General features: G+C 33.3%; 7 protein-coding genes and 1 long non-coding RNA gene across 11 annotated transcripts; 3 read left to right on the top strand and 5 right to left on the bottom strand.

The window, feature by feature from the left end:
• Positions 1 to 2,411: 2,411 nt before the first annotated feature.
• LOC123718755 (protein apterous-like) lies at positions 2,412 to 44,208 on the bottom strand. 2 transcript variants are annotated; one of them, XM_045675523.1, is made up of 6 exons: positions 44,058 to 44,208; positions 38,875 to 39,197; positions 18,905 to 19,078; positions 18,410 to 18,666; positions 9,397 to 9,599; positions 2,412 to 4,010 (listed from the first exon to the last, which is right to left on the bottom strand). In XM_045675523.1, the coding sequence occupies exons 1-6, from the start codon at positions 44,091 to 44,093 to the stop codon at positions 3,804 to 3,806; spliced, it is 1,200 nt and encodes a 399-aa protein (XP_045531479.1). In that variant the 5' UTR covers positions 44,094 to 44,208; the 3' UTR covers positions 2,412 to 3,803. The 2 variants fall into 2 exon arrangements, with proteins under 2 accessions (XP_045531479.1, XP_045531480.1); XM_045675524.1 differs by lacking the exon at positions 9,397 to 9,599.
• Positions 44,209 to 56,072: 11,864 nt separating this feature from the next.
• Positions 56,073 to 74,359, bottom strand: LOC123718786 (inositol polyphosphate-4-phosphatase type I A-like). The gene is made up of 19 exons (XM_045675574.1): positions 74,146 to 74,359; positions 73,699 to 73,854; positions 73,256 to 73,447; positions 73,027 to 73,178; positions 72,466 to 72,627; positions 71,450 to 71,805; positions 71,066 to 71,256; positions 70,792 to 70,948; positions 69,804 to 69,997; positions 68,568 to 68,677; positions 67,397 to 67,831; positions 65,841 to 65,997; positions 64,165 to 64,349; positions 62,969 to 63,180; positions 62,737 to 62,833; positions 61,386 to 61,572; positions 60,897 to 61,019; positions 60,306 to 60,441; positions 56,073 to 57,297 (listed from the first exon to the last, which is right to left on the bottom strand). Exons 1-19 carry the CDS (start codon positions 74,261 to 74,263, stop codon positions 57,165 to 57,167), a joined length of 3,453 nt encoding a protein of 1,150 aa, XP_045531530.1. The 5' UTR covers positions 74,264 to 74,359; the 3' UTR covers positions 56,073 to 57,164.
• A 168-nt stretch (positions 74,360 to 74,527) lies between these two features.
• On the top strand, positions 74,528 to 84,797 carry LOC123718441 (importin-7). Its single transcript, XM_045674928.1, has 14 exons — positions 74,528 to 74,687; positions 77,503 to 78,057; positions 78,133 to 78,317; positions 78,530 to 78,703; positions 78,806 to 78,951; positions 79,065 to 79,868; positions 79,989 to 80,212; positions 81,772 to 81,948; positions 82,200 to 82,336; positions 82,406 to 82,608; positions 82,922 to 83,061; positions 83,142 to 83,250; positions 83,563 to 83,706; positions 84,609 to 84,797. Exons 1-14 carry the CDS (start codon positions 74,604 to 74,606, stop codon positions 84,662 to 84,664), a joined length of 3,138 nt encoding a protein of 1,045 aa, XP_045530884.1. The 5' UTR covers positions 74,528 to 74,603; the 3' UTR covers positions 84,665 to 84,797.
• Positions 84,798 to 88,853: 4,056 nt separating this feature from the next.
• LOC123718553 lies at positions 88,854 to 89,887 on the bottom strand. The gene is made up of 2 exons (XM_045675168.1): positions 89,737 to 89,887; positions 88,854 to 89,597 (listed from the first exon to the last, which is right to left on the bottom strand). Exon 2 carries the CDS (start codon positions 89,581 to 89,583, stop codon positions 89,086 to 89,088), a length of 498 nt encoding a protein of 165 aa, XP_045531124.1. The 5' UTR covers positions 89,584 to 89,597; positions 89,737 to 89,887; the 3' UTR covers positions 88,854 to 89,085.
• A 2,183-nt stretch (positions 89,888 to 92,070) lies between these two features.
• LOC123718822 (succinate dehydrogenase assembly factor 3, mitochondrial) lies at positions 92,071 to 92,825 on the top strand. Its single transcript, XM_045675730.1, has 2 exons — positions 92,071 to 92,479; positions 92,552 to 92,825. The coding sequence occupies exons 1-2, from the start codon at positions 92,303 to 92,305 to the stop codon at positions 92,759 to 92,761; spliced, it is 387 nt and encodes a 128-aa protein (XP_045531686.1). The 5' UTR covers positions 92,071 to 92,302; the 3' UTR covers positions 92,762 to 92,825.
• A 202-nt stretch (positions 92,826 to 93,027) lies between these two features.
• LOC123718823 lies at positions 93,028 to 96,907 on the top strand. The gene is made up of 3 exons (XR_006755068.1): positions 93,028 to 93,165; positions 96,438 to 96,505; positions 96,683 to 96,907. It is a non-coding gene; the product is annotated as an uncharacterized LOC123718823 (long non-coding RNA).
• On the bottom strand, positions 93,162 to 100,535 carry LOC123718821 (calpain-C-like). 3 transcript variants are annotated; one of them, XM_045675727.1, is made up of 11 exons: positions 100,479 to 100,504; positions 99,138 to 99,232; positions 98,836 to 99,056; positions 97,321 to 97,390; positions 96,762 to 96,873; positions 95,637 to 95,777; positions 95,224 to 95,455; positions 95,047 to 95,153; positions 94,671 to 94,903; positions 94,376 to 94,595; positions 93,162 to 94,225 (listed from the first exon to the last, which is right to left on the bottom strand). In XM_045675727.1, the coding sequence occupies exons 3-11, from the start codon at positions 98,971 to 98,973 to the stop codon at positions 93,571 to 93,573; spliced, it is 1,908 nt and encodes a 635-aa protein (XP_045531683.1). In that variant the 5' UTR covers positions 98,974 to 99,056; positions 99,138 to 99,232; positions 100,479 to 100,504; the 3' UTR covers positions 93,162 to 93,570. The 3 variants fall into 3 exon arrangements, with proteins under 3 accessions (XP_045531683.1, XP_045531684.1, XP_045531685.1); XM_045675729.1 differs by lacking the exon at positions 93,162 to 94,225 and adding an exon at positions 94,264 to 94,309 and having other exon boundaries at positions 100,479 to 100,503; XM_045675728.1 differs by lacking the exon at positions 99,138 to 99,232 and having other exon boundaries at positions 100,479 to 100,535.
• A 1,910-nt stretch (positions 100,536 to 102,445) lies between these two features.
• On the bottom strand, positions 102,446 to 112,167 carry LOC123718694. Its single transcript, XM_045675417.1, has 13 exons — positions 112,105 to 112,167; positions 111,825 to 111,978; positions 111,336 to 111,508; positions 110,866 to 110,979; positions 108,985 to 109,185; positions 108,624 to 108,778; positions 106,392 to 106,536; positions 105,518 to 105,669; positions 104,781 to 104,994; positions 104,330 to 104,545; positions 104,045 to 104,212; positions 103,418 to 103,509; positions 102,446 to 103,094 (listed from the first exon to the last, which is right to left on the bottom strand). Exons 1-13 carry the CDS (start codon positions 112,163 to 112,165, stop codon positions 102,990 to 102,992), a joined length of 1,950 nt encoding a protein of 649 aa, XP_045531373.1. The 5' UTR covers positions 112,166 to 112,167; the 3' UTR covers positions 102,446 to 102,989.
• Between the last annotated feature and the right edge of the window lie 5,783 nt (positions 112,168 to 117,950).

The raw sequence follows: 117,950 nt of genomic DNA, 5'->3' as shown, positions 1-117,950 counted from the left end.
AATGGAAACCTGTCATCGATGAGGCATCTGAATAGTAACCCTTACAGTGAAACCTAAAAATTTAATTAATCCATCTTAAATCGATTCCAAGAATTATTTATGTCAATAAAACAAAACGCCGCAAAACTCAGCAGAGTTGTCGTCCCGTTATGTGACTTTGTCTCTTTCTGTTAGCCAGCAACTGTATTTAATTGTCTCTTTTACCCTTGAATGGTGAATACCACATTACCAGGTCGATACCAGTTTTGGTGAACAACAAAGACATACCTTTGGATCCGAATTCGCAAAGATGGAGTCACTGTGTAGTATATAACCTAGGTACATAAGTATAATTTGTGTAGATATTTTTGATCGTTAAAAGAAAGTGTTTAAGATTTTGATTTAGTGTGTAACTACTTACTCCATAGTTCATCAATTTGTTTGGTTTAAAACTTAAGTGGAAACCATCTTAGGCACCTAGTCATCTGTATAACCATAATATTCATTGCTATAATTCGTTCTGTCTTCTATCTTGGATCCGGAACGAATAAGTTCGATATAAATCTAAATTATGTAGTTAGAAGAAAAATATATTTATTATTTTATAGTTTTTGTCATGTTATGTTCACGATGTATTTAAGAAAAGATAGTTTGTAACATATACTGTATATATGATGTTGTGTGTTTAATAAATGAATAATGAATTTCAAACCGTGATTTTTGCACGAATACCATTAGCATTAGGTTAATTAGATCTTCTACACTATACCTATTATAGAAAGAGTTGTTTGATTCTATAGGAGACAAATACATATCTGTTTCATTATTTTATTTTTGTTCAATTAGGTGACTTAGGTTTTTATACATCCCAGTTGATGTTTGTCGATTACTGTATGGATAGCCCATCTGAACATTATTTGCCTAGTAGCTTGAGCACCGGCCCCTCTACCCTGAGGTCGTGCATTCGAGTCGTGGCTGTTCACGAATGGACCTTGCATGTGAAAACTTCGTAAGGAAATTGGCAAATCTTACGCATAAAAATCGACGGAGTGTGTCAGGCGCGCGCGTTCTTAAGAAAGAAAATAACCACGAAAAAGATACAGGAATCTGTGGCCAGAACCAGAGGTTATAGCGCCTGGTATAGGTTTAAAGGCTCGGAGAAGTCGAGACAGTTTGAATTAATTTATAAAATCTAGAACTCTATATAAATAGAAATATGTTGCTAAGCGCATGATTCGAAGTCGGCTGAAACAAATTTAAAATTTTTAATATATTAAAAAAATGAATAATTCTGTTTTGTTTAGTACTAAGGTTTTTATTCCGGAAAAGCTTACATACTAACGTACCATATGAAAAAGTTTCATATGTTTGTATGTAGCTACTAATAGGCTAAGTAAAATCATATTAAGGGGAAACGAAGTTCGCGGGGCACATTAATAAATTCTAAAATACACTGCAAAATAACACTTACGTTCTATAAACATATTAAGGTGAAAACTGTTGATGTCCATAGATTAACTATTGCCAGAATTGTACTTATAGTGGAATTTATAAAACCAAACGGACCACCCATTGGCTGCCCTTATTTATTGTTTTAATTAAAACAACATAATTCAGAGTCCGCCAAACGCGCCTATGTGACAGCCCGTAATTCTTGAGTTTAGCTTCTGAATACGATCCCTATTAAATGATGTATGAAGTTCCATAGCGATAAAGATCAAGCGATGAAATAACTCACATAAAACCGTGTGGCCGTGTTTTTTCGAATAAAAATTCTCGAAATCTTCAAAGCTTCATACGACTGGGTTTTTTATAGAACAGGGGGAAACAAACGGGAAGGAGGCTTGTGCTGATGAAGTGATACCGGCATGGACACTCACAATGCGAGAGGGCTCGCGAGTGCGTTGCCGGCCTTCAAATAATATATTGGATATTTTTACCAGCCCATATGTATTTAGCTAAGGGTTTGACTCTAGGGTGGCCATGAAGACTAAAATCTAAATAACTAAATCTGCAGACACACATCAGGCAATTTAGCTGCTAGCGCGCTGCTTAATAATAATAGTAGGTAACGCCCGAAAGTTCCAGGATATGCGCGTGTAACAGTCACATCGTAACCATTCGTGTTCTCCCATCGAGATATAGAATATAGAGCGTGCACTTGTTTCTGCGCATGCGCAGTATACCATATATCGTAGAAGTCCAGTCTCAATAGAGACTCGTCTTCGTCGGTAAGGAAAAACTGTGAACGTTTTTATAATCAGTGTTTAAATCTTCATTAATACATATATTGAAACCTGGTATTTTGGAGCAGCATACGAGTAGGTGAATATATATGTAAACAATATTTATGATAAAAACGGTAAAATCTCTTATTTGGCTGTAATAAAGGTAAATTTGGTACAAAATAAAATATAACGAAAAATGTAATAGTTTTTATTAACAGATCATTATAATATTTTTTGTGACATGAGGAAGTGTATCCAAGCGGGAACTGCGTTGGCAAATTTTGATTCTACAGTATTTTAGTTTCTAAGTTTACATTACACTACGTTCTACTGATTTAATGGAAAGAATCGCTTACACATTGCTAAATATCTCTTTTCATTACTTCATTGATTATTATATAAATTTATACAAAAAAGGAACTACCAGTGCGTGTATTCTGGCATACATTTCTACTTACGAATCTTAAAACTACGGTATTTCATAACATTCGTTTCCACGCTTGCCAATCTAGTTTCTTAATACTAGTCATATCACTAAACATTATATTATGGAAATTTTCATATTTAACTACTTATCTTAAATAACATCTACGTTTTAAATTATTAATTTATGCAATAAATAAATAGTATATATTAAAACCGTTTCGGTTCGTCGAACTTTACATAACATTCAGTTAATCACTGACCACAATAAGAAATTATTGTTACCATAGTAATTGTCATTTTATGAATACATTATCTCTACGTAACATCCATTTTGCAGCTATATATCGAGTAGATTTTAATATGGGAAAATCCCTACGTTTGAATATGATAGGTGTTGAAACAGCAATTTTTATTTACAAAAAAAAACAATATAATTGCACTCTTTCTCCTTCTTTGCACTCAGTCTCTGTCTGTACAATTATGTTTATATCGGGATGAAAAGAGACAGAGCACGTTAGTTATGAATAGGGGGTTAGAAGCTCTCCATACTCTAGATTAACCTTTTGGATTTTATCATCTGATACTTAGTGCCAGACGTATAGTTTAAATGTATTATTTTACATTGTTAGTAATACCTGTTTATTTTAATATCAAAACTACCTGTTGAATATATGCCGTGGAGAAGTTTATGTATAAAGCAAACAGGAGATTGCTTCTAAACAGCTGATTAAGGACGGATGTGCGTACTTGTACAAGATCTTCCAGGGTAAAATCTCTATTAAAACTAATCTGGTTAGTTTTATTTTGCTCGCTATTTACAGTGTGTCCTGACAGAACTTATCTTAGAGTCACGTGGTAATTAACCAAAACGAAACCTTTAAGAGGCTGCAATGGCAGCATACTTATAATTATTGAGATTCCATCATTTAATACATACCTGATAGCATAATGCTATCATTAACAACCGCTTCACAATCAGAGTAAACACATCTAACTAATCTACAGATATAGGTACTGTAGGTAAGTACTTACGTTGATATCGTAACGTCATTTAGCGTCATTATATACAGTCTCATAGTTCGGGGTTTCACTAGATTGCTAGGAGTTTTACAACGCATTTAGGAACAGTCCCAACTAGATGCACAGCGCTCATAAGGCGCAAAACTGGGGCTATGGACAGTCCATAGAGTTTGGACTTGGCGGTCCACCCATAACACTGTACGGCGGGCTGTGTGGAGGTAGTGACTGAATCGATCCCATCGGGCCGTGGTACATATCCATCTCCATTGAAGCGTCCGGTGAGCATTTGTCCGCCATCTTGTTTTCTTGTTTTGTCACCATGCGCCGCCACTTGGCACGAGCATTCTGGAACCATACCTGCAGACAGAGAGACACCTTAGGAACAAATATACGAGGTGAATTTTCGCTAGCGTATACGCAAAGCTGCTTTAGGTAATGGATTCCTTACAAGATTTACTTTGAAGATAATTACTTACACTTGGTAGTTTTTAATAGATTACGCTATATTATAGACATTACAGATTGATTGATTACTTGTAATTGGGGCATATAATTTATTCAACAGAGGGATGTCAAACTTCAACATAGTTAACTAAGCAAAAACTACCAACAAACATTGTCTTATTTTTGTGGTAATTGAAGGTAAACATTGAAGATTTCCTAACGTTTTCAGGACGTGCGAATATCAGAACCAATGGCGCGCAACTATATTGATAGCCCCGCCCCCTCGTGTCATGGCCGCGACTGCGAATGACTAATGCCAAATTTAGATAATCATCCTCTTACTAGAGGATATGGCTTTGAAATTCTATATTAATACCTGATTCTTTAAGTTCCAGTTGTGTTACCTAGGTCAGTAGTAAATAATAAAATTCCTTCTAAGCTTTCAAATTCTTACAGCTCTACATTTGCTTACACCTTTCTCTTCCTGCACTGATTGTCTCCAGTAACATATTCTAATGAGAATAACTAATGTCATAACGTACGCAATATGTCAAACACCTCATAAATAAATAACAAGGAACTCGATGCCAGCATGAGAACTGTTGAAAAGTGAAGACGTCTAGGATTGATTGATGTGTGCGAAGTGAGATGCCCTTTAAGAAAAAAATAATACGCGCGAAAAGGAATATTAACATAGTCTTGTTTATTAGAGGACTTTTCTATAGCGGTCATAGTTCTTACAAATTTATTCCTATTTCTACCCCTCTCAGTACTGGCCGTAGACCTCCGAAATTCGATACAGAAGCCACTAAATTTTAATTACACCTTTTCTTACGGACAATATTTAGTCTGTAAATATAATCTATTGCACTCTGTATACGCACCAATATGACAGATAAAAAATATTTTAAACTTATTTCTGCATTAAAAATAAATAAAAACGGTTTTAAAATGGAGTCTCGATATCTTAAATGTTAGACAATTAGGATTTATGAATTTGCTTATCATACTTAAAATATTTTACTCGTTTCACGTCGAAATAACCATTCGTTATAGTCGTGACATTATACAAATCATGTCTAAGAATAGATCTCTGAAGTCGCCTCAATCACTCTTTATTCTGTCGGTCTGACAAACACTAACCCGAAACTTAGTATTTATATCAACGAACTCTCCGTTTTCATCCACCATCGTTTCCTCAGATTCAATAACAATTAATATAAGTCACAAGACAAAATGTATAATAATATCGTAAGATCTTTAAGAAGCCCAATAATTAAGGTATTATTAACGAAGAACGGTAACTGAAACTCCCGGATCAAAGACATTCATACATTCCATTTGCGTAAATAAAAAGTAAAGTGATGTGATTAATAGCACGTTTTCCTTATATAAATAATATTTGAATAAATTAGGAGGCAGCGCGCCACGTCCGCCGGGTGCGAGGACGCGCGACCAAATGACAAATGGTTGTCTTTTGAAATCGCGGCGGAAATTATCTGCCCAACCGACCGTCTCAGGACGATGCGTTCGTACTAATTACTAGAGCGTTTGATTGTGATCTCAATACGGCAATCTAAATTCTCTCTTACCATATTGCTTTAAGGACACATTTTAATTGTTTTTAACCTGTCATTATTAACACAAATGTACTAAGAAAATAAAATTATACGTGGCTAAATGCCGAGGTGTGACCATCCGCTTCTAATTGCAAGGGTCATGAGATCTGACGCCTTCTGTATTTTGGTTAATGATTACTATATTTTAGGTAAGTTATATTCTATAAATAGATTGATTTGTTAATATTATGATTTTTTTAATTTTATACGTTCATGGTTCAAAAAATTCAAATCCAAAGGACATGTTGTCTCGCATTTATTTATTATTTTGCATGCTTTTGTTATAATGAAATTCATAAATCATAAATACAGTAGCGGGACGTGAATCAACGCATATTACCAAGGAAAGGCACTTTTTCAAGCAACCAATTACGGCGACCTTCTTGAACTGAGCTCATTTTTCAGGAAACAAAAAAATATAAACGAACCAAGTGACAAATTACGCTATTGCGAACGAAACGGGAGAAATATGGCATGGTTTGTTCTAAATCTGTTTCAGTTGTGTTAACCGAACATACGATACATTTGGTAATATAAGATTTTTGTTTAAAAATATAACAATTCCACGAAATCAATTTAAATTGCATATTTTTAACTTTGTCTTTTTATCTTTAAATTGTGACTTATAATTTTTTTTTTATATCTCATACGGCTTGATTTATTTGAATAAACGTAACGTAACATTAAATTAAAAAAGGAACTTTCTTAGGTAACACGAAAAGTGCAAATGCTAATAACTTAGTCAGTATTCACCGGTCAATAAGACAAAAAAGTTAAATAAATATACTAAGGTTAGAGATAAACGTTTTCGGAAATGTCATTTTTTTTAAATTTCACTCACTTTACAATTTATATATATCAGTCAGTATCAGATTGTATTAATGGGCCCAAGGTTTTAAGGGTTATAAGTTGTGTGCGGGTAGCTGTGCGGCGGCGACACGGGCACATTCTTTTCTCGAGGCGCCTCTGCCCCAGGCCATGGGACGTGAATTACATTCAGTATTTTGCTTTTGTTAATGTACTAAATTAACGATAAATAAATGATGAGAACCGCATCCTGAATGAACCTTTTTTAAAATTCTAATAATTTAGTACTATCTAGTAAGAGCTAAAATAGAAATGTAATTTAAAAAGTTTGTTTTTAACATTAAATTAATATACAAATTATTAACAATAATAATTTTAAACATAAACGTAAAATTGTTTCTTATTTATTTGTTATTTGAAACAAACAAATGACGACTATACCACTAAATATTTGGATTTTCATCGATTAATATTACACGTTACTAGAGGTTAAAAGTTAAACACTAGTTCCGTAATCCTCTATGCTATACCTCAGCTCCAAAAGCTTAGGAAGCTTAGTGCCGGCAACTATTCGTAAGCGCAATTAGTGTCATCATAAATGATTTTATGCGTAATGAACCAACTCTGTCACATATATGCGAATAAACGTTTACCCGGCAGAAAAAATGTATAAAATATTTTTATATTGTAAGTCATAAAGTATACACTTAATAGTCTATGAATTCTGATGTTCTGTCCGTACTTACGCCTTAGTTCGATCACCAACGAAAAAATCAAACAAATTAATTAAGGAACTTTAGACACTAAATATAGGTAATAGTTTCCTTACACAACCAAAACTTAACAACAAAATTAAAAAATCAGGTTTTTGAACATTTCTGAGGTGTTACGCAATCCTTATTCTTAAGCTAGAATATACAAAATTTAAGGTTAATCAGTCCAGTTTTAGAGAAATTTCAGTTTCCTTACTACGTACCTAACGTTTATCAGTAATGGTGACGCCGTAGTAAGGACAAAAGAATAAAGGAGTTGTTCCTTTGAATCATTGCGCTATAAAGTCAAATAGACTAGACTGAAGAGACTGAATAGACTGACGCGCGGTGCACTGGACTGCACGCTATCTCGATTTCTCTCGATCTCTCGCTATTTTGGTGTAGGGGATTATATACCGGGGAAGACTTAAATAATAACTCAACGGAAAAACCTATGTTAGACTGTTAGTTTTTGTCATTGCGCTTTATATTACCCACATTTGATCTGTGTGTCTTATGTAATTGTATTAAGGTGTACCTATTATATTTATTACTGTGTTGCTTTGCTCTGTATTAAGATGGATTTATTTTCAGTGATAATAAAACGTCCTAAAAATCGTACAAAATTAAAAAATATCTTTATACAATCTGAACTTTTGCTATGTATAAAAAGAGAATACATTCGACACGATATCCTCTACAGGAGCGTTAGTCCCCAAGTCAATGCACGCAAAACGAAAAAACACTTATCTTTGCAGAATGGCGACCGCAGACGTGCACTTTTTTCCAGAAAAAAATTCTCGATCAATATTCGGAGGTCTAAGAGAGAGGGGCATTGCCTTCGTATAATTGGTTAAGGGAAAATTTATGCGGCGCGCGCTATCAACTTCGGGCCTGCTCGGCTCGGTTCGGTATGTCGATAAATGGTAAACCTGTAAAGCCTACTCCGTGCCAGTGTGCAATTGATCCTGTCAAGTTACGCACACTAGCCAAGAACTCTTTAAACCTGAGTAAATTACGCAATGTAAACATATGTCAATTAACTCTTATTACAAATACATTTCAACACGTGTTTAATCATCCGCCAACAAATATTTTATTTATTGGTAATTAACGAACAGTAATTTATACGGAATATGTTTAAATCAAGCAGCTGCATAACGATATTTAACGGAAATTAGTCTCCATTGGGTGTTAGTAAACATTATGTAGCACCTGCATCCAAACATCTCTTCCGAGTTAGAAAACAATATCGAAACATTCGAGTACAATGCTACAAGTGTTTTTGATGCACGTTTACTTAAAACCACTGTAATTACGAATACAAAGGTGAGTCTTTGAAGGTACCGTGCAAGACCTACATTAAAGGGCCGCTTCCGATAAATTAAAAGCAATATAGAGCTCTAAAAGGCAAAGAAACACCGAAGTGTGTTCAAGTTATTAGAACTCGTAACACCGGCAGATGTGCCAAGTGAAACAGTTTCCTTTGAAGCCGCTTCCACTTTATATGGCAACTTAGTGTTCTTATATACAGTGACGTCATCTGTAACAACATACTAACTTTTTCATCTACCTCTCAGTGTACGTATAAATAAATTCATCGTATCTTCTCCCTTAACATTTCTGATGAATTTCCAATTTGATAATGTTAAATACATATATATGTAAAAGTATATTGTATGAAAGTGAGTTGACATACATAGCTCTTGTTTGTGTTGTTATCAGGAGGTAGTATGTACCTATTTTATTGTACAATTCTATTTTTAGTATGAAAACGAGAGTGACCCAAAGACCCGGATGAAGGCCCAGATAACGAAGGGCGCGACAATAAATACAATTATAAGTTTTCTAACCGATAACCTTGTATATTACTTATCAAACTACGTAGCACAAATACTTGCGGCAATTTTGATGTTATCAGATAGTCCCGTTTGTTTAGCAGTCCAAACACCTGCACATAAAATATATTAGTCTCTGAATTTATACATAGGCCATCTTCGCAGTGCATAAGTAGCGCCAGCAATAATTCGCAAGTCAACAAATAATTATTATTAAATAACCATTTGCTTACGTAACTTTCGTACAAAAGCAAAAGGTCGTATAGATAGAAATTATATTTACCTGTAATACTCTTTTAGGAAGGCCAGTCTTCTGGCTCAGCTGTTTGAGGTCTTTTGCATCGGGATTGTGGTTGATTGCGAAGTACGACTTCATTGTTCTCAGCTGGTGATGTTTGAAGCTGGTCCGCATTCGTTTGGTGCGCGAGGTGGCACCCAAGCCACCTCCACCCCGGAAGCCCATCTCCAGGTAATCGGGATTCAAATCTGATAGGAGAAGAGAACAGTCATGCTGCTAATTGATAAATATAATGCTAACCTAAACATTTTTGTACTATTTTATGGTACTGTAAAACCAAAACAATTTTATTTAAATTTAATAAATAAAAAGGACTTAAAAAATTATTAAACTTTAAAATGCTCTGTGTTTACAGTAGACAATTATCGTATTTCGATTAATAAATCAAACTCAGGATTATTAAATATTATGACAATCGAACCCTGCCTGGAATGTAAGAAAGATAATGTACGACAGTTATCAAAACATATGAAGAGAGATAAAATATCATTCGCGGTGCCAATTCGCAATTAATAAAGCATAATTTATAAAATTTATGTATTGGAAATTAGGTCACAACTGACTCTAAAGCATGGTGCGATAACTGCGTGTTTTACATAATTATATACAATATGTTAATTGAACGCCTAATACAAAGGCGTACCGAAAATAAATAACGATAAAATGTAATCGAACTAATGCCAAATTAATTTTTACTTAGCGATAAAAAAAACGTGAATGTAAAATGGAACTGGATTATTAAAATCAAACCAACATTTTTTGCTTGTAAATCGATTACAATACGTAATTCATTGTTTTCTGTTACTTCTCAGGGCTTGCAAGCTTCAGCGTGACGTATTCGTATCGGTAAAAGCACACTGGCGCAACGCGACGCACGTTTAACGACCAATAAAAACTGCTGCCAATAAATATTCCGAAACCGTGAATGCCGTAATGGACATAGAAATGCAACGAGTTCGCAACTCCTATTTCAACATAAAATTCGCTTAAATATTTCATAGTTTGTGAGAAGTGAAGTGAAAACTATAGAATGTAACGTCATTTTTGTTAAAAAGCTAAACTTTTCAAAATGAAATTATTGCAATGAAGATAACCGAATGTCCTAGAAAACATCATCAACCATTCACCACTTTGTTCTACTCCAGTAAAAGTATATTCATTACATCTCACGTGAATACTAATAGAAACATATTAACGATCTAGGCTAGATCCAGATAAGTAAAGAGTAATAGACCAAAGCGCTGATTACTCTAAAATAAATAGTAAAATTAGCAGAAACGCCTTCTCCGGTTCCGAGCCTTGAACGCGAACAATTAGCAATGTGGGTAATTATGCAGGGATTCGTTGGAGCATTTTACTCAAGAGCTAATGGTAACCGATTCGAGTTAAATGGAACACTTTGAGACGTGCCGCTTACGGCTCGGCGTGATTGTTGATTGTTTACTTTCCGAATCGGCACACAAGGAAGTCTACTATTGTTTTATCCTGACCGTTTTGGACCTTCGGTTTAGAATCTTTACGATTTAGCTTTCAATCTTCACGCCTTCGTGAAACGTGTAGCACAGTGTCGCAGTTCGTACATAATTTTATGAAGATAGAATTTTGAATAAATTTTCGAGTAATAAGCTGATTAAAAGTGAAAATATTTTAAAGTAATAAAAAGTGATCCCACACCGATCGCAGTCTAGATCCGTCGCGCTGACGGGACGTTTGTTTGTTTCGACATGATTTACGCACCCACTGTCAGCGATAAAACCAGCCACAAAACTATCTAGATACATGTCGGAGTACGAAATAACCTTAATCATACTGGCTTTAGAAAAGGCCAGGTGTCCGCAACAGTTCAATTAAAACTGGCCAAAGTGTAGTCGCCCCAAGCGCTCGTGCATCGCTTTAGCGATACGGTCTCTCGGTGAGCAGAAAAGAATTTGCATACAAGAGAATTTCCATGTTTTACTTAGGATACCTAGCACTAACTGAACCGAAAACTTCACACGCATTAATTATGTGTTACTAAACGTTAGGGTGATACGGCATTATTGTAACAAAAATAATCAGATAACTTAATGGATTATCAATGTTATATTCTAAACATGTCAGAGCCATGGGACGTGACGCGCTGGTTTTATTCCTAAACAACCATTAAAAACACAAAATTTAGCAAAAAAGATAAAGATCGAATTAAAAGGGATTCACATTTGGTGATCCTTCAGCATGTCATCTTATCAAGAAATAAGATCTGAATAGATGTTGCGTTCGCTTAAGGAAGACGTTATTAATAGATTGAGACGCAAAATGTACCTTTATAAAGGCGTTGGTGGACAAAAAGTGTTGAAAAAACCACGCTGCTTGTAAAAGATCACTGTGATCCCATAAATCGTACGTACCATTCATGCTTAGAGGCCGGCAAAAAATTGATTTCCTACACGATACAGCCTCGTCCGGTGGCCAGTAAATTCTTATGAGTCAAAAAAAAACGGAACGGAACTTAAATTGATAAAAAATGTTTACGAATTATTTTCAAGGGGGTTTTTGAGTTTATTGCTCGGTTGGATGTCGTGTTAGAGTTTGTGTGACTTTCTAAAAAGTGAGTATTGAGCCGCATTGCTAACCGGCAGGGGGCGCTACTGACTGGCGTACACAGGGCTCCAACCGCTGGTTGGAGCGCTGCTCATATTTCAACAGTTATTACTACTTAAAACTGTGGACTCCACTACGCCGATAGATATCAAACATCATAAACGACGGTGTGTTTAATATTCCGTGTGTAGTGTTGTTCTGTTATTTGTGGATGAATTTCTATATCAACGGAATTTGTGGCATTCCTATGAGACTTAAAAACGTATAGAAAAAGACAAGAAACTACGGTTTTTACTTTACTATTGGTATATGTTTAGGTAAATTTGTCAAATGAATTATTTGGATTAACCTGTTAATTATTTACACTTCGTTACCTTAAAGATAGGTACTTATAAAAAAATACATAAATATTTAACAAAAAAATCATAGAACTAAATCCTAAATCTAAGAAATAATGATAATAAAAAGCAAAACGCGAATAAAAATAATAATCTTAGGGTTAATGAGTTCAAATTAACTGTAAGCAGCTAATTACAGGCAGAAGAAATTTAAAGACTGACCACGGTTGACATCACGAGGTAAGGAGATCCAAAGCAGGATACCATTCTTATAATACATGAATTGCCCTGATATCCAAGATTTGTGAATACAACCACTAACATACAACCATATAGTTGAAGTAGCTCATATATTATTACTTGATATGCAATGTATAACACGAAATTAGGCAATTTTCAATTTTATCGACAAGTATTCACCACACTACATTTACGACATCCCGGGCTTTTATCAATGCATTTAATTGGTACACTCATATTAATGTACATTTTTATTTGGTATAAAGTATTAAAGTTATAAGAATTGTTTGATATTTAATATTTTCCAAGTAAATATACGTTATGACTTTGGATAAACGATGTCTGATAAAAATGTGTTCAACTTTCAATATCTGGTTTAAAAAAAACATTCAATACAATAAGCACAGTGTTTTGTAATCGCAATAATCGTATGAACGAGCTCCGAAGTCTGAGAGTTGAAATCTCAGTAGAACTGGTGCAACTCATTTCTAAACACTACCATACTTCTCACACAACACTTTACAATTGATATATAAAATTCCAAAATTAAAAATATGCAAACAGTGGTTTATATTAGTTGTATAATTTAATTGACTAAACGAATATCTCGATTGTAAATGACATAAACAAAATGTCGTTATTCTAAATTCAAAAGGGTTTGAGTAATAAATAAGGCTTCAATATAAAGCTATTGGGTCGGTGTGCCACTGATACAGATGTCTTGTGAGAGATAGCGGCTTTTACAAAACGAACTAACATGGATATCACATTAGCCGACTGACGGCTAGTGAGGCCATAAGTGAAGTTATATTCTGAACCATTTTGTAGCTTTTTAATTCTATGTATAACAGGTAGCAATCGATAAAACACTTGTTGAAAAAAAAACTCTGCAAAACATCCGCTTCTTGACGAACTTAAATATATCGAATATTGCTTTTATAACTTATTTAAAGCTATATAGTCATTAGTGTTAACCTTTTATATACTTCCCAAAACAAAATGTAACGTGAATCGTTATCGAATGATATAAGACAAAAAGGTTAAAAGAATCCAAACGGCTTTTTGTTCAGCAAAAATTAAATGTTCTTTTTTTAAATCCACTACCGTCGGCCAAGGAACGCGCGTAATCTGTATCATCGTTGGACGCTACTCGAAGTGTCCACAGCCGAAAAGAAATTACAAAAAAACCGGCTACATATTTTGGCGGGAAATAAATCACCTTGGCCGTAGATGCAAGACACGGCCATACTAAATTTATGGCGGTGCCGTAAGCAGGGCGGCTGATAGAAAACTACTAAAAACAAAGTAAAAACGAAAAGGTGATTCCACGTGACCCCCCAAAGCAGATGCGACAACTTCATTACGATATATTTTACTTCGCTCCCGTTATTGAAGTAGGAAGTGCTTTTTTTGTTTTTGCCCGTTAGAACGTAATTTATGGGCACACGAATCCGAAAGTCGTAGGCCGATGGGTGACTGAAAATATTTTAATTGTTATTACTACCTGGTAATCAGGGCGTTACTTATGACATGAAAACTTTACTTAATAAAAAATATTAATGACTTTTAAGATATGTTGTTGTTTATCAAAATTTCTGTTTACCTCGTTATTCAAGGTGAATGGGAAGATTCAGTTAAAAATATTCAAGGTTTCCTATCGAAGCTCGTAAAGTTGACAAGATATTGTGATAATCACTACTATCGCAGTAAAGATCTTTGCACTTAAAATGTAAGTCAATTAAAGAGAATTCTTACAATAAACGATTTTCATAATTACTATTTGGTTATTTATGTTTAACTTATAAATTCAAGTTCACGCCAGAAATAACCACAATATAAAAATGTCCAAGGCTACAGTGACATCTTATTTTAAACAGTTAATAATTAATATTGTCTGTGACGTTAAGTCAACACAGATAAACTCAAAACTACTTGTAATGTTTTTTATTTTTATTTTAAGGACTGAATGTACTAGATTTTATTATGAATTAAATATTGTTGTATTAAACACGGTCTCGATCACTAATATATTAACATGCTCTTCATAAAAACAGTGCCTTTACGTTAGACGTAAAAGATGTGCCTCGGAAATTTGTATCTGTTTCATGATCATTGGTGTTTCTAGTATGATTATGGTGATCGCTTCGATTTTTGTGTCTAAGGCATCCCGGTTACTTTGAGAATTACTTTTCACTTACAAACTAAATTTACACAGTGTGTATGCCCACATTCTTCGTAACTCTGAATATTTCCTGGCTATAAAATACACTACACTAAAATACATTTAAAATTTCCAGTAGCAACACCAATATAAATTCTTAATAATTATGGAAATTATATACAAGTAAGCAGTGTTGGCCTAGTGGCTTCAGGGTGCGACTCTCATCCCTGTATTCATAGGTTCGATCCCCGACCGTGCACAATAGACTTTCTTTCATATGCGCAATTTAACATTGGCTCGAATGGTGAAGGAAAACATCGTATGGAAACCGGCTTGCCTTAGACCCAAAAAGTCGACGGCGTGTGTCAGGCACTGAAAGTTGATCACCTACTTGCCCATTAGATTAACAAATGATCATGAAATATATACAGAAATCTGAGGCCCCGACCTAAAAAGGTTGTAGCGCCATTGATCTATTTTTTATATACAAGTAGTTAATAAGTTTATATTAGGAAACGATTTCTATTGACACAATTATTACTCTATAGCCTAAAATCCCAGGGAAACGAATGCGCCCATGGAATAAAAGTTGCGAGTGGGTTCTGGCTAATCTTGAGTTATCCGAACTTAAGACTTTGAAGCTACGTCTAAACTCTATAAAATTTATGCTTAATTCTAATAATTTTGAAAAAATAGAAACAAGCGCCGGTTTTTCAATAATATAGCCTCGGAAAGTATGTTTTTCAGTAACGATAGTTCATGAATGAAATTGTTATAGTGTTACTTAAGAAATAGCTTCTCAATAGTTTGTAATTTGATCACGTACTATTTTAGTGATTTATAATACGTAGTAATTTCATTACAATATTTTTATTATAATAACTTCTTAATGGTTATTAATTGGATGTAATTATTTTTATAACAACTCTAAACGATGTTTGTAATTGTTGTAATAAACAGTAACTTGTAGAAATTTTATGTCAGTTACGATGATATAACAACATTTAATGATCATTGTATATATTTGAAATGTGTATAAGCACTGTATCGTTTATGTTCTTTATAGACTTATGACAAGTCTTATTGTAAAACATGGACTAACGAAACATACCATGCTTATAAAACACTGAATTTCTCTGGAAATGGCAAATGTTTTGAGTTATAATGTAGAATTTTTAGAAAAGGTCTAAAACACAACTGTACTTTATCTCTTAACAATAAAAAATACTTTTTTACAATATAAATATTTGCCTAAAAATTTGTTTAAAGTTTGGAAAGTATTCTCAAATTTTAATTCGAAAATCATATTATTGATAAAGCATGATGACCTGAACCTAACAACCTAATCATTATATGAAATTTTGAATTTGATGAAACGCGACGTGCTTCATAAAAAACGTCTCATGTCTCAGCTGTATGTTACCATATGTGTATTATTTGCCAAAGTGGTTATACATACCCTATAAACTCTCTTAGTATAGGTGACGATGTAATTCATAACTAAACCTATTAACTAAATTTAAATTTCGTGTACCCTAGGCATCCAATTATCCCATTTGTCCCTTCTTTTTGCGCGTTTTGGCTTATACTCACCGATATCCGGATTGAATATTCTGATAAACGAGCTAGGTCTGGATTTCCATAGTTGCTGCCCTCACACAATCAATTATCCCGTAGTTTTTATAATATTTATTAAAATTTGTACATATAACTATATATATAGTAACAATAGTAGTAGTGAGTAATATAGTAGTACGTAGTTTTTGTTTGCCTTACAGAACACTTATGTGTTTATCACAATTTTATTGTTCTTAATGTACCAAAGTATCAGTCAAACGTTGGCTTTTTAATTGTAAATAAAAATAAATTAAGTCGATCAAAAATATAAATTGACCGTTAAATTAAGCTGTCCTTACTTGGGAACTGGCAGGCATGGAGTTGAACTCCAGAACCGTATGCCTTTCACCGGCATTACGCAATGACGTTCCCTTATAATTGATATGGCGGCCATGAGAAGGCAGAAAAAAGTTGCGCCGGATTCGCGAAAATGGTCACCCAAACAAAAACTAGCCTGACCAAAATTATAACTGGATTGGGCGGTGCATCTCGGTGTTGCCTTTAATAATAAATAATTACTTATACTTTTAATTTTTTAAGTTGTTCAAATTCATGTTTAATTAATGTACTTTACAGTTGTAAAATAATAATATAAGTTAATTTCTGAAAAGACAAATAAATTTAGTTATGCCCAAAGAGACTAGAAAAAATTACTCCGCCCCATCCGGAAAAAGATTAATGCGTTCATGAAACCAAAATTGATCTTCATGTTTCGGTATCGTATTGCTTAGGGTGAAATAGTAAACTAACGCTACTGCATATACATGGGACGCATTCGTTTGAAGTATTGTCTCTAATAAGCCCTTTTTAGTAAGCGTTTGTTTTCATACTGATAAGCAATGGATAGTTTATGAATAGCTTTTCTAAAAAAAATCACCTACCTCACTTCACATGTAATTACATGAACATTGTTTTTATTTATCTTTACTTTTATATATAAATATGAGCCCGAAGATATACATTTTAGTTTCTATACTAATAGGAAAGAATTGATTGTTTGTTGGAACTCCGAAAATTAAAAAAAAAAGATTTTAGACTAAACAATATTTTATTAGACATCTATATAAAAGAGTCCGCGATATTTATGTCAACAAAATATTTTCGCTTTTAAAAGTCTATTAACCGAGAAAAGCTAGTTATAAATAATCATTTCCCCGAGGTCTATTTAATTATTTACATGTCCCATAGACGTAGAATCCCTACTTAAGGATCGCCATAGAACGTATAAAGTAATTATGCGTTTTGCGGTTTTTATCCGATCTTGGGAGTCAATTTAACAAGTAGAAATGCATTAGTTCGATATTATAGAAAAAGGCTTACATATCCTATCAATCACCCCACCTTCAATATAATAGAAGCAAACGAAGCATAAAATTCTCGCGAGACAATCACTTGGAAAATTAATACGTCAAGATACGCAACTTTACTCAACCATAAATATAGGAGATGTAATGAGCTATATGTAGCTTAATGCGGACAATTAACGTTTTGATTAAGTTATTAGAATTTTATACGTAATATAAGTATGATTTTTACGAGAATAACCAGTTTAATTGAACAAGGTTATGTAAAGTTGTAGAAACGCCTAATTTTATAGGTTTGAGATTTCAAATTTGGAATGTATTCGTGATGCGAGCCGGCGCGAGAGCAATGTCGGTGGTACCTGTACCAGATAAACGAACTGGTTTCAATATCTTGAAGAAGCGAAATGTTTTCTTTTTATAAAATACACGGGAAGTTGCCCCTGATAATCCTTTCGGGTAAGTGGAGTTTTGACTTAAATGTGTTAATATAATTGTAAGCGTTTTGCGATACAGAAAAAAGGACCAAGATTATTTTGTTATTTTTAAATTCCGTTACAACCGTTACGTATATTTAGGTCTGAAGTTCGGCACTTATCACAAAATTAATCTGGGGCCTAAGGACAGTTTTAGTAATTGAAATTTATAGTTTCTGCCTATCAATGATCACCTACAGTGAAACACGTCTCCGCTAATGGGTGTCAATAAAAAATGGTTATAACAACTTCGCTCCTGCTTCTGAATTCAAAAACTATACTTACCAAGATTAGCAGACATTAGGTCTTGATCCTTTGGCTTCTTTTTTCTAGGTCGCCCTTTTTGTCGTGGTGGAGGTGCTGTCGCGCCATTGAAGAATGGGCCTTTAGGAACTTCAGCTTCGACCCGTGCAAAGTCGGGCGAGGGGTAAGGAGGATAGTGAGGTCCCTGTGGGGGACCAGCGTAGGGGCCTGGGCACATTTGAGGTGGTCCTGGCATGGGCATGTGGGCTCCATAGTCTGGCATCGTTTCATAATGTAGCCTGCAAAACAAAATGAAATACATTTCAGACACTAAAACGTTATACCGTTACGCTAGATAAATTTCAATTATTCAAGATCATGTTTTAGAGATATTTTAACGTCTATGTATTCTTTGAAACTTTGCAAACAAAATCGTTATACACTGCCAATTTATAAGTTAAAATTGCAGAAGAGTACAAAATTTCTAATTGTTTAATGGATTTACAAATACAGATTTATTTTTGATATCAGGCATACCTGCAGTATACAGCCGAATCGCGTATGCCAAACGTATCTCCCTTCGTGAGCCTGGTACTGCAAAGTGCACATGAGAAGCAATGTACGTGGAACACCAGGTCCCGCGCCCTCATCACCAGCTCCGACGCCGAGATTTGGGTATTGCATCGCGCACACCGTTTTGATCCGTATAACCTGTAAACAGCAGACTCACTTATATATGGATTTCTGTTAAATTAATTAATTGGATTTCAAAACTTTAACTTAGTTTACGTTTTAAAGCATGTTCTCTGACTGAGGTGCTAGATGTCAGTAAAATACACCACTTTTATCTCTTCTTCTGGAGCCACCAAATAAGGGCAATTTTTTTATAAAAGAAACTACACATATGATTGTTTAATAATAAATCGAGCCTAGGGGACATCCAAATAGGTCATCGCAGCCCATGGACACCCATTTTAGTGGGTGCGTTGCCGGCCTTTGAGGAGTATGCTCTTTTTTTATCAACTTGAGGTAAACTTGTCGTATCTCCCAGTGAAAACCCCCACCGCGAGACAGTTCGCTAATAAAATACTTAATGAGATTGAAGATATATCAAGTTGAAAGGTCTGATACAAAGGAAAATAAAGATATTCTTAAAAGTTACTCGACTTCAGAAGGCTCTGTATGAAATTTTTAATCGAAATAATTTAAGATAAAATGTTACATTACAAAATCTTGGCAGTGATTTATTAAAAATGTAATAAGAACTTCTTTAAAATTAATTTGTTTTGGTTAAAAAAACATTTAATAGGAGTCGAAACTACGAAGCAGAGAAGAATAATGTCAAGATCACAGGAATTACAAACATTGAAGTCAATACTAGTTCACTTGTTAAATAAAAAAAAATGAATGCGCTTTAAGTTATCCGCGAATGCATTTTTAAAAGTAATTTCTGTAACTCATATTTTATTTATTATACAGCTTTTATAGTCCAAGGCCAGGGTCTTTATACAATCATTCGCGATACTGTAATGGCTATAAAATACTTCATTCATAGGTAAAGATCGTTTTTGGTTTCTTTACTTGTTCTTTCATTTCTCTACTAATTTTCAAAGGCAGGATATGTTTCTATGGCAATTCAATGTTAAGATAACGCGACCTATAAGTTAAAAACCACAAATTCTCGATTGCTGGTCTAAGACATGCCGCTTTTGTTACAATATTTCCCTTCAACTTTTTAGAATACAACATCGCAACAAAGAAAAAATATTACTAAGCAATAGGTGTATACTTTATATTTCACCTAAGTTAATGGGCTCTATAAAGTTTTCTCAAGAATTACTTAAATATCAGCTCGCTATACATTGCTATTTTCACACCTGTCTTACAAATAGGAGGTGCATTTAATACCATATACACACCGCTAGAAACGCATTCAACAAATTCTATTGAGATAATTAAAACCGGTATGCAACCGAGATGAAAGATAGCAGGTTCGACTCCCGGCACCAAGTGAGACATCTCCGTGTGGTCCCGATTCCACGACTTAACCATATCTCGATCGGGCAACGAATTCTAAATTTTAAACAAAATGCTGACGGTATGTAAAGGAATCATTAAATTGGTAATTTTTAATTACCTCACTTTAGTTCAAATGTATCTATGTATGTAGCTTTGAGAAATTTTTGGTATTGCTATTGTATTTACCTTAACAAGGTACTACACTACTTATTAGTGGCCTTCATTAGAAGCATTACCACAATAATAAATTGTTTGTAGGGTCTTAAACTAAAACACAGTATACGTACTACGTACTATGGCCGCTTAGTTATAGAACTTTTGAACAAATAATATTAATGGCATTATTATTAGACAATTGTCCTGGTGAGATTATTAAAATAATTAATAACTGTTATCAAACTTAGGACTTTAGTAAATAATACGTTTATATTTGTATTCTTTGTGCTTTAAAAACCCTTTCTATGAACATTTAATACTTTGTGAGGGGTAGTGTAAATGTTAAATGATAATAGTGATAAAACAAAAATATAAAGTACATTCTTCATTGAAATGTAATAACCAATATGATATTAATTTCCTAAAAAATATTGGTCCAAACATCAATCATAATTTTACCAGCGCAGGTCCCGTCAACGTTTCCGATTTAGTAATCTCTCGTATAAATTATAATATCTTGATATTAATATAAATATTCATATTAAAACAGGTTTGTATTGTAAAACTAGATCTTAATAATATTTATACAAGAGTATGTTATATAAATGTTGTTATTGTGGCTTCAATATTTCCACGCATTACACAAATATTTACGTCCATATATAGAAGCAAAACATCAGACGACATTTTCTTATCAATAATTAATAGTTTCCAAAAATAAATATTACTATAATAATTAATAAGATGACCTGTCTTCTTTCTTTAATCGCGTTCTTTATTACTAAAGGTCGTATTGGTGTAATGTCCTTAACTTGGTAGATCCAACTCGGCCCAAGTAAATTGGGGATCGGCTTCTCGGCTTCTGCGTGCTCTAAACTCAAGATCCTTTGGTAAAACACGTAAGAAAAATGACTGTTTTAAATTTTCTATATTTAATTGCTTTACCAAGAAGGCGATAGAACGTGAAGCCCAATTACAATTATTATAAATAATATTATTCACTGAAAAAACGCAGGCCATTTTAAAAGAACTAAACCATGTAAAATTCCTGAATTCAAGAAAGAAGAAAAAGAAGCTCAAATATATTTTATATGTACATAACACGTTTTTAAGTCGTAAGCTTCATCTTTCCATATAAGCCCTTGAACGCCTTAAATGAATGATTGCCGTTAAAATAATTATTAAATAATTCTTTTTAAAACGATATTCTCTATATGGCCCACAAATTAAAGCAGTTTCAGTATGGAATTTGTTAAAATACTTGCATATTTAATAGCATCATAAATGTTTGGTTATAAAAAGTTTTCTACGATGTAGGTACATAATTATTTTAACTATATGAGTAGAAGATATTTTTAGTTCATTTAAGTGATCGTAATATTAAAAAATTAATCTCATTACCTTTACAAAAAACACCGAAATATAAATATTTTTAAATGAGTTTGACGTAGGTATTTTTTGCAAATGATGCATTATAATTAATGACGCTAAAATAACTTTTGTGTGTATAGAATTTCAGAACATCGGAGTTTTTAAGACCGGTGTATACAATTCGATCTCTTCCTATCAAAAAGAAAGAAGCATGTCTGTATACGATGATTGCAGTACTATTTAAAATTACGAGTACTAAGTGATGTTTACTGGTCTTAATGGCAATAAAGGCTCGAGTATCGAATGTTTTATACCGAAACTTCAGATGCCTTTTTGTTTAAATGAAGAATTAGGTGTACTTAGTATACGTAGTGATCCCATGAGGGCAAAACTAAAATTACAGATGCATTTACGGCCGCCTTACAGCTGAAATGGCCAGACAAAAGATGAACCGGTCCTCCAGGAAAAAGAAACGTGGTAAGATTACAAAAGCAATGACTTTGATGGGTTTCTGGTAAGATATGGCTAGAGGTTGCAGAGATCGGATCCAAATAGTAAAGTTAAGGACCTCCTCCTTTACTGTATTTTTTATAGAATGGAAAAAGTGGCTTTATTATTATTAATAGTACATACTATCTAAGGATAAAATACTGGTATTCAAATGAAGCTATTGAGTGGTGAAATGTACTGGTCACGAACGATCGTATCACTGACCACACACCTTTACCTCTATATCTTTGAAGCAACGCCTATTTGAGTTACTATAAAAAATATTGAAATTCAATTTCTGATTGTTTCTTAAAGGTTAACAAAAAATGGGCAATATTGGTTCATAAACAATTAATGAACTTTGTTTTTCGATTTTCATTAAATCTCTTTAAAAAACCTAACTGTAATTAAATCAATGAAGTATGCATGAATTGTTACCTCGGACCCGAAACATTAAAAAACAGAGAGAGCAGAGATGTTATGAAAGAAAGCGGCAATAGTATGTCAGATTAATTTTTCTACAATCTTTCTCATAATATCTTTAAAATTGACTCAAGAATCAGTCATCCGATCGCAGTCAAAGTTCCGGAATTCAAAAACTTTACAAAAGTACCTACTATGTTTGAAAACACTTTTCCCGTGTCGCTCGTTATTAGTTTTCTTTACAAACTTCCGTTTACAACTACCAGTTTTAACAACTACTGCATGAATTTAAATTTTTTACGTCGACTGTCAAACTCCGAGAGCATTTCGAAGAATTTAAAACATGAATACTTCGCTAACAATCCTTATATTTCAGTATGCAAGAAATAACAAATAATTACGCCAATTTATTTATTTGTAGTGTATACACCTGTTCGAATTTTAAAAGTTAAAATACGATTCAGATGATTTAAAGTACTTCATGTGAATATCGAATATATTGAATTTATAACGAACCTCATACGAGTTTTTATTGAACTGAGGTAGGAAGATAAAAGTGCAAAATAATTATTCACGCAGTTGTAATATTTTATCCTATGAAAGAAAATTGTTTCCTTTTTAATTCTAATGCACTTACATATATTTTAGTGTTAACGAAAACAACCTTAATTACGTCATCGGATTGAGACGAGTAACGACAAAACAAATTTATAGACAAAATAAGTGTTATTGATATATTTTACCCTAATATAATGATAAACCAAGTATGTCGAGAACAACTAAAACTTGTTAAAGCTAATGTTAAAGAGTCGGTAATTATTTTAATTAACCTATGCAATATTAAAAAAAACCAGTAGCACTACTACTTTTCAAGGACTATTTCGTGACCATTTGTTTTTTTTTGGCAAGTAAGGAATCAGCATTCTGTGCCCGACATACGCCAGCAACATTTTGGGGAAAAGGCCATCCTCACGGTGTTTTCCTTCACAGTACGAGCGATTGTTAAATATCGCGCACATAAAACATCCATTTTAAAGGTCTTGATTCGGAGCAGTATTTTATATATGTAACTCAACAAATTAAAATACATCTAGAGCTCTATATACTGATTATATAATATGGAACAAATGCTATATAATGTCTTTATTCCCTTGGGGCTTTAGCGTACGTTACTATCAGTATGAAATATGAGGTAAATGCTAACAGTAAATAAAGTACCAGCTGAACGAAACCACTTCCTTTTTTAGCGGACAAACGTATATTTTCCTTTGTAGTATTATTAATTACACTATTATTGTACCACTTCTCAGAATTGATAAGAGCTGAAATAATATTGTGTAATTTATAACTCCAGCGACACTTTTATCGCAAGTTTTTAATTCAACAAGAACATTGAATTAAAAGTTAAACATAAGTGGAGGTTTTAATAACTGTTTTGTATAATATAACAAACCAACGTACACGTAGTCTACCATTAGCACGATACACGTATTTATTACCAAATAAGTCACTTAGGTCAGAAAGGGCCTGGGGACACAAGTAATTCGTATTTACTTAAACAGGGCCCCACACATTGTATAAATTTTAGGTACTATAACAGTAACAATACTTTACTGTTTTTGAGATATATATTATATATAGCAGACTTGGTAATTGCATATATGTTTTAACATATATTATATATTGGGAAATAATAGTTAACATATTATTAAGCGTGTGCTGTTTAATATAAGCGAGTACATTTTTCAAAATACAACTTATCATAACTAATAATCAAAATAATAAAATAGATCAAATTATAAGTCCGCTAAAAGTTTGTGTCGTGTAACATTGCGTGATGGGATAAGTGATAGGAGCAAAGATAAGAAAGGAACTGCTTCGGTTATTTGGCCACGTTAGAAAGGATGAATGAGAAGCGTTTAACGTCTATGATATACAAGGCAACCGTGGATGGTGAGATTAGGTAAGGTAGGCCATGTTGTACATATCTGGACTAAACCTATGACGGACTAAAAAATTGACTAATCAAAAGTACCCATAACCGACAAGCATACATGGTAATTAAAGGAAATGTAGCGATAGAGGTATGTCATGATGGTAGAAATTTCAGATCCGTGCTCGCTACCTACCCATTCGGACAAATGCGTCATTATATAAATAAATAAAATATAAAGAACAACAATAGCTAACAAAGCTAACATTTTTAAGTTCAACAAAACATTTAACTACAACCTTACAGTAGTAAACAAGCCTCTATCCTAACGACCAGCCATCAAATTAAGTATTTGGTATCCGAAACCGTTTCCCTTTAAAGTCAAAACTGATTCGTACCGCAGGACGATCGGTGCCTTTCACGCAAGAAACAAGGCGATTTGATACGCCAACACAAACAATAGCCAGCGGTAAGCTTTATTTGTTAATGTGTCACGCCACACGAATGTAACACGCCTATTCGGCTTCAATAATACCGATACATACGTTAGTACGCGATTAAAATTCCTTGTACTTGAATAAATGGTTTGTAGAGCGCCTATTATACATGCACGAATCAGGGATGATCCAAGTGTCTTACGTATGTAGGTATGTATGTGGTGTGGACTCAGTTTCCGCCCATTTGGTCAGTTGTTCGTAAAGTCCTGGATAATTAAGCCAGCCCTTAAGCTAAGCTCCTTCCAGAAGCTCAGAAGTTTCGTGGACACTTCGCAGGCTTTACGGAGCTACCTCACCGCTCCGAGGATTTCTGTTAGTTGGAAAACCGCAGCCACGCAGCTAGGACGACGTGGGTGACTAATTCCTCTCCGCTGAAACAGCCTCTGCACAAGTCATTATCTGTTGCGCCAAGGACAACGTGATGTTTATTAAGGAGACAGTGGCCTGTAATTTTCCCCTATCATTATTTTAAGATTACTGCCTTACATGCAGACATAAACATATTGTGTTTTATTTTGTAGACGCGATATTTTCGACGCTTTTCTTATAAGCACAAGACGTTATTTGTGATAATCAAATTCTATTGAGATTTTCTTGTGTATATGAATTACAAATAACACTAATAGTTTTAATATAGTTAAAAAATTCGAAGATTTATATTTGTAAACAAACTGTAATAAAAATACAGTACTTATTGTAAATTTAATTTTATAAACGCCAATACCAATTCTATTGGATATTTTCTCAAGGAGGTTCATTTTGTTTTTATAGGGTTGCATCTTGTTTAAATCTATTAAAAAACAGACACCTTCAGATATGAAACGCGAATTCACTGAATATTAAAACAAGGCATTATATTCTCGTTCAACCAATACATATCTTTCGCCGGACTTACAAAAACTGTCGCATCAGCAATTACCAATCACTGTTCGCCATACATGAAAAGGATATAACTGCTGTGCAATGTGCAATCCTTATCTAGGCGTAGTAGGGTGCAAAGTACCTAAACACATCTATTATGATGTACGACAGACCTCAATACTAATCAGTATTAATTTTTAAACGTTGTATAATTTTTATGTCGTACAAGGCAAAGGAAAACTTCTTGGCGACAGCAATAAAAATTTCTTGACAATAAACGTCCGTGAGCTCTCAGGTATAGTATCTAATTATTGTGGCATATCTTATGCTTGTTGACAAGCTAATAATATTTCTATTGGAATATGATATATACGGCTTACATAGAAAAGCTTGTCTAGAAATTCTTCTAACATGATAGAATTGCAGCTCATAAGTTGTATGACTTATGAACATTGTCAGTCAGCGTTAATTTTCAGACACGTGCGATATTTTTATGAAACTCTTTTATTTAGTCAGCAGTATAAATAGTATTAGTTCTAGGTTAAAAAAAAATAGTTTTATTTGTTGTTTCATTAGTAAAAAAGTTATTTAATGTTTAGTTGAGCTTCGATGAATTGTTTGGTATAGGTTTCAATCATGCTGTATATTGACCAAGATTGTTATAATATTATAAATTGTAAACATTTTTGTAATGTTTACAAATAATAATCGGGCTTGGAAATATCGCAAATGAACATAGACTCCACACGATTATTCGTCGATACTTTAATTTAGATGTGAAAATGCGGCCATGTCGTTAATTTTTTGAATTCCTCTCCCCCAAGTACTATTTTAAGTTTTACACGACAAATGACTCCCGTTCCGTCGCTGTAAGATCGATAGGGCGTCACCGATAGATGGCGGTGTTGTCATTAATTAACACCAAACGTTTGAGGTTAAGCCTCGAGTTGATTCGGTGTCGGTTTGCAATCGTCCGAAACGCTCCGAGACGCCCTTACCAACGGAACACGAAACTAATTTTCCATACAATATTTAAGAATTCTAGATGGCAGTTTGATTTTATATTATCCCTTGAAAAGTTATTGTTGACGCGAATTCTACACGGACAAACCATGACTGAGTAGTAGTAGCCATATTGGTTCTTTAGGATTACATTTAATTCAAGCAAAGTAACTTTTTTTAAATGTATCTATCGATTACGGAGAATTTGTAAAAACATTAAGGCGAATATTGACTAACTACAAATAAAAATATTAATTATATATTTTAGTAAAATTCTCTCATTGTTACTAAATTCTCAATTTAGTATTTCTTTGCCCCTTATTTAACACTCCCACAGAGAAATCTAAAAACAATATATGTATTGCGGAAAGGAATCAAGTTTTAATGAAAGAATAACCAACGTGACAGCTGCCCCAACGGGATTCCTCCTAAGCTAGCCTTACGAAGAAATACGAAGGTTTTCTTTGATTCAAGTTTTTCTAGAGAGAGAATGAAATGTTATACTTGTTAAAGAAAATTGGCCTTTTAATTAACACAGGCCGGATTTCCTCTTATTGTAGTCAATGCGCCTGTATTGAAAAATGGTAGGATAGATGCAATTATCGTTGATATAATAACAATAAAATAAATTGTATTATTATGAACAGATTTTCATAGATTTATCTGTAATTAACTTACATAATTACACAGCTGTGAAATTTGATGCCCAATTAAAATAAGGACTGAATAAAACAATTTTTAGATTCTCATTTTTGTATCACAATATGAAATGCATATTTTATGAAATTAACTCATGTTTGCAGTAGTATTTCTCTTCTCTATATATCTATTATTCAGACCACGTTATACCAATTCGTATACATTCTAATATCCGATAGGTAGGACAGGACGTATTATTATGAAATTTTCTTTCAATGTGTCAAAGGAAGAATAATTGTGTAATACGAGTAGTTGCAGCTCATTACAATTTCCAGTTCGTTTCTTTTAAAGACTACAGTGTTCTGAATCATTTACTTGTAATAATGTAATATATTTGTTTACCACGTTTTTGGCTGCCTAAAGAACTAAAGCATTTAAATTTTTAAAAAATTCACAAGAAATTAGCTCAGGCAAAGGAATCAGCTATTTATTAATTTTTCGTACAACATAACATGTGTTAGGGGAGATAGAGAACAGATTTATTCTTAGGATGACAAAATTAGACACCGTAGCTAAATTAGGTTGAATTGATGACACGAAATTACCTGATGCTACTACAAACAGATAAATACTGAATCTAGAATTATTACAATTTATAAACTGCAAGAGCATTATAATTTGCAACTTTATAAGATTTATTAATAGATCCGTCTGCTTTTCTGTTCTAATCTGTCAAACAATCAAAGTAGGTACATTTTTTGTAGCGGTCTGAATTTGTCTGCTCTTAAATTTGTTTTATATATTTTACTTTTGGTAGCATCTATTTCTACTACATATAATTAAATAATGTGAGATTTGAACAATGTTTTTTTTTCAGCGAATCGACTAACAAAAACGGTTAATACTCATCCGGTCCTTCATACATCTTGATCGTTCATCAGGTTTTACTAAAACCTATTTGAACAAGAGAATCAATTTGTTTCGTCTGTTTTTATCTTCAATAATATTTGTCTCACTAATTCGTTGAAATTAAAATACATGAGCATTGTCTAAAATCGATGATTTCCAGATATAACATTAAAGTGTATTAATGTAATAAGCATTGTTTATTTATGTTTGCTACTTCAAACTATTGCTCGTGCCGCGTTCTTTGATAATAAAAGCATAATGGTTATGGCCTAATCCTCAACATTATATAAGTTAAACGTACATAGGTAAGTGCAAAGGAGGGCCGTATATCTCCACGTAGCGCTGATGAGATCTGTCGCCCACTGGCGTCCAATTTGGGAGACGCGTACAAACTTTCGTAATCCTAAAGACAAACGTTCTGTACTAAGACGTGTTAGAAAGTAATCTGAGATTAAATCGATAAGACGTGTATATGTAATTTATTTTCTCAGTAAATATTCATTACTAGTGGTATTAAAAACTATATACATACAGATACAGTAGAAATTAAACCAAATTATTTGATCAGATACGAAGTCGAAACATGCTAAGTATGACTTCTGTATATCCAAAACGTATTGGATTTGACCTACGAGTCATACTAAAATTCTCAACTTTAAATATTTTAGAATTGTGGGATTTTTTTAACGTCTAGTATTTGGCCCGGCATATTTCGTTTTTTGTTCTATCACGCATTAACGCCTTTCGACACTGATATATTTTTTTCAAATCATTGCGAACTTATGATACATTCCTTGTAGAGCTTGTACGCATAATCGACGTGTAACTGCATTGTAAATTAGCCATATACACTCATTTACACACTCCAACTGTCTGCTTAATAGCCGATGAAATGTCCGGTTTTTACCAACACGTGGCGGTCTTTTTCTGTCATCAAATGGCCTGGAAAATATCGGATAAAGTGGCTTTTTATCCACATTGAACGCCATTATATGGTCCACTTATAATCAAGCCCCTAAACCATTAAATGCCTGGGAAACAGCTTTGGTATTTATGATAGTGGAATATCAAGAAATTTTCCAGTTTATATTGACAATAATATATCAGAGTTATAAACCATCGTATATATAAATTGTCGAGATTTGTCATTTCAATTTTATAACGACTATTAAATTTATCTAAATGTATTTTTACTCTTCTGTTTGTTTCCTACCGTTTTACATTTTTATAGAGGTGTAAAATTGATAAAATTGAAAGCCTTTCATATGAAACTGTCAATTTTAGAGCATTACTAATGGATTAAGACACACTACTTACACGCTTTTACGGGCGCTTTATTTTAATGAAGAGTTTTTTATTCAAGTTACCTAATTAACTATACAATATAATTTACTAAAATTAAAATATAGATAGATTTTCCCGCGCATCTAACAATGCGCTTGAGAAATGTGATCCTCAACTTTCTAAGCCGTAAATTTTAGTTTGCTTCACGATTCTATATCGAATCCAGTGCTTGTAGCACTACCATTACTATAGACTCCCGTTTTCACTATTCTAAACTCGTAGACGTATGAGATATCTAGACGGTACTGTGATTTTTTTGGTTAAAGTTCGTACTAGTGTTTAGTTCCAAATACGCCCACGGATCATCACTCAAGATTTGCATAGAAAAATGTTGTGTCACTAAACGTGAACTCTACAAATACGACATAACGTATTGTTCGTGGTACGGGTGCAGAAAGAAACATATCCCAGTATCGTGTTACCAAAATTTGTAACAAATTGCGATATCGAGTCGCTGGGGTAGTCGCCCAGTGGGGGGGCACGAGCTCTGTTTGCAAATAAACACCCGGCAGGAACCCGGGGCACACAATAACGTACTACCACGGGGTTGTACAATTGTGAGCAGCGTGAAGTCATAGGCCCGCGGAGTTGTCGCCTCACGATATGTTCTCACGCGAAATAGGAAATACACTATGGGAATTCCTCTCTCAACTCCGTTTTATGGTGCACATTATTATTCATAAACCACTGAACACCCGCTGATCAGCTCCCGTTGATTCTTGTCTATACGCATAACGCGCTACCCAAAAGTTGAACTTTCATTTAATAATTTTTTGACGAACATTTCTGTATAATAACGGTGTATTTATGACAATCATTCAGTTCCAACTAATAGAAATCTGTTATCTGATTACTGAAACTGTTCGGACTACAAAATTAGTTGAAACAATTTATACCTTAAGATAATTAATAAAAATATTTTATATAGTTTTTAGTTATTAAAAAGGTTAGCCTAATAGATACTACCATTACAATAATATTTAGTTGAAAAAACGCATTGATACAGTCTATACCACAAGCAGGGGCTAGCAATATTGAGACGTCAATTGTACAATGGAAACAACCCATAGAACCAACCACACAATAAAATTGTCATCATTCATTTGTCCACAAATCCTTACACCGTAAAGATCACCCTTATTACGAGCATATAGAGGCTTGACTTGCAAACAATAAAATTTTGTTTCCGCTTGTACCATCTGCGCCGGCAATGCATAAATAGGTCAAACGTTTTTGTAAACAAACATTGTGATGTGTTTTCTGGAATTGTATCGCGAACAAATGATTAGAGAAACAAAATATTGCACCATAAATTAAGTTGTCAAAGTATTGGCCAATACTGACAAATTCCCTGATTCCATTCAACGGATCAGCTGTTAAGTTCGACTCGTGGATTACATCTCAAACACTATTTATACATAGTTTTGAACTTGTGCTTTTTAATATTATTTTTCATAATCAAATGCTAAAATAAATAGATATGAATTAATTGTACACATTTTATATTGATAGATTACGTAGTGCTGTTTTAATGCGACACAAGCAATAACGTTATAATGCCGCATTTTTACACATGTGTAGAGTTCACAAGTTTATCGAGATAGGTGAAGGAACTCGGATGCAAACTTTTCTGATGATAACGTCATTTGTGAACCGAGGGAGACCCTAATTTTGTATGATGTACCCCAATGTAACTGTGCCTGTGGTTAGGCCTGGTCGAGCCGAACCCTTCGATCATAAACATAAAAACAGAGGATTTCTCCAGTTAACGACTCTTAAGCCAGGCAACCTAAGTCTGGCTATAGTCTCGTTGTTTATTTATCTACATTAGACCTGCATGCATGGACTAATATGTATTTTGTCTAATAGTTAAAAAAGTTAGATAACATTTGCAATTATATTTTTTGTTTAAAAATATTAAAAATATAAAAAAACTTATTTTTTTTTATTAACGTCCTTGTTTATTGCTATTCGAAGAAGGATTCGCAACACTATATTTATGTATTCAAATTATACCCAATTGGCATACCATTGACTTTGATTACTAACCATAAACTTCGTCACTCGATAACAAAATAACAATTGCATTACGAATGGGAATATTAACCCTGAACTAACGTAATTACTAATGCACCATAGAGAAAAACGCAAAGATAAAAGTTCAGTTGACCATATGTCAGTGTCATTGGACCTTTTATTAATTTACGAAACTAACAAGAACAAAGAACACTGATAACGTATTCTCAAGGTCATTTAATCTAATGTGAATTTCCAATGACGTCATGAGCAGCCGCGGTTCGCTGCGCCGTTTCGCATTAGAGGGAATATAAACTGTAATATAGGTATTCCTCTGGCCCATATCGGAGCACACTAGGCCCGCTTGACCCGGACGCGATATCGATAACTCCGTCTGTCGAACGCGTGACAACACTGTTTGTGTTTATAGTAAGACGCGTGCGACATTCCGTGAATATACCTAAGGTTCAAAGTTCTAACATGATGTTTATTCGTCAGTAGTAAATACGATCTTTAATCCCACTTCTTTACGTTGGAAGATCCGTTATACACTATTTACGTTGGTATAAAGAATTACTATTATGCTGAGTATCGAAGTATCAATATCTATAAGAAGATTTATATTCATAATAACACTTAGATCTCTTTAAATTTGGAATGGAGACATAATGGTGGAATCACCACTTCAGCCGCAGTCAGCAGCTAATGTATACCTTGTACCAATGCCAATACAATTCTCTCATAAAAGATAGAAAAATGATAATTTGTGACAATAAAAAACTAGCGGAAATATTTTCGGCTGGTCATCGCCCCAGTGAGAATGAGAGACAATGCACTGGCACTCACATATGATAGCGATCACAATGCTCATGAATGAACCTCTAGCCGCGAGTGGAACGATTGAAGACTAGATACCACTTAAGCAATGGATTATAAACATCAGGCCTCAGTGAACACGACAAAGATGCCTTATTTTACTTCTAATTATTTACCAACAATGTCCACCTGGACTGTCGATACTTAAGCAATAAATAAATAATTTAATAACTGTATCATATAAATTGCTAAAAAATCAACAAATCACGTCTCTTATAAGAAGATATGTAGCGCAACATAATGAAGTATTTGCATTTCTTTAAAATATATTTTTACTATAAACTGCAAATAATTGACCTGCTAATATTGTGATTAAATTTTTAATAATTGATATTTTTGTATAAAACGCGTAACTAGTAACCATAAAAATCAATGAGTCATGAAATTATAAATTACTTGTAGCTATAAGAGATAACTTTTATTTACGAGGAGCAAATTAAGATAGATGCTGATAATGACGTACTGCGTATTACATACGAAATATCAGTATAATTATGTTTGTATACTATAGTTCTTGACCCGCGATGTGGTCAACGTTTATGTTCGTAGTGCAAGGATATATATACATGCTGCCCTCAGAAGTATTTCCAAATCAATTCGACATAGGATCCTTCAAGAAGACAGTGGCAATTCATAAAAGCTCGTCAATGCATGCGAGCCCTCAAGCATTGAGAGTGTCAATGGGCGGCGATGTCTCTTAACATCAGATGTCCTCCTGCAAGTTTACCCCTTATTCTATAATAAAAAAATCTCGATTATGAAGTTCCTAAGAAAGAATTGTAAATTCCAGCCAAGGTACAGCTTAAAAACCCCGTTAGCCTCGAAAATAAGACAGTAAGTATTAGAAGTGGCATTACTATGAAAAATTAAATAGGACTCATAAATTCAGCAAACTTTTTAAATTCACAATCAACAGAACCGTTGTTACTACTCAACTGATAAAATTTAACAATATATCGTACAAAATTCACTAGGTGTGTTTATGAGGGCACTTCTTTAACAGAAAGGTACGAAGTGTAACTTTTTAATGGCATAATAAGCTTAATGCTAAAAGGAATTTATGTCTGACAAACAAAGAACTAAATAAAAATGAACATAACATGACAAAACTTTTGTACGTTAAAAAATAGCTCGCGTGATCGGCGAGAGTTTGATCGTACTAATCCGTCAAGCTATGCGCAAGAGCATGGGCCGTGACGTCACGCAAACTTCCGACGGGAATATATTTTTTCTACACTAAAAATTGTTTCTTCGACCAAAATTACGCGAATCATGCAATTTTAAACTCTTTCACGAACGCAAGAAGGCCACAGGCGAGAGGCATTGCAAGTTTATTAACGATACGGTCTGATACATTAACTGATCTCAAACTTATATAGCGAGCAATTATGAATACGTATATTATATTGTTTGTATTTCAGACTACTTCGAACTAATGCTGTAAAGGTATTTATACTTACCTAACGCTGTACAGAAGTATACTTGATAATGATATGAAGTCTCATATTTTATTATGGCTTAAAGCAAAATACACCAAAATATAATATTCCTACGCGTAATCATTATTACCACATTTTTCAATTCAAATAATTATTTAGAGGCGCTCACCAGATCGAGGCGAGATGTTTCGCATTTACACAACTATCGTAGAGTTATAACGGTACAGCTGATAAAGTTATAATGTTATTTCCCATGAAAGTGAACATTTGGTGAGCACAAAAATATTTTAATACAAATGTATGTATGACCTATGAAGATTATTTTGATAAGGGGCCGAAGCCGCAGGAGTGAGCAATAAAATACGACACGAGTAATTAAGCTCTGCCTATAGATGCTCACGACGTTATCTTCAAACTATAAGCGTTTCCTGCATATGAATATTAAATAAAAAGAACTATAAAATATTTTTTTATTGTATATATTATTTGTTGTTTATAAAAGTTGTGCTACCTTAGTAGCCAGACGGCCGCTGGCAGCCTACACCCGACGATGGAGTGAGATGAAGTATTTGTTATTTTATTTAAATGTCCAGTAAGGCGATGTATAGTCGTGTACATCCTTTTCAGAACTATAATTGTTTCGAATTACATAGCACTTCAAACAGAGCTTATTTTAAGTAGAACTGTTTTAGGAGAACGAATTCTAGTCTAAGTTTCAAATTGTTTTTTATTGAATTCTAAAGTTAAAACCAATCACGAGGTAAATCGCAGGGCCTTAGGGTAAGAAAGTAAGAATGGTCTTATTGGTCTTATACGGTGATTACTGTATGTCAAATTTTTGAAATTCGGTTGACTCACAATCTTAGCATTCAAATCTATCTCATCGAATAAACAAAGTCTTATGTAGTAGCTTCTCATTATAAAAGTCTTAAGTGCATGAGACAAATAATGATGTTTCGTCATTATATATTTTAAAAGAATAATTTTGCAACTATTCGAGTTCAATTAAGACGTTTTTGAAACTTATATCCTATTGTCAGATAACAATTTTCCCACAAAAGTATAGATTCAAGGTGCCTGGAATTTTAATCAAATCGTCAAAAGAGGCTTAATATTTCTCACCTTCATAACAAAGGCATCTGTTTATTTTTGGAGCATGACATCTTAGCAATTATAACTTTATTTGAATAATAAAAATATGCATTTCGCATAAAACAGATATACAATGGTATGTATAAATTTTCACTTGCCGCGGACCAACGATTGTTCTAAATATTCTCAGTGTTGAGAATAATGCAAACGATGACATAAAAGTCATTGAAACGCCTAAAATGTATTTTTTAAAACAAAACATTTAGTTTTTAACAAATTTGCGTAAAATATTATTAGAATTTCTTTCTAATTTATAAAGTTAAAATTTATTATAATATAATTGTAATATCTCGATTGTTATTTGGGAGTAAAACTTAAAAAAACACACTACACAAACTACGATAGAACTAATTAGTGGCAGTAACTTGGTTAACATAACCAGTTTTATTGTTTCGCTTAAAGATGATGATCAGCTGCCTATAATAGTGATACAGATGCGAAAATCTCTCGGCTTCAAACAGTAAGGGGTTCACAGTTATGCTAATAATATTTAATAAATATTTATCTACCATAGCATACAATATACACAAAATTAGAAACTTTTAAGTACACGTTCCAGTCAAACACGACGCCGGCGCAACGATCGAATATCTCTGACAGACCAATCAAACATGCCGTTGCTCCGATGCCATAAACCGTGTTTAATATATACGCATAGCCGTACCCGTTGAAGACTTTTATGAGCAATTTAACAAGAGTCTTGTTGTCAGAGCAAGATTTGATTTATATACAAATAACATACCTTTACGAGATACCTTTGTCTCTTAAATTTCAACCGCTCTAGAAGTCGATAACGTTATTTGAGAATGGACGTTGAGATAAAAGCGGCCGATTGAATCAAACTCTTCTTTAATGTTGATTGAGCAATGCCACTACTTAAGTAGAACTTTTATTAGATCACGTTAAGCTTAATACCTAATAATAATGTACACCAATTGACTATTTAAGTAGAAAAAAAAGAATATTCAATTGCATTTGCTACTAATATATTGTCTCAAGGATCTTTACGAGTAGTTGTTAATTTTTTTTTTAATTTCACAAAGGTCCTTTGCGTCAAGACGAATCTATAGTGACATGCGCTTCGTGTCACAATTAATTATGAATGGATGCGCACTTTGAAGATCTTTGGAATGATTAAGAAAGGCGACGATGACTATAAAAACATTAAGTAAATATCAATCAATATTTTTATAGTGGAGGTAAGGTAAGGTGGACTCATTTTCCGCACTTAGACTCGTATTTTTTATAAAGTGGAATGCACATAATACATAAATGTACAAAATATATAAATTGAAACATTAAATAAATTATAGACAACAACAACAAAAACATTTAAACATTTCTTCACGTGTGCAAATATTATGTTTAAATAATTATCGGTAATTTGGTAACATTTAAATTCCGGAAACATTTACGAAAACGTTCGTTGAATATACAACGTCGATAAAGCCTCAAAACGTAGTGCCCCGTGGTCACAATCTTCCATCTAAGACATTATCTACTTGTGAATAGCAAATAGAAATTTTAAACAGTTTTACTTGATACTTGACTTTTTAATTTCTACGAAACGTTTATAAAAAGTAAGTTTATTTAAATAACCATTTAATTAACCCTTTATAATTGTTAATTATTAGCAGAAAAAGAGTTCACACATTGCTGGGGCGTTAGCGCATGTCAAAACATTAAACACAAGTAATAGATATTGATCTAAGACATAGTACATATTATCAGTACTAAATCTATTTTCTCACATTATTAATATTGACTGGATTATCTGCGCTAAGGTTTTTCAATGCATAATTGCATTACAATACACATTTAGAACCATTACGCTTTAAAAAGAAGATAAGCCAAACTGTTAATGTTTCTAAACATTTAAACATAGTAGGTTTTTATTAAATATAATATTCACTCTCTTCGTTCGTCTATTCCCCACGCGTCGTTCGTTCCGCAGATGTACTAAAGAGATTAGAGCGTGCTTGATATGACCGTAGTGATAATGCAAACTGACTTGTGACCAGGGTGGGCTGTAAAACGTACATCAGATAGAAGTTGAGATGGGTGACAGCCCACATCAGTATTGCGCGCCGAAATCTAGCGACGTAGGCATAAAACACACGCTTAAGACACGTACAAATAACTCCACTACGTTTAAGGTTTCGTACGCCCTTGCATTACATTATTAAAAACCTTATTGAGAAACATTGATATATTTTTAATGAAACGAGGGGCAAACAGGCAGGAGCCTCACCTGTCTCCTTATTGTGTAAATGTCAATGATCGAGTCACATGCGAACTGAATTCACAAAACGCAGTGATTGGTCGATTATATTTTTTCGGTCTACCCCTTCTAATATTAAGAGACTTCACCGCCAATAGACAAATATTTTTGGTCATATCATATATTTTTGGTAAAATTACACAAATATTTACGGACCTAATAAATAATCTTAAATAAAATAATAGCACTTCAGATTATAGTGATAAATCAAAACTGTTCTGGTAAAATATTTAAGGTATCACTGAGAAAATCATTTAATAGCAATAAAATTTTAAATAAATATCATAAGTAAGCAATTAAATTGTAATATGAACATCTTGCAACACTTTTTATCTTAATAATTTATACATAAAAAATCTGCGTTTATATTTCGTTTGAAATGATATATTAAATAAATAAACACTCTTGTATAACTGCATCAAAGTTATGTAACGAATATGATATTACTGATGTTTTTCAGCTACTATTATATAACATAACCTATATAATATACATTTAAATAAATAATTGAATTAAGTTTAGGTTACTAACGCGCAGTGTGGCTGAGGCCGTAAGTTCGAATTCCGGCGGAACCAATAGGCCTTGTGCGACATGTGCGCCTTTTATGTGCGCATCTGACACTTGCTCGGTGAAGGAAAACATCGTGAGGAAACCGGTAAGTCTTAAACCCAAGTCGACAGCGGTGACAGCCACAGACGGCTGATAACCTACTCGTTAAAATTAATCAAGAAACAGATCCAGAAATCTAAAGGCACTGGTTATACTATTTTTTCTAACGTAACGTCTTATTCTTCTTATTTTTATCTTAGGAAGGAACCGTGATGTGTGGTGATGAAAGATTTAAAAAACAATACTATTCGAATTTTCAGTGGGATTCGATTTAATAAGCGGTTATTCTAAGATAGAGCGCAAAAATATATCAGAATGCTGTAATAATGACATATATAAATATTTTGGAACAACACAGATTAAGTTTTATAATTTTTCATGTATTGATAACACAACATCATCAACAGTATGTAAAAAAATTACGAAAACCATTGTGCCTTTCGTATATTACTTTAAATCTGTACATACAAACTAGTGCATACAAAACTTACCTTAAATAATCATTTTTGCAGAAAATATTGCTATCCCTAGCGTAACAACGTTGTTCGGAGTCTAGCGGCATTTTACATTCGCAGCACCTGAGGCAGGGAGTGTGCCAGCGACGTTCGAGAGCAAGTAGGTAGTATCGATCCGTGATTCGGGAGCCGCAACCTGCACAGCCGTCCTCTGCCGGCGGGGGTGGCGGTTCATCTGGAGGCTCCCTCTTGTGACACGAAGTGCAGTCACGAGGTGAGCCAGGTGATGCAGCAGGGGCAACAGGGGATAACTCGGCGCCTGTCTCGTATGCAGAAGATAGGTACCGCTCACTCTGTTGCTGGAAATATACGTGCCATTTAATCAATTGAGCCACGGGTAATAATCAATGGCACTCAGAGACATCAATTAAATTATTTTTATTGCATTAAAAATATATCTATGGAACAGTGTGACTCAGATACGAAATTACCGAAAAGTAAACGACTCATTAAAGGAAGCATAGAAAAGTGAAGGTGTCTATTTGGCTTCCGATTATATGGTGCATTTATTAAAACCCACGAATGGCCTTTACGATGAATAAAACGTGAGTAAAAAAATAATTTCAATATGTCTAAAATGGCCGTTGGATCACTCAATTAGCTTCTAAGCCTTAAACTTGAGATTTGAATGTTAATTTGTGATTTCACTATATTTGCGATACACTGTTGTGTTTTTGCTAAGCAAATCACCGTTAGTCTAAGCGATATCCGTGAAATTAAACCTGTGTTAGCCTTTATTTATTATACAAATGTAATATTTATAAAAATACCTGCTTACTACAAATAAGTAGGAAGCATAAAATAACAACATTCACGCACAATACACACAAAGATTCTTGTTTGCGGTATGTAAGTCACAGAATGAATGACGTTTTTGGAGTATAGGCAATGTTTACGCAAACAAGTTTTTTTGGGTAAAAGAACTATATTTAAAGATATGGCTGCTTAATATGGTTTATTTCCTAAATAGAAACTAATTTATTTAGTTATTTCAATAAATAAAAAGACGCCGAGTATAAACGTATATATATTTTAGTTTATGAACGAATAGAATTAACCATGCGATTATATGAATCAAGTAGGTAGGTACCTATCAATGAGAATTATATTCAACTAGTATATTATAACACATCGCATCCTATCGCATTATTTTAAATATTTTTATAATAGAATGATCAATTACAAAACTATATGTATGAAGGAAACGGAATTAATATAAATGGTAAATGAAAATGTAGCCCTTCACGGCCGGCGGCAAACGCGTAGCTATTATAAAAAAATATTAAATAAACGAAGTGCCGTGATTCACCTTTTTAATACAATTAATAAAATATACAACACAACAGAAACTTGAACTAAATTTTAAGAATTCTAACTCTTTTCTACTTCATCACTATTTATTTATAATTGATAATTTCAATATACAATACAAAAAGTAATGTTAACACGATATTCCATTATTAAAATTTCTTAAAATTAAAACACTCAAGAGAATATTATCTAGGCAAAATCTTAGATGATAAGCCTCCATAGTTATCACCTATTGCTTAAATAATAATTATAGCGAGGCACTATAGCGGGAAATATGAATGGCAGCTTTATATTGGGTTAAAAATAGTGCAATAATCAAACGCCACCAACTATTTCTAATGAGCAGCAAAATATATTAAAAACATACCTGTACGAGATATAAATATAAAGTCTATATATTTATAGTTATAAAGGGAGCTTTTACAAACAAGCCTATACAATAATTATGCCTTAATAATAGAATTATGGTTTACCTAATTTACTGCAATTCTATAATTAATTAATTATTACACAAAATCAAATAACGTTTATAATTTTTGATCATATTTGCGGTGCTTCTCTCTTGTGTCCTGACCTCATATTAAATATTAATCATTTATAATATCTCGCGTTATATTGTTTGTATAAAAATAAAGGTGGCCTGGCAAAACAATGCACTGACAAATGTTATTTGAAATATAAATCCTTAGATATAAGAAGTACTAATTTTCATAGACTACGAATTTTACCTACAATATTTTTTAAAATAATAAAACCTATATCGTATAAAAAATAACATGCATAAATATTTTTAAGGTTTGATTTAAAAATCTATCTATCTCTTTCCGTCATATGTGAACACAATTTGACAAAATAGGCCCAGTGACTTGTATCGCTTCAGCTTATACGCTTTTCAGAAGCCATTCCTAAATTGATTCTCACCGCTTGTATAAAGGCTATACATGTAACGGATCCACCTGCAACTGTATATTATTGCAATTTCAGAAGTAAATCGTGTCGGCAGGCTATTGAAACTCTAGTTTGAATTTCAATGGTCTCTAGGAAACAGTCATCCTTTACGACTCCAAGCTTTATCGAGTATCAAGCACAGACAATCACTGGAGTATTCAATGAAGTGCATCGTTAACATTGATGGCATAAAGTTGCTATTTAAATAGCCATTTATTTAATTCAGACAGTGGCTATGACACAGATTACACTTCACAGCTTTGTTCTTCGGAATAAAATAGATGGTTTCTACAACTTTCAGATTTCTTCTTAGTAAATTTAATTGGACGCGCGCATGAATTTATGAAAAATACGTCATTGTTTAAGCATAAAATATTATAACTCCACAGTTATTTTTGTAAATCATTAAAAAATCTAGTTATTTTTTAAGAATTATACTGACTAAGTAGTTCGGTTCAACGACCCCTAAAATATAAAAAAAGAACATTGAAGTTTCCTATAGATTTAAAGTCATAAGCGTGAGAGAAAGCAATATTTTTAATGTCTAATTTACTTGGAGTTTGAATTTAGGAAATTCCAAATAAAAATTGTAAGTACCTATGTAGTTATATATTCTAAATTTTGAACCATTACGAAAAACTTTTTGGGTATTTATTCTTACGGTTACAGCAAATAGCGTTCCTATCTAAGATTTTGTAGGAAGTACTGTTACGCATTCATTACAGCTTTAACAGTTTCATTATAGGTAAGAAGGCAATAAGCGTCGTATTAAGAAACCACTTTTCGTTTTTAGAATATTGTATGATCTATGGATATATATCCATTACATTTGACACATACAAAAATATATATTATATATAGGTTATGTGTACCTATACTTGCGGTGTCCAATTTCGACGGTAATATTCCATTATATGTAGATTATATAAGGATGCAAAACACGCTAGCAATTTATAGACACTCAAATCGTATTAAAAAGAGAATTTAAATTTAAATTTATGGCAGGATTAGAAATAAAATGTTCATATGGCAATCTTCTAGACTGAAACTCAAGCACTCGTTCTGAAATAAGACTGCGCTTTCTATGCATTGAATTATAAAAAAGAACCGCCTTTTTTAAAGCCAGTTATAAAAACATATTAATGCATATGTTTTTATGAATCTCTAAGACAAAATTCGATCGACATAAACGATTTCGTTATATATATATATTATTTCTATTAACTCTGATATAGTTCAATTGACATAAAATAATGAGTAATCTTAAGCACAAAACACCCTTCTTAAATTTTACTAACTATATATATTAATTTACAATTACATTAATATGTATTGTAACATAATTGTCTGGAATAAAAGAAAAATATTGTATAGTTTATATACACACATAACCGCTCAATATATATATATATACAAAGAATTTGTATATATTTGTAAAATCATTGAATTACTAAAAGAATTATGTACCTAAATTTACTCTCACCTATTAAAAGCTACACTAAAGATTGTATTTACAATTTTTACATGTAATATATATAAGGAACATTGTAACCTATAATAAACACAATTAATTTTCAAAGGAAAGGTTCTAATGTTAAATACACTGTGCCTTTTCGTCACAGCTTTATAGGTACATATTAGTCAATAGAAAAGAAAGAAACTAGTTACTTTATAACATAAAATATAGGCTAATTTAGTTATAATTCCTCTGAGGTTTACTAGTCATACGTTCAAAAGCTCCAAATTGAATCATGTTCAAACCTTTCGGAATTATTATACAATTATTAAACTTTATTGACGACACAAACCAAATGGAATGTTTACAACATTTAATCAAAACGTTTCGTTCAAAGCAATATTACTTAAAATTTAATTAAAATTTCTCTAATTGATATGGCAGCAATGGATATGGGGCGTTACGGCGGCTGTTGCATATGTTTTGCTAGGAATCAAACCACGGACTACAGTTTTATATACATAGTACTGTTCAGTTACGTCAAAATATTATTAGAACTATTTACATATACTAAGATATCGTATTAAAACATTGTTGGAAATATACTAGACTAGACTAGAAAACAATTAAAAAGTAATAAAATTATCCAATAAATGTAGACTGCTTTAGGTATTAAGAAAGCGAAATAACAAGAATATCGTAACTGATTTAGAATAATAATATAAATAAAGATGTTTATCGTTCAGGCTTTCAGGCCTAAATTCGAAAGTGTTTACTTCAAAATTATTCCAATATAATTATGATTATATACGAGAGAGTCCTTTCTTAAGTGTCAAAGATTAATTAGGACTAAGTAAATGGTAAATATCGATATAATCACAAGCTAAAAATGGTCTTGAGAAATTAAGTGACTTTAAATTTCATAATTGCACCGTTTTTACCGTTTACACACATAATTATAATCTGCCATTATGGATAATTTAATGTACGGCTCTGAGTACCGCCTCCGTATGTAATGTAAACATTCTAGGTTATTTAAAAGTTCTTACTAATACCACTTAGTAGAGTTTGATAAATAATAAGTTTTATTACGTGTATTAATATTTAAATCAAAACTATATACCTCTATACCAAAATTTTTCATAAAAACGTTTTATGTCCGAGACCGTTAGGATACAACACATTTACTACTTTACACATATTACGTATGAATATACTTTACGTATACTTAAACACAAATTTGTCTAAAAATATTAAAAATACACGAATTTTTTGACATTAAACATTTATTTAGTTTTCAGTAACGTGCCTTACAACTGTCACTTGTTTTATTAGTAATATCAGTTTGATTTACTACTTTTGTAATAGCATATCGTTATAGGTACTATTAACCAATAAAATAAAAACATAATCGCATAAAAAAATAATTTACACAGATACATACCCAGTGCATCGCTCCCCTCTCTTCGTACACTCCCATCTGGGGGTCAATTTTTCCGTTTTCTATTTTCGAACGTATGGGCCTCTGCCCCACAACACTGCGGCACTCACTCGCGTCGCATAACCGTGTGCTATACGTCGCGTTCGACGACCAACTGCGGATTACGGCCTCCTATCTCCTTCTCACCGGGGGAAGGAGCACGGGCCCCGCCCAGAACCGCCCACGTCTCGCACGCGAACGAAAAAACAATTTTTCTTTTTTATGGAACCCGCTATTGAATTTTTTGACGCGAGTTTTTTGCAATATTGCAACGAATTGCGACCGAGTGGCTCTCTGAAAATGTTTTCGACGAGTGCCGGTGAATACCGTTTCGTAATATAGTAATCGCGACACAGGCTTTATTCAATTGGTGTTCTAACGTACCTACACAAACTGAAGCGAAAAATTAAGAACTTCGCTTTATATGAAGGTACAACAAGTAGCGTGGATATAGATAGGTCGAGATCCGGGGCAAGGGAACTATGGTCTGTGACCCGATACAATACTAAAGGAATAAAACATTTTATACTTTTCCACTTTTTTATTAATGTGAATCTATACACCAAATAGGTATTGTTTAACCAACTGCTGGAGATTTACGACTTGCGACACTAGTGCCTGAAAATAATATAAATGTGTTAGGTGAATTATTAAGTCTACCTTACAATTACGGTTGTAAGAATATGAGGGTTATGTATTAGTAGCAGGTTTAATACTAATATACCTAACCCGTGAGGGTAGGGTAGAGAAGGGTTTATTTATTTGTTTTGTAAGGCTTATAAGATAGACAAAAATGAAACACAAAACGTTTAAAATTACAAGGAAGAAGTGGATATTTGATACATTCTTCGTTCCTTGCATCTTTGTAGCTTGTTACATGGACAAAAGTTTTTAATTTTATATTGTTTGATCTAATTGTTGTAGGTTATACAGAGCAAGTGATTTAAATTTAACAAATATTTCACGTCCGATATAACTTGGAGTTTTAATACAGAATAATATACTTAATAATTATTATAATTAAATTTAAGGTAAGCACTACTATACCCCACCCTACCAGAATATTGGTTTTATAATAGAAGATTTCTAAGCCTAAAACTCTAGGGAATGATGTAAGTTTGTATCTATTAAAATAGTTAGATTTTCTGCCCCAAACATAATAGTTATTATTGAAGTTATTAGATATAAATCACTATAGGTAATAATTAAGAAGATCTGGATGGTCATTTATAAAATAGATGACATTTATGAGGCTTATACAAGTTAAAACTTACAACAAATATAAGTTTAAACTTCTAGAACTTTCCGTGTCAGGATAAAAGAAAGTGAGTAGATACTCACTTTCTTTTATCATCTCATTAGCAGTAGATACTAGAGGTTACCTTTTCTATACACGTCTTGTAGATGGAACTACTTAAAATTGAAAAAAAAAAGCTTGAAAAGTTTTAAGCCCTGGGTTTTAATCGACAGTGGCAATTAATAAAAAATCTAAATGTGTTTCATCATTATAAACAATGCATTGTAATGTGCAAAGTTTGGGAACCCTTTTAAGTAAAAAATACCTGAATCAGGGTTCCCAATTTTCCATACTAAACTTATTTATATATAATTGACAAGAAAAAAATCTATAAAAATTATAGGTTACTAGTAAGTATAATATATTCTGTATATGACGGATGGTGTATTAATCGTAAGCTAAAGGTAGAATTCCCAACCTGTCTAACTACTGACTGGCCGTTCGGAAGCCCCAGTGGCGAATGTCGAGAAGTTGTATATCGTTAGCGGCCGGAATAACTTCGTTAACGCGTCACAGTATGACGACATCGCAGTCATTTATACGCGCAGTTAGTAGGTTTCGCTACCATTTAATTTCCAGTTAAAAACATACTAATTCAAATTAAAAAAAAACACTTGAGCAATAACGATTACTCATATTTTATATTGCTTTGTGTAATTTTTCTGTTTTAGGTTAATACATTACCTACGTCAGGCGATGTGAAAAACTCGGTATAATTTCCGAAAATGATTTACAGAAATCCCAATAATGAGTTTTTATAACGACCCCAATCTTGTGACAACAGCTCTTCGGATATTGAGAGAACTACATCGAACTTGTATACAAAAACGACGGGATCCGTATCGCTGTCGCTTTTGGAAGTTAAAGAGTAAGGGCGCTGATGTGATAACTTTGCGATTGCGCTGTACCAAAACTGAATTTTAAGTAGGGATTAATCTAAACTAATCTATAACATTAATATGGGTTGTCCTAATATATTTTCTACTTATATGCTGTTTAAAGAGCAGCATTGACCTGTGAGCACATTAGCGTGTAGTCACACGGTTGTAGGTTCGGTCTATGTAGGCATTTAATACTCGTTTGCACCGTGAAGGAAAATTTCGTGAGGAAACCGGCCTTACACTCCAAAATGAATCGATGGCGTTTCGGCTGATCACTTACTTGATTATTGAAAAATAAAACAAATGACCACAAAACAGATACAGAACTCTGATATCCCAAAAGGTTGTAGCGCCACTATTTTTTTTTCTATTTACAGGCCAGCAAAACTAACGTTAAGCAAATTGATAAAGAACGTCACGTGACAAATCGTAAATTCCATACAAATTCGTTTAGGTTTAGTGCTTCACGCCTGTCACAAAGTAATTTTGTCCGAGGCCCTGGGCCGATACTGATATGTTACGAGACTGGTATCGTTTACTTGACGATACGGAGTACCTGGGATATATGTTGCTTCATTCGTTCGAAGGCTATGTTAAATGATACAAACTCAGTCAAATCATTCATAAATAAACCTTAATAGTATGAATTTTAAAAAAATGTTTATTCATTATAAACGATGCATTATAATTTGGTATACTTATAATACATTTTTATTCCCGCTACATGGTCTTCACTTATAATTATTAAATCGATGTATACAATATATTGTAAAAACTATTTTAAAAGTGTTTCTTGCTCATCCTTCTCACCTTTTGAAGGTAGTACCTATGAGTATTCTTTTTTTAATATTTTAACTTGTAATTTTAATTTTCAAAAGTACCTTTTTAATAGGCCTTAAAGTAATTGAAATAAATCATTTGACTTTGTATGATTAGGGAACCTTTTTGAACAATAGTTAATTACATAAGTTTTTGGTGCTAGTGATTTCACAATTACGAAATTTGCGAACATATCAAAGTAATCTCTTTGATTTAGACAGTATACAAGGACAAGAATGTAACGAATCAAAGCTTAGGACATTTACCTTTGTGGTAAACGTCATTATAATTAATATAATATGTCGCATTGTTTGAACATACCTCCTTCGTGGCTTTTGATACAATGCACAAATATTTTCAAACAATATAAGAATATACCGGTTATAGTAACAATAATAGCTAAGCTATTTGTATCAAACCAAGGTAATTTCATGGGTCTTGTGCCAAAGCGGTTTCGTATCGGAACTGAGAAATCTGCCGTATGAAGTTCGATTCCCAGAGTGCAAACCAAGATTTAATTCATAATTTGCTCTCGGCTTGGTGAGGAATTAGCCGTATGAAGCATCTCACACAGCTATTCTACCTATATGTCAAGGTCATATGTCGGAGACCAAAGATAGTAATTGCAACTCAGCGATTCCCTTATCCGTCACATACCTTAAGCTCCGTAGATAAAAATGAGAACAACCGAGGGCTTTAAACTAACTAGTGTGGGTAATTTGTATAAGTATTACGTGTGACTATTAACACACAAAACTAAACTACTTACCATCCCAAACATAAATATATGGCCTAGTTGTAGAATAGGCAATGTACGCTTTTTCTGTCCCCGTCAGATTTTCCTCATACGGCAAGAGCCATTTTCTGGTCCAAGGGGAGCTCATTAGCAAATATTTCGCGCAATCTTGACTAGGCAAACGATCAGTTTTGTAGTGAAGCCATCCGTACCACTCGGCTGTCACCTAGAGTACAAAATTTGTACAATGAGGGACACAAAGGCTGGATCCAAGAGTGCAAGGTTTTGTTTTCTATGTGTGCAGGAACGTGTCATTTACAGTTCCCAAGAACATAAATATTGTTAAGTAAAAACGGGAATGGACAACTGCCGCAGTAGACATGGGGAGAAATTGATTATGCCAAAATTAATCTGGAATTATAAGGGAGAAACACTTTTTGCATGGCAATCAAGGCTTCTAATAACTTACCAAAAACGTTCAAAGATCTTCCATCTAGAGTTTTTATAAATCGACTTAATGTAATTATACTAGGGAAAAAAAATATTATTCTATTAATGGTTATTTGAGTGAAACATTATAATTCATATTAATTTGATACTGTAATTATATATTTGAATAATGTGATGATATAGTGATAAAATAATATAAAAATTGAGTTTGATGATAAGATGAAAAAGGTAATATGTAACTAGTATGTAAAACACTACCTTTTAATTATGTAAGACAAATCTACGCCATTACGTGTCGCAGAACATGCAAAGTCGAAATTGTACAACCATAATATGTTCGTACCATAATCTTGCACATAAATTATTATTATATATTAAGATTATCACATAAAGACAAATTCTCAATGATATTATATATTTGGGGAAAAGGATAAACATGTCGGTTTATCCTTTGCCCTTTGAAATATTGCAACGCGACTTGAAATATTAGAAAATATAAATACTTGACTGGCGTCATAATCCCACTTGACGTTAGGGTTAAACTCCAGCCAACGACAGCGCGAGATCATGTAGTATGTATTTTCAAAGTATTTATTCCCGAAAGCGTCCGTGCCCACGAGTTTGCCTTCCTGTTAAAACATAGATATACCCTCTAATTGTGATTGATATTTTTTTATCCTAATCATGATATTGTTTTATCATAAGCATCGTAGGAAGTGATATATTCTCAATGACCACAGGATCCTTTGAGGCTTTATAACAGATAAGGATTATACCTACCGTAAGTGCAACATTAATCTCAACACTGCACTGTTATAACGTAATCAACCGGGCGTAATATGTTAGAGTCAGCAATCGATGCATCAACTCGGATGTGTGCTCAGCTCTCATCAATCTCAACTGCCTAAATGAAGATTATTAATAAAACAGACAAATGTGACCCCCCATATCCCATTTGATACCGGATCAAAGCCTTGCATGCATGTTGTATATATCAGGTAGTAGTGATCAACAAAAATATAAAACTTTGCTTGTTTACCTTCAACGTATCAGTTCGCCAAAGTTTCATAATGGCCCCAATAGGACCTCCGTTATGGGCGATTATTTTAAATAGACGAACCAATTTATCGAAGGGTATGTATTGAAAAACCATAACTACAATGAGATTTTTACTTTTTATTAAGATTGACTACAAAAACGTTGTGTGTATATTTTTTGACGTGGGATGTTGACATTTGTCTTACTTATTATTTATAAAAAAAATCTATGATTTATGAGATGTAAAAAATGTTTCTTCAGACGAACATTACTTAAGATATCGTGTTGCTTTTTTTAATTTATTTAATCTTCGTGAACGCCCTTAAATTCAAAGCAGTGTTGATCTAGTAGATACAGTGTGCGACTCTCATCCCAAGAGTCGTAGGTTCGAACCTTTACTGTTTAACAACGGTATTAAAGGAATATTCTGACTATGTTTTAACACTCGCAGGCTCGGCCTTAGACCCATAAATTCGACGGCTTGTGTCACGAACGTGAAAGTTTGATCACCTACTTGCCTTGTAGAAATAAGAAATTATCGCAAAACTGTTACCAGAAATCTGAGGCCAAAGCCGAGGGTTGTAGCGCTGGTATAGCTTATAGCTATAGCTTAATATCAATATAATCTATGAGGCTAACACCCCACAACTCCCCTACAAATACAATAATTCAACAGAACACGTTTCATCAAATCAATCCTGTATATTCCAAATATTCTTTAATAATTATTGTACTTAACATCTCATTATCTTGCAATGTTATTAGCATTCTAAGCTACTCTTGATGCAATAGATTTTGTCATCTTAGTGAATCATGTGACCCTATCAAATGCATTTATATAGTTTAATAAATAAGTACACTTAAAGCCGCATGTGAATCTATCGTAGAAATATAACCAACACGTGTAATTGTTTGTTCGTATTTATTACTATCATGCACCGTGTACAATTTAAAAAAAAAAACGTAATAGCACGTGAACAATTATTAGCCCCAGTCCGTAGCTTTTACGTCAAAAGCGTAAGAATCACCGTAGTTGCAGCCTATGTAGATAAGACGATACAACAGTTTTAAAGCCAAGGGATAAATATTCGACTAACATGCATACAAAAAATGCAACGACGAATGTTATTGAGACATAATATATAAATAATTCCTTACTGTTAGCCACATACTAAAGACTACTTTTACTACTACATTACGTTTTGTATAGAAGTAGCGCAGTTATTGGCTTACCCAAAGACGAAAATTTGTGCTAAGATTAAGGGAATCGAAAATAAAACAGCGATGTCCAGTATAGTACTTTACAACCAAGATTTTTAGTGATTATAAGCTACCTGATACATTTATTACTTATTGTTCCACAACTTACAAATTCACTACCAAATCAAGACATAAAACAGTTACGATCACGATGTTATAGAATAAAGTGATTAGTAAGGGCGTATAGATATAATATTAGGTACTCGAGACTAATGCAAAAATCCTGTTACTGCGTTTTTTAATATATATATATATAACTAAAGGGGTCAAGGGGGTCAAGATGTTGTGCCAGTGAAAATTTAGAGAAACCTTTACTGTCATATGACAGGCATAATGAGAAAAGGACGACTAAAGAAAGACAAAAAAGAGTTGGTATGAGACGGTCAAAATATGTACAAGACTACTCGACTAAAGATGGATTATGGAACAACTATTGAGTATCTATACAAAGTCATCACAATATTTCCCAGATAACTGCTGCACGACATATCCAAGCGGATAACAAATAAGAAAATTCAAGACAGTATTAAGAAGCAATCGACGTATATTAACGACATAGACAACTGATACCTATTGTACGCAAATATTTATTTTATTTATTATATAGTTGCACCGACATGGCCACACATAAGAAGAAAAAAAATAAACAAGTTACACAAACACACATAATGCTGAAGTTTACATAAGTGATTACAAAAACTTACTAAAAACTTCTAACAGAACTACAGAACTAATAGAAATATAAAAAAATACATATAACAAAAAATTTACAACTTTCTCTCAATTCATACTAAAGCGTATGAAGAAAATATACTATAACAAATATAGATAATTTTTACTCACAGGTAAAGGTATCGAATTATAAGTACATATTAAATTTTTTTTTAAACTAACGCCTCCTTCAGGTAACGTCGCAAAGCTACATCTAAATAATTATCGGTAAAACATTTAACAAAACTATTAAAGGTTCTGAAAGTTTTTTTTTTGTATTTTTGGGCACACTTTGTAATATACTTATTATTTTATAATGTTAAAATTTGTGGTTTTACTTGAATTTTACTATCGAAAATTACTTAATAATTTAATTAAATTCTAGTAAAACAATTAAAATGTGCTATCATTTCAAAGTACTGTAGTTTGAACATAAAAAATGTTAACAGTCAGACTCAAACACTTTCTACAGTAACGAACATTAGTTAAGTTCTACCATTACCATTATGCATAACAGACAATTAAGTAACAGTTCCAGACGCTGTGCGAATTTGACACCTCCCGGCTCCCACACACCCAAACACTTATATGACGCTGAAGTTGCAGCAGTTTCAGAAATTGTAGGGGCGTCAGGAAGTTCCGATTTCATTTGGACCAATAGGTCAACGGCTGTTATACCAAATTTACCTAGCATATGGACAGCTAAGAATAATATTGTAAAACTGCGTATATGTGAAAGTAGTATATAAAGTGTAATTTTTATACAATAAATTATATTTGTATTTTGCTTATTCATTTCGCGCCTCCTTTAGTAATGAACTTTCTTAATTACCATCGTGAGCATACCCGATTGCTTTGAAAAAATATTCCTTGAGCCTCTGATACGGGTAGGCCGTAGGGCTCCGTCTGTTGCCTTAAGTCTCTTGGTGCAGAGATCCCGTAATTATTTAAGTCCAACAAGTAGTGATACATTTACTTAGAGATGATTAGGGTACAATTGTAACTTAGGGATCCGAAGGGTTGTTAGGTTCGTTATCACCCTATCATATATTATATAGGTATAGTTGTCTACTGCTTGCACACCCATTTAAAAGTCAAGATTATTTTTATTATAACAGAATGTACACTTATGAATGTCAAGAATTAAATACATATTAAATGCTTCTAATTTTACATTTACTGCCAATTGTCAAATCAAGAGCGTAGAACGGAAGAGAACACTCTCCATTTATAAACTCTCCGCCACTCTTTTTAACCGCTATGTTTTTTTGTTTTACATAATGTTTGTAAGGAGCTGCAACCATTACGCCATGTTCCACATGACTTCTTAAGTAATTAATAATAATAAAATAAATTAAAAACAAAGATTTGTCCTCTACGAGCTAGAGGCATGGTGAAATAGGAGCACGCACTTATATTCTCGTGGAAACAACACGGAAATACATAGTCGAAATAACCAACATCACCGCATACACGAATTCAAAATTTATTCAATTTTAGATATTTAGCTATACATGGACCTTTGCCAGTTCGCCAAATTTTCAGTTTAGTTCCAAACAAAGCCTATTTATCCCCAAAGCAAATCGAGTAATTTATTTTTCTCTAGCTTATTATATCTTATTAACTTAGATCATATATATATAAGGTAAGTTAAATAAAACACTTTTCATAAAGCAACATAATATTTAATTACCGACGCTTTATACTTCACTCACAGCCTAATCGTACACATAAATCAACATTACCAAAAAAATATGTATAATTTAAATTTGTCTATTGTTTAATTATTTCTAATTGTTTTGAAAAGAAAATAAATCCGCTTATGTTGCTTCTGTATCGTTTATTTGCTCTATATTTACTAAATAGTGAAAATTGAAAAAGAATAAAAAACAAGGCGGTGTGATCGTAAGACCATATGTAATAATAATTAAATACTAATTTAAATTTTGTATATTAAAGACATTGATACTTACACTAAAAGTAAATATAAAATATGCATGTTTAAACAAAAAAAATGTAAGAATAATGTTAAAGCAGTTCTATATTCAAAAATAACATTTTGTAAATGAAATAAAGCAGAATATGGCAGATATAAGTACTATGTATAGCACTATATTATTCACCTTTAAAGTACCCAAATTAAGTTTGTGTGCAAAACGTACACAAAAATCGTAGTGCCCTTTAAAAATATACAAATAACTAGGAAACAGAAAAGTTAAGTAAATTACAACCTTTCAAAAAAATTTATCACCAAAGCACCCTTGCCCAGAAAATACTGTTTTACATAAATACATTTGTTAAGCTAAAAATTTAACAAATAAGCGTTTTTTAAATAACCACAACCCGAATACTTGCTAGGATCAATTAAGTGAACTGTCTTTACAATTAATGAGACTCTCATAAATTAAACATTAAACAGAAAAAACCAATGGAGGAAAAATATTTTTTGGTACTTTTACGGACAAAGAACGTACGTAATTAATGAAGAAAACTTATTAATGCAAAACTCTTTTGCAGAAAACGTATTGGCATATGGCAATATTTTTTTTTATTTCACAACCACCAAGATCAGCGTGAAAGGCGCTTACGAATTTTGGCACGCTTGGTTACGTAATTTTAAATTAAATAATTATGAAAGCCTATCAAAGTTGTGGTTAGGTAGTTAAGGCTATAGAGTAAGGTATAAGGAATAAGGTACTCTATAACCTTGTTCTATTAGATCAAAGATGGCATTTCCTGAAACTGTAGTGGAGCTGTAACTCTTTTATGACTCGTCTGTTGGATCATGTTTTTTCTGCCGCTTTTCGTGTATGTGCTCAGGGAGTACCATGTTACACTATCATGTCCGAACATTATATTAAACATTAGTAAACATAATCATATCTCTCCATTGGTTTTTCCCATAAAATTGTCCCAAGCGTTTTTTACGAACGGTGTGCCACACAATGGGAAAATAAAATTCTATGGAAATGTCCTACAAACGAGAACAATGAGATTTTTGAATCTTTTTAACAATTAAATATTATATAAGTACGCTTAACACACAGATCTATTTTTTCAAACCTACCGTGTACAACATTAAGAATAATAAAATTATAAGTACATTTTACGTGAGGAAGACAACAAAAAACACAAATTTCACAAAACTTTAAATTGTACAGATGGTCCTGAACAGTCCAGTGTCGAGTAACTAACTTTCAAAAGAAAACAATTTTCCTTAAAAAATGCGTTTGTGTGATAACAATTTTTAAATACCAATTCGGTAGATTAGAAATTATAACAACTTTATTGCTTTTTCGACAAAACCCCTCTCAATGCCTTAACATGAAAATAACTAAGCGCTAAATTGGAATATTGATACATTATTAACACTTATTTGCACTATCAGTAAAATTCAAAGACCAAAAGTTTATAAACATAGAAGTCACTCAGTGAAGTGACAGACAACCCAAGTACAAAAATGATAATCGTATATACCACAGAATTATAAAATTAATTACGACTATCACGGTAAAGTAGAAGAACTGTTAACGCTTATGTATAGGATTTTAATGGAAGTCATCAAGGGGGATATCAAATGGAATCCTGGAGCATGTTCCATAACACTATAGCGGTATCAGAGAGGCGTACTTCTCCGTTTAATCGTTGAGGTGATGATTGACTCTACTTGCGCGACCCTCTAGAATTTTACGGCCTAACGTTCGCTCTCGAGACCTACCCTTGATATCTCACCGAGTAGTACTTTTGGAAAAAAATATTATTCTTTAATTGATTATTTGTGTAAAACATTATAATTAATATTAATTTGATAACGTAATAGTTTAATTATGTCGTGATGTAGTGATAAAATAATATAATAATTGACTATAAATGACTCATAATGTAATTGTAACCTCTATTCTACTTTTTAAGATAAATTTGCATGACATTATGTGTGACAGAATATGCGAAATTTAGATTGTAACCACCATACCAATTTTATAGCATATTCTTGCAAATAAATTATATTTATTATTAGTTACAGCGACTATACATTGGCCATTGCAACGCGATACAGAACTGTTAGTGCATACGTCTCCTTTAGGATATATTCCGCTACCGTGTTAAGTGACATGCCGATAACAATAGTATTAAGTACTACTAGTAAAGGGTAGTAACGTTGTAAAACTGGTCAAAAATATATTTTTAAACAACTATTGCAAACTAGCCCCACAATTTTGGCACACATTTCTAATTGGTAATTAAATATCATATATTTCGCATGGGCTACATACAATTAGGGCAATTGTGAGAAGCTAGGCGGTCCATTTATTACGAAAGTATTTAACGACTTCACCGAAAATCACCTTAACAATTCAAGAATAATCGCTAATTAGTGCATATAATATTAAACTACGTTCTAGTTGAAACTTTAACATAGCCTGGGTTATTGACTCTTTAAGTTACCATATGGTTTAACACACTATTTAAAGACAAATTATAATTGTATATGATATTGTTTATCTTATTGAATGCCCGATAATTGTAGTGCTCAACCAAAACAGTCGCCCCAAGAGACAATATCCCTTCTAGAAGTAATATTGAAGATAGCAAAAATTACAAAAAAAAGTGTGTATTTATGTACACGCGTTAGACGTTATACTTCTTTGGCGTAATGAGATTAAAATCTTTTCAAAAAATGTATTCTACGTTTGTAGAAAAAACGATACAATAAAAAAAAGGTATTTAATACACTGAAATTTTTATTATAACGCATCATCTAGGTAAATAAAGTTTATATATATATATATATATATATATATATATCACAAAAAACTAAAATGTTTACTATAGCTAATTTCAGGGTGTCGTTTTTTTGTGACGGTATGCGCGCATCGTAAAAAAATACTCTCATCGTTTTTCCCTAACGCGCCAAAAGAAGTATATCTTCAAAAATCAAAATATCAAATCAAATAATGATTTGTTATTAAAAATCAAGCATGTAGCAAGTAGAAAATTGGCCTTTCTGGAGGCAATATTATAGGTCAGTTTTGGCTTCATAGTGAGGAAACCTGCTTAATTCGATGTTTTAAGCAGGTTTCTTACATCACCGCATACGCGAATTCAAATCCGACCAGTCACCACAAGTAGCACCCGTTCACGAGTATGACGCATGGCCAGGCATCGACGACCTCGTCATATATTATGTAGAGAAAACCCGTCGCATGGACGCCTCGACAAGATAACTAAACAGATACTCCTGACAGTGGATTCGAAAATAATTGAAACAGTCGGCAAACTATGATTAATTGTATTAAAAAATTTAGTCTCTCATAAAAGGTCTAACATCGATTAAAGTGAATTAATCGATACGGACTTCGAGCATCTGTGAATCGAATTCAGTTATCATATTTCATAGTTTTCATGTGTGAAACGACGGCCATCTTCTCTAATTAATTAATTTGTCGACATAGATTATATGTTATCCGTCTGTCAAAAATGAATCAAATGCTGCGTTTTTTTTCCTCAATCACGTGTCATGGTAGGACTAGGGATTGGCGAATCTTGAACCAAAGACCAAACATAAGCAATAGACTACATGCCACAGAAAATTGTTTTGTTTTTCGATTCCTGATTGAGAGTGCGTATTTAAAAACAAAATTTGTAATCCAATAAAATGCTATATCCATTAGTACTTCAAGGTGTTAAATTTTATACGACTCGTGATCGAAATATAACTGTGATTATAATATAAACAAGATTGTAAAATGAAATTCCTAAGGCAACAATGATATTGCAAATGAATATTTTCTAAACTATATCTAGTCCTTTAATATGTTTTTGATTGACACAACAACAATGTTTAATATCAAATATTATTAACTTAACTGCGTAATAAATTAAGTCTGAGTCGAGCCATAGGTCCCAGTAGGAGGCCTATACTCTTTTGGTAATGCCATAACTTGTTTCTTCGTAAAAGCATATTTTTTCACACCAATATTTTTGTATGTGTTCTCTCTGCGACATCCCTCGCTGAAATTTCAAGAAAATTACACATTCATTAATAATAATAATAAATTATATATCTACTATAGTAGATAGCATTTTCAAATTAAGAGTAACTGAAAAACAGCAAGCGAAATGTCAAAGTACAATTTGAACAATTTTATTGTCATCACTATGTCAGTAGGTCATAAACTTCTAACTTAAGAACTCCAAAGTCAAAAATCATTTCTTCATATAGGTAACACAATGTACACTTATGAACGTCAAAAAAGAAATATACATGAAATGCTTTTAATTTTATATTTACTGCCAGTTCTCAAATCAAGGGCGTAGAACGGAAGAGAAGAACTGGTAATAAACTCTCCGCCACTCTTTTTAATAGCCAAGTTTTTTTTGTTTTACACAACGTTCGTAAGGAGCTGCAACCATTACACCATGTTCCACATGACATCTTAAGAAATAAATAATAATAAAATAAATTAAAAACGAAGATTTGTCTCAGATTGTCAAAGATCCTCTATCAGCAGGAGGCATGGTGAAATAGGAGCACGCACTTACATTCTCGTGGGAGCAACACGCAAATACATAGTCGAAATAACTAACATCACCGTATACACGAATTCAAGTACGACTAGTCACCACACGTAGCACACGTTCACGAGTATCACGCATGGCCAGCCAACGGCCCCCTCGCCATATTTTAGGGAGAGAGTCAACCCGACGCATGCACGCTGCCACAAGCAATGACATTTAAGCGAGCATGACGATCCTTGAAATGGAAACTTAGCTACATATGAAAATAATAATAATACTAATTATACTGAAATAATTTGATTCCACATGGATCACGGTTCCCAGAGTCTGGAAATGAAGCCGAGAGATTCAGTCGCGTTACTTTTTTATATTGGAGCAATTCATGTCCAAGCACTAGGATCGTTTAAATATTCATTTATATTATAATAGGCCTTAGCAAGAAGTTTCACGCTACGATTTAAATTTATTTATTGACAACACTTGTATAGGGATTTTGTTGAAATAACGTATACAATTGACTAAGAAAGAATTACTCGTTTTATGCCACCATGTGGTTGGTGCGCAAATTTTGTCTTTATTACGAGTACTATAATTATGGAAGCTACTATTATTTTTAAAGGTATCTATATTTTTCCGCACATATTCTCGTAAATGTATTGACTTGCCAAAGTAAAAATATGAAATTCTTTAAACTTCCTTCGTACTGACCCCCGTGGGGACAACTCACAGATCGCTCTTATAGTCCGCTTTTGCACTGTACAAAATTATGATTGCGACGACGACAACAGATATTTCTATAAAATAATTGCTGTCGAATGACGAATGGTAATAAACATTGATAACGCGTTGGAAGGGAATGGCTAGTAAAGTTATCATACAAAGGGCAACAATGCCACTATGTAGAATCTAAATAGATAAACGCGCAATAAATCAAAACCTGTAGAGCCTATATGTAAGTGCATTACTATGACGACATTTTGTTTTTAATATTAGGTCCTTACATATGAAATTGGCGTTTTGTATGGGAGGAACAAAAAGTCGAATATTTTTAAATATAATATATTTAATTAATCAAAGTATGAACCATTGTTTTCTATGCACTTTTGCCATCTCATAGGTAGTTCATTGATCCCTTTACTAAAAAAAACAGTCGGACAAGAATCAATAAAATCTGTGAAGGCGATTTGGACTGCCCCATCAGAGTTAAATTTTTTCCCTTGCAAGAAGTTGTCCAAATTTCGAAAAAAATGGTAATCTGTTGGAGCAAGGTCCGGGGAGTACGGAGGATGTCTTAGACATTCCAATTGAAGCTCTTCTAATTTGGTAGCCGTCTGTTGTGCAGTGTGTGGTCTAGCGTTGTCGTGAAGTAGCAGTGGCGTGGAGCGACTGACCAGCCTAGGTTGTTTAGCCGCTAGCTTTTCCATCATGGTTTGCAATTGCTGACAATAGACATCAGCCGTAATAGTCTGGCCAGATTTGAGAAAACTGCAATGAACAATACCGACACTAGTCCACCAAACGCTTACATGTAACTTTTTTGGGGTTAATTTTCGCTTGGGGCAGGATTTGTCTGGCTGGCCAGGATCCAACCATTGCGCTGAGCGCTTCCGATTATCGTAAAGAATCCAATCTTTCAACCCAGGTAATGATTCGGTTTAAAATACCTTCATTATTGTGCCGGTTCAGTAATGTAACGCATCAGTCGCCGCGCGTTTGCCGGTTTGCTTCAGTCAAATCGTGAGGTACCCACCTTTCAAGCTTTTTAATCTTCCCAATTTGCTTCAAGTGAATTAAAACAGTTTTATCACTAACACCGCAACCTGCAGCTAACTCGGACGTGGTTTGCGATGGATCCGCTTCCACAATAGCCTTCAATACTTCATTATGAACTTGGGTCTCAGGCCGTCCACGGGGCTTGTTCTGCAGGTCGAAATTTCCAGAACGAAAACGTTGGAACCAAAAACGAACTGTGTTTTCTTTTGCAACATGACCGCCATACACATAATTCACCCTTCGAGTCGATTCCGCAGCACTAGTGCCACGGCGGAACTCGTACTCGTAAATAATGCGATACTTTAAGTTTTCCATTTTGCAAAATGAGTGACGCAAACAGAAAAAAACAGAAGAAAAACACAAATGAATGGCGATCATCGAAACACAAATACATGAGTAAATAGCTGTACAAATTTGAATTTGAAATTCCTAACCAAAGAGGAGGTATTTGAGGTCAAAGTGGCCAGTGCGACAAAACGCCAATTTCATATGTAAGGACCTAATATGTCAAGTGAAGTATGGTGTCAATATTTGCAGTTCCTTGCAATTACCTTATCAAACAAAAACATGGCGATTAAAAAGAGTGACGGAGAGATTCTGGGCAGTTTTCCTCAACCTTGGAAACTGGTAGTAAATGGAAATTTAGATGTGCTTGTTTGTAATACATAATAAGTTACCAATATGAATAAACAAATTTTGATTTGGCTTAATACGAAATATTAACTCACCTTCTCATAATATTTAAAGCTTTCTTCATTTCATGTTCAGCCAAATGATATTCGGTAGACAGTATTGAACATTGCTCATACGTTACGGACATTCCAGTCCTGTCCTTAGCGCTTTTACACGACGTGAATCTTATACCTATAAGACAAACAATAAGATTTATTTTCCGGCCTTTTTTGAGACAGGACAAAAAATTTATAGATATTGCTTTTAAAATACACAAAAAATGGCTTTTTCGTTTATTTCCTAAATATTTGTAATAAATGATCATACACGGTGTAATTCAGCGTGAATAAGAGAATTGCCTCTTGTATTGTCTTATATTGTTACACGGAAAATTCAGGAATGTTTTATTCATTATCTACACACAGCTCATTACAATATGTCATAATGCCTTTTGACAATTAACTTCATAGTTAATTGTCAATAATAGAATAGAAATGTTTGAAAAATAAGTATTTAGAATAGATAGACTACGTCTTCAACACAAGCGCTAACCTGAACAAACCTCAAGTGTCAACTGTCATTTGTCAAGTTTCGTCTTAACCCGTTAACAAATAATCGCAAGAAATTACGTAAGTCAAAAGTCTTACCATTCATATGCCTAGTAGCTAATGCGGCTAAGTGAAGTACTTCGACGTTTTTTGGCACTTTGTTGTGTACTTCTTTTTTTAAATTCTCCATTACTTCTTCTAGGGGCTTAATTCTTGATGACGCTGTTATATCAAAATATGGCATTATGTTAGGAAAAAAGATATTTTCAATACTAGGGCCTCTCCACCACGCATGGCTGTTCATTTAATTATTTAAAACTTTAATAAATATAATATATTTGTGTCTCTCAGGGATAACACACCATTAATAGCGGAAAATTTTAAAAACCATATCAGTAGTTTTTTCTTTATAAACATTTTGTATGTTTGCAATGAAAATTTTTCCTTCTTATAATATTAAAATAATTATATTGATATTTATGATTACCTATATTATAACAAATATTTTTTAAACCTGTTTTTTAATGTACGATTATTAATGTATGTAAATTATAAGTCTAAATAATATTAATAATATTTTTGGCTTACTTCGATTAGCTCCCAAATAGTCCACAGGAAATATTTTCGTATATTTATAGTAGTATTTATTAAGTCGATCCAAATTATCGTTATTCGATTGATACTGGGGCGTAGTCTCGCCTAACGCTTCCGCTAATGTCGCCTTTTCGTTAATGCCAATATTGAAGAACACCGCAGTTATTGTAAAGTTCAAATGCTAAAAAAATCAATGTTGTTACATAGTAATCATTGTTGTTATTTAGCTTTAATTTAACCAAGAGTTGTTTTGCGAAAAATGTATGAAGGAGTTTTTCGTTTAAACACTAATAGTAAGATTTTCCATTTACACATATATATGTAAATGACTCATTGCAATGTAAAACATAGTCAGGATATAGGATTTCGACGAAGATAGAATTTAAAATAACTGTCAATCTGAGTGAACTTATTACACTGACTTCTAAATAGATATAAAAAATTATTTAATTTTTTTAATATTATTATGACAGAATTTATACATAATACTTACTCTATTAAGCTAAGCGGAATAAAACATATCTCATTTTTAAATATTCGTATGTAAATTTAAAAAAATAAAAAAAAAAATCTAATATAAAATCACGAGTTTAACTAATATTTAAATCAGGATTATTTAATCCTTGGGATTGATTTGCTCCAATTCAAACAATTTGTATGACTAAAAACTTAGCGATTAAAAAGAGTTGCAGAAAGTTTCTTGCCAGTTCTTCTTGCGTGCTCTACGCCCTTGACTTGCGATCAGGTAGTAAATGGAAATTTACAATTAATTTAATTTATTTTTCTGGCGTTCATAAGTGTTTTTGTTCACCTATATGAATAAATCAAGTATTACGTCACGCATTTTTTGGAGATTCTTGACCTCCCCCCTAATCGCAACGTGGCCTGTATCCAAGTAAAACGTTTTGTGACCAGCACCGGTGACTCGTAATACCTAAAACTTACTATTTTGTGGTGTAAAGTACTGGAAAGTTGAAAATAATATTATCTATAACGCATAATTCAATCCCCGCCCCGCATCGTAACGTTTTACAAGAGGACCCCCCCCCTCAAATTCGTTACGTAATACTTGAAAGCTCCCTAACTCTCAGTTAACCGATGTATAGTTTAATGCAATACCACTGGCTTGTACGGTGAAAGATTTAGAGGATCAGCATATTAGACCCAAAAATCAAAGTCAGGTACAGTAAGCTAATAATAACTTATACAAAAATTGTAGCCACTGGATCATTATTACCAATTTTTTTTAATATTTTATCTATAATATGTGTCAATTGAGTATATTATTGCTTATTTTTAGTGTTAGTAAAATAATCTCACATAATTAACCTGCTATTTTCCTCACCTCTTTTTTAGTAAACTTCGAATACAGGGCATCTGATATAGGGATATTGACAGTTAAATTTCCTCGTGATCCAGATACTTGAGGCATTGCTGTCATGCTGAAAAATACAAAAAATACTACAGATTTTTTAGAATATGTAATAATCTCAAGCATATCGGCCTATATAATGTCTGTGCGTATGTATATCTGTCTTTAGCACAGCTGCACATTAACGTATATAGTCAATCCATACCTGTGTCCAACTTTGTTCAATTTAAAAAGCACGGTCTGCAAATCTTCCACAGCCACAACCATATCACCCCACATCGCCTTTTCCGTAGAATATAGACTTAATAATCCTTCAAAGCCGCACAAAGGCCCAAGTTCTGACGTCAACAGCTTCACAACTGTTTCGTGTGAGACTGAATTGAACCAACATAGCAGACCGGTCGTCACCGTAGTTAACTGAAATTTATTTACAATAATGGACGTTCCAGAGTTTTGAGGTGTTAACTTTATATGGGAAGGTAAACCGCGACGTTACGTAACGCGTTACGGCGCCAGTCTGTCTAGCTTCCCTTTCCCTCACGCATACGGCAGCGGTAGACAAACTCCTCCTCTCTCACTCTAACGCGCAGCGCTAGCTGTATTTCGGATAGACGCTCTCTTTCTATTCAGTGTTTAGTGTGCGTTAGACAATTACTGTCAAAGTGAATATAAAAAAATTGATGAATGAAGCAGAAGATGATCCTCGGAGCATTACAGAATAAAATAGTTCAACTTAGATTAGTTTAGGTTATCACTTGTGTCGGGCGTCCCGAGACACATACATTTATTGTGTACTGCAGAAGGCTCACCTGAAGTTAAGTGATACCTGAGGCTCGCAAGTGCGTTGCCGACCTTTTAAGAATTGGAATTGGACTCGAATTGGTTTAAAAATACTTGAGTGGGCAGCTGGTTCCACATAGTGGTGGTGCGGCAAAACTGCCTTAAAAAACGCTCAGTTGTGGAACGACGGACGTCGAGGTACAGGTAGGAATACAGATGATATTTTGTATTCTGTCTTGACGTCCGATGATGAAACTCAGCTGCAGGTATTAATCCGAACAACTTATCAGAGAGACCCCACATCTCTACGCAACGCAAAGAGATCAAGCCGCACGGAAAGTGACTGGTGGTTGTCGGAGCAGCGGAAAGAGCTGGTACTTGGGAGCTCCCGCCAATAGGCGAGAGCAGATCTCCATGTTGGGCCAAATTTTTAATTTTTATATTTAACTAAATGAAAAGTACCGCATTTAACTTGGTTAATTTATACGTAGTTTTTTAAGTAATAAAATTTGAAATATTAATTAAAAACTTTCAGGGAACATTAGTGTAGCTGCTAGTATTTTGATTGTTTCGATATAGAACAGTTGTCACACTAAAACTCGAATAATAATGATGATATACCGCTTGTGAGAAGCATGTGTCCCTTCTAGTTTGAAGAGCGGCATTGTTTCTTGCCCAAATGGGTGATTCGCAACGTAGGCGTAAAGCCGCGTGTGATATACGAGCCCAGTGCGTTAAAGATTCTGCCTTGACTTTAAAATCCTCGGTAAGTGATCTTAGTGAATCTAATTCGTCTTCCTGGGGCTCTGAAAAGGAAAAACTTTATTAACTTATAGATATATATTTATTTAGGTATATAAAATTCTATTAACAAAATTATAGTTCTTGTAGATATTTCTCTTGTACTCAGTAATAGTAAAATGGGTGTTAAATAAAGAGATAATGTAAGATCCTCCTTTGTAAGAAAAATACCAGACATTAGATTCAATGATAATAAAAAAGCAATATTCTCTCTTTTATTTTTTTAATAGAAATCAGTTGTTTGTGTCGCGGACGTGCTCGTAAAACCGAATACACCATATTCTACGGTTGCGTGTTGGTGTGCTGAGTTCAAGCGTGTAAGAACATCTATTGACTCTCGCACAGGACACCCCAGTGACTAAACAAATTATAAAAGTTGAAAACGTTTTATTAGCGAGTTACAGATTGTTTTATGGCACAAAACATTATTACTTATCTAGTATCCATAAAATACACACAACCGTCTGTGTTAGAAAAATGTTTCAAAAAAAAATATTCAAGGCACTAGCCTTAGGCCTGGAATATGTTCTACTTCTTGACCGATTTTTGACTCAATTCTTAACCATAAACGAAATCACATCACTATTGTGAACCAGAAACGAAAAAGTAATCCAAAACTTCGACCGTCAACTGTAAGTCAGAATAAATTTAAGAGAATTCCATTCACCGGTAAGATCATAGGCTGGTTCTGGGACAGCCAAGAGTATCGAATACCTTAATCATGGAGCAGATATTACAGGGACCTTGTACGCAGAACAACAATACGCAAACAACGGCGTGGCAAACTCGCTAACAGTGTTTTCTCCAAAATCACGCCCGCGCACAGGCAACAAGTTGGGCTGTCATTTAAGGGCTGGCTTTTAATTAACATATCATCCTCCATATTCACCGGACCTCCTTCAGAGCTCAGTTACACTTCATAGTGGTACTATTTCCACGGTAAAAGGGACGTTTCAGGGGACATGAAAAGTTTGAACATGCCTAAAAGGCCACGGTACACGATGTTTAAGGTACCAGGATTTTTTAATAAAAAGAAATCTTCGCTTTAGAAAAAAGATATAAACCTGAAGTAACTCCGTCCAAAAATAAAATAACACTTAATACAATATTAATGCATCTATATATTATTCATAACTTTTTTTATTATGGACCCTAGTATAGCTTTTCACTGGTAGAAGAAATTAAAAAATCAGTTCTATGAAAATACAAACTGTTTGTAATATTATAAAAAATACCAAGACTTAATTAAAAACATAAATAATGTTTTAATGCAAAATGGTATATATACAATAAATAAAGACGAAATGTAAATTGCAATCTGGGCTCAGTTATTATGGATTTTTACTAGCATGCTAGGTGCTCACACAGTGTTCAATGAATTTGGAACAATTGTCGAATATCTTTTTGATTTTAAATTAATAAATAGTTAAATGAAGCATTCAGATACACTGGTATTCATAAGAATGAGATTGAATTGAATATCAAACGTTATATACCTTTATCAGTGTCAATAATCTTGATAACGGCTTCAACCACGGTCGCCAGACAGGTTTCAAAGTCAACACCAAAACTTTGTAAATAAGCCAAATTATTTTCACGTGTTGACGAATCGATTGGACCGATGCTAGGAAGAGTGGTCTCCCGTTTTGCCGTCTGTAAAAATAATACTTTCACTAAAAACGTAAATTTTTAATATACAAACTTTTTTAACTTTAGCATATTTACTTATTTTAAATTTAGTAATGTATTCGCAATCACTGCAGCTCAGTGTCATAAAAAAAAACATATTTCTTTGCCTAAATTTTATGACTCACTCATAGAACATTAAGTCAAGTAAGCCTGTTGTAAAATGTCACTAAGACATTTGTATCACTGTTCCTTAAATATGTGATTCCAAAATGAACCATAGTATTGTCTTTTGTTAACATAGCTTTTAAACATTAAGAAAACACTTTTTTGATATCTAGTTGATATCGACTCCGGGGAAATAAATACAGATAACACAACTTTCTCCACAGCTGTGATACTTTTGACATTCAACACCTTTTGTCTTCAGTCACCGTGACCACGCACGCTGTAAAGCACGCGAAACGTCGGAAAAATTTAAATTTAAAATGATGTAAATAATTATAAGTTTATAATAATAATACATAGCTTCAATCCGTTTAAAAAGTGTTTTCTTAATGAACCATCCATATTAAAATCACCTTGGGAATTCGCGCTATTTAGAGTAGAGTATTGAATAACAATCATATTTATTGCTGAAATACAGTAGAGTGAATCAGAAATTTACATATATTTAAATATGTGACTAATATTATACAGTTAATTCATTATATGCTATTATAAATAATCGCTACGCACAAGTGTCTATTTACTCGCAAGCCAAGTAAAAAATAAAATTACTAATCTCCAATAAATTTCGCATATGAGACATTCGCACATATATTAAAAATAGTAATAAAAAATGCAGTAAAAGAATACACATTAAACTTAACACAATAATGATGAAAACACATTAAAATAAAAAAGCCATTTTTGTTATTAATAATGGTTTTGGTTATTAGCCTATGGTTGCCAATATGCGGAATGGCATGTATATTAATCATCTAAAAGTGGTATATTATGTTGAATAACACTGAATTCCTGTTTCATTGCCACATACCAAATATACGAGTGTGTTTAGAATAAGTTTAAGTTAACAAAGGCCCGTAGTTTTGATTATATATTGCATAGATTGTGTCTTTTGGATAAGAATATTGCCGGCCAACAGACATATAAGCATTTTTTTTTTAATTACGGCCTAAACTAAGCTATAACATATGGCATAACATGAAAATATTTAAAAGCGAAATCCATCAGTCCCGTAACCCTTTAAAATCATTATGACAATTAATATATTATGGGCATTAAGCCATCCTCTGCCTAACACACCTCGTATTTGAGGTGTTAAAAAAGAGTATCCCTACAAAGCTTTTCGTGGCGTTTGCGTAAAGTAAGACAAAAATTCACTGTTATACTAAATTTAAATCGCATAGCAATTATCAATCACCTTCCATTTATCACTTCCGCTCAAGTTTTCCACCAACGATCTATAAGAAATTTGCTCTAGGGACGTGTTCTTAAAATCGTGCCTCAAACTCCCATGTCTCGGTCTATTAGAATCAAATGAGTTTAAATCGTTCATTCTCGTCTTGACCGGTGACCGAACGGATCTAAACGAGTGATTGAGATTTTTACGTTCTTCGCTGTTGAAGTAATCATTATCGAATTTTAAATCCGACGCATCGAGAATGTTCTTTATTGATTCTTTTGATATTAAACGGTTTTGGCACACGTTTGGTACACTCGAAGACAAAGAGGGTGTTTCGACGGTGGGCGTTGTCTCCTTTGAACTGGAGCTTGATGATGCATCAAATGTGTCACAGTCGGAATTTGTGCCGAACATACTAAGTTGTTCAGTCAATTGCAATATAGTGGTAATTGTCTGAAAAAATATGAATATGTTTTAATGACACATGATTGTTTGGTTAATATAATGACGGTTAATATAATAATGATGAACTTCGTATCCCCTATATACATATATTATTGTCAAACTTAATGCGAAATTTTTAAACAAACCAAAGAAATCGGACCTGTTACTTACTTACTTTGTGTAACATAAATTTCTGATAAATATATGTGACAGTTTTTGTGTCAATTTTTATTTATAAAAAGAAAAACAACAAACCAGTGGTGCTATAATTTTTTTAGGTCTGGCCTCACATTTATGTATCTACTTCATGATTATTTGTCAAATTAATAGATAAGTAGGTGATGCGCCTACAGTGCCTGACACACGCCGTCGACTATTTGGGTCTAAGGCAAGCCGGTTTCCTCTCGATGTTTTCCTTGACCGTTCGGGCGAATGTTAAATGCGCACATAGAAAGAAATTCCATTTGTACACAACCGGGGATCAAACCTACGACCTCAAGAATGAGAGTCTCACGAAGCCACTAGGCCAACACTGCACAAATCATAAATAGACAAAAGTCAATTAATATTCCCCAATTTGTGTTGGAAAATCCAGTTGTCCTTTTTAAAATTATTATATTTCCCACCTGTCACAAATATTTCACGGTCATAATTAGCCAAATCGGTCCAGCCATTCTGGAGTTTTAGCGAGACAATGAACAGTAATTCATTTTTATATTTTAGTTAATTAGCTTAATTAATTTACCGGATTTTCAGAAGTACAATTTTGTTTTGGCCAACCAATAATGGCCAACGATTCTTCTATCACACCCGGTTCCCATAGCGTCAGCATGCTCCTTGTTTTTGTTTTAATAACTGAAATTAACAAAATATGAGTCTTCTATGAGTTTAATAAAAATATATATTATACACATGTTGGCAATTAACACACAATTCTTATCGTTTGAATAGTATTTAAAAGGCTTTAGCGCATTAACATTAAACTATGTTAAATGACTAGCAAACTCACGTGAGTGCGCGAATGATTTAAGCTACATACCAACTTAAGTGGAAATGGGCAGGCCATACCACTCGAATGAACAATGGTAGATGGGCAAAGAGGGTAATAAAGTGGAAAGGGCAACCAGGAATAAGAAAGCATGGTTGCCCTCTAGCACGGCGGGCTGACGAGCTTAATTATGTTGGTGGAGAGGATTGGGAGAAAAATGCTCAAAACAGAGAGAGATGGAGCCAATTGGATGAGGCTTATACTCAATAAGAGGTCCTTAAACATATATATATATTTAATGTGTGTGAATATTTTGTAAATTTTTCAAGGAATAAATGAGGCTTAATTAATATTATTATACAAACATATGAAACTTATTGCTATGCAATCCTATAATGACTGTTCACTGTTCCATAATAAAAAACTAAGTACTTAATAAAGTTAAATTTTGTACATATTTTTCTCTCCATAAAACCTTGCTGATAGTGATTAAATAAATAAGAAATACTCGAATTGGTCCAGCCGTCTTAGAGTTTTGTGCTAAGAAATATGTTTTGCAAACCATTCGCTATTTATATAGTAACTCTTTTATACCATATTTATTCAATATAGATAATTAAATCATAAAAATATAAATATTTTTATGATTTAATTATATAGTAGTTAGGGTTTCCTCAAAGAGTTAGTACCGATAAAGCCGCACGTCACACCAATTTAATCTCTTTTTTCAAGTTTGTCAATATTATTATTTAATTCTTGTGTAAAAAGTGTAAATAATAAAAACCAGCCCAATCACACTGAATTACTAATGTCGTTTCTTTCTGTCATATATATTTATGACGAAAACAACTATTTCTACTATTGACTTGTTTTGAGATTTGTAATAAGCAAGTATCTGGCATCTGTGCCTGCGGCTCGCCGTCAACCTTTTGAGTCTATGGCATGCAGGTCCACGGTTATTATTAATTAGCCTTCTGTAGTATGCCGACTTACCTTCTGTAATATGCCGTGCTTCTATATACTGCTTAGCCTGTATTAGGACAATAATACGATCCATATCCGTAACAATTTCATCTCTGAAATTCCTTAAAGTCATCACACTGTCATATTCCGATTGTATTCTATTGGACGCTGCCGAGTGTAGGGCCGCCTTCGTACTATTTATATCTTTTACTTGTTGAACTAACCTGAAAAAATTACTTTCTATATATTACAGGAGCTTAAGAATATTTTGTCCGAATATTAAGTCGCGGCGATTAGAATGGTTGTCTTATTATCAAATGTTTTACCCATATTTTTATAGTCATTTATAGGAAAGGAGTCTCTTTTTTTTAAAATGGAATCTCGCTGTTGGCCTTGAGGGCCTTTACAGCTCAGCTCGGGCTGTTGTGTGTGGCGAGCGTAGCTCGGCCAGAATGGCGTTTTATCCTGCGGCTAGCGCAAGGGCGTCTCCTGTGAGACTCGAATCTCGGCTTGAGCCGTCGCGGGGTGGTCAATCGCTTGAAGGGCAGGACGGAAGCTCACTGGAGTGAGCGAAGTGCGAAGTAAAGGTCCTCGCCTTTCCCGGTGAAGACGGTTTTTCACCCTAATCTGTGTATTTTTATTTTTATTATTGGCCGCGCAGGCGGCTTTTAATTTATCGTTTGCTACGGTAATTGGATCGTCCGGATCCGTTAGTATGTGTCGGGGCCTCCTACGAGCCCTTTTTGTCGGGAAGGGCAATTGAGTCTCAAATTTATGTCCATAATATATTGACATCATTATTAATGCCATAATGATTCATGGCATAATGAATAACGAGATAATGATTAGCCTTAAAGGAACATAATTTCCTTATAACACATTATGTCTGATAAACATTACCCATGGGGTCAAAGTCACTAGTGGGGTTCGAAACAAAGCCGGGTTTCAATACATCAAGTAATAGTTACAAATAACATTATTGGAGCAATAAATGATATTTCAAGATATTATTATTTACCTAATTAGTCCTCCGGTTCTTTCTGACTTATGTGAGTGAGCCGCAAACGCTCCTACAGTTATTATATCGTGATATCCAGTTTTGTTCAACGTATCATTATGCACCCACATTCGTTGAAGGTGGAGATTCACTGGCGCAAATTCCAAACTGGAATCGTCTGAAAAAAAATGTAGGTCAAAATTTAGTTTTTCAATTAATGATTCACATTTTAATATACTTTAATTGATTCAATAAAAAAATATTATCTAGTATTTAGATAACTTATTAAACTCGCCTTTCTTACAACTCGCTTTGAAATAAGCATGTTCCGCTTGCTGCAAACATCTTTTTGAATGACAATAGTGTTTTAAGAGTGATACATTTATACTCGACAAGTCCAACTGTTTATTTTGCCAATTACCACACATATCACCTATGGACAGCAGTTCACCTAAAAGCTCTTTTTCTCTTTGAATAAATATGTCCCTAAAAGTAAAAATCATATTATGGATCTTTAGTCGAAATTCTGGAAATATTAATTTAATCAGAAATATTTTAAATATCTACTACGCAGCTTGTAATATCTATAAAAGTTAAACTACGCAATCCAGAGAATAAAAAATATATAAGAATTATGAATATTAAAAAAGATAAAACTGTTAATATACAAAACACTCACAACAATTGTATTGGCAATTGGTAGCACAATTTTGGTTCAGCCATTATTTCATGAACATTTATATCGCCACCCAATCCAGAATGAAACTTATAAGTTACTTGATGACTGTTAACAAAATTTTGCTTAATCATACTTCCATATGCTGGAAATTTCAGTTTAAGTCCCAATCTAGGAGGCAAAGACTGGGATCTTCTATGGCACTGAATTTTTTGTGGTATATCCAAGCAGTTTCGATCATTTGTATGACATGGACTATTGCCAGTGCATGAGGCCTCAAGACTCCATCCATTAATAGTGACAAAACCAACTGTCTTATTATCACGGGTTTTTAAAGCTACACGAAGTCTTTGCGATTCCTGAAAACATTAATTTACAAATTAATTAGCAGATTTACGATTTGCCTTGATCTCAATTCTTTATGATATACAAGAATTAAACAGTGAAATTATGAACCTCACTTCGGTACCTGTTTAGACCTAGAACCACAGGTCATATATATAGATTTATAATTTTAAACTACAATAGTTAAATCACGTTTGACATTTATCATCTGTTTTTAAATTATAAAAGTGCTAGTTATTTTTATTTGGCAAATGAAAGAAACAACTAGTCTTCGTGTGTAAGAGGCTGTTTCTTTATCAATATTATGAATATTATATCGCGTAAAAGTAAAACATATTATTCGTGAAATCCAGATACATACATCGAAGTTCTTAAAGCTTGTTGTATTATTTATATATACACCTCCTATATGAAATATATATTCGCAGGTCATGACATATATATGAATAAGAGGGTTAAAAGTTTATTATTATATTATAGAAATTTAGATGTAACATGGAAATAAAAAGACTCCCTGGTAGCCTAATGTTTATCGTGCCTACTGCAGGAGTTTAAACAATAACATAATGAAAGATGATAAAAGAAATCGATATAAAAAATCCACTATAACTAAGTATCAATATGGCTCTATTAGAGTTATGACAATGTTACTTAATTAGTCAAGTGTTACTTACCTGTATGGTGCTTAACTGCAGACTTGTATATCCCATCGGCACAGTAACTTCAGAAACTTTTTCCTTTACATCATATACTACGAGACGAACAATAGCTTTACCATTTATACCATCGCAAGCCCGAAACAGCACAGTTTTTGAAAAACAAGGATTACTGCAAGACTGTTATAAAAATCATATTATAGACAAAAACACGACAAAATTCAGTCTGTGGATTGCTGGCCTCAGAACTTTTAACACAAATTGTATGTACTTAATTGCGTGTGTATTATTGTTATTATTGTTTAAGAACAGTCAATAATCTATAACTTTTTAAGGTTGAAAGGTAATCAATGTATGAAAAAAGGAGATTGAATGGTAATCTATTTAACTGGGAAAAAAAATCATCACTGACACATTGAATAAAGAAAACCCAAAGCCAAGTAGATGATATTGAATAAATCTAGTAATAATGAAGAAAAACATTTTATCTGCAATTCTCTAAATAAATCAAGATCTACACTCAATTATCAAAAGATTTTTCGTGTGACTATATAATTTTGCTTTTAAATTTGAACTTACGTCAACAATCTCTGTAGAGCCATATTTAACACATAAATCTTTTGAGAAGCCAAGGTATACAACAATCAGTGGTGTCGGCGGTCTACCATATGCATCACATAGTAAATTATCGCATGATAACGCTAACTCACATAATGGCACTTCATTCATATCTGGAAAAAAAATTTGGCATGACTAAATAACTTCTACGGAGAAAATATAATATTAATTCAAAAGTTAATCCATGTACCTAAAATAATTCCCTTTTGAGCGCGATACCTTGAAACGTCAATAACAGGTCTTACTTTATTTAATTTTTCCCTCAATTCTACAATTTGAGTATTGATGGCATCATATGACGCCATTTCAAGAGACTTTATCCAAAGTGTACGTTCTGATTCTTGGAATGTTGCTAATCTGTAGCATACTCCATTCTCCCAAACTGTAATTTACATTAAAAACTAATGTAAAATAGACCTTCTAAAATAATTTTATATAAGCAAAACAATCCAACCAAAAAAATTTTTTTGTGTTGAGGAATTTTTGGCACACCGCATCATAGATTACTACACATCATCGCTTACTATGAGAATACGACAATTTATTCAACTTTAGTATATTATGGTCACCTTAGTGATTTTTAATTGTTATATATTTGTCCAAAAAATAATAATTACTAGAAAAAGCCCTTACCTATTTGAAATGGCCAATGTCCATTTTCATCACAAGCTTGTACTTTTATTACATGTCTACCTAACACTATTACTCCAATGGGTTCATACCAAGGCTCAGAGCCTTTCAAATAAAAAAGGAGATTCCCCCTTAGACGAAACCATCTAATTGAATATGCTGAAATGTGATACATAATAAATAGGGGCAGATATAAATACATTATGAATGTGATACAAATACAATATTGAAATTTTACATACAATCACTTAATCTTAGTGAATGTCTGTATGTGAAGAAGAAAAATACATATAAGGTAAGACGACGACTTCAGACGTTCATGAGACCTTAATGCTAGTTAGATGATAGTGAAATTAGTAATCACACCATCCTGCATAAGCCGTATGTTTTGCAATAGTTTCGTATATTTGATGTGCAAAGGAAATGTGAAAAAGTAACACAAAGCCCTACCTTCTGATCTTCGAAAGAATCCGTCTTGTTTTTCTTTCATTACTATCACACCTTCACGTTCAAAATTTTGAGTGGTTTGTGAAGCTATTGAAGCTAACACTTGTTTATTGTATCTCATGGCTATCACATAGTTTTAATATTACTTTAGATAAAATATTAATAACAATACACATAGCAATATCTATTGATCTTCATATGAATTGTTGGTATAATTTGTTTTCCAAGGAACATAGAAACTACTTAATAAAAAATGTCACTAATCATAATCAGATGTTGATCAGATGCGACGCTTGACATAAGGAAGCTCTGTACGTAATCAAGTGTTGGCAACACTGAATAGAATTAGTCATTGGCACATCTCTAGATATGTCAAAAAATATCGTGTCCTTTCTTTTCAATCCACGCCCAGTGGCTATACGCGGTTGAGCATGCTTTTGTTTTAAATACACATAATAATCATGGACACCAGAAAATTAATAGAAATATTGAATGCTACTATGGTTCCCAATCAAAGGGAGCAAGCGGAAGAACAACTTTCACAGGTAAGATGTGAAATTTAATAATTTGCATAACTATTAGAATACTACACGACCAAATTAGACAGTCTCTCAAATATCTATAAGGCATGAAGAATGCTATTATTTTAAAACTATTTACAAAACTTATTACTATCTACTCTCATTGTAATGCTTTTGCGTGCTTATATTTACTTATATTAAGCTACATAAACACATAACCTCAAAAATAATGTTCTAACTCCTGTACTTTTTCAGCATACTTTATTTTATCCATTGGTCGAAAACTAAAGGTGGCTATTATATTTTCTTTCATATACACGTTGAATATGAATTACATAGAGGATATAAATGGTTAAGAAAGCTGCCTGGTATTGAACAAGTGACAATAACATATAGTGATAATCATAGATAACTAATAGTAGTGTAGTGTGCATGTTGTAGATTGCATATATTAATGATAGTAAAATTGTAGGTCAGTCCATTTACCAATGCTTTGTAACGTGTGATTGTCACTTGTTTATAAAGCTTAGCCATAACCTTCTTTTTCATCTAGTAAAAGATCTAAAAAGGAGTTGGCTAAAATACGAAAATAGTGCATACAACTTTAATCTCTAGAAGATGAATAATGATATGTAATATCTTTGGAAATGAAAATAAAAGTGATAAAGGTGTCATAGATACATACATACAAACAATTATTATGTATTAAGATGTCACTAACAGAAAGCTTAAGAGCCATAACTTTAAAGACTATAAATAGATATTATCAAACAGGTTGTATTATCTTAAATTACATAAAAGATCTAATATCTATAAAAATTAGTTGACACATAAAACACATTTGAGCAAGGATGAAAAGAAGGAATGATCATATATGTATAAAAATATACATACAATTATGAAACAGGATAACAAACTACATACATTACAAGTAGTACTAGATTTGTATTTAAAAACTAGAAGTCTTTATAAAGTCTTTTAAAGAGCATTTATCAGAACCAAACAATGGATACCTTATATAAAAACTAGGCATTATCAACAACAAACTATAGATCTTAAATAATTGAGGTAGTTACTAATATCTACAATCTTTTATATGGTATACATCAGATAACAGAAATTTCTGAAATACATAACAAACATTTTATTGACTGAAAAATTTTCAATATACAAAGTGTATGGAGTCTTAAAGATATGCAAAATTAAAGAAAGATGAGTCTTGTGAACCAGTTGATATAACAAATCAGAATACAAATGAGGCAATAAATTTTTTAAATATGATTGCAAAAGCCTAAGAAACACCCAATAAATGGACAGGATCAGACATACTGTTACCATAATAAAAAGCAGATCTGACTGATGTTAGCAAGTACCGCCCAATAAGCTTGCAAAAATGTACAAATTGTTCGCATCCTGTTTTGAATGATGTATGTCAAGGTATACCAAGGAAATTGACCAGTAGAACAAGCTAGTTTTTGAAAGGGCTCCACAACCATATACCATATTCATATCTTAGACATGTTTATAGAAAAAAAACTACTATAATTATTGGCATAATGAATGAAACCAATATGTTAAGTCAAAGCTTTTGACCATATTTCTCAATGTATGTGGCAAGCTCTTGATGAATGTAATGTTCCTCATGAAATAATAAAAATCTTACAAATATATAATATTAAAGTGAAAGTGGTGTGAAGTTATGAATAATAAACCCAGAAATAAATTATACAGAGTCAGTAAGACTAGGCGTTTCGTCACCCTGAAATGTTTTTACAGAACATGATAAACCTTCATTGGGAGAAATAAGGCAACTTCAAACTAGTCAACGAAATTTTGAGCATCAAAGGTAGCTCTGAAATCCTGACCTGGAATAGTCATGTATCCATGCATACTTCTATATATATAATATGGAAGCCAAAAACCCATTTGGCTCTGCAATGTGCCATGTGTGTGATGGCAAATTGATGAAAAAGATCTTTATTTGTAATGGCCCAGTGGGAAGAAAATGGGAGACGACCACCAGAAGATGGTGGTTCGTTGATAATGATGCACAAGAGATAGCGGGGAAAGATTGGATAATAGTAGTGAATAAGCGAAAAGTGGAAGAATTTAGAGAGGGCCTTCACTCCATCTGAGGTCGTGTACTAATATTAAATATAATAATAACATAAAATCAATTAGAATTCGAATACATATTGTATTTATTTAGGAGTTGCAATAACCTCAAGTGGTGGCCTGGAGTAGTGTGGTGTGGTGAATGGCTCGCTATGCACAACAAAAACAAGCAAATTTGTATTTTCTGTTTCGATTTTGATGGTCGAAATGTCTCAATGTGACACAAGTCTTCCATTACTGTACGAGAAACTGGCCGAGAAATAATTTATCTGCAAAGCTATCGTCCTCAAAGAAATGAAGTTGCAATTCTTCCTGCGTCGTCAATGACTATCTTGATGCTCAGATCGGCTAGCCAGCTGGAGATCTAGTTCTTGCAACTTGCTTTCGCTATACCCTAACTACACGCTTATTACACTCCCCCACCCACTTTCGACTCAATTGCATGTGCCCATGTATGTGTAAGATTTACAAGGTCACCAGCAGAAGATCCACAGCAAAACCCAAAAGCTGTACTGACTTGCTAAGGGCCTCACTCACCCCACAAACCGCGAGCACAATAATGTGAGCCTATTGCGTCACTTCACGCCTGTTTTTTGTCAGATGGAATGGTACTGCCCCGGTCATGCCATTCCATTTAACTGAAGCTCAAAAGCAATAGTAGTTGCTTCTGTAGAAACTGTTGAATACTGAGTAAACTTTAATAGTATCTTTTTTATCTTTACAGTCTATAAAAATAATTGGCTTCACTCCCTCCATTTTGCAAGTTGTTACGTTGAATGATGTTCCCCAACCAGTACGACTGGCAGCTGTGATTTATATAAAGAACATAGTCAGTACTTCATGGCATCCAAAGGAAATTGAGGAAGGAGATACAAAACCTATTTACAATTTACATGACCAAGATCGAGCAATGCTAAGAGATAATATTGTTGATGCAATTATTCAAACACCTCATTTAGTACGGGTTCAACTGTGTGCTTGTTTAAAAACTATAATAAAATATGATTTCCCAGATAAATGGACCCAAATTGTTGATAAAATAAACATATACTTACAAAGTTCTGAGCCTGATAGTTGGATGGGAGCATTACTATGTCTTTATCAATTGATAAAAAATTATGAATATCATGTCTCAGACAAAAGAGCCCCTCTCAACGAGGCTATGAATTTGTTATTGCCTATGCTATATAATCTTATGGTGAATATTCAGTCAGATCAGTCATCAGAATCTGCACTTATACAGAAACAAATTCTAAAATGCTTTCATTGTCTAACAAAGGTAAATTCAGAAAATCTATGTTATTATTTAAGCTTTTCTTTATTATAATTAATACAAAAATTTTATAATTTATAGTACATTTTGTCATTGGACTTAATATCAAAAGAAACATTCACCAAGTGGATGGAAGTCTTAAGATCTGTTATGGAAAGGCCTGTCCCAGATCAAACATTAGAAGTTGAAGAGGAAGAGAGAGCACAATTGCCATGGTGGAAGTGCAAAAAATGGGCTATCCATACTTTGTACCGACTTTTTGAAAGGTTCTGACTTAAACTCTCATATTTTAGGAAACATAACATGAGGGACAACCTAATTGAAGGATAGAGTAACTTTCTAGCATGTTTCATTGATTCCTTTTGCCAGCACTTGAAATTAGAAAAAAATATATATTAAAGCTGAGAACACAATAAAATTTGTTATTGTTATATTATGGTTGTTGTATCAATCTTTTAAATCTGTTTTGTTTTATTAGGTATGGAAGCCCAGTAAATGCTCGTGAAGAGTATGTAGAGTTTGCTGATTGGTACTTGACTACTTTTACTGGAGGGATCTTAGATGTATTATTCAGAATTTTAGATCAATATAGGAACAAGATTTATGTATCACCTCGGGTTTTGCAACAGTCTATAAGTTACATTGATCAATGGTGAGTAAGATTACAATGGTACTATTATTGTTCATATTCTGTAATAATTTGACTATGTTGTGTAATATAGAAAAATACAATATTAAGAATAATGTTTTTTAGTGTAAGTCATGCTTATTCTTGGAAACTCCTGAAACCACATATGTTTGCAATCATCCAAGGTGTGCTGTTTCCCCTTATGTCATATTCTGATGCTGATGAAGAATGTTGGGTAAATGACCCTTATGAGTACATTAGAATTAAATTTGGTATGTGTTCTTCTATTATAATTCAACTAAATATTTTAACAACCTAAACTGGGTTTAATGAATTAAGAAATACTTTATTTTACTAGTGGGGTTCAATTTTCAAATATTTGCAGATGTTTTTGAAGATTTTATATCGCCAGTTTCTGCTGCTCAAACTCTCTTAATGTCATGTAGTAAAAAGCGAAAAGAAATGTTGGAAAGGACTATGCAGTTTTGTATGGAAGTTCTGACTAGCTCAAGTGGAGCCTATGGTCCTAGACAGAAGGATGGAGCATTGCACATGGTTGGCACACTTAATGAAATTCTAATTAAAAAGAAATTCTATAAAGAGCAAATTGACTCCCTTTTAAGTCAATTTGTGTTCCCAGAATTTCACAGTCAATATGGATTTATGAGAGCAAGAGCATGCTGGGTCCTTCACTGTTTTGCTCGTGTCCATTTCAAGAATGAAGTCCAGCTAGCTGAGGCAGTGAGACTTTCAATTCATGCACTGTTGCATGATGCAGATTTGCCAGTTAAAGTTGAAGCTGCCGTTGCCATACAAATGTTATTAACTTCTCAAGAAAAGGTTCACAAGATGTTGGAACCCCAGGTCAAGGAAGTTACATGTGAACTACTTAAGGTCATAAGAGAAACAGAAAATGATAACATTGCAAATGTACTGCAAAGGATTGTTTCTATCTACACTGATCAATTAATGCCTATGGCAGTTGAAATTACGCATCATCTATCCCAAACATTTATTAGAGTAATTGAAACTGATAGTGGGACAGATGAAAAGGCGATAACAGCTATGGGATTGATAAACACAATGGAGACTGTGCTCAATGTAATGGAAGATAATGAAAAAATTTGTGAAGAACTTGAGCCTCTGATTTTGAATGTTACAGGTTATATATTGTACCATGATATCATTGGTTAGTATAAAAGTTTTTATGTTAAAAATATTTGATGTGGTTTATATTTAAGCATATTCCTGCATAATTATTTAGATGTTTTTCTAATGTTTACTACAATTAATTTTATTGTTATTTCAGAATACTATGAAGAAGCAATGACACTTCTTTGCACAGTTACAACAAAAAGGATTTCTAAAAACATGTGGTCAGTTCTAGAAATACTGTATAAAGTATTTGAGAAAGAGGGTTTTGATTATTTTACTGATATGATGCCTGTTTTCCACAATTTCATCACAGTTGACACAGAAGCTTTTCTTTCAAATGAAAACCATATTCTAGCTATGTTCAATATGGCTAAAGCGGTTAGTTGAAAAAAGTTTTTTTTTATATTAAAATAATATTATAAGATAACAATTGGCGAAAGTTTATACTATATCTTACAAGAAAATTAAATAATTATATTAAGGGCATATAGCCTTTATATTAAGATATACTATTTGTTATTGTAAGTTATGTTCAAATGGGCGTAAATAGCAATGCAAATTTGATGTATAGAATGTATGTGTATTTTTGTATGCTCAGCTTTTGCAGAATTTATTTTTAACGTATCATATTAGCGTTTGCGGTTTATATTATTCACTGCCAAATATACAGTGTAATATAAAACGACACTGCAGGGACTGTACATTTTATGGCGTTATAGAGAGTTTTTGTTAAAAGGAAAGAAGAAAAATCTGAATTAGAAAAGGAAAATGTTTATTTCGGACTAGTGTTAGTAGTTATGTACATAATAAAAGAATCTTATTTGAATGCTATTGCGTATAGTCTGTTATTTTTGTCTGACGTCTTTTGCTGCACCAGTAATTTTAATGTAATTTTATACTTATTTTATTCATATCTTGCGATATTAAGGCATCTTGGTCATAAAGGAAGTATTTTTCCAATAATTTAGCTGCTTCTGAAGGCTCAACCTCATCCGTCTTGTTCTTGATCCTCAGTGTTTCTCACTTAATCCAAAAAAAATTGTCCGTGAGTGAAGCCGTTATCTACTGCGATTTAGGTTTGAAGATTTGCCGTCTTTCCTGCCATGTTAAGCTGTTAAATCCACTCGGTTAACGGAAAGTCGTCATCGTTATCAAACTCGGGTTCTGTTTCCACCTCACCACTCGTAGCATTGGTACAAATTCCAGCATGTTGAAAAGGGTGCTGTATAGTTGTGGGTGTCACTTCTTCCCAGGCATTAGATAAAAAAATCTACTGTGTGTATATGAACAGAAGTTTTACACTCAGATTCGATCAGCTCCATCAATAATTTCCTTCTGTGGGTCACTACACCACACTCTGGTCCATTGGCTGTAAGACACTAGTCATATTTTGAGGAAGAAAGGCTAACTCTATGTTAGATTATTAATGTATAGATAATCCATGACACCTACTTATTAGTCATGGTCAACAACAGTCTACTCGTGCTAGCAATCCCAATTTGTAAATAAAAGAACTAATTCCTTAAAGAGTTCGTATGCATGATAAGTTTATTGCAGGCTAGGATATTAAAGCGACAAAAGAACGTACACAGCTGCGCAGTTTTTACTTATTTTAGCAACTTCAAAAATACTTTATTACTTAATATACTATTGTATTGCTATGTAGAGTGTATGGAAGACAACCTAAACGAAACAAAGCCAATTGATTTCGACGCTTTAGGGATTTCGCCGTTAAATCGAATGACGTTACATGGAGTTTACACTGTATAAAGAATGTTAAATGTTTAGAAACTATATATAAAATTTTCACATAATATATCATGCTTTTCTGCGATGTTAACTGCTGGTATCTTAAGTAGAATTCAATGTAGGTATATCATATTTGTTATAAAATTACATAATATGATTTTTAATACTTAGTCAAATTTATTCCTCAGGTTCTAAACTCAGGATTAGAAGATGAGACTGAAGTACATGCCGCAAAACTACTTGAAGTTATGGTTCTGCAATGCTCTGGAAAAATTGATAATTGTCTTCCTTCGTTTGTGGAGCTTGTACTAAACAGATTGACGAGGAAAGTTAACTCATCTGAATTGAGGTCCATGTTATTACAGGTAATATTTAATAGTGCATACATATCTATATCTTGTTTTGTATATTTCTGTTGAAGAACAGGAAAGAAATTGAATTACTCCATTCGTCATTAAAAGCATTGTAATTTCATGAGATTAGATTAATAATTAAAATAATACTAGTTCTAATATACATATAGTGATAAAAATATAAAATTTTATTAAATATAATAATATGATTCTTGGTTAAAATAACATGAAAACAATTAATAAAGGTTTTTGTTAATTTATAGGTCATTATAGCAATACTGTATAGCAATCCTCACCTCTTCGTTAACATTTTGATGAAATTTCAAGAATCTGTACATAGTGTATCTATCATACAGTTCTTTATGGAACAATGGTTACATGATACAGACTGTTTTATGGGGTTAGTAAATGTTAATTGTATAGAACTATATTAATGTGAAATTACTATAATTATACAATTTAATTTCAGATTGCATGACCGTAAGTTGTCAGTACTCGGAATTTGCACTATTTTAGAAATGGGTCCTCAAAGGCCAAGCATAGATGAGGTTCTGCCAAAGATTTTACCAACTTGTTTAGTACTTTTTGAAGGATTAAAAAGAGCGTACGAAGCAAAAGCTGAGGCGGATGATGACACCTCCTCTGAAGAAGAAGACGACGACGACGATGAAGGTGATTAAAATTGTAGCATGTTTAACAATCACTAATATGTGACCTCGTGACATATAACCAGAAAAATCTAAATGAAACCAAAGATTGTATAAATAGATATAAAATAACCAACATTTTTATATGCCGAATAGAGCAACCAGTCATTTAATTTTTAAACTCTGGCCTAAGCTTGATCCAACGCTAGTCCATTGTGGTCATTGACACACGGGAGATCCGTAGCTCGCACCGCCTCAGCTCATTGTTCAATAACATTACCCCAATAAATATTTAACCATTAAGTTAAAATTAATCTTGTATTTTTTTTTTTTTGCAGAGGTGCTTTCTTCCGACGACGATGACTTCAATCAAATGAATAATCAATACTTAGAAAACCTTGCTCGTTTATCTGCAAAAAAGGGTGCTGAACAGAACATAACAATTACTGCAAATATTGAATTTGAAAGTGATGATGATGTAAGCATTGATGATTTGTAATAAAAAACACAAATACTTGACTAAGACTTGAAATAAATAAAATGTCGGTACTTTTTCAGGATGATGATGGCTATGTTGATGAATCTGCTATTGATTGCTACACAACCACGCTGGACATGAAAGATTGTCCAGTTGATGAGTACGTCAAATTTAAAAATACCTTATCAGGTAAATAGTTTGAAATAATTTTTTTTTCAATCAACCCTATTTAATAGTAAAATCTTAAGGGTCAGACAAACACTTGCAAAAATGAATCTTTAAATATTATTTTTAACATGTACTTGTAAATTTTAAATAAATCTTTTATCTTTTAAGTGTTTGAGATGAATTGAACATCTTCATTTGATGAAGAGCTTTGATTAATCATTTTGCTTTTATAAAATGGTAAGTTACCCTATGTTTGCACCTCTGGAGTAAATAATATATTACCGCATTATAAGTGTTACAAGTTTGCGTTCACATAGGCTAAAAAAATTTCAGCACTTTCCACAAGTGAACCCGCACTTTATCATGCTCTAATGGGTGGTCTGAATGAAGAGCAGAAAAAACAACTGAATGCCGTCTTTGTCCTGGCTGATCAACGTAAGGCACAACAAGATAGCAAGCGCATTGAACAGAGTGGTGGTATGTTATAAAAATTTGATTGAATTACTGAATTCAAAATTAAATTTATCTATTCTCCTATGTTTATTTGGTTTAATGTTCCGAAAATGTTCAAATCGAAGAACTTCAGATTATATCCCTGAAACATTGTTTATTTTTCTCAGCAGTTGGACTATTTAATTGACTTAAAACTTACTAAAACATTTTTTTTGTCTGATATAATTTTGGTTGGATTTGACTCCACTCCAATTTCCAGAATAAGCATTCATCATACTTCTAATTTTATTTTATTAATCATAAATTAGATTAGACGCATGTCGAATTTCGCCAGGCGACGATCAGCCTAGTATTTAAAAAACAAAACAAATTAAAGCCCGGCGAAAAAATAATTGTATAAAGATAGAAGTTTAATTACCTTATAAAAAAGCGTCTGCTCCATTCCTCTTTGTTGAGAAACAGAATGCTTACTGTAATTGTTAATTAATAATTAAGTAATTTCTGTTTTTACTATTTTTAAAGCTTGGTTGTTATTGTTAAATAGTACACTTGAAGTCGTTATTAGAATTCATTCCAATTCATCGTGCTACTCTCATCCCTGAGGTCAGAAGTTCGAACCCCGGCTGGGCAACAATGCACTTTCTATGTGCGTGTCAGACAGAAGGCTGATCACCTTCTTGTCTGTGAAGGAAGGACAATCTGAGGCCAAAACCCATACTGGGTTAAAGAGACACTGGATTATTATTTATTGTTTAATATATTTTTTTAAATTATTTTATTATGGATAGGGATGGGGGGGGGGGTTATTTGGAATTTTTTACCAAAGCAAATTAACCTTAATAAACTTAATTATGGGGAAATGTTAATGAAAAATAAAACTTGACTTTCTATGGGGAATTATTGTTTTGTCATTATTTATTTCACAGGATACTCCTTTACAGTTCCAGCACAAGTACCAACCACTTTTAAATTTGGTTCATAAAATTTTAAATTTCTGTTATTTATGTCTTGAAATTTTATTGTTTCTTTCATAATGAATTGAAATTCAAACTATGTTTAATTTACATTATATTGTTTTTCCTTTAACTCTGAGAAATACAATCGTTCAAATCAAACATGGTGTTTATTTTACCCTATCTTCGTCTACTAATTAAAATTATATTAAGAAAAAAAATCAAAGCCCAAAATGCATGGGAGAAGAAGGGGCATGCCTGACCTTCCCTGGAAGTTCGCTTGGTGTTAGCGAAAAAATGTATACACACAAATTTAATTCTAATATCGTACTTTTGACTTCTTTAATCAAAAGCACAATGATTCATAAAAAAATCCCTTTCATTTCTAACATTTTAATTTAATTCATACTTAGGATTTAATGCAGGTCGTAAAACATTTATGGACTTGCATTCTTTTATTAAGGATGTAGACTTAGCGTTTCTAACGTATATTTTGTTATGCTCTATGAAACATTTGGTCAATAGAAGACGTATTAAACTGAAATACGAGCTTATTATATTATTCTACTTTGATAGTCCTTAAGATGGATAGACGAAAGCAAGATTGATTTTTAATAATAATCCCAGATTTAAATCTATCGCAGGAATCATGACTCAGTTTACTGTCTATCTATCTACTATATTTATTATTACGACACTTAGAAACCCTGATGAACCCTGAGGGTTTCTAAGTTAATTAAGCTTATTATATAAACCTCTGCACGTCTCCACTTATATTCATGGAGTAGGCCAGTAATTAGAACGCGGCGGCGCGAGCTTTGGGTTATTCACGAGACCATCTTTAACAAAATACTGTCTATAGGACATATTCGCTGCAAAGTAAAATATTAGGTCCTTACATAAGAAATTGGCGTTTTGTCGTACTGGCGACTTTGACCTCAAATACCTCCTCTTTGGTTAGGAATTTCAAATTCAAATTTGTACAGCTATTTACTCATGTATTTGTGCTTCGATGACCGCCATTCATTTGTGTTTTTCTTCTGTTTTTTTCTGTTTGCGTCACTCATTTTGCAAAATGGAAAACTTAAAGTATCGCATTATTTACGAGTACGAGTTCCGCCGTGGCACTAGTGCTGCGGAATCGACTCGAAGGGTGAATGATGTGTATGGCGGTCATGTTGCAAAAGAAAACACAGTTCGTTTTTTGTTCCAACGTTTTCGTTCTGGAAATTTCGACCTGCAGAACAAGCCCCGTGGACGGCCTGAGACCCAAGTTAATAATGAAGTATTGAAGGCTATTGTGGAAGCGGATCCATCGCAAACCACGTCCGAGTTAGCTGCAGGTTGCGGTGTTAGTGATAAAACTGTTTTAATTCACTTGAAGCAAATTGGGAAGATTAAAAAGCTTGAAAGGTGGGTACCTCACGAATTGACTGAAGCAAACCGGAAAACGCGCGTCGACTGCTGCGTTACATTAGACCGCTAGACCACACACTGCACAACAGACGGCTACCAAATTAGAAGAACTTCAATTGGAATGTCTAAGATATCCTCCGTACTCCCCGGACCTTGCTCCAACAGATTACCATTTTTAAGAAATTTGGACAACTTCTTGCAAGGGAAAAAAATTAACTCTGATGGGGCAGTCCAAATCGCCTTCACAGATTTTATTGATTCCCGTCCGACTGTTTTTTTATTTTGAGTAAAGGGATCAATGAACTATCTATGAAATAGCAAAAGGCATAGAAAACAATGGTTCATACTTTGATTAATTAAATATATTATATTTAAAAATATTCGACTTTTTGTTCCTCCCATACAAAACGCTAATTTCATATGTAAGGACCTAATATAAATGCAAGTTATAATAATTTGATACCCGGAATAAAATATCGAAATAATAACCTAATTTTTTTAAGTCAGTTAAATGCGACTTTATTTATGCACATTGTATTTATTTCGTGTTTGGTTATAGTTAGGACTTAATATAGAGATGGCAATAAAAACTATTTTAATTGTGTTCTAATGAGATTCTTGTCAATATAATACTAATAATAGTATAGATTTTTTAATATGAAAAAGTACTTTTAACAAATGGAACATTATTTTATGGTATATCTATCGCAGCCAAATAGCTTAATTAGTCGTTCAATTAACAGCCTAGCCGTTAATTGAACTAACGGCCTGAAAGATGATCAAACAGCTAGGCAAATGACTTGGATCAATGACGTTTCATTACTTGCCTAGACTGACTGACTGTTAATTTAAATTTAATTCCACTTTCTGCCACTCTCGAACTTGAACGAAAATCTTCAAACTGTCAATATGGCGTCGCCAAACCACAACTTTGATGGTTTTTCAAAGCTTCATGAAAAACACCAAGTACAATGTAAGAGTGTAGTGACAATAATAATAAGAATTTCACTTAAGCAATTTAATTTTAAAACAAAGACTTTTTATGTCATGCTTCTCCTTTTTTATTTGTGCCAAATAATCACTATTGTACGAATGGCTTAAGCATTATCCAGCCACTTTATAAAATACTGTAACAAACCCTACGGCTAAATATATTTCAGGCCGTTAGTTAAACGGCGCCGTTTAGTTAAAAGGGTAGGCTGTTAATTGAATGGCTAATTAAGCTAGTTGGCTGCGACATCTAGATATGTATATATATATATATAAATACGGGGTAACACAGAAAATATTTAGAACTAGCCAGTTAGAAACATTGCTAATGAAAACTTTTTTAATTTTAATTTTAGAACTCTTTGGTAACCTAATGTAGTATATCGTATTCATTTGTGTTTGTAAATTGGAAGCAAATCTAAAACTCTTGTTACACGTGAAAATGAACCTAACGCGAGTAAATTTTCGGTTAATGATTTATTATGACTCGTTGTGGGCTTACTCAACAACAAAGCTATGATAGACTGCGATTAGCATTTCTTAATGAAGCCCCATCTCGTACCACTATTTACAATTGTTTTAACGAGCGTGGTCGTAGCAATCTCAATGATGATCCGCGTGAGGGACGTCCTTTAACGGTGACTACTGAAGATGAAGCATCAGAGCTATGCGACGCATGAAAGAGGAAGATAAGAGAGTGACCTATCAGCAGATACGGGGAAAGCCTAGACATTGGTATGAAACAAGTTCAAAAAATATTACACGGACATTTAGGCGACAGGAAGCTTGTAATTAGATGGATTCCCCATACTTTAACCGACGACCAGAAACACCTTCACATGGACTGGTGAATATTTGACTATGGCAGGTGTCAAGATAATGAGTCATCCGCCATACAGTCCTGACCTGGCCGCCCTGCTACTTTCAATTATTCCCATGAACTAAAAATAAAATTCAAGGTATTCGCTTTACGAGGCCTACAGATGCAGAGAAACGGAGATTTCTTCGAAAAACAAAAAAGTATTAGCAACATTCTATATATGTCGTTTTTCATTTTCCAAAGATCTTTCAGTATTTCCTAGGTATTGACATTTAAATAATATTCTAGAATTCGATTGCCGATTGTCACTTAATATTACGTGGCCATAAACCGTGTTGTTAAAAATTGATAAAATTGAAATTAAAATATCTTTGCTTGAAAATTTTTTTTTCTACAGTTAATTATGACACAAAAAATTACGCAGTACCAGATGAAATTCTTAAAGGCAATAAAGCAACGGCGTGGCAAACTCACTAAAGTTGTTTTCACCAAGAATTGCTGCAATTATGCAACAAACTACGAACTTGTGTAACATCCTCCATACCGGTATTAGGTCTTCGTAAATGTCGGCGGTTTACGGAACATCTCATGGGCCATAAATTTGAAAGATGATATCGCAGTATTCGGCACGGTGCACGATTTTTTAAAAGGATATTTTATTTTAAGAATAAAGGTATGATATCTGAAAGGTCCTATGTCGAAAAATAGACTGACATTTAATACAAGATCATTGCATCATACACATCACTTTATATTGCCCCTAGTAATGCTGAGTGCTTCACAATGTAAGAAACTTTAGCTGAATTCAAATAATCTTTTTATAACACACACAATTTGAAAGTTAAATGTAATAAAGGGCTCTTATTCTCTTATAATAACTGACACAATCAGTATTGTCACCTTATATTACTGTAAAAAACTTAACATGATATCTCAAAATTATTTGTATTTAAGTGTGATTAGTTACAATAAGTTGCTGGAAAATGAAACAATATTTTGAAACAAGTACAATTATTATTTTATAAAAAAATTATATTAACTTTGTTCAAACATTAACATGTAGATGTTATAAGATGGAAAATTTGGATTTTATTGCAGGGCTGATAACAAATGAGTTTTATATAAATAAAGAAATTACAAATGAAGTCTTATAACAAAATTTAGTAATATGTAAATTCCCTTAATTAAATTTTAGATTTATAGGTGATATTTCTCAAATGAATTCTATGAACCAGTAAAATAATCATAATGGAAGCGCCTTTTATCTTGTAGAGCAGTTATTTTTAAGGCTGTATTACTATCTCTGCATACTCCACAAAATATACTTGTAACAACATGAAATGGGCTTTGATAAAATAGATTAGAATCTTTTAACATTACATTCTTCCTGTGGCAACCAATATGTAGAAAAATTTCAAGTATCACTAACATCACACATACAAGACTTGGGAAAATCATTAATGTAGGTATCGAGAGAAGCATTCTGTGACTCACAGTGTTAGAACCAGATAAAATTTTTTCCTTCAGAGTTTGGAATTTTTTTGTTTTACTCATATATCCGCGAGGAAATTTTATATGTTTTCGTGAACATTTTAGTTCTCGACCTGAATTTATTGGAAAACTTTTATGAATATTTGATGGTTCGCCAGTTTCTTCATTGACCTGGTACGTTATAATTTCTCCGGTCTCATCGTCACATCGAAATCTGTCAAGAGCAGCCATCGCAATTATAAACGCTGAAACATTTCAAAATGATACAAGAATTCACAAAGTCGAAACTAATTACGAATATGTTTCACCATACTTAATGTCAGCCAATATTTTTTTGTGATACCTGTCTTTACATTAAATTAAAAACAAAATGTTAATACATACCATGCACGATTAAATATTTAATAACGACGGGGAATGTTTAAGTTGAGGTATCCTAAAAATTATGGAAAATACATGTTATTAGATCATCTGTAATTTACAAATACGTAATGCAATCAAGAAACACAAGAGTAATTAAACATACATAGTAGTTAGTACCGACTTGAGAGTCCACTTTGGTCTAAAACTTTAAGTTAAATAGATTTACGCCCTCTTAAGTTTCGCCCCTAACCTAAACAACAATGTATATTATGACGATATAAGAGGTAAAACAAAATAAAAGGTAAAGCATATTAATTGACGGAGAGGGATAGGTCCTAATACCAGGTGATTTAACGGAGAAATAGGGTAATTTACAATACCGAATTTATTATAAACATGTTTCGTGTTCATCGTGTACATTACGTGTATATTCATAGTGTTTCGTTCGACAGTACGTCTTCTTTAGGTCTTTTTTTATTTGTAATAATCATGCCACCTAACAAACGTGTTTTTGGCTGTGTAACCACCGGTTACGGTAAGTTGTTATTCGAAATTCAAATCCATTTCAAAATAAACTGCACAAAAATTAAGGTATTCATGTGTTTAATAAGTATAATATCAAACATAAAAAAAATTGTCTGTCTCTTGTGATGTCATCACTAATCCCATACCTGACTCCAGGTTGGTGGTTCGGCATCAATCGGCAATTCCGAAGAAACGTGTCTACTACATGTACCAGAATTCACTGGTAACGGAGACTCACGAACGTGGAACACAGGACAGAATTAGTTCGAAGGTACACAAACTATCGTTACCAACCACCATTGATATACAAGATATAGACAAACATCTAAATAACCTAAGGTTCCTGACAAGCTATGAATAGTAATACACGGTTACCCACCTACTGGGATAAGTACACAGTCGCGAGAAGGCGATTTAAATAAATTTTACGTACTGAGCTTGCATATCCCACCGATACATACCTTTGAAATGGAGGGAAGTAAAAATCATATTCATCCCAAAATCAGGCAGAGACAACTATACCCAAGCGAAAACCTTCAGGCCCATAAGCCTCATTCCATTCTTATTAAAAACGATAGAGAGGCTGGGAGACCTGGAGATAGCCGGATATTGCTATCCAAATCAACATACAGCCTACAGCTTAGGCAAATCAACGGATTCATCACTCCACAACGTCGTGTCTCGCATTGGCATACTGAAGTTAAAGCATTCAATGGTTCAATGGTGCATTTGACAAAACAAATTTCACAAGCATAACCAGAGCACTAGGAACATGTGGAGAACCATCAACTCTTATAGAATGGATAAACAACATGCTAAAACAACGAGCTATATAGTTCACCGTTAATTCCACAACACGAGGCATTGTCAGCAGAGGTTGTCTACAAGGTGTCCTATCTCCGCTACTGTGGGACCTCGTAGTTAACGAGCTTATTACAGAACTCAACGCTGGCAATCTCTACACAGTGGGATATGAGGACGACATAGCTATTTTAATATCGGGGAGCTTTGACCTTATAGGACCTCATGAGAAGGGCTTTCAAAGTGATTGAGAGATGGTGCAATCTGTCAACCCATCAAAAACAGAATTAATACTCTTTACAAACAGAAGAGTTCTTGGACCGCACAGACTTCCAAAACTTTTCAACACTGAACTCAAACATAAGATTGAAATCAAGTACTTAGGTGTGATTTGGGACAGTAAACTGGTCTGGAACTATCTATCAATGCAAAAAGATGCTAGCCATGAAATCTGGCTTATGGCCTAAAATAACTTAATTGATATACACTGCCATAATCAGGCCAATGCTAGCCTATGGAGCCGTGGCTTGGTGGTGGTTGCATGAAAACAATGCCAACTGCAGCAATGGAGATAGACCTGCTCCGGAATGATGCCTGCTGGCCCGTATCCGCTCCTCCCCTTACCCTCTCGCTAGTGCGAACCTGGAGTCACCAGAAATCCGCTGAACTCTATCATCAACGATGGTGGCGAAGTGTGGACTGCAAACAATCCAAAATGGTTCTGCCAGTTTTGAACTCGCAACTGACAAAGCGACTTTAAGCCTAAATAGAAGGGATACCCGGGGGACTTCTGTGCTTCTGGAAGGAGTTAGGCTGGCTAAATTAGCCAGGACTTACCGCACAATGGACCAATTACGAGCCTAAGTGCGGAAAATGAGTCCACCAATCATACCATACCAGAGTCTGACGTCATCGTGTTGATTTGTAGGCATAGATTGTAGGTGACGTTTCCCATTCTCTATTCCTATTTCCTTCTTGTACAGTTACCATACTCTATGCCTATGGCTCATATTGTGCATATAGCCATAGGTAATAGACTTCAATAGATCTTTTTATCAAAAAACTTCAATCCAAGATAATTTTCTCTACAATACATTACGATAATCCCAATGAAATCTGTATTTTTAGGATATTATTTTTAAATTTTACCTTAAAGTATCATGTCATTAATTTAACCTTTAACAACAGGTTAGATGGATTTTTAAAATATATCATGATTAATTAGTCAAATAAAGTTAACATATGCAACTTTAAATATACAATGTTTACTACACAACATGTTTCTCGTGTTCGCCGTCTTTATAAGCTGATATTTCGAGTACATAGAGCTCTACCACCAGAGTTGAGAGTTCTAGGAAACAATTATGCAAGGGATGAATTTAAACGCCACAAAACTTGCAGTACTGAAGAAGCAAAAATTTTTCTTAATGAATGGACGGTAACTACATACTTAATTGAATGAGTTAAACAAATAATGTGAAGGTATGATGCAATTTTGAAACTGTTCCAGGATTATGCTATTAACATCGCTAAACAGACAAAGCCTCTTAACCAAGCTAGAAACAAAGATATTGGAAAATATCTGGATCCGAACCTGTTAGATTATATGACTGATGAGCAGCTTGTTCAGCTTTATGAATTGCATAAAGCAACATCTCTAGATCCTGATGATGAAACTAGTGCTGAAAATTTTAATAATGAAAAACAAACTAAACCTTAATAATTTTTAATGTGATTGTAGTTAATTATTTATTTTTTGATTTTGGATGTTATAATAAAAATACTTTACATTTTATAAAATTTTTGATTTATATCTCTAGTTATTAGTTTTCTCCATAAGATATGTATTATTTTTTACACCATTACTACATTTTTACAAAATACCTTTAGTATAATAACTTTTTTATTAGCTTAAATAAAAAAAAACAATTTTAGACAACTAGAATTTAAAAAAAATTGTGGCTACAAATTAAATAAACATTTAGACTATATTAGAGGTTAAACCCTGTTTTAAAATCTGCCTTATCTGGTAGCTTATATATTTGGAAATTTATACAAATGCAAATCTGGTATGATTGGGGTATATGGGGCACTGTAAAACAAGCCGGATAATGTCTTGCCTTGGTGAGCCTTAAAGATTTTAAAATGTACATTTTGTTTAGAAAAATCACTAGTATATCTACTTAAATAAGAATCACAATTTCAATAACCTATGGCTTTACATGCCTATGTACACATTATCACATCCATGCACCATTTGCTTCCTCAATTATTTTATAACAAAAACATTTAAAATCACAGACAATTTAAAAACCATGCCAGATTAATGTTATATTTATTGTGAATTATATTTGTCTTGTGAATAAACTTAGTAAATTAGATTATTTAAATATTCTCAAAAAAAAATCTTGAACAGTTTATATATATATAGATCTTACAATTTGAATTATAGATGTTTATATTTAAGCTGACATGGCATAGCTGGTGTTTTACTAAATTAAGATTATATAAAATTATTGGTTTTAATACTCATGGCAAGCTAGAAGCGTCCTCGCTGAAGCCAAGCTTTCTTTTTAAATAAAATATAGCAGAGACAAAGTCGCCAAATCGCAGGGTACCATCCCTCCTCATGTATTTGAACACTAACATCGCCAATAATTTATTACTAATCAAAAAGCCAACTTTGGATAAAGCAACATAAAGCCTTTCCACCGCAAGCACTCCTCTTGTTTTAGTGGTATACTCTCTAAATATTTCCTCCCAGTGCAAAAGGCTGATCAATAAATTTTTATAGCTTTTCAAGTGAATACGACCTGTAAGTTCTTTCTTGTTTGGTGCTTCCATACCTAATATTATATGCCGACATGTTTCTATTGTGGCACAACTTTGTAAGTAGTCGTTTGGCAATGATTTTTCTAAGACATCTTGGAGACCGAAGGCATCTACAGTTTTATGCTCATCTGCTAATTGAAGGAATAATATTTCGTATAGTTTTAAATTTTTGCTATTATGCAATACAGAATCTGCTTCAAACACAATCTGATTAAGTAGACGTGTCTGGGTGTCCAGTTCATTTGACATTATAATTGGTTTCAATGTGAATATTCTAAGTGTAAACCTGCCTTCTTTACGAGGTTCATAGGTCGTTGGCATAATCAGATATATGCCAGGTTCAATGACAGACCTGAAATGATCTTTAAATTATTAAAAGATACTGAAACCAATTGTTGCCTTCGGTACGATTTTAGTCCAAGTTTTTGTTTAAATTCTATAATCGAGAGGATAAGATCAACAAGTGACGAAGAAAAAGATTAAAGCTGTACAATATACTTACACACTACTAACGTGGCGAGCATTTGAATAGTGAGCATTTAGTAAACCGTCAGTTTCGGTCAATAAGCTGGCTGAAGCTTTTTCATTTAAGATATTTCTTAACAAATGAACGGTAAAGCCAATGACTTGCGATTCCAATGAATTGCTTTGCTGAAGTGATATAATAGTTGGAGTCCGACTACTGATCGAAACTTGAAATTGTGGATTTAAGTGGAAGGTCTCTGTAATAAAAAATGTATGAAACATAACAATCTTTTGGTTGTGACTTGTTAATTCAAGTATTTTAGATTAGGTACCAGTATTGTTCTTGCAACCTCCAGCTGTTACTCCCTTTACCCAGCTTCCTTGGCGGTTTTGTGATAACCATCTGGTTTTGTACGCAAAAGTGGGTTCTAATTGACAAGATTGTACATCGAAGTTTAATAATCGCATACAACTGATAATTTTTTCAAGTTCGGTAAATGGTACCCAAAATCCCTGCTCAGTTGCCAATAGTTCCTTCTTTTTAAATGCCGATAAGGAATCCCATCTGTAAGGTTATAATAATCTTTATTAGAGCCCAGGAGTTACATTAAAACAATAAAATATACACTATAATAAATTATCAGAACTCGTAGTGACAATCTCATAATTTTATTTGTTTGGGTGTTTTTATAAGTTTTTGATACTTACATGGCATTATAATTAAGTTCGAAGAAACGATTAGGCACTTGGTCACTAGTAGGTAAGAAAGGTACTACTATACGGACTATATAGATAAAACCATCTGAGGTCATAACCTGTATAAAGTCAAAGAAATGTTAAAACGAATCTCCAAACTAAAGCAACGTTTATCTCGGAGTAACTTACTTTATCTGTTTCGTATATAAGAAATAGTTTAGAATTCGTAATTGATTCAAATGGTCCAGGTCCTGACGGGGCAAATGCAAGGGCGATAGTTGAGACTGATTTTAAACGATGATGTAGTACTTTCACCTGATTAAGTAGAGGTAATGGACTACTTTCAACTATACCCCCAGTGAGGTCCATAAGAGCATCGTCAGCATTGCCATATTTAAGGGCTTCATAAGAACCGTGCAATCTAGAAACAAGAATAATGATTATGCTTATAATAATTATTAACTAAATAATTAATGAGTAATTATTATAACTCATTATCATTATTACCGGATTTTTGCATAAATTTTATTAAATTATTACGCAGATATTTTAATATCAGCGTATGATAAATGATAAATCAGAATTTGTCATTTTGTACGTACTTTGCATAAGCTTTTTCTAATAAAGCTGCCCATAATTGCATGCCGTGAGTGTTGTGTATGAAAACGAACTCTCCATTCACAGTTGGTAACCTGTCATCAACCATTACGACTTCCCATTTCCCGTTCCACCATATACGAAATCTAAAATATTTGAAATAATAAATTATTGTTAAGCTGTAATAAGTATCGTGAAATCCACAGCATCTCAGTAACCATGGCCCCATCCATCAGCATCAAAGCTATATTTTCCATATACAATGTAATCATGTTTATCTCTAACCTTAAAAAATACTATTAAGAAAAAACGATTCGAGGATTGTTAACAAGAAAGCATTTGGTTGCAATGAAGTTAGTCTCTGTATTAGCAGATGAAGATCGTGAAAGGCATGAAACCTATTTTCGTATGAGTGAAGATAATTATTTTTTTTTACTGAGAAGAGTATCTAACAAAATACCTAAACAAGATAAAGTCGAGAAGCGTTACCAGCAAAACTTAAACTTTACACTGCGTTTTAGCAACTGGAAATAGTTTTAAGTCTTTATCATACGTATTTAGGGTGGCATCGCGTTTTCGCGAGTAGTTTCACGTCGCATCTCCATCACGAAATTAGTTGCATGAAACTAATATCACAAAAAAATCACGCCTGGCATGAAACTTATTTGAGTTCAGGAAAACAATGATTACATTACGAAAATATTGAATTACATGTGAAACTGTTGGTAAAACTATTATCACTAAATTAATTTCATGCCACTAATTTCGTAACATAATTCCGGCTTTGATTTTCTTCCCTTCCCCAGAGCTGACGCTTTCCTCGGTCAACGAATAAGTATCGCAATACAGCGAGGAAATCCTGCCAGCATTAAAGGTACACTGCCACAAGAACCACACTGTTTTTAACCCAAAATAAAAAGGTTTGAGATAAATATGTAAATAAAGAAACCATCCCCTGGACAATCTCCAGTAAAATAAATGATTAATGAATATAATACATATTGTTTTTTATTGTAGGCATTAAAATAACAATTACATATTTTTATTTAAGGACTGCCGTTAAGTAACTGAAAGAAGAACTTAGACTAACAAATAAAACTTCGTTTTATTTGAACTACTGATTGGAATACCTGAAAATCCCAGCATAATTTGAACGGAAGTTTTGGTCTACTGGCACAACATGTTTGAAAATTCCCTTAAACTTGTGGAGAACCTCCATACAACCCATTAGCCACAAGTCTCCTTAAAAAATACAGTTTGTTAAGTTTATAATTAAGTACCCATTTCTTAAATGATATTATTATTAATAACTAGCGAACCCGACAGACGTTGTCCTAACTATTAATATTGATTACCAATATAATAACTCTGATCAAAGCATTTGTTTTCAACTATATTGATTTTTTTGCTACTACTATCTTATGTCAAACACCATAAGGCTACATGAAAAAAGTTTAAATAGTAAAAGCGCTATGCACTGAAAAATTCATTTTTATATATATAGATCTCTGTTGTCTAATAATTTATGAAAAAGATCGATAAAAATTTGTATCAGAATTAATCCAAACGGCTGTCTCGCTTCGAACAACGGAAAACACAAAGAGGAGGTCCTCTAAACCCTAACTCCAAACCAATAAAGTTATTGCAATAAATAATTTACATAGTACTAAATAGATAATAATAACTTACCGAGTGGGCCATTATCGAGATCAAAACCTTCAAACGCGTCATCAATAAAAATCGGACTTTCATGCATTTGCTGTAAATAAAATGAAAACATCTCCTTTAAAGTCAAGTATCTCTTATTGTTATTTAGTCTAATAGCTTAGGGCCTAGTTAGGGCCTAATTAGCTTCGGGCCTCTTGGAAACGACGGACTATGTGTATCGGCTGAAGAGGCCGAAACTTGCTGCAGTCTGATAGTTTATGAATTGTGGAAGGAAATTAGAAATTATTGGATTTGCGTTCCCTAATTGCCATCAATTTATAAAATCTGATAAAAGCCAAGAGGCTGATTGCAGATAGACAAACGTTGATTAAAAAAAATTAACCTAATGAACCAATATATGAGTATAGTTCTTTGGATTGATTAAGCTATAAGCTACACCTACAGCTACTTTACTATTCTAAGGGACGAACGTACGCATTAGTGATTTGTACTTAGATACTTAAACCAATTTGTGTTTCTAGTGGATTGGATGTGGTGATGATGATGATGAACATAATTTATTGGTTATTATAAAGTTAATATGTCAAAAAATACTTTACTTTCTTCTTTAACCGTACTTAATAGTATAACAAAAAAGCGAAAATTGTCTAATGTTAGAGTAAGAAATAAACTGATGCTTTGTTATACAACTGGTGGCAAACTGGCAGAAGGGTCATCTGATGTTAAGTGAAATCGCCATCCATGGGCAGTTACACTGCCAGAAGGCTTGCATGTGCGTTGCCAGCCCATTAAGAAGGAAATCACGTGGGTAGCTTACCAGCTGTGGTACCCCACATGTTGGTGCGCGGTAATCAGTCTTAAAAAGTTGTGGAAAGACAAACTTCAAGGTGTAAAAAGTAAATAAATATATATTTAATCAGGTATATGTAAAAACACAAAAATAGTCAGACAAAGTTATTTTATCCTCTAAATAATAAAAATATAAGTTTTCAAATAAGGCATGACATGCCTTATTAGAAAATTTAACTTTAAAAATATTCTCAAAGTATTGTGTGTCTTAATTTAAATAAATAAATTTAAAATTATTTTAGAATAAACCAACGACAAATTCTTTATCTTCTATTTCACGTCAAATTATAATAAAAACACAATAATAATGGACTTATATGTAGTTTGCGGGTACCTCACTTAAGTGTAGTTTCTTTTACGTTTGTGGTCATCACCATTCATGAAATAACGGACCGTTCTATAGCCCTTGGCCCGCTCCGACGTTACGCTTATGGAACTTACGAAAAGATTTGTGTGTATATGTTCATCAATCTACTGAGAAAGTGAAAGTTAAAACTAACCCATTGTTATCACATAGTTTAGTTTAACGCTGTAAAAATGAATGCACCCAATCTGGTTCCACTTAGTTGGATAAGCCTAAATTATTTTTGATCGGGTTTGAGTTCCCCATAAAAGAATTCCCAAATGTGGCAAGAATAATTATATCTTGGGCAAACTGTGGTGTCATGTACCACTTTTAATACTTACAGCCGGCCTCTTCCACTCGAATATGACATTGGGAACTTGATGATAAAATAGTGACATTATTTCTGCAGGGAAGTCAGGATCGCACCATAATTTTTTCTTTACTAAACAATTGTTCTTAATCTTGTTAAAATCTTCCATTTTTTAGTGGATGTCGCCAAACCATGGAATATAAAAATGCCAACTGTGCCTTAAAACTATGTATTCGGCGATATAAGTTAACTCTGAAACAAGGAGAGTTATTATTTTTACATATAATTAATAATACGAAGGAAACACACATAACAAAGGTAATACAATCAAACCTGGATAAGCGAGAGTTCAAGGGAGCACAATCTTATTCTCGCTTATAGAGGTTTCTCACTAAGCCGAGTTTTTCGCTAATGGGTAGCGTTTCTCTCTAGTACGCAGTAATAAAAAGTCACAACAAGTTAGAATCTAGTAAATATGCAATATTGATAAAATTATGTTTATTATGTACATATATATGTATCTTTAAATGTAAATCAAACTCTTAATATTGGTCAAATTCGTAAGTAGTATCTTAAAATACATCGAGGAAGGTATCGATAGGTTGGTAAGTGCTATACGTCACTGTGACCCACTTGTTCAGCTCTCCACTCCGTCCATGTGTGGAAACAACCAATGCCATGGTAATCTGCGCACGCGCAGAGTTACAACCGACCGCGGCATTTTTCACTAAACCACGTGGAAAGGTTTAACATTTTTTTGAAACAAAGTGTAGGTGTAGGTTAAAGGTAGGCAAATAAATAATATAAGATTAAATTTTTGCACTACCGATTAATACGTAATATTTATTGTATATTATAATATGAATATATAATATTGATATACATAAATCATTATATAATAGAATATAATTAAAAAGTCTGGTCTGCTATAGTAATTAACACATTCAGTAAACATGTCTTTAAAATAAAATGAATACTAAATTATAATAATATAAACATGTCAAGAAGATGTATACTCGTAAAAATATACGTAAATTGTAAAAGGGTACATGTATAGACGTATCGCCGCCGCTTATAATTTAAACTTCATAAGAAAAAGTAGACTACCGGTTTTATGTGCACATGGTTTGGAGATAGCAATGAGTCGTCATCCACAATAATATTCATGAATAAATACTAACGCGTGCAAAATACAGCCTAGATACTATTTATTACTTAAAAACTTTTACAAATTATTTCTTACTTATAATGCAATACACAATATATTTTTTTTAAATTTAAAGCACAACGAAACTTATAAGTGATATTGTTATACAATTTATTAGTTAATAGGAACTTTGCAAGATAGAAAGTTGGAATAATGATTCAAATATAGTTGCAAAAACCCATATAAAAATATAAGATAGCTAAAAATATGTATATTTCTACAATTATAACGATTGCTATCCCATTCTACGAAGAATCATTTTTCTTATTTACAAATGCTTTAAACAAACATTAACTGTAAACACAATTTTCGAAAGTAGATTGGAGAGAATTCTAGATTTAAAACTCCTTACGAAATGAAAAAAAAAGGTTAAACTACTGTACGCTTTATATGTATTTAGTCATTAATAATATATTAATAATGGTATATTTTTATAAAACATGCGAAAAAGTTAACTGTCAACTCACCTCGCTAAACACTTCCACTCACAACCTATTGCAGAACGCAACTGATGAACATTGAACTGAGCTTAGTCGAGGCTCGAGCTGGCCGGCGGCCGCTGACGTCTCATGTTAAAGTGATGTCTATGGTAGAAGTGAGCGATTAATGCATCGTGAATATAAATCTTAATTGCATTAAGCACAACTGCAACAAATCTTAATTGCATAAACAAATTGAGATAAAATTGGCCTTGATGACGGTCAAAATCCCCATCGGCGCTCATTGCCATGCTTGGTTGGATGAAAATAATATTTTTTTTGTACATCCGACCGGGACGTAAATATTATGGCTAAGTTCACTTATGTTGAAATAATAACAAAATAAGATTAATAGGATACGATTGTACAACCTATACAATATTAAGGTTTTAGTAATGATCTTACTATTGGGTCCGAGAGAGAAGAATACTCCTTAAATATATTTAAATTCCATTTGTACAACAACATATGGCCAACATTGATTCAAGTTTATTTGTACCTATAGTTCATAGGGGTAGCTCTACGTTTTTAAGTTACAACCATTATCACATTACTTATTAATACACATTGGGGTTATTATAAATCATAACTTGTATACTTTATTCGTCGCAAAAGGGGTCGGCACCTGCTCATAGACAAATTACATAACCAATTTATGTCAGAGCGTCACATCGACTGAAATCCCAGCCTTTACCTATGTTATTTCCCTTCTTTTCACACAAAACGGCAACGTCTTTGCAATTGTTGTAAAAATGAAGAAACATTCATGTGAGCAAACGGACTTAACAGATTTAGTTCAAATATTCCAAATCGTTGGTGTTCTCAGTTGGAGTAAAAGGACATTGAAATATTTACTCTTTATTCTGAACGTTAATATATTAAATTTAGTGTTCTGTTTCTAGCTGTTTATTTTGAATGATTATTTTCTTTAAGTTTATTTAGAGTCTCAATCTTCGCCCTTACTATTGTAGGAAGGTAATAATGCTGTAACTATAGAGTGTATATATTTTGGTTTAATCTATTTTTTTATTTTTTAGTTTTGTAGGTCAGAAAAAACGTATTATAGCTATATTAACAGATATTTATTTTATTTTATAGGCAAGAAAACACTGCACTGTACTACAAGACATTGCAATGTCAATATGTCATCAATGTTTTGTACAAAACTTACCGTACTTCTGATATATGGAACGCTAGTGAATTTTCCGCTTCGCTACCCGCTATCTAGTACAACGTTGACTTCGTACTCATGCCAGTACTACCGCCCCGCCCCGCACCGTAAAAACCCGAAGCCCACGCTTGACGCTAGTAAGCGCGCAATATTTTGTTATGATTTTACTATCTTGATCTACATAATAGACAATCTAGAAAAGCGCATTCAAATTTGGCAGTTGAAATCAGTCTCATACGAATGTTATACTGTGACAATAAATTAAGTTATAATGGGGGTACTTTTTACCGTTTAGCATTTTGAAATCGGTGATTTATTTTATGGAGTAAAAACTAATAAGTATCTCCTAAGATATTTATGAAGTAACGACAAAAGCAATGTTGATTACAATTAAATACTCGTAAAAATTATTATACTTAATAATTTAACAATAAACAAGTTATTTTAAAACAAATTAAAATATGAAAAATGTAACCTACCGTATGCAGTAAATTTTGCAGATTCATTCGATTTCGATTTAATATTTCTGTTTTTTTAATATCTTATGACCAAAGAACGTTGTTTGATATTGGTTATAGTGTTTTTTACGTAATTATAAGATAATATCCTGCAAGAACTGGGGTGATAATAAGTTAAAAAAAATAATTATAATATGATTATTTAATTATTGAAATATATTTAATTTAAGTATAAAATGTTTAGACTACCATATCATTTTATTTGCTAGTATTGATTATTTATATTGAATACATATAAGATTGTTTTTATTATACTCAGGCAACATACTTTAACATTTTTAAAACTTATTAATTATACTATAAAGATTAGTAAAGCCGGTGTCATTTACAAGTAGGTCTACTTTAATAGCAGGGTCTAACAGGGAAGTGAGTCACTTAAATAATTTTACATGTATTAATTTTACAAAGCCTTTGCTAAGTTTGACTCCAGTATGTAATAAACGTATTGAATTTGACATACGGAACTTAATCTTAAAACCTACTTAAAGTGAATGGTATAAATTCTATACAAATTACATACAAAATAGGTACTGGCAACTAAAATCAGTGTCGTTCATTAAAAGTTTAACATTTGTTAAAGAAGGTACTATTTATGCTTTTTTAATAGTTTTTTTTAAAATATATTATGGCAATAGTTTTGACTTTATGCTTTTTAATCGTTTACCAATTGGGCATTAAGCCGAGTCGCATAGTTATATGTATGCCTATTAAGTATCCTTAGAAATAATTCAATGAACGACTCTGACTACACCTGTAAAAGTTCGGTGAAGGCTATTTATCATGCAAATATTTTCTTATAATCTCATTATTTTATACAAAATAAGAGTGTTGAGTTGCAGGACAAGAATCTTGAGGCGGCGGACGACTACAACCCACTAGTACTCTACAAGAAGGTACGGGCGAAGGCGTGTATTGCTATAAACAAAATATTTTATTTTGTTAAATTAATTTTAACTAGCACTAAATTAAAAAGGAGAATAATGATCAAGTTTGTTGTCTGACTTTCATTAATAGAGTACAAACCAGTTCTAGGCACAGTTCTAGTTTCGATTCACGGATAAAGTATTTTTCACGCTGCTGGATTTCTTATATACCTTATTATTTTTGTCACTTTGCCAAGGTAGGTTCAGGTTTTCTCAGCCAAATTCCCATTTTACTTTTTGACAGTTTTGAGGTTTATACAGCGCGCTAAATATCTCTTTAACGATCTATAATACTACTTTATAACTTATACTTACATTCTGACATGACGCAAGTTGATTAACTGTTATATTTGTCGTACCAACAAGACGTTCTTCCCGGGTAAAGTCGGGTTCTCGATGAAATGTGCCTAGAAATAAACGAATGTTTGAATGCATAAAATACATTATACCTGAAATATCCATGTTAATTATACATACGCAATTATCAAACGTAAATAGGATAATACTTAAAAATTCAGGCAAACAATAATTGTAGTGTTTTAAAACTAAAGTTGATCAGATCAATTCCGAATAATCTATATACATCTTTTATGTGTGTGTTTGTAATTAACCGCTTCTTAAACGGTTTTGATGATATTTTTGTGTGTTCAAGCGGACGGTTTAGATTACAATTAGTTTTTTTTTGTATATAAGATGTGTGTACAGGGCAACGTCTGTCAGGTCCGATAGTTATATAAAGACAAACTTTGTTAATCAATAGCATTTGGCTCTCATTTAGATTCCAGTTATTTTTTCAAGATATTAAAATTTCCAGTACTGCCTAGCGCTTTTACTCTAGATATTTCTATGCGGAAAATAAATATTTCTTCGTGCTTTAATCTTTATATGTTTAAATATATTAGTAGGATAAAAAAACAACAAATTTTTTAGACAAAACTTTACCATCAGATCGAGGTACTAAATCGGGATTGTGTTCGATTGCATCTTTCTTGCTTCGGATTATTTTGAAGCAGATAGCTGATCCAGTTACCGCGGCTGCTATTACTCCAACAATACCTATACCTTCCAGCCAGGGCGTCCAACTAGCCGTCTGGGAGTACTTTTTAACAGCTGTAATTATAATATTTACCATATTACGATATTATTTGGGGATTATCTAATTTAGTTAGGTAGGTAGAATCCTTTTAAAATTCTTATATTTTATAAATATGAAATACAAAATGCTACCTGACGCACTAATAGGTGTTATTGTCTGAAGATGTAATGTCTTCGGTTCACTTCGTCCTCTAGAATTCGCAGCGTACACTACAGCTGTCAAATTTCTTTCATCTGCTATATCAGGGAGTTGAAATTGTCCAGCTGTATTTGAAATATTGTGGACCAAGGTACCGTCCGCGTTCAGCAGTTCTAAGTACACAGTTTGTGTTCTTCCTCCATCCCAACCTTTAAGAAATAAATAAATGAACTTTGAAAGGTTAAATACATTTAATATTATAAATAATATTGTTCTTTTGTATCTCAAAACCTTTAACTGAAAACTGTTGGAACGTTCTCAAAAATTCTTTCACCATTAAACTGCTACATTATGCCAATGTTACATAGGTGATTTAATAACACAAATCAAATATGTATGGTCTGGTGAATGTCCGTTATATCTTTGCCTATGAGTTAAAAGTACCTTTTTGGCAGTGAATACGGATGGCGTGTGGATAAGAGCGTAGTACGACGCAATCAGGTGCTCGAGGTGGACCGCCTTCTGAGATAGTATATGAGCAAGGACGCTTTTGTTCCCCAAACGCGTTTGTCGCCCGACACAGCAGAATACCAATATCACTCTCCCTAGGAAGCCAGGTCAATGTAGATGAGTACCTGTGTGTATGACCTGGTAGCTTCTGTAAAATGGGGGAATAAAATTGGTACAACCAAACAGTGATGTGTTTGTACGCGTTACCGTAACATTATTTCTGCTGCAGTGATCAATTTTATTTATAGAACAGCTTGTAGTTTTAATAAAGCAATAAATAATATTATCTTTTTGTTTATACAGATTACATTGCCGGCCCATAACAATTTTAGAATAAAAATTTCTACCGTTTCATATTGGTTCAAGTAAGTAAAATTTATTTAAATAATTGGCTTGGGACCTTGGCCGTTAAGATTTATCTTCTTCGGTATTTTATACAGACGAAGGACCAATGATGAATATGCCTAAAACTTGTCACTGAAACATTTAGTGTATCTCTTTCGTGATCGTTTATTTTACGTAATAAGCAAATAGGTGATCAGACTTCTGGCTAGACAAGCCGTCGACTTTTTTTGGTGCACAGCCGGGGTTCCAACCTACAATCTCTGGGATGAGAGTTGCGGGCTGAACCACTAAAGCCGACACTGCTAAATAATATTAATATGAGTTACCTTAACACTAGTGTATAGTGTTCTAGAGTCCGCAAAGGTCCAACTAAACTGGAGAGGTTCCGGTGATGCTTCAACAATGCAAACCACAGTTTCAGCTTCTCGCTCGACAGCGCCTATAGTTTCTTCCCTTGTTGAAATACATAAGGGACGAACTGAAAAAGTCACTTAAACTAAATTCTTTATTCAGTAAAATGAAATCATTTTTTTGTAATAGGAGGCAGACGGTTGGGAGGCCCACCTGATGTTACCACCACCTGTCCCATGGACACTCACATTGCCAGAAGGGTCGCAAGTGCATTGCATGCCTTTAAATAATTAGTACGCTCTTTTTTTGGAAATACTTCAGTGAACAGCTGGTTCCACATAGTGGTGGTGTGTGGCAAAAATTGCCTAAGAAAACGCTCAGTTGTGGAACGACGGACGTCGAGGTGATACGGACGGTATTTACATAGATACAGTATAAAGGTTAAGCTTGTACAGTATAAATATATCTCATGTTTTCTATTATTAAAATTATAATTTTCTTTGTTGTATCTTCTGATGTGTTTTTAATTAAGAAGTACCGACTTATGTGCTTTATTAAAAAACTTATTATTTCATGTCTTAATAACCACGGAAACAGCAAGTCAAGACGTCAAGGAATATATAATACTGCTGATACTAAAAAAATTATGAGAGCTATAATCAAACTTATGAACTTTACAGTATGTGTAAGTCGGATCGGTTTGTAAGAAACAAAACAAAGTCTTATGAGACTCTGAAATAATGTGGCTTTCTATAGGTAAAATAAATTTTACAGTAAGTCCAGACATTACAATCTACATCGTAACATATTTTACCTCTTTATAATAATAAAATATATAAGTAGTCTTACATCCCACATTCAATGTGACTTTGTCTTCAAACACTCCGTTTGGTAGATGAGAATTGTGTGCGCGACAGACGAGGTCATGTTTGGTGTTCTGAAGCGACGGCGCCAGTGTTAATGAAGACACAGTGTAGTTTCCATCATGCAGTTCCTGATCAAGATTAACTAAACGGTTTATTTTTTACTTTTATTTCTATTTATAGGTGTTTCAACCCATAGCTACTGAAGCTACTACCACTATCACATCATTAATTAAATTATAAAGTGTGCACTTTTATATTACAGATTTGTTATTCATGAGACTTAGGATTAAGACGGCGCATGAGTGACTTTTAGGGACTCTGTCACTGTCAAAAACTGACCATAAATTATAATCCTGCGGATTACGATCGGGACTAGACGACGGCCAGTCTTCGGCTCTGATTAAGTCCGAAACGTTCGTTTCTAACCAAGACTGCCCAGACCGAGCTTTATCACCCGGCGCTGAGTCTTGCTGGAAGGACCATTCTTGGTTATTGAGCATGGTGTTGTTAAGGGGCTCACCACCTTCTCTTATCTTGATACACTTGTGCCGATATTTTGCGACCTTTTTCACAAAAGTATGGCTCAGTCACTCCTTCATTGCTAACACCCCACCAAACCATCATTGAAGGATAGTGCCCACGTTGCACTCTGTCGACTAATTGGGAATTAAATTTTCTGTGACCTCATTTTGCGTACCGCTTCAGTAGTTGTTTCGATTTTACCACTCTATTCTATTATATAAATTATCAGTTAAGAGATGACCAGTACGTCCCTTAAGGCTACCAGTCCTTCATCTCCCGAGATAAAATATTTTGCTTACGGACAGGATTAATTATTCGAATTCTTCCCCTAAATGCTTTAACCACCCTTTTCGTACGAACACTACGTGGAAAGCATCTGGCACGTAGTGTTTCTTTTTCTATCACAAACAGTTTCCTTAGCCCGGTTACACAAATATTATACTAATACCAAGCGTATGGAAAATGGCATTTGAGTCCATACCTCCTTTGTGTAATGCAATCACAGCGATTCTGTTCTCTTTATCACCACACTCCATTTTAATATCGCGAATTATTATATGTATTGGCGCCAAATTGAGAAAAATCAATGAACAATCATACAAAAATGATTCCAGATTCAAATGTAATATTTTGTATATTTTTCAGTTTAGCAGTATTTATGGCCAGACTAAGTATATTAGAAATATAACACACTTTTTACACATTTATTAAAATAATTTACGTTTATATATCATTAGGTTATTCACTCTCCGCGTCTTGAAGAGAAGTTTTCATAACAGAAAACAATAATTTTATATAAAATTTAAACAGGCATTCCAATATTCGAAACTTAAACTTTTTCTTCACATCTGACAAGTATTGCCTGCCATTATTTACAAATTCAAACTTCAACTAATGGTAAGTGGGAAGGTCCGGGGATGGGATTTTGTATAACGTACCTATCTAATATTACGATATTTCCTTTCTTTTCAAACAAAACGGAATCATCGTGTGTAAAATTTGTCACTGAGAAACATTCATTATATTTTTATTATATACCTATAAGTTGTTAACAATTCTATTTTATCAAGGAAACGACATTACCTATGTTACAGAACTGTAAATGACATAGTTTAAATGTAATTTATTGAATAGCTGTTGAAATACACAGATGAAACACATGTACAAAACTAAGCTACTGAATAAGCAACTAATCTTACTTGAAGTATTTTAAAAATGAGTGTAATAATCACTTATTGAGGAAAATAACGCCTGCTCAAAAAAATTACGCACAAGTCATACAGTGTATTCAAAGTTTTTAAAAGTGGTTGTATCATTAATCGTTTTATAAAGTTCTAAAACATAATAATAGTCATAAACCATAAAAATAAATAACGAGTGATTTCTTTGCCTGTATTTCAGACGATCTAATAATGTATACGTTTTTAGAATTGCAGAGGGAAAAAAGATTCCTTATACGGTACGAAACAATATATTATCAGGAGTTTCTATTAAAGCGAGAGAAGGTTAAACCGATACCATCCCTATGGTCATAAATTAAATCAGTAGTATAATACCGATCTAAACTTATCCTAATTCGTAAAAAGAAACAACGACTCTTTAGTTAAAACCATGGAAATAGAAATTTTGCAAATGCAAAACGCTTGACAATTTACACTTTACAATTGGGTGTTTTTTTCGTATTTTTGTTTACCTTGTGAACAGTAGGTCTTAGTAGAACGTCTCCAAGGTGCCAAGTTATTGATGGTGGTGGGACACACCCAACAATCACACAATCCACAACACGTGGCTGTCCCGCCTCGAAGTCAAAGTTGTTGTTTAAACGAATTTCCACATTAATGGGCGGCACTAAAAATGTATTTATAAAATAAACTAAATGCATAAATTGAACACATTTTTTAATAAATATAACAACTATATCAACTATCAGTCATCGTTCTGTACATTTTAAATAATAAATAATCATTTAAAGCTCCCGTTTATTTCGTTTAAGAAAAAAATATACATAAAGTACGTTTACTATTACAAGTAGAAGAAAAATAACTGGAACTCACAATACATTTTGACGACTACGCTTGCGCTTAGCGGCTCTGTGACATCAGCATTTTGTGCAAGGCACTCGTAATGCGCGTCGAGCTCATCTCGGGTTGCGTTGTGAACGTGTACATCAGCTCGAAGTACTCCAGGACGTATAGTATGGGCTCGCTCTTTTATCACTCCGTTCCGACGCCAGTAGACAAGAGTGTCTGGTTGGTCTGTTTTCAAAAATATTGTAAAACATTATGACGCATATTAAAAGTTTTTCGGTTTGATTGTTTCATATTAAATGCATTTTGGAGAATTAAGGTTCTTTCTACATGGTGATACAGCCATATGAATGCGTGCCTAATAGTTCTTACATCAATCCGATCGACCTGCACTTTTGTCAAAAATACTGTACACATTCTTATAGTATTAGAAATGATTATATTATATTGTTATATATATTGTTATTTAAATATTTGCAGACCAATAATTTTATTTATTTATTATTATGTAGCAACACGACTTTAAAATTTGAAATGATTATCTTTGAACCGAACTACGATACGATAGTTTCATTGATTAATAATAGTTAATTGACCATATATATATGCTCCTATATATATAGGAGCAGTGTCAGCCTAGTGCCTTCAGTGTGCCACTCTCATCCCTGAGGTCGTAGCTTCGAACCGCGGCTGTACACCAATGGAATTTCTTTCTATGTGCGCATTTAACATTGGCTCGAACGGTGAAGGAAAAAAACGTGAGGAAACCGGCTTGCTTTAAACCCAAAAAGTCGACACCGTGCGTCAGGCACAGGAGGCTGATCGACTGCTTGCCAATAAGATTAACAAATGATCATGAAACAGATAGGGAAACCTGAGGCCCAGATCTAAAAAGGTTGCAGGTCTTATTTATTAAGGATGAACATATGGGGTCGTAGGTACGATCCCCGGTGCAGTCTATGTGCGCTTTTAATACTTGCTCGTACGGTGAAGGAAAACATTAAACATCGCGAGGAAACCGGCATGCCTTAGGCCTTAGGCCCGGACCAAAAAAGTTTGAGGGGAAGGTATGTGTCCTTACAAGAAAGATAGGAGGCCTTAGGTTTAATTTCCCCGCTATAGGATTCACACTATTACTGTTAAAGTTATTTGGGTATCTGTCGATAGTGAAGTGTTTGTTTGTGGAATCGACGCCTCAAGAAACTAGTTTAGATACTATGGATGTCAGTTATATACTTGATAAACATTTTGCTCATAGTATTGTCTTTTGTTAAGGGCCTATACGGTCGCACAACTCCAAAAAAGTACATTGTTTCTTTCCATTTTTTGACATCGTGTCTTGAAGTAAGGCAAGTGGAAAAATATATGGTGGAGTTGAGTAGTTTCGTATCCATTTTGAAAGGTCGTTACACGATTTAAATAACTTCGCTCGATAGAAAAAAATCCAAACATAGCCAAGTTTTGTCACTTTGAATTCATTTTATGACGAAAAGGTATATAGAACATGATTTTAAAATTTAGACGATATATTTTATCACAAGCCATCCATTTCAGAAAAAAAATTGATAAAATGTAATTAATTTAAAGTTTAACATAACTAATTGTTATTACGCGCCTCAGCGCTCCAGCTCTCCGTTGCTTACCGCAGTCCACCTCGAGACGCTGACACAGCAATGCGTGCTGGGATATGGGATAGGGCCTTAACATAGCTTTTACACATTTCAAGAAAACACTTTTTTATAAACATTGCTGGAAAATAGAGGACACATATATAGCTTCAGTCTGGTAAGAAGTGTTTTCTTTAAACATTTTGCTTTTATTTTGGATGTCCATGGGCTGATACAGACTTCCCGCAGGCTCGTTTGCCACCCTATTAAAAAAAAAAACATTTCTCACTCATCAACTTACCATCATCAACTTCACAAATTAAAGTCATATCGGACCCTAGACTCAGTGGTCCCACGTAGCCCCTTTTTATTTCATCACCAGCTTCGTTGATTATTCGAGGCAACCCCGGCGAATCTTTAAATTAATTCATATTAACTATATGGCCTGTCGCTTTTGCGTTTACTTACATAGCATAATATTAAGGTTATTTGATCAATAATAGCTATTCTACAACGTCAAAAAGTAATCTATTTTTTTTTCTTTTAGATAGATACATGCATCCATAATTGTAATATGTTAATGGAAAAGAATGACAGTGAAGATTAAAATATGATCAGATATCAAAGTTGTTTAAATAATATTTTTGTATGCACTATATATAAGTTAGTAGCAGAACTCTAATGTATCTTTTAATTTTAAATGAATCTCTTATCGTATTGACAGTAAGACCTGTTAAAAGGGCTAAATCGTAAGACAAAAACGCTACTTACCCACCAACCTTATATCAATGACAAAATCAAGAGATGGAGAAGCTTGGTAGTGAACCCTACATCTGTAAATTCCACTATCTTCCTCAGTGACCCTTTTCAGGAGTAATGAAGTATCATCATAACATGCTCCAGTGTCGCACGATGTGCCGTAGATGCGATCACGATTTATCAACCTGCAAACACAATATGCTAAATATTCTAGATTTATTCCTGTCCAACGTGGACATAGGTATAAAGTTGTATATTTTATAGGGCCAATGGGAACCGAATAATTAACAGTTTGGTCCTGGATGTTATCCTTTTAATATAAGATTATTGATAAATTGAGTTCGGAACAGTGAATCTCTGGAACTGGAAATGGATGTTACAAGAGTAACTCTATGTTGTTTCTCCGGAACTAATACGGGAACTACGGCGTGGAATTTACCTTGAAAGTCATAGTGAAAGCGCTTGAGTGTAAAACAAAAAAAAATATATTATTTCGTTTACCTTCTTTCAGAATCTTCATTAGGAAATCGATATAGAAAATCTCTGTCATTTTTCAGCCAGAGTACATAAGAGTCTGGGCCATCTAGAAACACTTTTCCCTGGCCACAGGGCAGACGAGCGTCCCTGCCGCGTACTGCTCGCAGCACGACCACTTCTAAAAGAAATTATATACATTAATTTCTAAATCTTATGTAATTATGAGTAAATATACCGTTCATTCATTGCAAAACATCTCCCTACGGAAGTGGCAATAACAACAGGAATAAAAGAAATGAAATACCTGGATCTGTGCAAAAGGCTTCTTTGATGATAAAAAAGCAGAAAATCAGTCTCAAGAGCATAGTAGGGCTGAAACAAAATATTAATTAAATACAAAGAGTACATTAACTCAAGCATCGTGTACATACGCATCGCAATTGTGCAAAATAAAACTTATATTTTCAAATAGAATTTCTAAGAATTGCTATTCCTGTAATCACGATTTTCTAAGCAAGTTAACTTGATTCAACTTGCAAGTTGTCCGAATATAAAAATTAAAAAGAAATTTTGCAATTCTATGAAATGTAAAAGATAAATTAAATATGTATGAAAATGACAGAACGTGTCGACCATATTTTGATATTTCTACAGTTCTTTCACCAATACAATCTTTTATTTCACACATAGTACATAAGAGTAGAGTCGTAGTCGTTGTTCGAAATTTAAAAAAATAAGATCTAAACATTTAATTATACATATGAGTAATATAAATAATAATAAAAATATAAATAGAGGATTAAAACAAATTTAAAAAGTTTGGTCCCTGTTGCATCTCATCCTTTCATCCCAGCATTTCCTCGTTGTATTGCGTTACTTCGTTGAGCGAGGAAAGCTCTGGGAGCATCAGCACTATCTACCAGGCGCCAACTTAAATCTTTAATGAACCAACACCACCAACCAACCACCAACCAAGAGAACCAAGAGGCTCTCCTCCAAAGGGATCAAAATTGAAATTGGAGGAAAGACTATGTTTGAGTCGTTTATTATTTTCCGCCTGCTTTGCGGCCGCCAGGGCTTTTTGCTTGCCCGACGGAGGTGTGACCGGACTAACGTGGCACAGAAGTACACTTATATTAAGTACATATCTGGCACTGTTCAGTGGAGGCTGATGGCAATGCGAAGTGATTCATTTTTCAAAGTGTGTGAAAAATCCCTATATTGCGTAGTATTGTAAGTATTATTGTAAGTAAGTATTGACAATTCAAAAGAACAAAGTGGCCAACTTGGTTTTATAGAAGATATCAATATAAAAAGTTCGTGATACTATCTTCGGAGTCTATTATATGTCACAATAAGATTTTTTTTAATGTTATATTATGTAATGCCGGTATAAATTACGCCGTCTCTTTTGGGCCTTGGTACTCGTCATCCAAATAAATCACTTCGTATTCAAACTCAATTTCAAAATAACTTTATTTATATAAGTAACAAGTACACTTATGTACGCCAGAAAAGAAGTTAAATTAATTATAAATTTACATTTACTACCAGTTCGCAAGTCGAGGGCGTAGAGCGGGCTTTAATCGCTAAGTTTTGATACAAATTGTTTCAACTGGAGCAAATCAATCCCAAGGATTAGGATCATTTAAATATTCGTCAAGTTTATAAAAAGCTTTATTGATTAATTTACGTTTAACGAGGGCTTTGAATTTATTTAGTGATAATTTCACTAGGGAGTTTGTTGTAAAAACGAATACAATTTCCATATAAGGAGTGGTTTATCTTCTACAGCCTGGTTGGTCGTACACTGAAATTGGTTCTGTTTCGAATATATATTATACGACTGAAAGTCACCATTTGTTTTAAAATCGTTTATATTTTTTTGTACAAATACAAATTGATTCCAGGCCAAAGGCTTGATGTTAATTTATCGAGTATTTTGCAGTAGTCGAAACAGTTCCTCAGCGGATGTGATGCCGATCCACTACTGTATGTTCCACAATCATGACTTACCGGCTCAGGTTTTATTTAATTTATGAAACTGAAGAGGTTTTTGCCTGTTTGCTTTGTTGTATGCGCTTAACTCCGTACGTACTGGTTTGAATTCTATGTTTTTACAACCGAAGAAGGCGTAGAACATCATGCTGCGACTGAATTAACGCCGGTGAAAATGCAGAGCACAGATAGTATTATACACATTCTCTATTTATATCTTATCAAATATGTTTATTAAAAAAATTCACCCCAATGAAGTTGTTCTTATACAGCAGATATCTTTGGTATTTATTCGATTGATTCGGCCTATTCGATATTTACTTTACAACAACAATGAAAATTGATAATATACTAATTCAATTTATTTATCGTGACTCATACAAACAATCATTAAAATTAAGACGCACGCAGTACAGCCCTATTACAACTTTACCGATTTATTTGATCTCCGCTTAAGGGTTTGTTTACGTAGTTATTAAATGAAATCGTTCAGCACATCTAAGGACCGAGGGGTCTCGCTGTTGTGGTCGTTTGGAATGCATTTAAACACGCAACCTCCTATACAGTGAGTCACGTGTTGGGGGTAGTAAATAGAAGTTATTTGTACCTTAGGAACGATTAATAAGAATTAGCTAATTGTAATATAAAATAAATCTTATTATTTTAGATTATTCTTGAAAATATGTAACTTCAATCGACCTATATAGGTCGATTGAAGTTATGATGATTGAAATTTTTAAAATATATATTTTAAAAATTTCAAGGAAATCCGTCAATTTATCGATTTACAAGGAATGCCTAAATAGATTTTTGTTTTACTGAAAAATTTATACACTGTCATCAAATTTTAGATTCCTTATACAAAAAATTTATAAATTTTGTTAAAACTAACACGGTCTAGATATGCTGGTTTGCTCCGTGACGTATTTATCCTATGATTAAAAATAATAAAATTTCACATTAATTCAAAAATGTATTGCCGCAGACCCGGGCTTAGAAAGCACGACCTCAGGTTTAAAAGACTAGCGTCTAACCACTAGACTAATACTGCTCGGGTAACTGCTTATGCAAAGATTACCTATAACTATTTTATATAAACAGAGATAAAAACCAAAATCATTTAAAGTTAATCTAGATCCATACAAATCTAAATAAAATCGAACCAAACAACAATCCGGATTGGTATATAAATGATTTGAATTAATTTTTATTTTAATATAAAATAAAATATAAAACATTAATGAACGGATATTGATCATATGATTGTTATGTATATATTTAGAAACTAATAATACTATCGCATTACGCTGCAGCACAATATTTTATTAATAAATATACAAGAAGAATAAATAAAAAATTAAATTGTATTACCTTTTCAACTTCCACATCTCAGTTTTGGTTCCCTTTACTTAAAACACGTGTGCCACTCTAAAAAAGTTCCTATCAAATAAAGTTTTAACCTCTGCTTAGTACTTTCAATACCAGGTAGCATAGGGTTCAACAATATAAACAGAGGGACGTTCCAATTAAAAAACCAACTACTACGAAACAATTTCTAATTACTCTGCGGACCTTGACTGACTGCTATAAAAATACAACTTTTAAATTAATAAGTATATCGAAACAATATTATAGTGTTTACGAAAGTACTATGTAGTAACTCTATCTATCACGCCATTAAATAATTTTATGCGCTCAAAAGTCATCATATCACTTAACATTTAAATTTGAAGGAAAATAAGAAAACAACGTTTAGTTGATTAAAGCACAAAAAGAAATACGTAAACTGAGCTTTAGTTTCTGCCACCAATAACACTTTCCGTATTTTTCATATATTTTTTTTTTAATTACCTATTATAGATAACATTGGCTTATCCACATTAAAACACAGCCCGGTTTCGCGACATAAAACTTCAACATTTACGAGTTGCTTTGGTACTAGGCACGCTAACACAAAGCATGAAAAGTTATTTTTATAGGCAAGCTACAGCATTTACACCCTTACTATAAGGATAAATCGTATGATATGACATGGCCATCTTGAAGGATCCCTTTTTGTTTGCAATTGGTACAAACATATGGGTCTTCGTATAGTGGTGTTTAGGTTGGGGTGTATTCTTGTACCCCACAGTCACATATCGTCAGTTCATTAAAACCCTTTTTCATTAAGTGTGCATTCGTGCAATTACCATTAGAAAACCTCGTCAGACGTCACTGGATTTCTCGCTCAATAAAGCTCAACAAAAACATAAATTAAAATAATTGAATTTATAATCCTTACTATACATTATAAGAGTTCTAAATCAGGAATCAAATATAATTGTATACCTTCGTCGATATATGTAATACTTATACATAGATTATTTTGCATATTTTTTTAGCGTTTTATTTTATGTTCAATACTTCAGGATACAGAGATCCTAATCGATTTATTAGATTTCAATTTATTATATAAATTACTACAAACATAACCGGTATAGGGACTGGAACACGTGGTAACTAAGAGATTTAAAATAATAGAAATAATTTAAAATAATTCATTCGGACTATTATTATTTAAATTTTAAAACTATTTTTTCATGTGTAAAAGCATCCAAATTATATAACATGCTGTAAAAAATGAATAAAGACAATTTTATTTCATACAAAATCTGTGCAATTGTAAAATATATATTCTAAGTAACTCAGGCTCTTTAGTTAAGTTTTCCAGTGCATATAAGTGATGAGAAATTTGTCAGTGAAATTGCAACCCTATCTATAGCACCATTGAACCTTTGTTGTACCATCAAGAGGCATGTTTGGCATAATCATTAAAGCACATAAAACAAATGTTTTGAATTTTAAAACACTAGGGAGGTATTGTCAATTCAAGGCCTGATCGCAGACACTACATCATATGGGAACCCTTTATAAGACGCGAAGTGTTTTCAAGTGATTTCTTTGACGTTTGAATGTAGAAAAAATGACCGTTCACAATGAGCGTTTAGCATTTATTAGAAAAACGAAAATGTTAAATGAAAATTTATTTAAAATCATTTTGGTGAAATCATTCGGGTCATAAAAATAATGAACGGTTTTTTTTCAGAACTTTTAAAATATAATAAGTATATCGAATTTAGAGACGATTTAAAAAACTTAAGATATTTTAAGTATGTATATATGTTTGATTGAGTAGCTTGATGTTAGAAGGCTCTGGATAGTGGGAGTGCCATGCTGTTGCTTTCGGGCTTCAGCCAATCGGGCAGGCACGACCGGGGCAGTACCACTGTCTCACAGAAAACCGGCGTGAAGTGATGCAATAGGTTCATCTTATTGTACTCGCGTTTCGTGCGGTGAGTGAGACTCCCGGAGCCCATCAATTCCCCCCTCCCCCAGAATATGAAGATGCAGTTTAAACAGAGATTACCCCAGGGGGGTACCACACGTTTCCGCTGTGGAGAATCCCCCTCTGAGCGTCCATCATCGGAACAATCAGTATTCGGTGGTGGATGCACAGGCTGCCCTTCGTATTCTGGGGTGGGCAAAAACTGCTCAAAAAACTATAAGTTTCGATCTCGGGGCAAACGGAAGAATTTACCGAAGGCATCCCCTTCCACGCTCTCAGTGGACTTTACCAATGTTAGGGGGCTCAACTCTAATCTTAACGCGGTTCACTTTCACCTCGAAACTGCGAAGCCGGCCTTATTCTTCCTTACTGAGACTCAGATATCCTTCCCGGCTGATACTTCCTACCTCTCCTACCCGGGGTACAAATTGGAACATTCATTTGTGCCGCGGGCGGGAGTTTGCGTGTACGTCAGAGAGGATATCTGTTCTCGTCGCCTCGGGTCGCTTGAAGGAAGGGACCTATCTAGCCTCTGGCTGCGCGTAGACTGTGATGACCATCCGCGATTCTACGCATGCCTGTATCGGTCCCATAGCGGAAATACCAAAACTGAGCGACTCATTGAGCACATCCAAATGGCTACAGATTCCCTGCTCGAAGGGGTTCCTACCGCTGAAATCGTGATACTTGGCGATTTTAACGCTCACCATGCCGATTGGCTCGGTTCGGAAACCACCGATCACGCGGGAAGATCCTTTCACGACTTTGCTTTAGCTTACGACCTGTCACAAATGGTCCCTGCGATTACGCGAATACCAGATGTGGAT

This window comes from Pieris brassicae, chromosome Z (assembly GCF_905147105.1).
Source record: "Pieris brassicae chromosome Z, ilPieBrab1.1, whole genome shotgun sequence".
Classification (NCBI taxonomy): domain Eukaryota; kingdom Metazoa; phylum Arthropoda; class Insecta; order Lepidoptera; family Pieridae; genus Pieris; species Pieris brassicae.
The sequence above is the reverse complement of the archived record's forward strand: the minus strand, read 5'-3'. Positions and strand labels throughout refer to the sequence as shown.

What these genes read in the sequence shown, in the direction of transcription:
- LOC123718755 (XM_045675523.1), bottom strand. Translation starts at nt 44,093, where the DNA reads ATGGGAGTGTACGAAGAGAGGGGAGCGATGCACTGG. An exon ending in TGCAAAAATGATTATTTAAG is followed by an intron (nt 19,079 to 38,874) that starts GTAAGTTTTGTA and finishes TGCTGTTTACAG; the next exon opens with GTTATACGGATCAAAACGGT. An exon ending in TTCCTAAAAGAGTATTACAG is followed by an intron (nt 4,011 to 9,396) that starts GTAAATATAATT and finishes CTCTGTCTGCAG; the next exon opens with GTATGGTTCCAGAATGCTCG.
- LOC123718786 (XM_045675574.1), bottom strand. Translation starts at nt 74,263, where the DNA reads ATGAGATACAATAAACAAGTGTTAGCTTCAATAGCTTCACAAACCACT. An exon ending in ATTCTTTCGAAGATCAGAAG is followed by an intron (nt 73,855 to 74,145) that starts GTAGGGCTTTGT and finishes ATCACATTTCAG; the next exon opens with CATATTCAATTAGATGGTTT. An exon ending in ACATTGGCCATTTCAAATAG is followed by an intron (nt 73,448 to 73,698) that starts GTAAGGGCTTTT and finishes TGTAAATTACAG; the next exon opens with TTTGGGAGAATGGAGTATGC.
- LOC123718441 (XM_045674928.1), top strand. Translation starts at nt 74,604, where the DNA reads ATGGACACCAGAAAATTAATAGAAATATTGAATGCTACTATGGTTCCC. An exon ending in ATAAGTTACATTGATCAATG is followed by an intron (nt 78,704 to 78,805) that starts GTGAGTAAGATT and finishes AATGTTTTTTAG; the next exon opens with TGTAAGTCATGCTTATTCTT. An exon ending in GATACAGACTGTTTTATGGG is followed by an intron (nt 82,337 to 82,405) that starts GTTAGTAAATGT and finishes ATTTAATTTCAG; the next exon opens with ATTGCATGACCGTAAGTTGT.
- LOC123718553 (XM_045675168.1), bottom strand. Translation starts at nt 89,583, where the DNA reads ATGGCTGCTCTTGACAGATTTCGATGTGACGATGAGACCGGAGAAATT.
- LOC123718822 (XM_045675730.1), top strand. Translation starts at nt 92,303, where the DNA reads ATGTTTACTACACAACATGTTTCTCGTGTTCGCCGTCTTTATAAGCTG. An exon ending in TTTTTCTTAATGAATGGACG is followed by an intron (nt 92,480 to 92,551) that starts GTAACTACATAC and finishes AAACTGTTCCAG; the next exon opens with GATTATGCTATTAACATCGC.
- LOC123718821 (XM_045675728.1), bottom strand. Translation starts at nt 98,973, where the DNA reads ATGGAAGATTTTAACAAGATTAAGAACAATTGTTTAGTAAAGAAAAAA. An exon ending in AATTATGCTGGGATTTTCAG is followed by an intron (nt 95,778 to 96,761) that starts GTATTCCAATCA and finishes CAAATATTTTAG; the next exon opens with ATTTCGTATATGGTGGAACG. An exon ending in GCTCGCCACGTTAGTAGTGT is followed by an intron (nt 94,226 to 94,375) that starts GTAAGTATATTG and finishes AGATCATTTCAG; the next exon opens with GTCTGTCATTGAACCTGGCA.
- LOC123718694 (XM_045675417.1), bottom strand. Translation starts at nt 112,165, where the DNA reads ATGCTCTTGAGACTGATTTTCTGCTTTTTTATCATCAAAGAAGCCTTT. An exon ending in AGCCTTTTGCACAGATCCAG is followed by an intron (nt 111,979 to 112,104) that starts GTATTTCATTTC and finishes AATTTCTTTTAG; the next exon opens with AAGTGGTCGTGCTGCGAGCA. An exon ending in CATTGATATAAGGTTGGTGG is followed by an intron (nt 110,980 to 111,335) that starts GTAAGTAGCGTT and finishes ATTAATTTAAAG; the next exon opens with ATTCGCCGGGGTTGCCTCGA.